Source organism: Anguilla rostrata, chromosome 6 (assembly GCF_018555375.3).
Source record: "Anguilla rostrata isolate EN2019 chromosome 6, ASM1855537v3, whole genome shotgun sequence".
Classification (NCBI taxonomy): Eukaryota; Metazoa; Chordata; class Actinopteri; order Anguilliformes; family Anguillidae; genus Anguilla; species Anguilla rostrata.
In genome coordinates, this window is record NC_057938.1 from 35,566,722 (window position 1) to 35,710,900 (window position 144,179).

General features: G+C 41.0%; 2 protein-coding genes and 2 long non-coding RNA genes across 11 annotated transcripts; all 4 read right to left on the reverse strand.

The window, feature by feature from the left end:
• Positions 1-287: 287 nt before the first annotated feature.
• gtf2a1 (general transcription factor IIA, 1) lies at positions 288-14,489 on the reverse strand. 2 transcript variants are annotated; one of them, XM_064339362.1, is made up of 10 exons: positions 14,240-14,489; positions 8,726-8,827; positions 8,479-8,638; positions 8,293-8,357; positions 7,817-7,892; positions 4,240-4,373; positions 3,138-3,239; positions 2,337-2,702; positions 2,140-2,229; positions 288-1,864 (listed from the first exon to the last, which is right to left on the reverse strand). In XM_064339362.1, exons 1-10 carry the CDS (start codon positions 14,267-14,269, stop codon positions 1,757-1,759), a joined length of 1,233 nt encoding a protein of 410 aa, XP_064195432.1. In that variant the 5' UTR covers positions 14,270-14,489; the 3' UTR covers positions 288-1,756. The 2 variants fall into 2 exon arrangements, with proteins under 2 accessions (XP_064195432.1, XP_064195434.1); XM_064339364.1 differs by lacking the exon at positions 14,240-14,489 and adding an exon at positions 9,343-9,652.
• A 5,822-nt stretch (positions 14,490-20,311) lies between these two features.
• Positions 20,312-25,564, reverse strand: LOC135257017 (uncharacterized). Of its 4 annotated transcripts, none has more exons than XR_010330574.1 (4): positions 25,146-25,564; positions 24,900-24,975; positions 23,980-24,055; positions 20,312-23,165 (listed from the first exon to the last, which is right to left on the reverse strand). It is a non-coding gene; the product is annotated as an uncharacterized LOC135257017 (long non-coding RNA). The 4 variants fall into 4 exon arrangements; XR_010330576.1 differs by lacking the exon at positions 25,146-25,564 and having other exon boundaries at positions 20,312-21,433; positions 23,069-23,165; positions 24,900-25,139; XR_010330575.1 differs by lacking the exon at positions 24,900-24,975.
• Positions 25,565-29,337: 3,773 nt separating this feature from the next.
• Positions 29,338-77,410, reverse strand: LOC135257018 (forkhead box protein N3-like). Of its 3 annotated transcripts, none has more exons than XM_064339367.1 (6): positions 77,191-77,410; positions 63,708-64,258; positions 54,982-55,118; positions 48,380-48,447; positions 38,383-38,491; positions 29,338-32,838 (listed from the first exon to the last, which is right to left on the reverse strand). In XM_064339367.1, exons 2-6 carry the CDS (start codon positions 64,236-64,238, stop codon positions 32,370-32,372), a joined length of 1,314 nt encoding a protein of 437 aa, XP_064195437.1. In that variant the 5' UTR covers positions 64,239-64,258; positions 77,191-77,410; the 3' UTR covers positions 29,338-32,369. The 3 variants fall into 3 exon arrangements, with proteins under 3 accessions (XP_064195437.1, XP_064195435.1, XP_064195436.1); XM_064339365.1 differs by having other exon boundaries at positions 29,338-32,841; XM_064339366.1 differs by lacking the exon at positions 77,191-77,410 and adding an exon at positions 64,676-64,973 and having other exon boundaries at positions 29,338-32,841.
• Positions 77,411-83,768: 6,358 nt separating this feature from the next.
• LOC135257990 (uncharacterized) lies at positions 83,769-88,726 on the reverse strand. Of its 2 annotated transcripts, none has more exons than XR_010330843.1 (3): positions 88,584-88,726; positions 87,849-88,020; positions 83,769-84,118 (listed from the first exon to the last, which is right to left on the reverse strand). It is a non-coding gene; the product is annotated as an uncharacterized LOC135257990 (long non-coding RNA). The 2 variants fall into 2 exon arrangements; XR_010330844.1 differs by having other exon boundaries at positions 88,551-88,726.
• Between the last annotated feature and the right edge of the window lie 55,453 nt (positions 88,727-144,179).

The window sequence follows — 144,179 nt, forward strand, 5'->3', positions numbered from 1 at the left end:
TTATTTTTTTAAACAAATACCCAAATGCTGAAATAAACATCGAAAGGCACAAACAGTGAGAATGTAGTTACACCCGGACATACACTTGGCTTTTGATGGGACTTCATTCAAATCAACAAGTCAGTCAGGTCCACCTCTTCTTATTGTCAATTTTAAATTACAGACCTACCCCCCCACCCCCCCCACCCAACTAAGATGGACCATTTTTCCAGACGCTAATCTGACCTGTAAGAATCTCGCCTTCGCTCTGATACTTCCAAGTGTTGGCCGGTTGGGTGCTTTTTAAAAAAAAAAAAAAAAAACACGCTTTTGCGAAGATTCTCAGGTCCTCTTCAGAGGGCTCTCTTTAACAATACAGTGTGCAGAGTAAAAAATTATGTATCGTTTATTTCTCTAAAATTCAGCGAACAATGCCCTTTTAGAACAGACAGCGGGGGGAGAAATAAACACGTATAAACATTTCCAGGCAAGACGATTCATAAAAATAAAAGGTTAAAATTCAAGTACAAGACTCAAAAGAAGTGAACGAGGATGATGGAGACCCAGCCAGCAGAGGAAACCCTTTTGAAAAGGAACACTTGTGTCACAATAAGAGCACAATTCGGTGTGGTTTCGCCCGCCTTCGCCCCGCCCCAACCTCTGCAGAATAAATACAAAAACCTACGAGAAATTCTGATACTTGTGTAACTACAGCGAAAGGGTTGGGTGGGGTGGGGTAATTTAGGTGATAAACCCCATCACTCAGCTAACAACACAAAGATGACTGTTGACAGATGAACAACACATTTCACAAAAACAAAAAACAAAAAATCCATGACATCACATGCGGCTGTGACAGGTATCACAGCACAGACGGCGACACACCACCGTGAGTGGATTTAAGTACTGACAACCCTGGTGGATTAAAACAAAAGGGCACTCACATACATAGTATGGTCCGGATTAAAGTGAGTTGCATGGTCTTTTCAGTGAAAGGGGGAAAGGAGAGAAAGAAAAAAAAAAAAGGGGAAAGTGAAAAGTTGAGTCTGCGATTGGATCCCGGTAAAAAGAGATTTGAGAAGGAGCTTCCAGATACTCCACAAAACTCCCTCCTCATGCATTACCTGTTTTCGGAAGCATTGTGATTGGATCCTTCGAATTCAATTTTTTTAAAGGTGGTTTGGGGGGAGGGAGCAATCGCAGTATTTAAGGGTGCAGCGTTCATTCAGACACGTGACAAGTAATCGACCTTGATGAACAGTATCTGGCAGGAATATAACGGCTATAGCAGCTCTACAACCAGGACCAAGCTAAAATAAGCAAAAAATGCACAATGAGCTCTTAACCCAACCACTGGTGTCAACTGCTATTGTGGCGCAGTTGCAAGGTTGACTGACACAAAAGGAACCTATTGATCCATCTCCGGGGGTTTGCGTTTCTGTGGGTTTTCTAGATGGTTGACATCCTTTCCATTTGCAGGTGGATCTAAATGAGTTGTGTATATGGACCACTTTTTCTAGAAGCAGTACCGAGGCGGCGGAGAACCTGCGTTTCCGGGATACGGTCATCAGCAAAATGTGTGGCAAATAAAGAGCGTCGCCGCCCGGGAGCGGCAGAGAGAGGGGAGGGGCTCGCTCGCGCACAAGTGTCTTCGTTCGCACGTCCAGCATTCGCAGAGTCAAACGCGCCCCTCTCGGCCCCTCCCCCGAAAACGCGCCCAGTCCGAGTTTTGATGTGTCCTGCGTTATTGTCCGACGGAAAGCTCCGGGTCGTGCTCCTACCACTCGGCGTCCCCGATGGCTTTGGAGAACACGTAATCTCTTCCGTTTAGGTTCATGATTCCGTCTTTCAGGTGGAACTTCCACTTGTTCTTGCTTCTGTGGATCTGAAACAAACAATATCGTGTGTGTACATGGCGTTACAAATACGCGGTGTGGTTCCAAAATAAAATGACACAGCCATGAATTGCTGTGGAGATTCCATGTCTTGCTACATCCAATATCCAAATTAATCCGTTTTACTACTACAAAACACAACATGAGCTGCAAACCTTTCCTGGACTAAATATACGTACTGCAACAGAATAAACCATCTGTAACTGACAAATACTCAAATAAACTGCCGCTGTGGAATGCCTGTGGTGCTCGTTGTGCAAATTACCTTGTCGTACTGGCACACGACCACATTCTCAGTGTCAAAAAGCTCCTGGCCCTCCTCATCACTCACGTCATCCCCGCTGTTGAGGGGCTCCTGTGGGGTCAAAGGTCATTCCCATCACCACCTATGCTCTCCGGACACACAGGAACAATTGTCCCTGGCAAACAGGAAGCATTCGTAATGATTAAATCATAACAAACCTCTTCGACTTGCCCATCCTCGGCACCATCTTTGTCTTTGTCGTCCTCCTCGTCTTCATCATATTCATCTTCCTCTTCCTCCTCAGATGACGTGTCTCCGGCGCCGTCGACCTGGAGCATCATGGGAGGCTGTTGCTGAGGTGCTTGCTGCTGCTGCTGCTGCTGCTGCTGTGCTTGAGCTTGAGCCTGAGCCTGAGCCTGGGCTTGGGCTTGGGCTTGGGCTTGGGCTTGAGCTTGGGCTTGAGCTTGGGCTTGGGCCTGAGCTTGAGCCTGGGCCTGGGCCTGAGCTTGAGCCTGCGCCTGAGCCTGCTGCACCTGCACAGCCCCCTGTCCTGCCTGTGCAGCCATTGCAGCAGCCTGCATGACCTTGGAGAGAAACACACACACACAAACCATCAACAAGCATAAAGTACAACCATCATAATGACAAATCAATTTTTCTCAGCCTTGTTTTTCCAACATGCACACTGGTTAACCATTCCTCTCTGTAGCCACTTAATATGGAACAAATTAAATGCAAATTAAAAGGTATTCATTGGCAACTGTCCTCAGAAAGTACATTAAACATGCTAATCCACTGTTACCACATTTTTTCAATTATAGATTCAAAGAAAAATTTTTTTCCAGAAATTATACTTTTCTACGGGGTGGATTATTATTCCATTATGTGAATACATTTGCACTGAATTAATACATGGCAAAAGTGCATAGTATGCTCTTGTGCATGTCTTTGAATTTGAGTTTGCATAGTCCAATGAGTGTTCTCCTGGAGAAAAAGACTCATGTCACAAAGTGCCTTACCTGGGCGTTCTGTTGGACCTTATTCCCGGCCAGGACAATCTGCTGTGGCTGGATTATCACGCCTGTCTGCTGGGGGATTCCACCTTGCAGGGGAGCCAGGACCTGAGAACACAGCCACGGGTCAATCCAAAGGGAAAAACACAGCTACCTGTAAGGACAACACGCACAGCCATAACCGCTGTATGACAGGGGCTGCTGAGACCACCTGGCGTGAAGCCGTTAGATTGAGTACATGGCTCAAAAAGGGAAAGCAATTTGTAGTTTTGGTGCTCCCAAGATACATTTATGTCATCTTCGTTCTGCAGCTAATAAATGCATCTTGGGAGCAATAAATAATAAATGCATCTTGGGCCTCAGTCAGTATTTGGCTGTCTTCCACACATATGGGGCAGCTCAGAACTGTGCATAATATGCTCATGTGAGAGCCTGTATAAAGACAATAACAGCGGACCAAAAAGAGGTCCCTGTGGAACACCTTGCGTAACATGGATTGGACTTAAATGTAGCCATATCTAACATGCGATGTACGACTTAAACCACTGCATAGCACTGTCAGTGATACCACGCCCGCTTTCCACATTCTTGGCTAAGCACTGATGTGATCTGCTCTAACAAATGCAGTATATGATCCAGTCGTACAAGAATATTGGCAGAACCAAAGCAAAGACCTTGACGAGAGCAGTTTGGAACCCAGACAAAGGGTTCTTGTATGTCATTGGAGACCATGTATATTTGGAGCTGGGTTGAGATATGTTCACATACCTAGAAGAGGGAAATTTAAGACGGTTCTAAAATTACCAGGATTTTTAGGAACAAGACCAATCTTCACAAAAAACTGGAGTCAGAGGGTCATTTTCAGGGCAGCATAGATGGTGCCTACATGTATGCATGTACGACTGACAGCTTGACTTGGTTGAACCACAAAGAAAAAAAGCCTATTTCGTAGATACAGCAATAAACGTATTTTGGAAGCGCTTAACTGTGTGTGGGATTTTTTTTGCACTCTCCTGCCCAGCACCAGCACATACTTCTGGATGTATTGCAGAAGTCAGCAGTAACACAAACACATTACCAGCCTTAATATGACGGCTGTGGGGCTTACCTGCTGTATGACGGGGGCTTGCACCCCACCTGGCTGCATTTGAGGCAGGACCTGCTGTTGCAGCACCACCTGCTGTTGAGGCTGGATGAGGTACTGCGTCCCATTGGGTGCCCTCACCACCTGCAGGATCTGACCTGAAACCCAGGGAAATGACAAGTAACTACTGTTAGTTCTAAACAAGTCCAGCGGTCCAAACTTCCTCAGTAAAGATTTTAACCTCGTTTGTGTATACATGAAAAAACTCATAGCATATTGTGTTGAACAAAAATTGTGTTTTTCCACACAAATTTAAAGTCCTCATCCTGTTCTACGTTATGTATATTTCTCAAAGCTGGTTCAAAACACCATGTGATGAACCCATGTGACAGTCACTGGGTTTACATGATGTTTGAAAAAGTCGATTTATTGTTTTAGTCTGGCTAAAACTGGACTTTTAAAAATCATGTAAAAACTGTAGTCCGACTGAAATCGTACAAAGTCAAATTTTTCAAAGTCGGACTAACATACCTAGACAATGCGGTTCGGGGTCGATTTACTACGGCATGTATACGCTTCAATCGGACTACAATTGGCCTAGGCATTCTGCGCACGTTCCATAATTTACATAGCAACTATATGCTCACGGTGGCCAAGCGGAATCGATAACGTTTAAGAAAATATGAAACTTTAAAAGATTTAATTCAATCTTCTACTGGGACTTTTGCCGTTTATTGAGGGTGTGACAGAAAATATCGGTGCCGCTGACTATAATCAAATGTTTTTCACATTTAACGATCGATTGAGCAAGTACCATTCCACGTACATTTTTATGGGTTAGTGCTGTCCGATTGTGCTAGCTACTTCACATTAATCTCATATGGCGATCAATAAAGGCTAACAGCACAATACCACTTAATTATTGTCACTTCTATCACCACTGTAATTAACAAAAAAAAAGGCAACAAATGACCTTTTCTGTGAGAAATGCATTGTTGAGCTCACACACATACACTCCTGGCGACATTCTAAAGCTCTAATTCTAAAGCGTTTTGCCCTCTCTAGTATCATGGCGAAAAAAAACATTTCTGGACGGACAAGGAGACCAACTTCATGCTATCGCAACTAAAGGAGTTAAATATCCTAAAATATATGGATGGGATAAAAACGCGGAATGGCAAACTATTCAAAAAAGTTGCGACAAAATTGGAGGAAGCAGGATTTATAAGAAGCCTTCATCAGACACCTCTGGCAATAATTTGATTCTTTCCGAGTCATGTATATTGGGACAACGACAATAATCCAATTAAATCTCATCTTTGGCCAAATCAAGCTATTAATATATCTCGATTTAAATTGTGCATGTAAACGCACTGACTGTTGGAAAATGTGGGGAAGAAGAAACCCCTGTCCCTGGGAATGGCAATTTTGGACAAGCAGTTTGCATGCCACCAACAATGCATTGATGCTTTATAGAGTACTGGGCAAAAGTCTAAAACCGCCTGAAAAAAATCTGTTAATGGTTTAAAGTGTTTGTTTGGGGGAAAAAAAACATTTGAATAAGAACAAATAAGCACTGTGTATAGAACGCAAACAAAAATGCTTGTTATTGATATCTTGTGATAGTTACGAATACTGGTTTTGTTCCCAAATCTCTCGAGCATCCAGCCATTCGCATGTTGTAATCCACCACCAGCACATGGATCACTGTTACATAGGTATGATGAGCTGGACCAGGTGTGCTGGTGGTGGACTTTAACAAATTCCAGGAATAGCTGGGGTGCCTCAAGGAGTGGTTTGGAAAAGGCTAAGCTAACAATGACAGGCATAAAACCATAGATTTGCATCAAGGCAATTCTCAGAAAGTAATAGCCTGCCTAACCAGATTGTCAAGATGTGGTGTTCAAGCTCTCAAAGAAATTTGAAAATCGTGGGCAAGTTCAAGAAAAACAATGTAGTGGAAGACCCAAAAAGCTGTCTGCATCTGAAGATCAGTACTTAGAGGTCACTTCCTTGAGGAACAGAAAAGGAAATCCAATGAAATCATTTCTCAGCGTCTGGCAGAGACATCTGGCACCAAAATACACACAGACTGCGAGAAGTCATCTTGCAAGAAATTGTCTTGCATGGTTCGTTGCAGCCAAGAAACTTTTCTTGCAAAAAGGCAAAAAGCAGAAGAGATGTCAGTATGTGAAAGACCATAAGGTGGCGACAACCACTGGCAGAGTCTCAGAATGCAAATTTGGTTCACAAAGAGGGAAGTTTATCAGAAGAGTTGGCGAGAAGTACACTGATGCCTGTCCACAGCCTTCTGTGAAGCAGTGGCAGCTCGGTCATGGTCTAGGATAGTGGTTCTCAAAATTCTGTCCGGGGAAACCCAGTATATACTAATTTTAGTTCCAACCGCAATTGCAATCGCAGAATTTTAACAAAGCATGTAGACCAACATTAACTATGACAGACACAATAGCTTGACAGACGTTAGGATTCTTCATTGTTTATGCAGCTTGGAGAACTGTTTTCCAGCTGATTGAGATGAGCTAGTGCAGCAGTGCCCTTAACCAAATTTAAACTGGCAACTGGCTGCACATTTTACTCGTGAGAACAAATTGGGCGTGCTACTGGCTCAGGGGCATTGTTGGAGGCGGTAACCCCAGTATCTAACATCGAAGACATAAATAAAACACAGCTTATACAGCGTAAAAAATATATTTGAAATAACAAATTGAGACAATTTTTTGAGGACAAACAATACTTTTACCCTGTATCTTCCTCTGCAAGCTCTGTGGATGTCTTTTTGTTTTCTTTTTAAATTATTTGTGTTAAAAAGTTATAGCAACTTTAAATAATCCCTTACCGTGCAGATGAATGGCTTTAATTTGAATTATTCAGAGCGGCCTAAAACTTTTGCCCACTACTATATTTTTATACAGTTGTGCCAATATAAATTGTTTCATGTTTGCTTGTCCCTCCATTTTCAATGAATCTGAAATGCTCAATCTTATATTGCAACACTCTTTGCTGCAAACTACACAGTTCATTTGGGACAGAAGACAGGTACATTCTCCTCTGAAGCATGTGACGTCAGCCACTGCTTCATGTCACGCTTCACTCTTCGAGATCGTGCAGACAATCAGAGGAAACAATTTGCACATGACTCAGGAGGTGAACCGCGCGTGACTCGTCAGGTGAACCGCGTGTGTCTGATGAGTCACCGCCATCCCAGCTGACTTAAACACGCCCACCTAGCAATCCTAGCGCCTACCGTGTGTCGCCTGCAGAACAGCCAGTCGAGCGGAATCTACACAGCAACGATCCAGATTTGATACCAGACCGTGGGGCCCACCCATCGACTTGTACATGTGCATTAATAGGATGAGCCACCCAGCAGCCCACCAAAATAATAATTCAATGAAATCTGAATGGTGATCAAAGAGAAAGAGTACCTGTGTTTTTCTTGGTGCAGACATCGAAACTTAATATTTTTAACTATTACTGAAATGCCTTAAAGGGGGAAAAAACATCACACTTGGACTTGTGGTGACCTCTGACCCCAGTACTCAATGCCATAGATTAGACGGTCCTTTCTTATAGCTAGTACCTTGGCTGGTGATAATCTGCTGGTAGGGGGTCACTCCTGTAGGCAGAGCCAGGGTAGCGGCTGTGGCAGCGGCACTCTGGAAGAACACAAGAGAAACGCCCAAAGGGATCACTCAACACAAAGAGCAGGTTGGTCTGCCCAATCAACACCTGCAGTCACTGAATTAGCAGGAACCTCAGACCAAAAACACAGTATACATTCCCAACAGATGACGAACAGAAAATGTGCACAAAGAGTTAAAAAGTTGGGAAACCAAGAGCCAGTTTCCTCTAGACAGGTTTCTCTGGTTCAAAATCACAGAAACGAGGTCCTGTAGGCCTTGCCTCTGGAGCACGGCTGCCCAGCAGCAGTAGTGCAGGAGTCATGCTCTCAAATAGACGGCCGTGCTTCAGAGGCCTGTACCTCAGGGGCTGCCTCCTAACAGGACTCCTCGCTAATGCACGTCGGGCTAGCAATCGAAGCTCTCGCGAACTTACCATTCCCGTAGCGGTCATGTGCTGCAGTATTTTCGGATCCTGGACGATGACCTGCTGCTGAGGAGCTGTGAGGGGGAGGAGAGAGAGGAAGAGTAGGGTTAGGGTTATGATCAATGCCCTGACTGTATAAGGCCAAAGCAGGGCGCGGTGAGGAAGGGGAGGGCATTCCCAGGGGGTAGGCCTGACCTGGCTGGGTCGGGGGCATGATGACCTGCTGGGACTGGTTCTGAGGCTGCTGGGGTACGTGCTGAACCTGCTGCACCTGCTGCACCTGAGCCTGGGGCTGTTGCTCCTCCGTGTGGAAGCCCTCCACCGCCTTAGACTGCATCAGCTTGCTCTCCCACAGCTGGAGGGCCCAGAGAGATTAGCCTTGTTCGCTACACACAAAAAGGCATTTCTACTCCAAAAAAACAAAGCAAAGTCGCACACACACCGTTCTCAGCTCCAAGAGGACTTGCTCATCGACACCCTCATCAAGGAAGAGCTCCCGGACATCGTTAATCACATCCTCGATCACTGACCGGTACAGTTTAGGCTGCAAAAAAGTACAAGCATGCCTTTTATACAACAAGATGACCAAAGTGCCTAAAACAGAACACTCTTCTTTACAAATAAATAAATACATAATAATAGTAATAAATAGTTTCTGTATATGAACGTATGGGGAAAAACAAGGGAATCACCATTATTACATAAGAAATACACCAACTGCATGGGTGGATCTAATTTAAACATGTCAGCGACTCCAAGCATTGTGAAACATTATCATCAGGCTCTGGGTGTGACCTATGCAAAGGCTATAATAGTGTCAGCATTTATTATATTTCAGGGTTTCCGCCAGTGTATTGCAAGCCCGGCGGGACTAAGTTGACCCCCCGCCGGGCCTAAGCATCGGGGAATTGTTTTTTTTTTTTAAATGTATTTTTAATATATTTTTAAAACTACAGTTACAGTGGGGCAGCTCGATTGGAAAGCTCCCCATTGACATCTGTTGGTTAAAACGTGAACGCATTATAGGAAAACAGCAGGTCTGAGATCAGTGTTCTTTACCTTCATTGTGCGTAATGACGTTCAACACTTGACACTTCCAACCAGCTTCCAACTATCACAAGCTAACATTACCTAGCAAGCCACCAGTTCTTATTTAGTAGGCTAACCTCGTTACAAACTGCGTCATCACTTCATCTCGTCGGTAAGTACATTCTTTTTATATTAACTTAAGCAGTGTGTAGGTAACATTAAACTAGTAGCATGAATGTAACATTCGATACATTGTAACATTACGCCATCGAAATAACGACTTCACTTGTTTATTAATAACGTTGATGACACTGATTTGCACGACAACGTGGTCATTTAGCCAACTTAGCTAGCTAGCCAAACAGCCAAACAGTAACACAGATACATAGATATTTTGTTGTTGTTGAAATGTGCCTAGCATTCCAAGGCTGTACATTGTTTTAAGATTCAGTAGCCAATCAGTAGGCAGTGTTGTGAATATCCCGCTCTTACAGCTCGTTTCCAGCCCAAACCACTGCAAAGAGAGCAAACTGTTTTTTTTTTTTGTCAGTGACATTTCTATGACAGCAATCACAACCACGATATTTATTTTGCCTTTTTGTATAGCTACTTCCATGGATAAAACCGCATTTATTATTATAATTTATTGGTAAAAACATTTACTTCATATCCAGGGAGATAGCCAACTACTTGCACGTCACATGACATGTGTAGCCATTTACTAATACGATCGCATTTCAAGCTAGAAAATAACCCCTTAATCCAGAGAAATTGCTGAGTTGTTTTAGAATGTTAATCGCAACAGAATATATCAAGGCTGGCAGCCCGGATCAAATTTGTTGTGACAGCTGTCATCCAAAACAAACATCTGAGAGAGGCTGCCTGCGTGCGTGTCTCCCCCAAGGCGCTACGTCATTGTTTTGCAATGCGCAGCTGTCGTAAAAACATGCTGGCTTCGATAAACGGAATTGATAAGCTCGGAGGCATACTTGGAACCGGTTCTCGATTCCCATCCCTATTTAAATGTGCCCAGCATTCCAAGACTTGTTGTTAGATTCAGTAGCGAATCAGGATTCAGGATCAGGAATACAAGTTTTTTGTAGAGTGCAAAAACTTTGATAATATTTATTTTTATTTATTTTGTTGTTGTTTCAATGGGCCCAGCATTCCAAGGCTGTAAGAATCAGTAGCCAATCAGGACTTTTTTCAAATTTCTTGTAGAGTGCAAAAACTTTGATATTATTTATTTTAATTTAATTTCTTTTGTTGTTGTTGAAAACACAGCAAGACTGTAAGACTGTACATTGTTGTCAGATTCTTTGTAAGACTCTGCTATGCTGTAAATAGTTGTTGATTTTTTTAAATGTGTGTTGAATAAATGACTTATTTATAACAACATTCACATTACGTAGTCATATTTTCAAATCTCCAGTCAGCTTTTAGCACTGACTTAATGTAGGGACCTATGGAATCTGTGTTACAGCTTTTTTAAATTCTCAGTTCTGCGATTCCGTCCGTGATTCTGTTATCACAGAAACTATAGGGCCCAACCATAATCCTGCCATCAGTCTGTCGCTGGCCCGCGCCGGGCCCCCGTCAAAAGATACTTGCCACCGGGCCTAACAACTTTTCTGGGGGAAACCCTGTATTTGCATTGGAATGTAGCTCCCTGTCCAACTGTGTTACTTTACTTGTGTTACTTTTTTCTGAATAGTTGCCACCATAGGGCAATATCCTTCATCTTAATATCCATCTTAATCATAACCTGGCGGGTAAGGTACGTGATTAATTTTGCTTGCGTGCACAACAACCTTACATATTTCACTTAGGTAATTCTATTTAACTTTTTAGTTTGCCATTTTCACCAAGCTGGTTAAATCCTTAGCTCATTACTTTGAAAGCCAACAAATTTTACATACCTAGATAAAGGATTCAGATTGATCATGTTATTTTCGGCTGGAAATCTTCAAGGCAGCTAAATGACTAGCTTAATTATCTAGCTAGATTAGCAACTAAAAGTACTCCAGACCTACATGCCCCTTCCAAGCTAACTCTCACATATCAAGCAGGGTTTTTCCTGGCTCAAAATAGGGTTTAGGTGGTGACTATGTGACAGCGATGGCGGTTGGTCCGGCTTTACTGTCATCGTCAACTCTATGCATCATCTCCCTATATTTAGCTACATGAGACCAACACAACTGAGATATATACAAATAATACATACATATAATGTATGTATAAATATATATATGTATGTATAAAAATGAAACGGGTGACAAAAATTAAGGGAGAACTATTTAAATATTTACTGCGATATTTCTTGAAATGTATTTCAATTGTCACTCAAAACTTAGTTATTACAATATTAAAGTACCACTCCAAATGCATTTTAAAACCTCAGAAATATTCTATATTGAATAATAATTTATTTAGTATGGTTTTGCCACCAAAAATGTTCAATAAATTACTGAAATGGCGTAGGAGCATCTCTACCCCTTTGAATGATGAAACGCATTTCAAGAAATATTGCAATTCTAAATAGGCTACTACTATTGCTGTAAATGACCCCCTTACAAAAGGCTAAATCTTTCAGAATAGGCTTTTCCCTCCCCCCAGTTCTGGTACTTATAACATGTAACCCTTCAATAAATACTTCAATTGTTCCAACTTCAAATTTTTGTCACGCATTTCAATTTCATAGCCTCTCCATTGTGGTGGTCTCCTGTAGCTAACTAGGGGGAAACAATGCATCGAATAGACAACGGCAGAAAAGCCGGACCGACCTCAGTCACAAAATCACCACCTAAGTCTTATGAATAATAATAATAATAATAATAATAAATGGTTCTCCTTTACAAAACATGTATTGGTATTGGACACAAAATAACAAGACAGTTTTGGAATACTCATCCAATCACAACATTTCAGTGTTGTGGGTTAAATACATTAGATTAATTGGTTTCAACATGGCCTGTATCAAATTAAACTGCTCTCCCAATTCTGGGGGAAAAACAAAAACATTTTCATGCAGTATAAATTCAATAAATTCCATTTTCTGCCCATTGCTAAGCAAAATTTTTTTTAAAAATTAATCATTTCAGCAAAGACAAGATTTCATATAGCAAATCACACTCAACCAAACCAACCCAATATTTCTGGTGAACCACAAATTATCTGAGGACAGTTGTGTGCTGCCCCATTAATTTTTAATACTGTATAAAAATAGTTTTTGGTTATGTTTCAAAATGTGCAAATAACATCCAACGAAATGCACATACCATTGGGTTTCATTGAAATTGAAACTCGAACATAAACCATTTAATAAATACGTGTGCAGCCAGGCAAGACTGCAGGTGGAGAAGCATGCAAGGTTTTTCTTGCAAATTTTTGCATTACCCCTTTAGATTTGGATACAGTTTTATAAAACACGCGTCAGAGACAGGAAAGACTGCACCTTTCGCACTGGAAATATGGGTTCTTATATTAACCGTATGTACGTATGTCGACACCGAACAATACGCTTAAATTAAGCCTGTATGTTTTTGGGCACACTGATAAAAATTTGTAGCGATTAGCGATTGTAACGACACTAAACAAGGGCCTAGTACGTGCCTGTCCTGAAAACGCTAGCTCGCTACAAAACGGAAACCCGACATCGGACAATCAGGAAGATTTGAAGAGTTGTACACGATTCTTTCTTGCCACCCAAAATGGTTGCAAAAACCAGCAGAGGCACAAACTCCATTCTGCCGCATGTCCGCCGCACACTGCGTCGGCTTGGACCTCCCTCTTTCGGCCTGTCTGCTCCACTATTTAAAGCACAATCTGGTGTTTATATGGAGAGCCAGTGACGTAGCGTTGAATAGCACCTTCCCATCCCGGGCAGTCTATATTAGAGAGCAGTTATGGCTCTATATAAGCCAGGCAGAGGCGAGGCGGAGGGTCAGAGCCGCCGAGAGAGAAGGAAGGGAAGCCATTTCTGTAACGAGGCATTTCCCTACACGCGGTCAGACACATATGCTCTGACCGGTTGGTTTGTGTGTGCAACCCAGTATTTACTTTTTGTTTTCGTCAAAGTGGGGGGCATTTACGTCTAGTGACAAGTTTATTTTGAATGGGTATCTGCTTAACTAGCCATGACTGATGGGGGACACACTAGAATGGCTAGATAAGAGAAATGACATTCTTAGTGCAACCTGACAAATCGCTCGCAAGCAGAAACCACGTTTATCAGAACTGCAATCGTGGGAATTCTATAAAATAGGATGAGAAGGTGCTTTTCAACTGTGGATTTAGAAATAAGGTAGAATACCTAACGTCAGCTAGTTACTGCTTTACTTCACAGAACTAGCAAGCAATAGTCCAACATCTCTCGCTAAAATGTAACGTTAAACCTCAAAATGTTTCACGTTACCTTCATAGTTAACCAGCTGCCCACCTAAAATGTAACCGAAACGCAATGCGCACTTCACTAGCTGGCAGCCATCGATCCAATGCCCGATTCCAAATGCACAATCACCAGCTAACGCTAGCCAGCCATTGTTAACGAACGTCTAATATTCTCCACAGAACCAACTTCTAGTTGGCCAATTAGAAACACAAATGGTTAATCTACCAGTGGATCTAGCAAACGAACTTGCCAGACTGTTAGAAATTTAAAGTTGGCTAACCAGTTCCATGACTGAGATGGCGCATCTCAAATGGGGATTCAAATCTGGTTTCGGAAAAAGTTAGAAATGGCCGCTTGAAGTACGCCAGCTAGCCAGGTAGCTAATCACGTTTCTGCACCGAACATGGCTGATACAACACTGCCATCACTTTGCTGGGTGTTTGAACAAAATAAAAAATAGTCAGAAGTTGTTCACTTGCTAATATTATTTTGGCGTCATTATTTTTTGACCCCCTACACTCTGAGATAGGTCCTTACCACTGGATTCGAGTTAGCCGAGCTCGCCATTATAACCGGAGTGTAAAAAAGAAAGAAAACCGACCACCGAAAAAAAACAAAATTACAAAAACGCAATCCTCTAAAACATCGAAATTGATAGATTAAAAGTAGCCCGCATCACTTTAAATTAAAACGCTATCCGTTAATATCTTATTTCCAATCCCTGAGCTGCGCCTTCCAGCCGTCCTCCGTTCGCCGTTGTCCTCCTTTATATACCGAGCATGAAGCTGCGAGTGCGCGAGACACAGGGCCGGGTCAAAACGGTAATCGTATGAAATATCGCGAGAACACCCTCCTTTCTGAAACTTACGAAGTAATACTTGCCTCACGGGAAATGTATTTTGTGCTGTATATAGCTTGTCAGTGAGAGGTGAGAACAAAGGATGTGGATCCCAACCACACAACTCTGGTGAAAACAATACATCATTTTAAAATAAAAAATCGTTACCTCCCGCTATCACGCTGATCTTTTGTGTGTTCATTGGAGCTTAGCTTGTGTGTTACTACAGCAAGTTTGTGCGTGGGAAATCGGTCTTGGTCTTGTCCTTTCCAGGAACGGATACATGCATTACTTGTGCAGATAAAGGACGTCAGGAAGCCCCCCCCCCCCCTTTCCTTTGCCCCTGGCTTTTAAAATATTTTTCTTCATACATTAATATTAACTGCATTTGCATTAAATAATTGTTCAAATTAAAAAATGGTTATTTCTATATGTGACATGTGTTTTATGACATCCAAATGTCCATCATTGAGCTGGACAGTCCAATTTTTGATCCAGCTGTCCTCCATCCAGCTCAACCTCTTGACAGTCAATAGTCAGTCAAGACTATCCAGTCTTTGGCTTTGAAAACATTTTTTGTTGCTTTAGAAGTATGTTTGGGATCACTGTATGATGAAGTGACATCCAATGAGTTTGGAGCCATTTGAACTTGAGCAGATAAGATGCTTCTGTTGCTGCTACCAGCAGTTACACCACATTACATTACATTACATTACAGGCATTTGGCAGACGCTCTTATCCAGAGCGACGTACAACAAAGTGTATAACCATAACCAGGAACAAGTATGACGAAACCCCTAGAGAGAAGTACCGGTCCAAGTACAGGGAACAACCGCATAGTTCAACTTGGACCCTGATGGTTAAACTGATTAACACTAACAACGAGAACGGCAACAACGCAATCTATGGAAAAATAAAAATAAATAAAAATACAAGTAGTCGTTAAGACAGTTGATGCGCCTAAGTCACCTAGCTGCCTAGTTACAACCCTAAGTTTAGTCATTTACAGGGGGGAAGGGAGGGATGGGGAGAGGTGCAGCCTGAAGAGGTGGGTCTTCAGTCATCGTTTGAAATGGGTCACAGTCTCAGCTGTTCTGACCTCCACAGGGAGGTCATTCCACCATCGTGGGGCCAGAACAGACAGGAGACGTGTTCTGGAAGTGCAGGTGCGAAGAGGGGGAGGTGCTAGGCGTCCTGAGGTAGCAGAACGGAGGGATCTGACTGGCATGTAGGGTTTGAATATCTTGTGGAGGTATGCTGGGGCTGATCCCTTGACTGCCTGTGACTGTGACCACCAATGAAGACAAGTGATCCACTACCCGTAGCAGCCGTACATGCCCTGTAGAGGTCTTAATTGACTGACCATGTCCTTTGTGATTACTGAGTTTACCAGACCTATCTTTGTAATGAGGTTCTAGAGAGTTGATTGGTACGCCTAAGGTTTGGCCTATGTCTCTGACAATTTATTTTTCTTATTTCTCAGCCTCATAATGCCTTCCTTGACTTTCACTGGCACAACTATGGTCCACATGTTAACATACGCCAATGACAGACTCCAAAGGTAATTAAAAGTCTAGAATGAAGACTAGATTATGAAAGCTCTGTTATACCTGCACGCAGGACGCAAATGAAAGCATGACTGACCAGAAACACATGTAAAACCATTTATTCCAAAGTTTATGGTGCCCTGAAATGGGAGGTCAATGTATAAAAAATTATTTAACTTCTACATGACAAAACCAAAATGTATAAAATACACTTTCCTAAAAGCTGAATCTGCATTATAACCACATGTGAATAGTTTGATAACTATGTGTGTAGAATTGTGGAGTACAGAGCCAAATCAAGAAAAAATATTTCTGTCCCAAACATTATGGAGCTCACTGTAGACATAGATAAGTCAAAGACATATAAAGAGAAGACTACAGCAGCATAACCTCAGAGTTTGCGAGATGCAAACCACTGATAAACCTCTAGAATAGAATGGCCAGGTCAGCGTTAGCTCAAAAAGTAATAGTTTTGTAACAAAGTCTTATGGAAAGGTGAGATGGATGTTAAACCTATACAAAGGTAATTGCAAGAGAAAAATGCAGAGAAAGAAAGGAACTGTTCATGATCCAAAGCATACCACATCATGTGTGAAACATGGTGGAGGCAGTGCTGTGGCTTGGGCACGTATGGCTGCCATGGCAGCTGCAGAATGAATTCTGAAGTGTACAGAAACATCAGCTCAGATCCACCCAAATGCCTCAAAACACATTGGATGGCACTTCAAGATAATGACTCCAAACCAGACACGGCTCAAATACATATTTAAAGTATCTGAATTGCTTTTAAATACTTATTTAGTATTTTACAAAGACATGTACAGGCATTTAGGCTACTGTCTGTTAGAGGCAGCGCATGGGTTGTTTAAAATTGCCAACATAGGCCACCCTTGCCCCTAATCCAAATTCAACCCCTAGCCCCTAGTATTTCCCCTGGAGTGCCCCCAGTAATGTAACTCGTTGGCATCACATCGAGGGCCACTCACAAAGATTGTACAAAGAACTCTGGAATACCCCCTTCAGTATGAAGCATACACTGTTGCTGGCTCGGTCATTTCTGTTGTCTATCACTGGAATATTTCAAAATATTTTTAAATTGTATTTGTATTTTTATGTATTTTTAAAAGGCACTAAATACTATTTGAAAAAGTATTTGGTTTCCCAGGAAAGTATGTATTTAAAGGAATGTATTTTAAAATTATTTTGAAAGTATTTGGTTTTTCATTAAAATAATTTAAATAAATCAAATACAAACTATTTCATGTGTAAATGTATTCGAAAATACTTCAAATATGTATTTACGTGCATTTTAAAATACGAATACAAATTTGTATTTGTACTTGATCAAGCTCTGGTCTGGTGATATCTATGGGTAGCAGATTTCAGGCAGTCATTGAATGCAAAGGAATTGCAACCATGTACTAAATATTACACCATTATTTAAGATTATGTAACTTTGTCCAATTACTTTTATTCCCCGTAAAATGGGGGGGATATATATAAATAGAGCTTCATTTAATAAATATCACCCAATATGAAATACCCTGAAATGAAAGCTGGCAGTTTGGATTTTAACCTCTTATTCATTGTTTTATTTCAAATTCAATGTGCAGAGCCAAAACACAACACAATTTGTCACTATACAAATACTTACAGACATCCTTTGTTCCAGTCAAATATTAACAAATGTGTGTTCCTAAAGCTCAATATTCAAATATCTGAGCTATTAAAACAGTCTACAGTAATAATTGACTGACACTGCCATTCTACACATTAATTTCATTACTTCTAGTGCTCTTCCATTCTAAATACTTACACACTTTCTTGAATAACATTTTTAAAAAATGTATGCTTGAATAAAAAGTATAAACGGAGTATGATAATCATATTAGACCTTGATAAATAATGAAAACAATCCATTGTTTTTGGTGGTGTCCTCACACTTTTGGTCACCACTGTCATTACCTGTGTTGTTTATTTTATACAACCATTTTTGTTTTTCTTTACCAATACTTCTGGAGGGCACAGTAAATTGTAATGTAAATTTCCCTCAGTGCTTCTTTAGCAAACTTTCATACTGTATTGCACTCTATTGGTCTGTAATACCACACTTTCTATATTTTTCTAAAGGATCATGGAGTTGGACACAAGTGTGGCTTTGGGCAAATATGTCAGTAACTTCATCATCAATTGGGACAACGTGAGGTTCCACCGTGGCACAAAAATGGCACTTTAAGCCTGCCTCATGATCCTGTTCCTTTTACTTTACTCTCCAGTTTTGAGTTTTTCATCCTGGAAGTGGAAAGTGTACAACACTCCTCCCTGTAGATGAAGCCTGGGAGGGTATAACAGTTGCTATGTGCCAAGTATAGTTCTGACATGGTCAGATATGACATACACTGCAATGTCAATGAAATTATTTTTGTAGAGAATCCATGTATGACGATGCTGCGATGTTGGTGATGATTATGCTGATTTCTGTGCATAAATTAATTTGTTCATGACAAAACACGTGTCTCACTGTTTCTTTTCTGGCAAAATGTGAATTAATGTGTGCATAACTTTGTAATACTTATGCATTAAGGAAAATATTTCACTTATTATGAAAATGGAACTACACTATGTAGAATGCTAACTATAAAAACTATAAAGGGAATATACAGGAACGTGAATTACTAAATAGTCAGATAGATGTGCAACACCTCTTAAAAAATGAAAACACGTTAATTATAAGAATACAAATTGTAAAATTTTGATTACAATGTTATGTTTTTAGAACGGGCTTATTAGAAATGAAAGCAATATTGTAGTGGATTTGAGCTATTATGCAAAGAAACTGTTTGTTTTGAAGGCTGCATTATTTGCATTGAACACATAGAGCCGCATTGCAAACATAGGCTTGTCACATATGGAATGAGTAATGGAGAACTCTTATTGACCCAGTAAATATTTACATCGTCATGAACTCATTTAAAAGCACCATATGCTTCTTTTGAGTGTACTTGCAGTTTTTAGTAAATAATGATTTGCAAATGTGTTTGCCTTTTTTTGTAAACTACAACAGATTTTTGTATCTATCCATGTTTCAAAGAATACCAACATAGTTTTCAAAAATGCTTTCAAATGGTCAGTTAATACTATGAAACAGATACCACTAAATGAAAAGCAGAATGAGTTGTGACACCAGCAGATGGCGTTATTGCTCTTTAAACCGATCAATTGCTAATCTGACAAGGTACAAGAATGAGATAAGGACCGCACTTCCATAAAATATTCTTTATATATCTTTTATTTTTGCATGAATGTTATTTCCTCATTTCATTCTTGAATATTTAACATAGGTCCAGCACTGAAGTTTACATAATATTGAGTTGAGCGAGTTTCTTTTTGGTTATTTCCTAATCTGAAAAGGTGCAATTTATTTTCAGGTAACAATTTAAGGCATGTAAACGATATAAAGTAAAAGACATAATTTATTATTACAAATGATATATTTATTCCAGACAAAACACACTTTTAAATAACAGTAAGAGTGAATCATCTCAAAGTGCAAGCTATTGCACACTTATACAGTTACAATCTATTGTTTTCAGTTTCTAATGATATACATTTGTACTTTGCGAGCCAGGTGGTAAAAGGGTATGACCAGAGTACTCATCATGGGCACATCCACTGAAAACAATGCCAGCAGTGACTGTGCCCCTATTATGGATATCTCACAAATATTAGGCAGTGGACTATAATTAAACAGCAATTAAATAAGAATGATTTTTGGCTTGGTAAATTTGAACTATTTTATTCAAATCAGTGGTCGTTCAGCTGGAGTCACTTACACCAGTGCTGAAGAGGTCCAATATGACAGAAGGAGAAACTGAAACACATTCACTGGGGTCAGAACATGATGCCATCATACGCACACCACCGTCAGTCATGTGTTTTCAACAAATTAAGTGTGTCGCCATCAATATGAAAGGACATGCATTATGTTTTGTAACTGGACTCCTTCTCCTTTATTGATTAAAAAAAGTATTCATAGTGGCTCATGGTGAATTCAGGGACTTAAAATGCTTTATTAAACTGCAAAAATATTATCCGGTGTAAGTATCCTAGAAGTAAAATGTAGAAATCTCTATTAAACACGTAAGACATTTACATTTTCAAATGTGGGTTTACACAAAATACAATGTAATTTGGTGTAACCTAAAATAAAGAGAAGACATAATATTTCAAAAATAAATTTATTTACTGTACATGATTATTGTACACATTTGAGTTCAAAGACACACTTTGACATAAAGGGCAAAACATTGGCTATTACATTAATTTAGATAAAAGATCAGCTGGTATAACCAAAATTTTGATTCCATGGAACCAGAAATTCTAGTAACAAAGTTAACAGCCCATATTAGTACTTATTTCAGGCAATCAATTTAACATTTTACACACAAAATATATTTTACTTATGTATGCCCATGTACTAGATTGTGTAGGATGATACCATTAAAACAGTGGTATATTTCTGTTTTACATCAGTAATGCAGTTCTTCAAGCAATGTTCATTAATCTTGGAACAAAATAGATATTAGAGAGTGTTCAGAAAATATTCCATTAACTCAGATTTGCTTTGTGTTAAAAAAAAAGTTTGAAAATACCTGCTGGTCTCTAGAATCAATGGAGCCTCTCTTGCTCTTGGACACGTGGGGCATCTCTTTCACTGTCTATGCCATCAATAAATTATCACAAACATTTTAAGGCTCGCCTGTAAAAAATATACAGGGCTTTCAACTTTAAGTCACAAATAAAAAACAAAAACTAAAAGATAGCCTCTCTAGTAAAGGCTAGATCAGGAGTCACTCTGTTGGGATAGACAACAGCAGCATTTATGTACAGTACAGTACTGTGAAAAAGTATTTGCCCCATCCTGATTTCCTGTTATTGCATATTTATCACACTGAATGGTTTCAGATCTTTATACGAAATGTAATACTAGACAAAGGGAACCCGAGTAAACACACAACACATTTCTAAAATTATTATTTAATTTATTTAAATTAAAACATTATCAAGCATCCATAACACCATATGAAAAAGTAATTGCCCCCTTAAACTTAATAACTGGTTGCACACCACACTGTTGTGACACCCCTGGGAGGGAGATGGGGCAATTCCGGGTGTCCACTGTTGCTTTACGCATGGAGAGAGAGAGCGCACGCACACAAACACAAAATCAACAAACAAACACCTTCACTCTTCCCTCTCACTGGTTTTCAGTTTCCAGTTTCTTTCTTTGTCTTTTAGGGCTGACGAAACTCGCTCTCAGTGTGTACTCCCAGCCTCAGCCCTGTACTGTGGAGAAGAACACACCTTCAATGGGCTGATTAGCAAATGCAACCCAAGTGCGTTTGCTCTCTCCACCGGTGTGCACGACCAAGATGAATCCGGTCCTCTGCTGGACCGAATACTACAAGCAGCAATAGCTGCAACCAAACGTTTCCTATAATTTGATATTAGTCTTCCACATTGCTGTGAAGGAATTTCAGCCCACTCTTCTTTGCAGAACTGCTTTAATTCAGACAAATTGATAGGTTTTTGAGCATGAACTGCTTGTTTCACGTCCTGCCACAGCATGTCTATTGCACACTAGCATCTCTATAATTGACTGTTGGTATGATGTTCTTACTGTGAAAAGCTGAATTTGCTTTATGCCAGAAATAATGGGACCCGTGTCATCCAAATAGTTCCACTTTTGACTCATCTGTCCATAGAACATCATCCCAAAAGGGTTGGGGATCATCCAGGTGCATTTTTGCAAACATGAGACGATCATTTATGTTTCTCCTGGTTAGCTGTGGTTTCCGCCTTGCTACTCTTTCATAAATCCAATTTTTGAAATTTTGGCAGGCCAGCTGGGAAGATTCACCACTGGTCCACGCGTTCTCCATTTGGAGATAATAGCTCTCACTGCGGTTCAGTGGAGTTTGTGGTGACTACTTCACTCTTGACAGTAATGATCAATATGAGTGAGGTTTAGGTTCAACAATCAAACCTGGTATCACATGGGTGATATCAGCATTTGATAACTTTCTTCATTAAATAAATTAAATAATTATCTAAAAATATTCTGTGTTTACTCATTTTGTCTGAAGATCTGGAACCATTCAGTGTGACGAACATGCAATAATAGAGTAAATCAGGAAGGTCACAGGGACAAATGTTTTTCATGGCAGTGTTTACGGTAGTCTCTGCCAAAGTTCTGCTACCCTGGATGCCATATACAGAATTAATAAATAAATAAATAATAATACACAGTGGATTGTTGCAGGGGCAGCATGGCGGTGCAGTAGGTAGTGCTGTCGGCGCATAGCAAGAAGCCTGTGGGTTCGAATCTCGGCTTGGGGCCTTTCTGTGTGGAGTTTGCATGTTCTCCCCGTGTCCGCGTGGGTTTCCTCCAGGTACTCCTCCCTCAGTCCAAAGGCATGTAGGTAGGCCGATTGGAGACTCCAAATTTCCCAAATGTATGAGTGTGTGAGTGAATGCTTCGTGTGTGTGCGCCCCGCAATAGATTGGCGGCCTGTCCAGGGTGTATTCCTGCCTCTCACCCAATGCACGCTGGGATATGCTCCAGCACTCCCCCGTGACCCTGCTCAGGATAATCGGGTATAGATAATGGATGGATGGATTGTTCAGACTGGGTTTCACCACCCTCCCTTCAAGAACTGACCAGTCATCAAGGAAGGGGTGTGCTTGGGTGTCTTTTGCCATGCCCAATCTATGTGGGGAGGGCAGGTGGGACACAAACACTGATGGATGTGGATAAGGGGTATTCACTTACTGAATAATTCACTCCTTCATTCGCTCACTCTATCACCCCCTGAAAATCTCAAACAACCATTTGTCTGATGGTTATGGGCCAAGAAGAAACCGATGCCCCACATCTGTACACATTATCTGAAGAAGAGTCAAACTGCCACACACACATACCTTCTCCATCAGGTCATTTGATGCCGGATTGATCCAGCTGAGATAATGAAGTGTGCACATAAGACCACACACAAGAGTACTCCCTTCTCTGGAACATCTGAGCGCGAACAAAAACACATAACATTACTGACATCATTGTAGACAAACTCAGATCAACACCATTACACACAAATGTGCGTTTCGGCCATATACAACTTTGTCTTACTTCAGATTCCTGAGAAGGAGAGAAAGACATAAAGATTTCAAGGAGAACTGAATCTCCTTCAGAACCACAAAAAACTTGCATAACGCATAATCCGTCCTGTCGATGGAAAAACAAGGGGCTTTACTTGTTCATCACTCCATTTCCAAGAGTAAACTGCAGTCCACAAATCAACTTTGCAGCATAAACTGACAGAGAGAGATAGAGAGTAAGAGAGAGGAAGAGAGAATGTGCTAAAAAAAAGAGGAAATTTCAGCATTGATTTGATAAGACCCAAGAGACACAGATCTGATAATGACAATGTGTTTGCTCAGATCTATGTCAAATGAATGACTCACTGACAAACCGAACAGACAGGTACCATATGCCTAGAGGCAGGCAGCCTTTCTCATAAAACATTGGCAATGAACAAATTTACAGTTTGAATCTGCAGACTGGTATTTCTCATTAAGTATATCCTAGAGTGACTATCACAGAGTATATCCAGTTTTACAGATGAAGAATGAAGTAATTGCAGACATCTTTTTTAAGCATTGCAATTAACCCTTAACAAGCTTATCTCCAAAACACAAGTGAGATGGGGAGCTGAACTCTATTATGCCTTAATTTCTTGATGGCAAATGACGGACATATTCCTGGCTTATTCCTTCCCTTTCTATAAGGTGCAGAGCTTCAGGGACAGGGGTTGAGGGGAGATGCTAGTACTCACTGTGCACGGAGCAGGACAAAGCCCCCGTTTCTCTCTCAATGGAAACAGGTCTCCTCCATGACAAAGAACGGGCTTCCTATGGGCACAGACAGCAGTGTTACACGCTCCCTGGACCCATGTTGGTTTTTGGGCCAGTGGTGTTCATTTTTGGCCACATGGTATAATGTCATGTGTGAACAGAATGGATATTATTTTAGTCTGAAAGGTGGGTCATCATATTTTCTTAGAATCTACAATGGAGGTGGGCCAGGAAGGGTTCTCTGCAACTAGGCCGACACTCTCTTCTTTACCTTGATGCATTTAACATTGCCATTTGCCACAGGGCTTTGACAGAAAATATTTCCCACTTTATTTTAGCTTGGCATGCAAAGGGAGCCAGAATACAAAGACAAGAAAGGGGTCAGAGAGAAAAAAAATCTAAAGAAAGCACTCCCACATGTCAACAAAGCCCACATTGTGAACATATGAGGATACATCTGTGCAATATCTCTATCTATAGATTTCACGACAATTCACAGACTGGTGTATCAGCAGATGACCTCACCATACACCATACATTTCCATATGCTATCTTGCAAAGCTCTCAGGACAGACTTCTCTGTCATGACTGCAACATCTTCCAGAAATCAACTGCCTCTCCATAAAAACTCCCTGCACAGCTTAATATTGCACTTACCAACAATTACTAATAACTGCCAGTAAAACCACATTTATTAATTTATTATTGTTACTTTTTATGCTTACATTAAATGTAGCAGCTTATTTCCAAAGGCCCACTAAGCCATTTTGGTTGCTTAAAAGGCTAATGGCTTATAATGAGCAAAACAACATTATGACACTATAGTCTAGATAAAAATCCTCATGAAAAGCACTTCAAAGGGCTAAAAATAACAATTTTAAATGTGTCAGACAAACAATACCTTCTTGTTCATTTTCTGTCTTCCACTTTTGAGTCTTTGTCTTTGATATATCAGCATTCTTGTAGTCCTTGCACAGCTTATCACCATGGAAACAAACTTACAACTCATTCATAACGTAAACTATCAAAAGTTAGATATTTCTTTACGAAATAAACCATGCCTAACCACTTCAGATGTACTACAAATTGCCAAAGTATGCCTTATGCAAACAGCAACAGTAACAGATAGGCCTCAGAAGTAACGTACCTTGCCCACATATGGAATTCCGGTTCAAAGGGAAATTTCTCTATGGAAAAAATGAATGGATTTTTTCATAACCGTCCCTATCACAGTCTGTGATTTAAGCTGGCATTTAAAACTTGGACATTTTTATCCGGACACATTTCTGTCTTAAATGGCACTGGATCCGATGAATTCCGATGTCGTTTCTCAACCAAAACAATTATTTTGCTAACAAAAAGCCTTTAAGCACTGCTGCGCATGTTACTTACGTCACAGCTCTTGCGGTTCCCTGGCAATGCTTGTGAAGTGAAAGTAGCCTAGTTATATTAAGATGTTTACGATATATACAACTGTTATTTTAAAGGAATTCGTTCCATTCATTTGTCCCATAGGGCGTCTATTTTTTTTGAACCGGAAGTCTCGAAAATGCTAACGAACCCGAATTCCTATTGGCTCAGAAGTTATTTCCCAGGCTACCAAGACGCCAGTGCCGTGGTCCACAAGGTACATAGCCGCCAACCGTGTAATCTGCGTCAATTAGCAACCAAAATTACTGAGTAGGCCTTCAGTATTTGTAAACAGTGAAATGTCCCCCTATTAAATGGGAAAACTAAAAAGAAATTTCAGAAAACTTTAAGATAATTAAGTGAAGATAAAATATTTAAATTTACCCTATTAATTGAATTAATGCTGAATAATTTATGAAAAATGCATTATTATTTAAACAGTAAACTATTCTATTACACACATATTCATAGACAAAACAGATAAATGTCTCTACGTACATACTGTACATATTACATCACATATTATAGCAATAATCCAAAATATTTACAATTTAATATTTAAAAAACAATACAGCACTTTACCTTCTTGCTTACACATAAAGAGCACTTACCTGTGAATGAAAACTCTTTTCTGTTCACTGGAAATCAGGATTGCAGTGCATGTCTTGAATATGCAAAGTGTAAATGAATTGTTTTAAGCTCATCTGCCTTTATATTATATTGAGATTGCTTCTATGATGTCACGTTATTTGTCAGAGCCACTTGTTTTCAGAGTTCTGAGCCCTTGTGACATCACAACCAACTGTTGCTAATTACCATGGACTACATTAAAGGTTTCTTTGAATTTCCTTGAGTTTTGTCATTTTGACTCTGTACTCCAGCATGATTTGAAATGACACCTATGAATATAGGTTAAAGTGCGGGGATCTTATCTCATGTTCCATGCAAATTTATAAAGAATAGCTAACCAGAACACGAACTCCTCCTTGCTTTGATTTTAAAAAGCATCATATTGCACTTACCGACAATCACTAAAAACTACCAGCACAACCATATGCCTGATTAAACGAAATGTTTACCTGAGGAGTAGTTGCTATGTTACTTTTTATGCATACAGTAAATGGAACAGCTTATTTCCTAAAGGCCCACTAAGTCATTTTGGTTGCTAAAAAAATGCTAATGGCTTAAAATGAGCAAATAGACAATATGATACTATATAGAATTATTTTCATAATAAAATAATTATAAAAATCACATGAAAAACACTTCAAAGGGGAAAAATAACCATTTTAAATGTGTCAGCAACAAAACTTTCTTCTTCATTTTCTGTCTTCCACTTTCAGTCTTTTTCTTTGTTTTTGATATATGAGCATTCTTGTAGTCCTTGCACAGCTCATCACCATGGAAACAAACTCATCACTCACTCATTAGGTAAAATATCAAAAGGAATAGGTGGCTACCACTTTGCCAAATAAACCATGCCTAACTACCTCAGATATACTGGATATTGTCACAGTAGCTTTATAAAACTGCAACGGTAACAAAAGCTCAGAAGGCTGAGTAAAGTCGTTTCCCAGGTTACCAAGAAGCCAGTGCAAGATGCTAAAAAACCATGAGTCCCATGGTCCCACAAGGTACGTAGCTGCCAACCATGTAATTTGCTTTGATTAGCAACCAAAATTATTGAGTGGGCTTTCAATATTCATCAACAGTGAAATATCCCCCTTTTAAATGGTAAAATGAAAAAAGAATTAAGTGAAGGCGAAATATTTAAATGTAACCTATTTATTGAATTATTATTATTATTATTTAAACAGTAAACCATTCTATTACACACATATTCATAAACAAAACAGATACATGTCTGAATTTACATATCTTTACATATTACATCATATATAACAACAATCCAAAATATTTACAACTTAATATTTATAAAAATTGTAATACAGTGCTTTACCTTCTTGCTTACACATAAAGAGTGCTTACCTGTGAATGGAAACTCATGTCTTGGATATGCAAAGTGTAAATGAATTGTTTAAGTGTATCTGCCTTTATATTATAGTTAGTTAGCTTCTATGATGTCATGGTATTTTTCAGAGCAACCTGTTTTGAGAGTTCTGTGCCACTGTGATGTCACAAAACACAGTCTGAGTGGTGTGTCTGAGCAACTGTTGCTAATCACCATGGTCTATATTAAGGTTTCCTTGCATTTCCTTGAATTATTGTCATTTTGACTCCAGCATGTTATATTTGAAATGACACAATGAATATGGTGAAATGAGGTTAAAGTGCAGACCGTCAACCCTTATTTGAGGGTAATTTTCATCCATATTGGGTGATCCATGTAGGAATTACAGCCCTTTTTTATACTTAGTCCATTTTAGGGGACCTACTGTATAGAAATTGGACAGTAATTTAGGTTCTCAACATGAGGACCATTGAGTGCCATTGAGTGCCATTGTGTCAATGCCAGTAAGGCAGGCTATCAGGAGGCTGAAAATCAGAATAAATAGAATAAATAATAAATAATACATACCCAAAAATCAAACAGTTTGATCCACTATTTGACACAATGCTAAGAAACAAGAAAGCACAGTGAGCTTAGCAATAACAAACAAGCTGGCAAACCATGGAAGACTACTGTAGTGGATGACAGAAGAATACTGTAAATTGTGAAGAAAAATCCCTTATCAACTGCTCCTTCTGTGAACAAGATTATGAAACTTCTTCTCCCATATTTTTACGTGAAAATACAAAGACATTTTTGACAGATATAGGTACTGATTTCTTTAATGCTGCCAAAGTAACATATTATTTTATTATCAAAGATATTATTTATTATTTAACAAAGAAACCTCTAGGATATTTTGTAAACTAATTTGCTTTATTTGGCTAATTCTGTATCCACAAACAAAAATGTTCTAATTCCCAACCCACTCTGCCCTCATTTTTTGTTGAAAGTAACACACTTCTCAAATCTCTTCTTAAAAAAATAAAAAATGTAATAGATTTTTAAATCAATATAAATAACTTTAAAGAAATCCCTGACAATAATTATTTTTTGTTTCCTGATGTTATTTAATTTAATTATTATGCATTACATATAATTTTATGTTAACTTATAGTGTAAATCTCATTTGTATTTTCTTCCCGCTGTTTCTTAGATTATTCCCAAATCTATTTGGGTAGCATACTTTTCAATTAAGCACATTTTAAAATTGCGCTAGCTATTGTAAATTCATACTGTTTTTGATGCATTTTGTTTGTACTTCCGTATTTGTATAGATAGACGTTAGCCATGAACTCTGCAGTCTCGGGCAGTAATTACGCATGCAATTACTTAAAATATTGTGCACGGGGCACAGGAATCACAATGTAATTTTAGGTAGCTGTTTATATCACTTTTCCCTCTCACAAATGTTCAGACAAGTGACCTTTAAGACAGCACGTCTTTGACAAAACATCTGAAAATATAACTATTCAGGAATGGGCAAATACAGTCACTACTGAGAATTAAGCATCAGTGAGCCTCAGTGGTGACCAATTTCACCCAAATTGGTACACTAGTTCTCTCCCTAAAACCAAATCCAATCACCCCCAAAGCCTGGTCCTGTATCCCTAGAGTTTATTTCCCACTAGCTCGCATTGATTTACATTTAGTTAGATTTTGAATGAACACTGGTCTGTATAAGGTATATCTTCATATTAAATCTGTTTTAGTTCACTGAAAGAATTGAAGGAATTAATTGATGGGAGGACAGTTTTAGTTCTTCCATAGTAATCTCTATTTCGCTATGGGGTGCTGCCATTTGTTGAATGCATGATTTAAATCCACATGAGATTGCAGGAGAAATGATGCTGATCCATCACATTGAGTTAGTCTGCCATCCAGTCAAAAAATAATTAGTCGCAGAACAGCATGGGTGTCAAGTTTTCAACATTTGAAATTTTTATTGCAAGTGGAAGACAAGACATCACAGAAACTTTATGGTAGATTTCAGAAAAATATAAAACATAAAACAAAATAACTTTTTGTCATTGTTGCAGACAAATTGGTATTTACATGAACAAATGAGTTTGTCTTTGGCAATATGATTACACACCAAGAAAATACAGAATATAGGAATGCCTCAGATCAGCTGGGGTCACATGCCATCAAACCACAGATTTGAAAACAAACAAAAAACTGAATTCACATCCTTCTCCTTTCTTTCCGTCTTGACAACCCCTTTTCAAACAAACAAAAATGGAAGTTAAATACATTTTAACAAAACAAATGACAACTCAACAAACTGGCCTCTAAATGAGGAAGCGTTTGGTGATTTTTAGGGATATACAGTAATCATATTTCCTTTCAGTTCCTCTCACTGGTTCCACTGGTTCCAGAAATTGTGACACCACCAAAAAGGAAGGCCTGCAGTGGACATTTACACAGTACCACATAAGGGCAGTGACAATGCAGTTGTATGCCATTTACAACATTGTCCTTAATACAGGATTGAATCCAGTGGCTGTTTACTCTTAACAAATGCATGCATGCACACACTGACGCACAGACACTAACAGACACACACAGACATACAGACAAACAGTCAGAAACACACACACCCACACACACACAGACACATTTATATTTGCCCCTTACATGTCCGGTCAACCTTTTCCAGGTAAAGAATGTGATCCTTATGGAATGCAAATATAAAAGGATCGCTTCCAGAAATACAGTGTTACCATGCACATTTGGCCTGATATAAGCCGCAGGTTCTTAATAACACTGATCTTTTCACAAGCAGTGCAGTATTTGTAGAGTTTTACATTGACATTTATCTTCAATTACTAGTGGCTAAGTGAGTATAGTTGATAATTGGGTCAGTGTTTTGGCAATGTAACTTTAAATGTAACTAACTGATTGCAGGCATTGGCACAATGGATCACACCTCATGTCACATGTTACTTCACAAGAAATTTGGAGAGCATACATTGTCCATTTATTAACATGGCGTTACTACTCTATAAAGGATTCATAAATACCTGAAGTGCTTTGTGATAACTGCACAGTTATATTGCACGTGTAGCGTTAAACTGTAAACCATGCATAAGAATGTATGATTGCGCCATTTCAGCTGTTAAAGAGCACAACATAAAGTCATAATTGCCTTGTAGAGTGGTAATAGCATGCTCATTAAAGTGTTATATGTGATTTTTAGAGGCCTTATAAAGTCACACTTCAAATGTATAAATGGGATTTAGGTAATGGGTGAAATACCCTTAAATTATTCAGTGGAGGTTTGCATGCCACTATGCTCTGCTACACAAACCTAATCTAGACTGTGCCTTTTGTAAACCCATTTTTTAAAGTTCAACACTGACAGCTTAACCTGGATGGTGTCAGAATAAAAAACGACTGGGCAGGAACAAACCGGCGAGTGCGTCAGGCATGTGAAGCAGTGTTTGTAAGAGGGCAGTGAACACCTGCTAACCTCCCCATCACTGACAGACAAGCCCAGACGCGAGGACATTACTGATGTGATTAAAAAAAAAAAAAAAAAACGGAAGTGACCGGAAGGTTGGCCACGAGGCAGGCTGAGGGACCGTCAAAGGCCCGACCCGAAATTTGAATCTTCAATATTGCAAAAGTTTCCCAGCAGTCAGCGTTTGTCCCTGAACAAGGTTTATCTTTCTAAAGCCTTGCTTCAAAACAAGTAGGAAAATAAAGAGAGAAAAATAAAATCAGTATTCAAGTAAATAAACACAAACCAATGACAATAATATTTTTAAAAAAACATTGCCTATAGGCATCAAAAAGTAGAGGCTAAGCCATTTTCTCTAAGAGCTACATTTATATGAAAATAATTCATGCTCCATGCTAAATACATTATTTGCTTTACATGAACTTGGAATAAAAAACACATTATTTTTTCTTTCAGTTTACTGAACCCATGCAACATAGTGGGATGAATCCTGCTGGTGACCTTGCTTCATATAAGAGATGAGAAGCATTTAGTGAACTTTATACAGTGGTATCCTAGCTGGATGAAATTGCTTTCTTCAGAAGGGTGAGGGGAAAAAAAACAATATAAATACAAAAAACAACCCCATTAATAACAAGTCTATAACAAGTCATGTTGACAGCATTTCTAACCAATCAATGTAGATTTTTTCCAGAGATATTTTCAAATATCAACTTGAACTCTCCTCAAAAAGAGATGGAATAAAGCCAGCACATTTCATACTTGCAGTCTATAGTATCAGCTTACTTCAGCTTCTAAGTGAGCAGTTATTACATTATGACATATTCTTTATTTATATCTACTGATGTTTGAATTTCTCGGTTGAAATTAGTTTCTGTGACTAGCATGCAACTTTGCCGTGTAATATGTCAATCTGCCTTGCTTCAGCAGCCTTGTCCCACAATCAGTCAAAAGCAATGATCAGTGTGCTAGCTGCAGTGATGGCAGTGGAAAAAGCGACATCATCACTATTCCATGGTGAAGGATTCAGCTGGACATGGATTCCATGGTTCTTTCCTAAAGAATACTCAGTTTAAGAGGCCTGCAAATGTTCAGTTTCCTCTCTCCATTCCCTCCTGCGTTAGGAGAATGGTGGTTGCTACAATTTTCTTGTTTATTTTGCTCGGATAATTATTGATGACATCATTTCCTATCCCGCCTTCTGTCCATGTCTGTGTTCAAATCCAGCAGACAAAGAGAAAAAAAAACTTTCCCAAATTAGAGTGTCAGGAAAAAAAATACATATGGCTTTAATATCCTTTAAATAAAATTTTTTAAAAACTCCCCCCCCTCCCCATCCTCCCAAAAAAGACAGTGTAACGGATAAGAAAACAAAGAGATATTGCCACAAATCATTAAAATTCACCTGATGTCCTAGAAAAAAATATAGAAATTCATTTAGAAGTGATGCTTCTTTTTTTCTCTCGAATTGCCTTATTTTTGTCCGTTTAATTTTTTAGAGTGTCTTTCTGTTCTTTCTGGCCCTTTGCCGTCCGATTGGTGATGTTGTTCAGGCAGGCCCTCACCCCAGCCAGGTGCAGGAGGGATCCTGCTGCCTCCTTCATCTCTTCGTCATCACTCTCGGGGGGCTTTTGTGTGCGCCTCTTTTTCAGGGGGAGGGAGTCGCTGGACAGACGCAGTTTAGCTTTTGTCCAGTGCAGCCGCCTCTTGTACTGGGCCAGGTGGGAGGAGTCCGGCGGCAGGTCCTTGAGCTCCCTCTTGACCCGGACCCTGTCGTCGTCCTCGGCATCGCTGGGGGCATCTCCACCTTCGTGGGAAGCCCCGCCCTCGAGCGAGGGAAGACCGCTGGATTTAGCGCTGCTGTATGTGTGGTCCTCCTTGGGGTCGCTGCTGACCAATGGGGAGTCACAGGACAGATCGCTTTCGCTCCGTTTCCGGGACACACCCAGGACTGACCTGCTGTCACACAGAAATTCATATGAAGCACACTAACACACACGTGCACATATTGCTATGTATGCATATATATATATATATATATACACACACACACACATACACACTCATATGCATACAGTTTTATTGATTTGGCTCTATACTCCACAACTTTTAACAATTCACATGTGGTTATAGTGCAGATTCTCTGCTTTTATTAAAGGGTATTTTTAATACATTTTGGTTTCACAATGTAGAAATTACAGCTCTTTTCATATATTGCTTCCAATTTCAGGGCACCATAACCTTAGAGACAAATGGCCTCACAGGTGTTTCTGATTAGTCAGGTGTGTTCCTTAGTGCAGGTATAAGGGAGCTTTCACTATCTAGTCTTGATTCTGGCTCAGTTCTCTTTACTGATGATGTGACTGCTGACAGCAGCAGCAGGATGAATTCTGCAGTGTACATAAACATCCAACCAAATGCCTCTAAAGTTATTGAAGGGCACATCACCTTGCAGCAGGACAATGAGCCCAAACATACTGCTCTGAGTTTTTCAGGGCCAACAAGTGGAATTTCCTTAGCTGGCCAAGTCAATCACTTCATCTAAATCCAGCTGAACATTCATTTCCCTTGCTGAAGATAAGCCTAATGGCAAAAGCCCATGAACTGAATACGGCTGCAGTACAGGCCAGGCAGAGCATCACCAGTGAAGACATCCAGCATCTGGTGATGCATATGGGTTGCAAATTCAGGCAGTCATTGAATGCAAAGGATGTCCAACCAAACACTAAATATGACTAAATTTAAGATTGTGTCAATTTGTCAAATTACTTAGGGTCCCCTAAAATGGGGGTGGGGGGAGACTATGTATAAAAAGTTTGTTACCCACTGTAAAGAATGCAAATACCTTCAAATTAGAACTGACAGTCTGGACTTTAACCTCATATTCACAGTTTCATTTCAAATCCAACGTGCTGAAGTTAAGAACTAAAACAACAAAAAATTATGTCACCATCCATCTTACAGACCATGCTGTCTATAATACACACTATAGCATACAAATGATGAAAAACACACACTGTGCCCAGAATAAAAACCGTCCCCCTCAAAATCTCTGACTGTACCCCTGATCAAAGTATTCTAGAAGCAGAACTAAGACATCTTTGCTCTGGCTCAATGTATCAAACAGTTGAATTTGACACACCCAATGTTTTGGCTATATAAAGACGACCCATCCAGTCATCCATTCATTGTATAGTTGTCATGTTTATAGCTACTAAAGTAGCATGGAAAATATATGATGTCAAGACAATGCTTCCGCTACATGACCTTTTATATAGGATTTTATATATAAATGTGTATGATTTCTGGCTATCGAGTAGCTCAACCTGTTCAGACACTGCATTCAGTTTTGTCTGATTTTGAATCTTGACTGCACCATTTAGAAATGTGGCCACCAGACCCACTGGGTGGCAAATGATTGGCTGTAGTATTTCCCAGAGCAGAGAGTAAGAGATTCCAGTTGCTGAGTTCTTTAACAGTATATGAAGAACTGCAGTGGACCGTCTGATCCTACAAATGTTCACAGGATATTAATTTCCAATATCCTATGAACATAAACATCTGTAGACCCAGACGGACAATTGCAGTACTTCATATACTTCATATTCCAAATGTAATTATAATGCACTATTTTATTTAACTTGAAAAGTGAATTATATTTACATTTGGAAATTGACACCAAAAATTCCTGCTGTGACTGGCTACAAAACTTAGGATCGTTTTCCAAAAGACAAAGCGTGTTTTTTGTGTGGAAAAGTAAATGTGCTATTTCTGATTTATGGTTGCAGGAGAGGCATGTGTTTGGGTATTTGTGCTATATGTGGAAAATGGGAACAGTAGGTGTGTGTGTTTTGGTGAATGTGATATAGTATGTGGCAAATGCGGACAGAGGTGTGTACCTGAGTCTATGTGCTATACAGTATGTGCTAAATGGGGACAGAAGAGGTGTGAGATTCAATGTATGTGATATATGTGGCAAGTGGGGACAGGAGGTGTGTGCTTGGGTGTGGTGAAGTGCAAATTATAGAAAATCATAAATAATAGTGATTAATTACTAGTTTTTATAATATTTGATACAATTATTATCACAATAAATTACTATGCTTTGATTATGCTGAAATTTATATTATGCATGTTTTAATGACACTGTTATATATAAATGTATTCAATTACTTATGGTCCCCTAAATTGGGGGGGGGAGCATATGTATATATTGTAGTAGACCTCTGATTAGTTTTAGAAGTGTTCCAGTAATGTGTGACCCTGAGCTATCTCTGCCCTCTCTTTATGGCATGTTGGGTTTCCCAAAAGATTTTCACAAGATAGTAGAAGTCTTTACTTATTCAGAAATATAAGCCACCAGTAAACTTACAGTATTGTGGTGATATTTTAATTGCTTGACTCCAAACAAGTCCCAACATCTGAAGACTGTATACTGTGTTTTGCAAGCTCTTGAAGCAGCAGGTTTCCTCTTAAGACAGACAATTACATCAGAAGTAGTATTCTTAAGCTGCTTTCACATGACAAGAATTAAATGCTGCGTTCGACACCAAGTAAGGTAGTGACTAGACATGAAAAGAACTGAGTGCTGCCAGCTGTTGAAACGTGATGTCATCCATCCAGGAAAGCCATTGGTTCAGAAAACAAGCAGTGATAGTAGTAAGTTGTCTGTGTTATAAGGCTAAACTGTGAACTTTCTTTGTGATACCAAAAATTCTGGGTTTATCCCAAAATGTTCTTTCATGTTTACATCTACCTGCTTCATTCAAAGCTGTGATGTGATTGGGTGCTCTACGAAAGTTCAGTTTCAAACAAGGTCCAAGTTCAAACAATTTGAACTTTGACGATCACAACTTGGCATTATATTGAGCAGTGCGCTACGCCAGGCTTAGCGTTGCTGCTATGTCAGACATGAGCGCTCCCTGCACAAGAACTTAATGGTTTCACACCATGTCACGCGTTTTAAAGCTGATTATGTGCAAGCAGCTTTAGGGCTAAGAATTGGAATTCATGGCCATGCTCCATTGCCTGCATGATTGAAAGCAATTTTTAAGTTACCAGAGCCTATGACTGTCACTGGCTTACGATCTGTAATGGGACTGTTCAATTATAATTGTGCGTATATTTCAGAATTTTCTGATTTGGCCCAGCCTCTCAATGAAGCATCGAAGGGAGGTCAACCTGATGCGACTCCAGTGACATGGACAACGGAAATGAAAGGATCATTTACTGCTCTGAAAACTGTATTGGCTTCATCCCTGGCTTTGAAACACCCACACTCCACCAAACCTTTCCACCTCTGGACTCTCGTGGGTATAAATACACACAATGCTCTGCTGGCACAAGTACAAACTGTTGGGCAGATGGGAATACTGGGTTACTATTCATCATTAATGCCAGCAAGCATGAAGGGGCAGCCTAGTTGTTTGACTGTCCTTGATTGTGCCAGTTGGGCAGTACAACAGACTGTGGGATGTGACACAGAGTTTCTGCACACCACACACAAGTTTGTCAAACTGTTATCTAACACACCCACTAATTCCATCTCCGGCCAGAGACAAGTACTGTGGGAATCCACAGTTTTGGCACGAAATGTTTTTGGGATATCTGATAACCGAATGAACCCTGCAACGGGACTGCTTGATCAAGGCCAATCCCACGACTGTTCTCAAAGCATCATCCTGGTAAAAAAGGACACAGCGTGATAGCAGCACCACTGGATGGCACTCTGGCACTGCTTGTTGATGGAAGCAGTTAATATGAAAATTACTGCTGGAAAAGACTGGATCGGCAGTAATAAGGGAGGGAGAAGGAAGGGAAAGAAGGATTCACAGTGATGAAATAAAAGTCTGTGGAATGTGGGTCTGCACAGGTGGCTGAAGTTTGTGCTCTGCACCATGCAAACTGCACAATAATCTGAGAAACCAACAAACATTTTTATGGACAGTGCATATGTGTAGAACGTAATAATTATGGCACATTTTGCTCTTAAAGAAGATACCTTACAGTGGAAGAGGAGCCAATAAGTCTTAAAGAACAAGGTATATCCTTCATGGATGCATGTAGAGCCAGCCATGAGAGAAAGAGCACAGTCTGTAAAATAACAGGTCATAGCAAAATGACTGACTTTTTGGTAGATGAAATGCAGCACCTGATGAGACTGCAACAGCAGCAGAATTGAAAGGATTCAAATTTAAACCGGCTTGGGTACCTCCTGTACATGGTAAAGTCCCTACTCATGAGGAAGTAGCATAGTACTATTCAAATGAAATGGAAAAGTGTATTGTTAAGTGGAAACAATTAGGTGCACATCAAACTGAAGAAGGAATTTGGATGCAAGGAGATAAAGTGATTACTCCGACAGTTTATTGTAATGAGTTGATTCAGTTATACCATAACACTGGACATTTTGGAGCACAAATGGCTTAGAAGAAACTTGGTTTTGGTTTAATATGGAAAAAGATTGTACAGAAACTGTCTTAAGATGTCGTAGTTGTGTAAGAACTAAATCATAAAACCTAAAAGTAAAATTCCTATTGGACATGCTGAGAGTCCTTTAGGCCAATGGCAGAACTTGCAGATAGATTAAATTAGACCTTTACCAAACAGTGCAGGAAACACTTACTGTAGGTCTTAGTGTTGGTAGATTTGTTTAATGGATAGAATCATTCTCTAATAGAACAGCAACAACTGAAAAGGTGGTTTGTATTTTATTAAAAAAGACGATTTAACCAATTTAATTACGTGACTGATTATACTTTTGCACCCTTTGATTACCGCATGAGGTTATACATATTTTTACCCCCTACATTCCTTGGTGCCTACATGTGAGGATTGTTAAGACCAACATGTTTTAATTATTTATCCTCACTATTCTATAATTCATAGAGGTGTTTCCCCCTACATTCATATATATATATATATATATATATATATATATATATATGTATATTATGTATTCACTGTAGTAACATGTTGTAGGCCTGTGATTAGTTTTAGAAGTGTTTCAGTAACCTGCGACCCTGAGCCTCTGTGATCTCTGCCCTACCTCTATGTGATATGACCCAAGTTTTTACATTACTATATAAAAGGGAGTTTGATCTTTTCTCTGAACACTCACACTTCCTGCTTATTTGCATTTACAACAATATACCAAAGTTTCACACGCAATTTATGATAACTTTTTGTAATTTTAATTATCAGTGCTTTTATGACAAATATGTCTTTCAGTCTAAAAAGAATTTGATAGCTTGATTGAACCTATTTTTATCTTACCAAGAGGTCTCTGAGTCTCACTTTGGGTCAGTTTGAACAAGGTGTAGGTGTTATAAGTGGTAAATGGGGACAGAAAAGATGTGTGTGTGTTGGTGTATGTGATATTTGTGGCAAATGGGGACAGATGAGGTGTGTGTTTGGGTAAGTGTGCTATATGTGGTAAATGGGAACAGTAGAGGTGTGTGAGTGTACATATGCATACAGGGGTAACGGAGGTGTTCTGACCTCACAGCTGCCGATCTGCTCCCGATGGGAATGATGGGAAGGGGTCTGATTCCGGGGAAAACGTCCTGACTCATCATCCGAGCGCCATTCTGGATCACTCCCTGAGGGACTGCACAGAGGAGACAGAATCATTGACCTGTAGCTACAGAACACACACACTCACACGCACACATACACACACGCGCGTGGGCAAACACAAGCGCACGCACATACACACAAGAGAAAAATACATTCGTGCTCACACACACACAGACACACGCACACACAGAAGCAGACATAGTACAATGTAACTGGAACACGCATGTAAATGATCACACACAGAGGAAGCCACTGTCTCTGTCACTACAGCTATATACACTCTCATTGCTATAGCCACCATGATGCCTTAAGGAGGGCATTTACACACACACATCCAAAGCCTTGGAAAAATAGACTAACAAAGACATAAACAGACAAGCACACAACCAGCAAACAAAGGAATATGTAAGTCAGAAAGTATAGTATTGATTCACTGCCAAGCCTCGATACCAACTGGAATCAGTCTCATTACAGTTCCGTCTTCTGGTCCCAGTTTAACTGGGTAAACCTGCAGGAAAATGGCAGTCACTCTGAGAAATAGCTTCATGCTGTATTACACCCAGACAATTTTACCTGTAAAAAAAACTGTCTATACGTTTTATTTGTCTGCATCTAAACCGACTACCCTGTACAAATATTGTGTGAACGCCAGAAAGGATCAAGTGACTAACTTATGTTACAAACACACGCATACATACACACATTAATGCTTAGACAGTGACAATTTTTGTTGTTCTGGATTTGTACACCAACTCCTTGGCTTTTGAAATGAAACAACAGATTGGAGGTTAAAGAGTATACAGGCAGCTTTAATTTGAGGGTACTCACATCCATATCGGGTGAGCCGTGTAGGAATTACACCCCTTTCGGTGTCACTTAACCCCTGCATACCATAGAGATGAACCTGCTTTTCTGCAGCAGTCAGATTCTACACTGAACGCTTTGCTTTCTAAACTTCAGCATGAGGCATGAGAAATGTCTGCTGCAGACAGCAAGACTAATGTGAAACAGGGCAGGCAAAATAAAAATCCCTTGTGCTTTTCCGATCTGTCTCTCATCGCATGTTGCCATGGTTCTGTCACTACGACCCCAGCATCCACAGCTTTAGTGGCAACAACAATATCCACTGTTCTGGCTCCTGGCTATGAAATGCACTTTTTTAAAAACAGTGTAATATAACATTTATGAGAAGAAATAACCTCATAGTATAAGGATGTGAACTCATCATTGGTACTGTTGCTGAGCAACCATGTCTGTTTCAAATAAATTTAACGGTAATATTCAAATAGAAGCTTAGGGTAGCGTGATACTGAGAGTGAGAGAGTCAGGCATGCATTCACTGTACACGGAAGCTTATGTAATCCAAGAAAAGGTTAACGATGTGGGTCTAAGCGGTTGTCATGCACGTTTTCTTATTTTCAAGCCCTTAATGATGGACCATTCAGTCTGTGTGCTTTTGGACTACAGTAAAGTGTAGCTAAAACCGTGCTGCGGAGTTAATATGAGCCATCCCGGCTCATGTGAGTTGCTGCACATGAACCCTGTCCACACTCCCCTGGTAGAAAGATGACAAAGAGATACATCGTAACCATGGGTTATGTGTACACACAGTCACCAGCGACACAGCAATTAACACGGAACTCTGAGATGAGGACAGTGAACGATGGTGGCCATTACAGCTACACAATCACCATCGCCGCCCCTGTACGGTGACGACCAGTCAGGCTTTTTGCCAATATATTCCCCTATGCAGAATGCCTGATTGTAACTGTAAACCAGTACCATTGGTTCAGTGTCCTCTGAGACACGTGCACACTGCCTCTGCAGTTCAACAGCTGGGCTGCGCAGTCCTTGTGCTGGACGACTGCGCCCAATGCGCAGCTGGTGCAGGCAGGCAGCGGGTGCCCAATCGACCAGAAGAGTCATTAATGTGCAATGAGGTGGGGGCACTGGAGAGCATCAAGTCAGACCCAACTCATAATGCTGTGCCCCCCCAGAAATATATATCATCATTTTTGGATGAAGCTTAATTATTGTGTTTTTCAGATAAAAATACATACCCCCACCCCACCTCCTGGTCCATGATCTGCATCAAGTCACTGTGTTTCCAACAGTCAGAGTGGCATTTACCCCAGCATTGCCTCACTGACAGGGCACACAGTAGAATGCAATGTGAGTTTTATTATACTTTTTATTTAGTAATATTGTTTTACACAACTTTCAAACTTTCAGCACAACTTTCACTTTTTATCATTGTTGAATGTGTTACCTTTGTATAAAGTTGTCAAACTACAAGCCCTTTAGGGTTTTTCCAACCTTCTGTGCATATACATTTTTTTTTCCGTTATCTTGCATTAAAATAGGAGAGCTGACAGGCCTGTCATCCTATAGTTTGCTTTATTCAGACGGAGTGGGTAACAGAAACAGAACGAATGACAGCTCAGAAGGTGCCATGGCGGGATTGAAACTCCGCCCACCCGTATGGCTTGAGAGACAGCTACCCTACAAACTTGCATCACAGTTTCACCTTTGCATATTTTTATAACTGGACAAATAAAACACAAAACAAGAAAAAAGAGCACAGCCACAGTGATAAAAACCACTGACAGAACAGCAGTGACAGCGCAGTAGCTGCGGGCACGAGACAGTTTCAGGTTTGGTTTTTTTGATAATACAAGCTTGGTTAAATACAAATGCAAAACAAATACCGGGATGGCGGGGATATGAGGCCACAAACCCACAAGCTTTTATCGTCTGTACAGCGTGTCTGCGCAGTCTCTGCAGAACAGCAAAGCCGCGTCTCTCAGGCTACTTATCCGAGGCTGAGTGTTGAAAGTGTCAGTGACTCAGATTTGAGGGGGCGGGATTTCCCATCAGCTCCACACAGTTCAGAATGTGCCACGGCACTCTGCAATTTCAATCAGTTCCACGGAGATGGCAGTCCTCCTCCCATTTCCCCACACTCCACTAGGATCTGAGTCAGACAGTGGCCCCCACCCCCTTCCTCCAGCATCATGTCCTAATTCTTTCCATTGCTGGAGGAGAATATGTCTGCTCTGTTGAAAGCAGGACCATCTCTACGGCATGCATGATTTGAAAGCAAGGCAGCAAGTGCTGCATATTTCTCTCTCTCTCTCTCTCTCGCGCGCGCGCACTATACTGCCAGTATTCATGGGGTATGGCGATGTTTTCTTTTCAAAGTGTTAAACAGTCATTTGCCTGTAGCCTCATTAATTCTTCCATCACTCATCTCCTCTTTATCCAGTGCTCTTCTCCTTCCCTTTGATCATGGCTTCTGCCCCACAGAGCTGAATCACAGAGCCAATTCAGAACAGTGTGGGTGAAGGAGAGGAGGAAGCCATGGACACTGAAAATGAAGCTGCTAAGCAGGAGCGTGTTCTCCATCATGACCCCACGATGATCACACTTCGGACCCTAACTACGAACAGTTTACCTTTCAGACTTTTAACAGCACAAAAAACTATTTCCCTTCACAAGGTCATTTATCTTCTACATGATCACAAGCTTATTTATCTTCATTTAGGAGTGAAAGGGGTTAGTTTTCTGAGGTACTGTCTTATTGTTTCAGACATCTGCCTCATGCAAAAGAAACGGCAGCTGCATAAATAAAAAAGCTTCCATCAGCTAGCCATACCCGCTAGCCGCACTTTCCGATGCAATCGCTACATGGATGTTATGCAAGATAGTGGCATAGCCGTCCGCTCAAAATATTAGCTGACAACATGATAAGGGGAAAACAGTGAGTGGTAAAAACAAAAACCTAAAAGCAACTTTAAACAGAAACTGGGCCATGCATCCAAGGATGCTAGATGAGGTATCGGGAGCATGCTATAGCACAGAACTCAGGCGGTCAGAAAGTCACAGCCACAAAAGCAGGACTTAAAGTAATACTTTCAGGCGCAGTAACTAATCGCTTGCATGTCTTGTTGTCGAGTAAAAGCTACGTATGTCCAAAACGTAGTGCGGATGGGGATGTTTAAAAGCAGTTCTCTCTCACACACCCTGGCATAATCACTTCTGCGTGACTTCAGCCCATACTCTATTCTGCTCACGCATTTTAATCAATACACACTGCCATTCCGGCTTTGCTTTTCAACGATATGAATTACCCAGTTAGGTTAGGAGGCCCCCCCTCTAACCAATTGATTATCTGAGAGGGCCAATTAAAATAAATCAGGCACTAAAAAAAGAACTGAGATTAAGACATTGTGGGAAATTGCCTCTGGTCCTTTTCTTCTTAATGCATTTGCTGAAATCTGATCTTGGCAAGCTGAAGAAAAGGTGAAAGCTCTGACATTCAAGAGAATAGTTTCATCACAGTCCAATTTATATGCTACACAGATATAAAGTGATTCATTTACCACTGATTGCCAAAACTGTTTTAACCATAAAATATGGAGACAGGGTTGCATTTTCTAAAATCTATATTAAGAGATCACATGGCATCTGATTTGCATATTAGGTGTAAATTCTGTAAACTGGTTGTTTTGGCCATGTTTTTCACATACACTGAAAAGAAAAATGTTCATGGATGAGCCTAGAATGTTTATTTACACTTATATTTTAATTCAAACCAACCTAACAAATTTTCATTTGAAAAAATCTAAAAATATTTTTCAACGTTTTCTACATTTGTCCATGAAACATTTTTTTCAGTGTACTGTAGCAACTTTCTTTTGATACCTTTCATAACAGACATGGAACTTTGTCTGAAAATCCTCATATCAATAAGTCATACAGTGTAAAAGATGTTGCCTGAAGTTTACCATACATAGATAGTAATCATAAACATCACGCTGCTCATTGCAGGCTTCTCCAGCATATATAGCTTTTGAATTTTCAAACTTTGGACTAAATACAATCAATAATATGTCAAAACGTTTTGCTTAATATTTCGGAAGAAATTCTGTGTGGACTGAATCTGGTTATGTGAGACAAAGCTGGTCTATAAGAGAGGAAATAGGGTCAAATATGAGATAATACCAGAAATAAATCTATCTCTGGTGCTCCTTTCCATACCGGAAACAGCAAAATAATGCAAGCATCTCAGGCTGAGAGAGGGATTGTGTCCATTATCACATGACAGGACCATACCTAGGTCAAAAGCTGGAGTGCAGGCCTTCCTCCACCTACCTTTTTTAAAACCTGCACTCAAAACTCCAACACTCAGGAATTAATTTGACCCCCCGCAATTAACTAAACGCCATCCCTTCTACGGCTTCACATATTCATTTCACCTGATTTCATCCTGAGAGAGGGGTCACGCCCTACAAACAGAAATAACAAGTCCAGCCCCCTCCCCCAGTCCTCTGAACAACTACAGGAGAAAAACAGAGGGAAAGGAATAGATTCATTTTCATTCCTAAGGAATTTGGCTCATCACAGAGATGTCAGAAATTGCTGCTCCTGATTGCCATAAATATCTCCGGCCCCGAGAGGGTGTGGAATGACGCTGATTGGCCAATCAAGGGGGGTGGAGTTATCACATAATACAAATTTTGAAACCAAGCCTTTGAGAATAAAACCTTTGAGACTGACCAAGTTGACTTAAGTCCTCCCAAATGCCTGGCATAAATCAATGATCAGTTACTTCTGATGAATCATGATTTTGTGTAGGTGTGCTCTCAAGATCTACAGCACCTGGAACATCTGGGGGCAAAGCAAAATCTACAGAGACTGATTGCTCCTCTGTGGAATAACCTCAGGTGCATTTTGAGCTACACCCCTACCCATCACACTCTTGATATTATTATTATTATTATTATTATTATTATTATTATTATTATTATTATTATTTTAATGAGACTATTAACGATAGTTCCTGATTAGCAATGTAACCAGCAGCCATACCAACATGTAGCATTCATAAACATCTGAAGCTACTTGCTTCCTTGGATGGGAGGCTCCTGGGGAAAAGAAGTAGCCACCTAGAAAGGTGGTGGCAGGCCAGTAGGAGGCACTGTTCCCTCTGCACCAAATACAAGCCTGCACCAAAGGGGTGCTGACTGTAGTAGGCGTCATTTTTCAAAAGATGAACAGAGATTGTAACTCGTTGTGTATTAAAGATCTCATAGGCTTTATATAACTCACATAAACCTTAATTTCTGCATCTGGCAACCTAACCATAACTCCAACATCATGTGATCACATTTTCACTCCATGACCATGAAAGGTTTCTTTCGGAGCCTATAACATGAAATCTTTGTCCTGGTAAACGAGAACACACAGGGAAAGGTTGGAGCATTCACATGCCACACTTACCTGTGGGAACCAATGTCACAGGGAACCAAAGGCCATTGTGCTTTAGGATATAATTATCATTTGATATCACAGTGAAGAAACAGCTACAGTTGAAATAACTGTACTTCAGTGAATAAATAAAGGCTTATTAGTAGAAATAAGAGTCTTATATGAATAGCAGTTTAAGATAATTAACAGCTTAATTGCTGATATCACAATCTTTATAAATTAAAAGCTTATTGACTGATATCACAGTTTATGTTGAATAAACAGCTCAGTGACTAATGTTAGTCTCAGTGAATTAACAGTTCATTGATTGTACCACAGTCTATGTGAATAAAGAGCTCACTTACTAATATCAGTCTTAGCAAATTAACAGATCACAAACTGATATCACAGTCTTATTAAATAAACGGCTCACTGATTAATATCACCCTGAGTGAATTAACAGCTCACTGACTGATATCAGAGTATCTTTGTGATAACAGACAGCCAATTTGCTTGTCTCTTCTCTTTATCACATGCCAATGGAAATTCCTGTCAACTCAACAAGCACTAGGAGGATAGTTATACGCAGGCCTCTAAAATCAACACCCAGCACTGCCTCCTCTATGTACTCTATGTACAAGCTGCTGGAAGAACAAGTGCTCTTTAGTCACATAATCACTTCAAGTGAATGGAAACACCGTCTGGAGAGGGAAATGGTACAGCCTTAATTAGCTGTACCTTAATCCCTGTCCCGTCTCTGCACAGCTAATACTGAGGGAGTCAATGGAGTTGAAAAGTCAGTAAGGGCTCAGTAAGGGGATTATGGCTAGGTCCTTACTATATATATATATATATATATATATACACACTTATTCTATTGGTCCTCATATCTTACAACTTATGCTCACACACACACACACACACATGCATGCACGCACGCACACACACACACACACACACACATAACGCACACACATGCACACACACACCCACACACACACAAATCATTTTGGCAGAGTAGGTACTTCTCGGGTGGCTCGTGTCATTTTCATTCCTATTTTTTCTGGTTCAATACTACATTCCTGTTCCGAAATTCTGTTACTAAAGAAACAAGAATCCAATCATTTCAGCAGCTAGCAGTACGCACATGTTTTTCTGAAGACAATCCTTTGGCATTGCAATGTTTTTATGAAATAGTCCCAGTATCTGGGAGGCTTGGCCTAAGTTAATGATGTCAGCAGACAGGATAAGGCCATGGTGCGAGCCTGCACCCTTTATTAACTCAAATCATTATACCGTACGTTCTCACATGGTGTCCCGTGTCACTTATTCTGTATTCCCAACACATGAGCGTGTGTGCACACACATACACACACACACACGCATGCATATGCACACACACGCATACGCTCACACACACAGGCTTATGTAAAGTCTCTGCTTGTCTATGTACCATGTTGAGCATTTCTTAAAAACTTCATTTACTCATTTATTATTAACATCTCTTTGCTTGACAAGTGTTCAAGTAACAAGTTTTTATACAAAAGGAAAATTCACTGAAGAGATTCAGGATCAGCAATCTAGGTTCAGAACCACAACAGCAGTAATATGAACCAGCAACCTCAAGGTTAAAAATCCAATTCCCCAGAGACTGCATCACTCTGACAACCCATCATAAAAGTTGCGATTTCTGAGATTTCTGTGTTATCACTGGAAGAGCTTCATGAGCTCCACAACGAGAGAAGTTACAAGGTGTTATATGGAGTTATCAGTGACACACTGATTTGATAGGGTTCTGCCATGGTTAGGGAAGTCCTTTGATTCATAAAAGTCAATTATTGATTGCAATGGATCACAAGATGAGACCAGGTGAGACATGGCACACTTTGTCAAAGTTTGCTCTCATGTTAGTGTTATAAGAAGGGAATTCTCCAAAATACAAACGTTGAGGCTCTGGTGGCAGCTTCTGTCAATGTGTTTGCCACCCTGTGTTGGCAAAGGCTAAGCCATATTCTTTAAGCCCTGTCTGTCTGTGCTTAAACAACAGCATCTGCTACCACTGAGCTGCAGGAGGTGGGTATTTGAGTTTTCCTGGTATTTGGTTCATTGCTAAAATCTACATGAGGTTTCCTCATCAAGGAACATCCTTATACTGTATATTTATAAATAATGTTTATACAAAATAACTATTTAGTGCATATGCACAGGGCATTTATATAGTGCTCTTAAGTAGTGTGTTTACATAGTGTGTTTTTACTGTGCAATTATACTGTATTAATACAGAATCCTTATATAAAGCCTTTGCACAATGCATTACTATGGTATGTTGCATTTATACACTGCACTGTACACAACGCTAAACAGAAGGTTTGCTTAGGACCTTTATACTGTGCGTTCATACAGCAAATGTATGTATGCCTTACAAACCAGTCTTGTTCATTTTGCAACCACTGGACTCTTGGCCCCTCGCTTTCTGTGTACCTGTGCTTCCTGGTCACGTCTTCTGTCTGTTTGGGAATCTCAGGTTGTGGAATGAGCTTCCCGCTGTGGCCAGGACAGCAGAAACCCTCCATCTCCTGAACCAGACTCAAGGCCAAATTCTTTAGACTGCACCCTGACCCCCCTTAACTATCTTCATTTTCTGTCTTTCTTTTGGGATAATAATGTTATAAGTATAGCTGCATAAAGGTAGGCTGCATAGGTTTGCTTGACTAACTTTACACTTCTTGATTATAAACGGGGCTTCTGTACCTTCTTAGTGATACGACACGTGTTTTCCTTAAGTTAACACTTCTGTACGTAGTTGTAGATAACAGAGTCAGCTAAGTGATTACCATGTAATGTAATGTAATGTTTATTCAGTGCATTTATATAAGGTGCTTGTATAGCATGGTTTACAGCTTGTATAAATTCCATATAGCTTGTTTAATAGTGCATTTATGCAGTGTGTTCATAAAGCACATTTATATAGTGTGTTCATAAAACATACTTATACAGTATAGGTTGTTTATTCACTGTGTCTATACTGTGTGTTTAAATAGTGTGTTTATACAGCTTATTTATGTGGTTTGTTTATTAGCACTTCTCCTGACCTTTCCCTTTTCATGTCTCTGACCTGACCTCAAGGGAAACGAAAAGGCATTCCTCCAAGAGACCCTTCTACTTTGCTGTCTTCACCCAGGCTATCTTCCTGTTCAAGAGTAAGCTGCCTGTTCTGCCTCACTCTCCCTCAATGTCCAGCAACTGTCACGCTAGACCTGATCTGTAGTGTTACCCTCGACAACCCTGAATAGCAGCAGCTTCGGTGCGAGGCTCCCAGGACAGACACTGTGCGAATGGAGAGAACAGAACACAAATTCCGTGTGGATTACAGCTTGTGAGATACCTGGGAGGGGATGCTGCCAGAATCCAAATTTGGGAGCTGAAAGCAAAACAAAACCCGCAAAAGCAACCCGACGTTGCTTCAGTAAATATCCAGCTGTATAAAAAAAGTGACATTATAAAAATATGAACTGTGTATGTTATTCTGGGTAGGGAGTGTCTGCTGAGCAAACAGAGGCTTTGAAGTGAATGGAAACGATAAAGAGACGAGTCAGGGCCTGCCGGCAGTCAGGGAGGACAGACGGACAAAAGCACTGATAAACAAAACGATGTCACAACGCTCTGGTACCTTGCAGGAGGACTCCTCCATTTCTCCTGAAGAAGGGACTGACAGGCCATAGGGGAGGACTGGATATGCTGGAGAGAGAGAGAGAGAGAGAGAGAGCTGGTAAATGATTTAATAAACCTGGGAAAGATGTGCAACCCAGAACGTAAGCACATGAGGACATTTGCTGAAGTAGTCAAGAGTGACCGCTGATTACGGCAACTGTATTACGGTCTGTTCCAGCTCTGGCATTAATCATCTACATTACAGCACACCTGAGAGCTACAGTCACAGCAGTGCAGTCAGTCAAGGACATTCTCCTGAGACAGTTACTCAGTCAATGGGCCCTGATTATTTTCAGCTGCCCACAGCACTAAAAATGTGCCACATTAGCAATCGCTTTGCCATGTGTGTGGCTAGGATTCCGCTTCCGTCCGCGGCTTAAGCAGACATGCTGGGCTCTGCCTTTGCTACTAATAATGGATGAATCGAGTATGTCTCTCACAGCCGACTTAAACATAATACTTTTTCATCAAATTAGATTAGAAACTTTCAGAGCAAATCCTTATCTTTACGGAAGATTTTCCTTGGTAGCAGGAAGGATTTATGGTTTGTTTTTTTGAACATGGTGAATGACATAAATCTCACTACACAGTACATAAAGGCTCTGTCTCACGGTAATTCAAGCATAGTTCAGTACCAGCTAATTATCGCTGTTATCACTATATACGATTTCTGTCCCGTTATCAAAGTATCATTGTACCTTTCCGTATATCACATATAATAACAGTCTTCCAAGACCTGGCAAATCATTCTTCTCGACTATAGGGGACATGAGTCTATGGTGTCAAGCTCATATATTCTACTATGATAAAACCTACACTAAAAGGGACATTCAATAAAAATAAAATAATATTTCTGAAAATATTTTCACTGCCACATGGTTTCATCATGACATAATTTCTGTTAAAAAAAAGGATATTTATGCCAGGATATTGCATCTGGGACAGCTCTGTGAGGCAGTCTGTGGAATTTCCATTTATAAGAGCAAAAAACATGCTCCCATATCTTGTGATTCACATAATTATACCCGGAAAATAGTAGTAATAATAATAATAATAATAATAATAATTCCCATGAGCCCCTAAATCAGACCCTTATTGACCTCCCTCACCTTCTCTTTGGGACACATCAGGGCACTGTTTTTACCTCACTCAGAAGAAAAAGATATTCCCAAAAACAGCCTTTTAAAATATGTATTTAATGGACAAAGACATTAATTTCATGGCTTTGTTATTTTTGGCCCTGTTGAAAGTACAGAAAGTACAGACAGAAAGTAGGCTACACTGCTGAGCTGGCCTGTGAGTTTGAATTTCCACCACAGAGAAATACAAGTCAGGAGCTTGAATGGACTACTGATGCAGCACAATCAACATGCACACAGATGGACACCTTGTTCATGCACAAACACATACACTATTACACTGGCTCACACACACAAACCTTTCTCGTGCACAAAACATACCATACACAAACAGACCAAGCAGCTAAAATATGGCTGCATATTTGAAGCTCACTTCCTTTTCTTGTTGACAGACGCTGCTCGCTAGCACCAGAGCAGTCGGCTCCAGTATAGGCGTTTCAGCCTCCCGTTTCAATGTAAGTCAATGGCAACAATACGGTGAGAATACAAAGTCAATAATTTTTTTTCTACACGAAAATGTAGTCGCAATATGTGTTTTTTCTTTGTCTAATGTCTCCTGTCTGCTGATTTGTTAAGCTATTGCGTTATTTGGACACGACTGTAATATTGCGGGTACGAGCCACGGGCAGTTTGCCAAGTCACTGTACCCCACGTGCTTAGTGGATGAGGACATCATGTCCCTCTCCGGCTCCAATCTGTACAACATGGCAGCGGCCATTAACTGCACTTCCTGGGCTTCAGAACACTTTCCATCAAGCCCATGTATAGTCAATGAGTGACGTCACAGTCACAGGTGATGTTTGTCCATATTTTTGTACAGTCTATGGTAAAGACATACATGCTACTGGCCATACTATCAGTGCTGACATACAGTATGTTCAAAATCTGAACCACTGGGATGAGACTCTACATAGTTCACAGGTCAGCCAATTCTCAAGCTCATATAAATGTTCCCCCGTGTGGCCAGAGAATCTCAGCTGTGACACATTCTATACTGATCCCTTCTCTATCTGTAATACTTTCCCCTTGTCTGATTACAGTAAAGTGGAAAAAAGGTGGCTGGACTGCCTGTTCTCCTTAAAAAGTACATACAATTAATCAATATCATAGATGTCTAGGCCAATAGGAAAACTAGCATTTTAAAATCACAAATACTGCCAAATTTCAGTTTTGAAACATCACATAAAATAACAATAATTAAAAAATCAAAATACCTTTTTACAAAAGACAGAAAAAAAACAGTTTTGGTTTCCCAGAGAGACTCATAGTTAACTGTGTGGCATTTCAGCAGTTGAGCAGCCAGAGAGAAAGTTCATATCATAAGAGAGCAGATGAATCTGAAATAATAAAATTAACTGTACACATTTCCCCTTGGGAAAACAAAAAAAGCCCTTTTTGAATGCGATTTGTTTTTGCACTTTATTTATTTTTATTTTTCAAGGTTGAAAGGTCCTGTGTTAAAGATGAGCCACAGGCCACCCCTCATTGCATTTGAAACCTTTTTTTTTCTTCATTATTTCAGTTCAAAGAGCCAAATTCAAAATTAATCTCCTAAAGCTTCCAAACCTAAAGTTGTCACCTCCGATAATTCACGGATCTATGGATTTAAAAAAAAAAATATGAAAAGCAGGTCTAAAAAAACTGAAATAAGCTCCAAGCCATCTGCTGTTGCCAAGGCACGTTACTTGTTGTCAGGGCGATAACGTATTTCCTCTACGCAAATGGCCTGTCCCCTTTTGCCAAGCAACAGAATTGTCCTGTGATGTAACTGCCAATGCCTTGGTTGGCTATGTTGCCATGGAGGCGTTCCCAGTAGCATGGCAACCATCAAGCCAATAGGCTGACAGGGGATGATGTGCAGCAGCTTCCTGACACCAGCTGTTTGTCCTGATCCAACCCATCCCACCCTACCCAGATGGTCCAGATGTGCTTTGGTTGTGACCCAGTACATGGCCATTACTAATGATCCCCTGGCTGAAGCTTAAAGTCTTTTACAAGGGCTCTGGCCTCATTAGCCATAGCCTGCATGATTCAGAGAATAAAGCATACACAATGCTGAAATGCATTATGATGTCACCCATTTAGTAGAGCAAATGGCTGAATCAATTTCACCACCTTCCTCCTATCCATTCTTTATCTCTCTCTCTCTCTCTCTCTCTCTCTCTTTCTACAGCCTCTTTGAGTTGGTGAAACACACCAACTCAAATAGTTATTATAAAAATAGTTATTATAACTAGCTGCAAGCAGTGACCCTTAGGGTCCAAGTACCTATGACCATGCAGCCATAATCATAAAAATGGAGTACTTTGCCCATACATTATCATTATAAATAAAAAGCTTATAATAAGGAATTTGAGAACACTGTGTGCCCATATAACAAAATTGATTAATTTACATATTTATTCAGATGGGAATAAGATCCCCTTGTATTCTTTTGTAGTTGCCATATGTTTTACATGATGACAAAGCATAGACATTTATGTATGAACCTCTGTTTCATTTATTTAAAATGAAACAAAAACAAGTAAACAGATGTTAGATAATCATTTTGGGATGTAATTAAATGTAATATACAATGAGATGTTTTTATATTAAATGCTCCAACTGTCAAGGTCTAATGGTTTTATTTAGATTTTTTGTACAGTTGTTCTTGCCTTAGTATTTCTCCAAACAGAAGTCACTATTGCAAAACAGTTAACACAGTCTCCAAAACTAAATCGCATTTGCCAAAATTACAAATTTCATTTGAAAAATGACAGCGAAAACATTAAATACATGTCACAACATCAAAACAGCATATATTGCTATCTGTTGTAAAGTTTCAATCAATAATTGCAATAAATGGCTTAATAAGTTCCAACTACAATTATTAATGTACCTTCACATGACAACAGTTTTGAATGGTTTTGCTACTTGCTGCTACATAAGTACGGTGTGTAATGCGGAGCAGCTAATGGCCCATAGTGTCGATATTGGTGAAGGAATTATGCTCTACCTCGCACTTCTGAAAGGGTTCTGCTGCCCTTTATGTAACTATACATTCTACCAAAGCATGGTGGGTGTGTTTTCTTGTTTCCTAAAAGGACTTTACCAAAGACTATGGCAGAAAGAATTCCACTTAAGAGCAGAAATGGCAAAAAAAAGGCTTTACTTTATTCTACTTTTCTCTACAGAAACTGAATGATGCTATAAATACACAGAATAAAGTACACCAAACTGATGATGGAAAATCTGTTTCTGTGTAAACAAAAAAAGGTCAAAATGGCAAGAAAAATACATTATGGTATGCTACACTTTCAGATTATTCTTTCTGCACTCTCTGAAGAAAGCGTGACAAAAGGCTCCTCTTAGTCTCCGTAAAGGAACCCTATCTAGCACAAGCGTTCTTTATCAGGCAAAATGGTTCAGTCTGGGAGCTTTCACCCTTTTCACACCCAGCGTAGAGGAACTAAAAAGGGTTCCCCTATGGAGACAAGCCAATTAACCCTTTTTTGACAGAGTATTAGATCAGACTACATGTTCTCATCAACATCACATCGAAAGTTTTCCCTCACAATCTGGAAAGGAAAACAATGTCCTGCAGTGATCCATCCATCCATCCTTGGCAATCATCGGCTATCACTGCCTGACAACCAGCATTCATTGCATCAAGGAGGGACATCTGGTCACATGGCCAGTTATTATATACCTTCAACCTCCATGAAGAGAAAAAATATTCTGAATGACTGAGAAATGGAGAGAAGGGGATAGAGATTCCATTATCACATGTTGGTGGGTTCCAAACCATCCTCTCTTCTAGTGACATAACACTCCGGTGCATCGCATCAAGGAATGGCATGTAATTATAGTTTTATGGCCAAATTGTGGGGATGTGGGAAAGAACAACCTCACTAGAGATTGTGGCACGTGATTATGCTGGCCTGGCACATTTACAGTGGTTCTTTGACCAATGATGTTCCTTCCACATCTCCTATTCTACCACCGCAATTCTAGAGCCATCTTTGTTTATGGTCCCTCTTCTTCTCATTTGCACTTTTCCTTCAGCTCTTCCTTGCTCCATTGCTCCAAATCTGAGCATGTACAGGGACTGATTGTTGATTCAATAAATGTTAAACTAGGTTTTGCATCCAAGCAAAAAAAAAAAAATAATAATAAAATAATAATAAAAATCAAAGTGACTGAGAAAAACTCTGAGACATGGCTTTTAAAAATCAATATGGTCACCATATCATTCACCCTGTCAATGCAAAGCTTTGCTGAGGTATTTTATGTGTAGTATAACTTTAATCAACGCTACAAGAACTATGAGAAAGTTTCTATTGTTTTGATGAACATTCATGCTTTCTATTCTACTGCATTCCATGTCTGTGGCCACCAAGTTTGGGAACGATCGACACCATTTTGAATGAAATGTGCTTATTTGCATATGATATGCACATTACAAGCAATTTAATTGGTTTGTGGCAGCCCTGTTGTAAAATCTACAAAACAAAATTTTGCTACGGGGCATGTCGCAGGCACAGTTTAGTGAATTCATTGAAATTTCACAAAATTGCATAAAAATACAGATCCAGTAGAATACAGCGCCTGCCCACATGTGGTGCTATATAATAATAACAATAATAATAATAATAATAATAATAATACAAAATAAAACTGGAACTGACTACATATCACTCATCCTCACTAATACATCATTCTCTGTTGAGCTTATTTCATGCACAAGCAAAGATTGGGTCTACTCCTGAGACCAAGGAGAGGTCGCATGGCAATTTTATTCAGAGCTCATTTTATTCTGAAGGTTATTTTCCTGTGTTGACAGGGAAGTAAATGTCAGTGATACTGAGCTGAGTGTAATGCTGAGTTAGGTTCAAAAGGCTGCAGCTCCAAAACCATATGGTTACAGCAAGGACCATAGATGCCAATCTGAGGGCAAATACTGAGTCCCACGACAGAATGTCCTGCCATCTTGGCACCTATTCTACCCGCCTAGTCTGTCTCACATTTAATCAGTGTCTGTTCAAAAGCACCGACGGCTGTACAAGCAATTATTTTACCTTTTTGTCATTATTAACTTATCTTATTCAGGTGTGAATTATTTTACCACACTGCCATCAAATATTGAAATATCTAATGGGAGTGTAATCTTTTCCCATAATCTACACAAAGGTCTCAGTGGAGTGTGAAATATTTGACCTTACGGTTTTCACTTCACTTAAATAACTAATTGGAGTGTGAAATTAAGCTCTCTTGAAAAAAGTCTGCATGTGTTTGAAAATAAATCAGAACAAAAGAGTGAAGGCTGATTTAAGCTAGAGTCTGCAGAAAGGATGGAGAGAACAAGAAAAGTCTGACAAAGGAAGGAGTGAGTGAATGAGTGACAGAGGGAGGGGCCAGCACCTTCAGTGAAAGTCTGTCTTACCTTTGATAGGCCTGCAGAGAAGCAGAGGGCGTGGTCAGCACCTGGGCATGGGGGTGAAAGGGCGTCTTCTTCAGCGCCTGGATGAGATTCTGTCTGTATTCAGCTTCTATGCACCACAGTGAGCCTTTTCCCATGCTCTGCAGCAAAAGAAACAAAACAAGAGCTATGAAGCTTTACATCACAGAGCTGGGCTATGAACTCTCTGAGTCTGTCGGTTAATTCCTGAGATGGATATGGATATGGATCTCAGACCTTGAATTGTTTCTGTAATTATAACTAGCTGTATTCATAGATGTTATATTACCTAAAACACATCACCCTGTATGCATACTTACTCTGATACGATCATATAATTATTTCCGGAAAAGCTTAAAAAAAAAACCCAATCAATTTCCTATCTACAGACCCCCAGTTTTCACTCTGAGCATGTGCTTCATTAATATTTTAAATTGTCACTGTGGCATGGCTGACTGTGGCCTGCAGTCCCACTGGGTTGTGTATAATTGGCCTTTGTGGCATAGAGGGAAGGAGGGGCTTAATCACTTAGGTGGTGCCTGCTGCATCATGACTCCTCTGGCCAATCAGGCACCTGCGTATGGTCTGCCTGAAACTAAACATACAAAGACACATTAATTAACTGCTCAACTCAGCTGGTAGAACTGAAGAGCAAAATGAACGGGTGGCCAGCAGCGTGCAATTTGGATGTGAAGTCCTGAATTCTCCCAAATTGATGGAGGACACTGAAGCAAGGGGTCAGGCCTATAAAAATAACAGCACGTTTAAAATTTATGAGAAAAGAATACAAATACTGGAAAAAAGATTTGTGTGAAAAATGTGGATCATGCAATTTTCCATGATCTACAAGAACCATGAAGCATTTGTCTTCACCAGTTGATCCAAACATTTCTGCAAGCTGCGCTGGCTCAAAATGCTTTTGGGAACAGAATGACCCAGTGAGGTTTTAGCACACGTCTAAGCTCATTCATCTACCTCCCAAACTCCCTAAAGCTGGCAACTTGGACAAAGGGCTGGTTCAGTTCACTTCTCTCCAAGTCTCACAGACACAGGAAGTGTGACCCAGATTACATGAACAAATAACACAAATACCTCTTTCTTTTTCAGGAATGATGGAAAAATCTTGTTCAGTTCAGTCAAGACAGTGATTAGCATGGGTTCACATGGGTTCACTGTAGGTACTGTGGCCTTCCAGGACCAGGGCAGATTCATCATTTCTTTCATCCCACTCTTGCCATGATTTCTATGGTGCATTTTGAATGGGGTATATAAAAGTGTTTTAGGAGAAACAGTGGACTTCCCCGTTGGCCGTTGCAGCGCTGTGTTGCTAGGATACCACCCGGTCACACCACGTCCCCTCTAAGGCGCAGCGCAGAAAGGCTTTATTGCTGACAGGCCGCAGCCTGCATTACGGGGACGGTAAATGACCTTCGTGCCAGTCCATCACTCTAAATGGCTAAATTAGTGATGTGCATCACCAGGGGAGATGAGAGAAGATTCCGCCTCATTTGTACTCAAGACCACATGGAGAACAGAGAACTGCTTGCCCTCTTAACTTTGAGATACACAGATAAAATTTGTGATCCTGGGGAATGGGATATAAAGATAAAAAGCAAACTCACTTGGGGGCTGCTGGGTAGCTCATCCTGTTAAAGCTGTGTGCAGTGACATTTTCCTATATTTTGGTATGTGAAACAAATTGGCAAAAAGTCACCTTAAAAAAAAAAAAGTTAAATCTGACTGGATGCAACTATGCTGCCTAGTCATGCCTACAGCAACCTTGTTGGATGCCAAATCTTTCCTCCCCCATCCCCTTTTATCCAACAGACATAAGGATTGATAGATACAGTCAACTGCAAAACTAAAGGATCCACTTGAGTAAATGAGGGATACAAAGTATATTGAAAGCAGGTGCTCACACACAGGTGTGGTTACTGAGTAAATTAAACAAGTAACATCCCAGAATGCTCAAATTTGAATGACTAGAAGAAAAGATCTCAGTGACTGTGAAAGAGGGGCGGTTGTTAGGGCACATTCAGCAGGAGCTCAGTAGGTAAAACTGTTTAACTTGCAGGTACTGTAGTTAATGACTAAGTAGCCAATTGGGACATTATGTCTGTCCCAATATTGGAAACAGTTAAACTAGTGTCCCCCCAATAATTGTACCAACAAAAAAAAAAAGAACGTTCGCCATTTACTTTTATTTTGAAAGCCATGCGGCGGGAATGCAGTCAACAAGTCCACCCAATAAAGAAAATACTAATCCTTTCAATGTAGTTTCCATGCAGTCGGTACCTACTAACCAGAAGGCTGAGTAGGTTGCAGCTAGACTACTGAATGGGTTGGCAACAGTATCAGCCTTTTAAAATGACCCCATTCAAATTGTGCACCGCAAGATTTTTCAATGAAGTCTGCAGTCATATGGGAGGAAAGTAACGTGAATACTATGCTATTACTATTAATGTACTAAAATAAGTTGCTTGCATTATTCAAATTGTATTTTATAGTTATTTATAAAGTTATATGCATTGTTCAGTACATCATAATTTGAACATGTATTAACTGACTACATTTTTGGGGGCCTTGTGTGTCCAAGAATAGAACATTTTTTGGCTCCATGATGAATCTAGCTATGAATATATTTTCTGAAGCTGGAATGCATTGTAATGTTTGCTGAAAGTGTGAAAGGAGTAGAAGTGGGACGGCCCGGTCGCTGGTTCGGCGGGCTTCGTTTAATTTATTTCCAGCACTCCTTTCGTCCAAAAACGTGGCAACAGAAGCTGTCGAGAAACGGATCCAGTCCAACGTTCAATATGGCGCAATAAATCGTATTACTATGTTTGACATGTTACTATGATTGACGCGTGTACACTTTTACACATTTACATAATATTACATTTCAATGACGGGGTGGAAGTTTTTTGTGACCAAATATTTTATTCTGGCCAGGGTCGCAGGGGTCTCTGGAGCCTATCCCAGCGTGCATTGGGCGAGAGGCAGGAACACACCCTGGACAGGCCGCCAATCTATCACAGGGCACACACACCATTCACTCACCAATCATTCACACACACTGACAATTTAGAGTCTCCAACTAGTCTAACTGCATGTCTTTGGACTGTGGGAGGAAACAAGAGTACCCAGAGGCAGACACGGGATTTCCTCCACACAAAAAGGCCCAGGCCGGATTTTGAACAGTGAGGCGACAGTGCTACCCACTGCACCACTGTCTTTTTTGTATATGAGGACAATCTATATATCTACCTTTCTGTCTTTGTCATATTCTCAGATCATGTAAATTTTAGTTTTTAGTTTTTACATTTCAGTCTTTTTTAATAGGTTTTGATAGATTTGATGGATTCCATATGTTTCAGTAGAGGGTTTGGATGGGAAGAGAGGTGGATGGATGAGGTGCAACATTCATTCATTTTATTTCCTGCCAACAGTGAAATGAACAGCATGTGCAGCCAGACAATTAGAGGACGTTTGAATTTCCATCCAAAGTAAAATCCCCCTGAAAATACACTAATAACTTATACAGTGGTGGAAACTCCAGGGGTCCAAAAAGTAAAAGTCCTGACATGTGTTTCTTCTACCCATGAACTCAGCCAGCTGATTTCACTAATTAGTTCTACCTCCTGGCTGAAGAATTGTGCTCATTAGCAAATCCAGGTGATTGGAACGAAGCACTGGGGAGGACTTTTTGGAGATGGGGACATGGGACTTGCCAGCTATAGATCAAAGCTATGATAACACCAGCAGATTTTCTGCAAAAGCGTGCACGCACCATAACATTTTATTACACCATCAAAAACGTGGAAAGGCAGGCACCTTTCAAATGAAAAGCCTTTTCAGAAAGCTGTCACGGGGGATGAGGAGTTCCCTGCCTCTGGGGACAACAGAAGTCTTTCTGTTGATGCAGCATTGCGAATTCCACTTCTAAAAATATTCGTATTCATCCTGGCCAGAATGTAATTTTACAGCATTGTCAATGTGCTGTATTTAAATCTCAATATAACACGACTTACATTTTTCTAATGCTATATATTCCATTCCATATCTAAATGTAACTTTCTTATGATATTCATAGCAGCATAATTTTGTCAATTTCACTTGTTCTATTTCAGACAAACTGTTAAACTTATTTTCATTTCTGCCCAGAAGCATTTCCCATGTGTGAGTTTATTTTTAGATCAAACACCCTTCCTCTTCTAATTAAACTGTCTGCTCTCCATCAGTGTATTTCAGAACCGCTTCTCGGATTACCAGAAGTATGAAACATCATGGCAGATATGCGAAATATGCTTAAAACCCAACCAAAAGCAAAATAATCACAAACATGCCATGAAATTCAATACTCACTCACTGTAATTGGACTGTCCAACCCTGTCACGAAATGCCATTTTGACATGTTTAAATGTGTTTGAGAAATGTAGGAATGTGCTTGTGTGAGTGTATGTTTGTGCAAGAGCGTACCTACTAATGTGTGCATAGCTGCCAGAGTCATGCGCAGTCATGCAAAACATACACGCGTCCCTACGTGTGCATGTCAGAGAGATAGAGAAAGGGACAGAGCAGGAGAGAAAAAGAAAGAAACCCCACATAAGTGCAATGTGAGAAGCTCTAGAGGTCATGGATGCCATTCCTGGGAGTTCACTGATTCTGCCTACATGGTCTTTCTCCTCCATGGTCAGTACTGTAATGAGTAAGAGTCTGAGCGCATCAGAGTACTGTTTTACCTGCCTGAGTTAGCGGTCTGAGCGTATTTGGCAGCGGGGGGTGGATTACCCTTGTCTCCTAGGCAACAGACAAGGCACTGTGGAGTCGGGGGGTGGGCATGTTTAAGGTCTGTCTGATAGCATTGGCAGGAGGATCTTTCATCCTTACTAAGAGCTGAGTGCCTCTGATGAGAGCAGAGAGCTCCATCCTCACGTAAATGATACACTTAATCCCTTGGTGTGTGCACTGAAATACCCACCATAATGAGCACTGCCCCCCTCCCACCACCATTACCACCACCACAATGTCAGCAGCCTGTCATTAAAAATGCAGTTAAACAAGAATCTGACAGAACACCAGAGGGGTTGGCTGCCAGAATCACATATTCCTTACTTTGCCTTTTTTCCCTCTCACACCCTCAATTTAATAAAAGCAGTCTAATCTAAAGGCATACATTTCATCATGATGTCGACCCTCCCAAACAGTCCCAAAAACAGTTTCGCACATTGCTTCTGGGTCTGCACAGGTGAGACTGATAGAGAGATGCACCTTCCTTACGATTTCAGTACCTCAAGCTCGTGTCCAATCTTATCCAATCAAACCTGCGTGGGTGCAGGTTTTTGTTTTAGCCCGGCACTAAGACACCTGGAATGTTTCTCAATACCAAGAACATCAAGTTCAGACTTGAGTTCTTGTGAAGTACATTCTTGTTTAGTTTTCTTGACCGCACTCCCAAGAACACAAGGACATAGAACACTGCTTTATTTATTTGAGACGCAATGTATGCTTGTGACATGCGGGTTACGCTACCACTATAAAACCGGAAGTAGCAGACTTTCCTGACAGTCTCCGCAATTTCAGTTATGACTCTTACACAGATAAAGCCAAATAATAAAGCCAAAGGAAACTCCATGTGTGCATCTTTTCAACATTATTTTGCAGCCTTTACATTTCTCAACATGCAAGTATGTATACGATGAGGACAGGCTCGGCTAACTCAACGTGGATAAGTTAGCTCCAGCAACAAGTTAGCTGAGCCATTCCTTATTTAAAATTGCTCTCTGTACCTGATAACATATAGCTAGCATTTGCTGCAGCATACAACTCTGCTTGTCTCAAGTTGATGCACGCCATTACAACAGAGGCTAGTACTGGCTATAAGTTAGCCCATCCTCCTCTTTCCCAAAGTAAAGTCCAACTTTTTTATTTATACATTATTTCTTCAAAATGAGCTAAAACTTCACGTTTGTTTATAAGAACTGATTATAGCACCTACACAGCCTGCAGAGCAGGTCAGTAAGGCAGGGTAGGCGAAAATACCATTGCATCTACAGTAAAGCAGTGAAGCGAGCGTCTCACTCATAATTATACTCATTACACACTTCGACATGATTAAAATCACTGTCATCTTCTTTTTGAACCTGTGGAGAAAATGGAGGACCCCCCTCCCGTGTAATAAATGAGGACTGCTTGCTCATTAAAATGAGTGATTACACAGGTAGCCAATAACAAGTGAAGCCATTCTCGTGCAGGTTGCCTGCTAACGAGGGAACGATCTGTTCAGCGAAGCACAGAGTTCTTTACTTTGCCTCTCACAGCAGTGTGTCAGCCCAGCATGGCAGTTATAAAGGTATGAATTACACTTAACAGATGAACATTCCGGTTAAAATGTCAGCTGTGAGCAGGCTCTATGAAATAAAATTGTGGTTTAAGAGAATTTCCACAAACAATAGTGAATCCAGCAACCTCTCTCTCTCTCTCTCTCTCTCTCTCTCACACACACACACACTCATGCACACGCATGCACACACATGCACAGAGATAGAAAGAGATAGGGAGAGACAAAAGCCAAATTGAAGCCACAACACGCTCTGTGATCTGTGAGTCAGAGGCTGTCGTTCATGTCATTGTTCCAAGTGCTCTGGGAAGGTCACTGGTGTGTCTGGCTGCATTAAATGCATTTGACAATGTCATCTACAGACATTATAAAGAGTGCAAAGGCAGCACAATCTCCATTTCTGCATCCCATTCCCTGCTGTAGCCGTGTGCTGGAGGTGGTTTGGCCATAGTTCTTGTCAGTACAACATACTTGTTCCCTACAATGCCTTCTTCAATGCCCACTTTCAAATCATGGTTGGCTACAATATATTCCTCTGATGACATAACTATACACAGCAGTGTGTGTTTGCGCGTGTGTGTTTGTATGTGGGTGAATGTACGTGGTCCATCATCTTGAACTGCTGGAATTTTGTTTGTCAGCCATGCTATAGAGACTAATGATTCACCAACAGCACAATGTACACAGCTCACAAGCATGGGGCATATTCAGTGTGCAAAATGTACACAGCTCACAAACAGAAGCATATTCATGGGTCATCCACATGTCCCCTCCAGTCATTGCAATTAGCTGCATAGAACAAGCAACATTCATTGCAGAAACTGAGGATTCATTGCCATCATCCAGCTCTTTAAATTGATGGAAATATGATTTGATATTTTAGCAAAAAGGCAACTGAAAAACAAAAAGAACAGGCTAGAGGGAAGAGGGAAGGAGGGGGATGGAGAAAAAAGGAGAGAGAGAGAGAGAGAGAGAGAGAATGGGTAGAAGGAAGGCAGTCAAATTGATTCAGCCATTTGCTCTGAATCGGTGACATCATAATATGTTTCAGCATAATGCATTTGAGCAAAGAGAGCAACCCAGATTCTGTATTTCTATTCGAATGTATTATTTTCCATGGACAAGGCTCGTATGCCATGTTTTCAGGGACAATGTTCATAAACAGCCCAGACTGGTGGGTTTCATCCACAGGCTGAATGACATCCTCAAATTCAGGACTCAATCCAGGATTTCTCAGATCAGGTTAACAAGGGAAACTATTTATGAGCATTTGACAAATAGAAAAAAAAATGTGCAAAGAGTTGGCTTCCAGTAACCCACGCATATTGCTTCAACTGCTCCCTCTTCTCATAAATACCCTTGCTAATTATCATAATGTCTATGTAATATATCCCTTAATGCTTTATTTTGGCTCAAAGAGACCTGGATTCAGAAGATCAGGTGTACTTCGTTAAATTCATGCAGCAGGTCACCCACCTACAGGCTCCCACTGATCTACTGACACAAACAGAGCCCCATTGGAGCAGAAGTTTCTTCCTCTCACACAGGATGTGGAGCTTCCATGCATAAGATTCTAACACTCAAAAGCCTTATAAATTTACAGCAGACCAATGTCTATTTTTGCACATTACATTTATTTGTCAGATACTTTTATCCAAAGTGAAGTGCAATAAGTGCCCATGAACTCCTTGCTAAACACTGAAAAACAAACGTCCAATTGAATTTACAGTGGGTGTCGTCAATCAATATGATACAGGTTTACCGCAAAATTGCATTTGATTTATGGGATCCAAACACTAAACACTGGAATTAAACAGTACCATCGCCAGATAGTAAGGTTTTTCCAAATGAAATCAAGCTTCAAAGTTTTTAAAGCCTCTGCCATTGGATTGTTTTGTACAGTATACCCTTTTATCCCACGCTCCGCAAAAATGATTTATAGTTATAGTTACTATTTATAGTTAATGTTATTTTGATCAATATAAAATGAAGAAATAAAAAATACATAGAGGGGAATATGTCCAGAGCAGTGCAAGGGAGAGAGGGAGAGAGAGGTGACACTGTACTAATTACTCCTCAGTGTTCATGTTTAAATGCATTGATGCTGTATGCTTCAGTAATATTCACAAAACATTTTCTGACACCAAAACTTCTTGAATTTGATACTGAATCTGAGAATGACATTGTGAGAGAGAGGAAGAGCGAGCCCAAGAGAGATAGAGTGAGAGAGAAGACAGAGAGACAGAGAAAGAGGGAAAGAGATCGTGTTTATCTCCCATTAGGGAGAGAGTGATGGATCTGGGCTGACTGTCATTCGGGGTGTTTACTACATTATCTGTGTTTGAAACAAGCAGAGATAGAAAGATGGCCTCACCTGACTTCGGTCCTTATCCACTTTCTTAAAACACTTATTGAGTGACAGGTTGTGTCTGACAGAATTCTTCCACCCGGTAGGGGCATTGGCAAAGTAGGGGAAGTGGTGCAGGATCCAGTTGTAAATGTCTTTGACAGGCAGCCGCTTGGAGGGAGAGTCCTCAATAGCCATGAAGATGAGGCAGCTGAAAGAGTAGGGGGGCTTGCAGTTGGGGTTCTGCTTGAGGTCGTAGCTGGGGTCGGAGGGCGCCGGCGGCGGGGAGGGTGAGGGCGGCGCACCGTCACCGCAGTCATTCTCCATGACCGGGCTGACGCTCCGTAGGACCTGGTCGCCAAAGCTGTTGAGCAGGTTGCTGCTCTCGTGGAGCCAGTTGAGGTTGGTCAGCTCCTCATCCTCAGGCCGGGGACCAGGCGCTGCGGGGTCCGCCTTGACTGTGACATCCTGTGGGGACCCCACCCGGTCAAACAGGCTTCGCCCACTGACCACGCTCACCCGGGGCACTTCAGATTTCTTGCTGGGGGGCATGACCATACAAGTTCAGACCAAAGGTCCTGTGAAGAGAGATAGAGCACAGTGCTCAACAAGTGGTCTCAGGTTAAAAATCTTTTTCAGAGGTTCGAATGACACCCATACACAATTAAATACACACATTAATTTACTTACACCAAACACACACACCACACAAACACGTACACACACACGATCACATAGACCTACATCCATTCGCTCACAAGAATACTCACACACTTACTGACAACCTGACAAACACCCACACATACAATATATATTCACTCACAAACCCCTGAGCAAACACATAGTCAATCATAAATTCACACAAACACACTCACACACATAAACACACGCACACACATGCACACACACACTCAGAAATATGCACATATGCACAAATATACAAACAAACATTCATTTCACTTCACGAACCATAAGCTTTATATCTTCACTCCTACCTCCATTTACAGCAGTTTAGCATTGGTAAATTTGCTAATGCAGTTTTCAGCCAGCAGTCGCTGCTAAACCGAGCAGGATCATGTAGGAGACACGCAGTGTGACAGCACGTCTTTAAGCCCTAAATAAAGCGCAGATTTGATGGTCTGGACACCGAGTGATTATCCCCTAATCCACCTTCCTTTAAATTGACTGAACTGGCAGCAGTGGTTAGTGGTGCTAGCACCATTAGCCTCTTCCTCTTTGAGAGTGTAATTAAGGCAACGGTCATGTTTATATGGATTACGGCTTCATTTTTACAGTGCCTGTGATCCTGTGCTGCTGCTGTGACTTATCAGCCTGTAATGACACCGCTGCCGATGCTGACCCTGGATCAGTGCTTATTGAACACTGACTCGCTCAGGTTTCTTCTGGGCTGTTACCTCCCCACCCTCCATAAAAGACTCCCAGACACACATTCTGCATCCCCATTGCAGCATTTCTAGAAAACAGATGTGTACCCCTAAACCTTATCTAACCCGAAGTAACCCTAATCCTCACATAGGCTCTGACCCACTGGGGGTCACAGTCTAATTATCTGAGCTTTGAAAATCCTGTAATGGGGTGGAGGCAACTGTGCAGTCAGTCACTGAAATTTTATGCAGTTAGATCATCCACCTTTTACAATGGTGTAAGAAATAATAAAACCAACAAATTAGTGAGACTAAGGCAGCTCCAATGGAGCTGGGGTCTCATCTTCACATCGCTAGCACCACAGGCAAGGGGTCTGCATCTAAAATGCAGAGATTTACGGTTGTGCTCTGTACTCACAAGAAGGGCAGGGGTGCCAAACTAAATTCCCAGGGGGTTGCTGTGTCCGTGGGGTTTTTGTGGTTTGCTTTCAGCTGCCCATCAAGGCCTTGAGAACAAGGCGTGTGGGTTCTTTAGACAATCAATGACTTAAATGAACCATTGTTGCAAACAACACCCTGAAAACCAGCAGACACTAGAGTTTGACATCTGGGATATAGAGGATATGATCACTGAGAGACAGCATAAACCTGAAAGAAACAGGCTGAGGCTGTCGGACAGCCAAACAGACTGATGGGGGGGGGCGGTGGAAATAACCAACATGCAAGTTTGAAAATAGTTAATCTGAACGATCTTCCAGGCTCCACGGGCAGCAAAATGTTTCATTAGGATTCATAAATCTGCTTTGGCCCTAATCAGTGCTGAAATACGGTTGTTTTTTTTTTCACAGGCTTGTTTTCCTTTCCAGACATGTGATATATTTTTTTGCCTGAAGCTGTGAGCTGAGTCACTGTTTCCAAGGCAGAGTAACCATCACTTCTTACTTACTGGGCTTTATTAACAACTGTTCTATAACAGCGTTTTAATTCATTTTCAGCACCACGGCATTGTGTGTTGATTCGATTGTCTTTTATGGTGACAAACGTTGGTATGACAAATACGCCCACGTAGAGTCGAGTGACTATGAAATGATTTGAGGCCCTTTTTTTTTTGCAGCCTTTGTTTTTATTTCACATACACTACACAAACGAACATTAAGTGCAGTAATAAATGTTAATAGCTGAATATCTCCATGTTTTGTAGTCCTCTCGAGGACCTGAGGCATATGTAACCATTGTGTTTCACAATCTGATCTGACATGAAGTTTCTACACAAAATGCACTTTGCGGTTGTGGTAAAGGTCAATGGTTGCGCATAAGGTGGATAGACCCTGAGGAGGTAACAAGACATACTGAGAGCCATTTAAGGATCTCTTAACTGCTGCTGCTTTAATCTTGTTTCGCCCAAGGTGATACATGTCTCACAAAACGTACAACTTTCCTGTAAGGTATCAAGCACACCAGATGAAACGGATGTCCTTGGTGCAATGTCAACGGAGTGACCTTTGAGGGCTGCCACCGTTTCGCATCTCTGTCAGTGTTACAAAGGCGACATTCAGCAATGCAGTATGAAGTGGACGGACAGGCAATATGTTTTTCTTCAGTTTTACAATAAAGGCTTATTCATACTGCAGTCCTCACAGTGCTGGTTAGCCAGTTTTCGGCAGAGGGTATTAGAATGTCTTCTGTCTTAGGAGCAGCTGCGAGTAATCGCACAGCTTGTTTCTCAGTCCAGTGGAACACGTGGAAATGAGTCCTTATGGATGCCATCCTCTCATTAAAAATCTTGGCAAAACATCCGTCATTCTTCACCTTTAAGCTAATCAAGCCAATGCACCATAGCAATGAATCAAAAATAATATAAACACTTTAAAAAAGGAGAGTGCATCAAATGCATGCACACACACCAAGATGACAGATATAAATATATAAAGGCACAACCTTTCCTAACTATATTTAGAACACGTCAGCTCTCAAATAGGTCTTACATTTATCTCTCTTGCAATTGTTTTTGTCCTCATAGATCGCAGGTCGTTTTTTGGGGAGGAGGGGGCATTCCTCATCTCCTCTAGGCTCCGAGCTAAAAGCGCTACGCTTTCTTGCTGACGTGGTGCTCGTCCTTGCTGTGGTGTCGCCACGGACAACCTGGGATACGTACGCGCGGGTTACCATGGCAACAAGGCACAGCTACTGCTTGAGCAGCAGCCAGTATTCCTTCACCCATTAACCCTAGGGGCTCCTCTGCTGCCTAACACCGCGATCGGAACATTGCATGGAACACGCACTGGAGCTTTCAGGTCTGCATGAAAAAATGCATCTCTCAATTAAATAGTCAAAGGCTACTGCAATAGATCACACAAAACACCTGCCAGGGAGAAAGATGCTTGTATGATAGTGTTTTGCTACAAATATAGACTTTTTTGTGTCTACATATCCTATATCAGCTAATGTGTTTGATCTGTTCTCCCTGTTCTCCACACTCCCAATCTCCAATCCACACTTAACAGATATGCATAGCACTTCTAGTTAATATAGAGAGGGTTCGTTATGAACAGAAAGAGGTCCCATTCAGAGTCCTTCCTTCCATGCAGTTCACACCTGCTGGACAAAGGAGAGATCACTGCAGTATACTGGAACTGTGTGACTTTGGAGTTCTGGAACTCTGTATAGCTTTTGGCCCTGTAGGGATTCAACTTGGGACACCCACTCTGGGGGTCATACGATGCCTAATTGCTCACAATTTGTCCAGGATGCACAACTGTTATTTTACTTATATAGTAGCGCCCATTGCTCCAGACAATGCCCGAGTTTCTAAAGCAGCTGTTAAACAATCTCAGGTCAACAAAAATGTCAACAAAAAAATCGAACCAGCTTTAGCATTGCTATGCAACGCGTACAAATCTTGAAACACGGGTCCAGATAGGTTCTGGGTCCTGGACTAGTTCTGGCATGATAGAGTCATCAGCTCATGAAAGAACCTGCCTTCAGAAGCCTGGAAAGCAATGGCTCCCTCCAAACCCAGAGGACACAGCCCATGTCTGCCACCATTATCACCTTTGAGCACACAACCCATTCTTTGGAGACTCCTCACATCAGTAGTTTTATGGGTCAATTTACTCATTCATTAGTGTTTGGTAGAGATGGGAGTGTTAGATCATGACCCCTAAAATGGGCACAGGTAATCAAATCAAATCTGAATTGAACTTGACAATTTTATCACAAAGAGCAAGTCTTCATATTGATTCATGAGAGCTAGTCATTTCTTTCAAACAAAAGTCCTCCATGCAGGGTCCTTTCTTTTTTCTTTCTAAGTGATGGAATGAAAATAGATGGTAGAGACCATGAATACTGAGGAAGGTGGACTTTGGTATGACCATAGGCTGCAGCATGGTTAAGGAACTGGACAATTCCTAGGTAGGGTACTGGTGTACTGTACAAAGTATTACCCTGATTTATTTTTTGTAGACACCCAAAGTAATATATGTAAGTATGCCTAGCAGAAAGAAGTAAATGTAATGACAATCACATTGAACATACCAAACCCAGTGATTTTAATAATTGTGATCCTGTGATCATCTTAGCTGGAGACAAGCAGAAGACCAGATAGTTCATGAAATGAGCAGTTACAGAGACCTATCCTCAGAAGCACGGAGGTGACACCTCTCTGTGAGAAAAAGAGAAAATCCCTGCCCACCTGCTCTTTCTGAAGAGTATGAACTGTGTTTGACCAAAAGAAAATGAATGAGATTCTCAAAACATCAAAGACACACATCTTTCCAAAACAATACCTTAAATATGACCAATACAATCCTTGGGAGATTAGGGGTTAGATTAACTAAAGTCCTCATGGGATTTCCTAGCCACCCCCCCCCCCCCAACACACACACACACATTTCTGATTATGCTCATGAGGAGGGAGTAGTCAGCTTGAAGGGGGATACATTCTTAGTCTCTCCTAAACTCATTCTGACAGCTATGCTCTTTCTGTGGCCAAACATAGCCTGGAGATACAACAATCACCAGTTGTACATAACATCCGGGAAGGGGGGGGGGGGGGGGATGGTCGGTGGTACCAGGTACACCTTTCTCCAGAGAACACTACATCCACATCTGCCAGGCACAGCTATGACAGCCAACATGTCCGCAGTTCTGTGGGAACACTCCAGGATGAGAAGGTCAGTTGGGTAGGGAACAATCGTACTTCCAAAAGAAGCCAAAAGCCAGCCCCTTCCTTTATTTTTGTCTAGATTGCTTTAGTTCCCAATTCATATCCCAGGAATCAATACAGTTTAATGTTTGTATGGCACCATTAACAAAAAGGTTGTCACTAAGATGCACAATGGACATCTACCAGAGGGAATTAAAAAAAAAAAAACATTTGTGCCAGTTGTCTGCCAACAACACATTCCGTTGATAGAGATATTTATAGGGAAACTACCAACCCATTTATGTTTTTTGTTTTTTTTTGTAAAATAAGAGAACAAAAAAGAGAACAGTGCACAATGGCTGTGAATACATTACATTTTTATGCCCCCTGGTGGCAAATGTCAGTACTGTCAAAGAAGCCCAACAGAGGAACCCAGCGACTGCAAAGGGTGTTTCTTCCAGACACAGTAAAAAATTCCAGTAGTAGTTAGGTCAGCAACATCTATCCACACTGCACTGAGCTCTTGAACCTTGTTCTTTCCTGCAATTGGCAGGAGCAGAGAGAGTAGAATTCAATACCATACAGCCAATGACCACAAACGGTCATAGGCTCAAAATGAATGCCACAGGAGTCCATAGAAAATCACCTTTTTGTACAAAATGCTTCTACTCATCCCCAGGACTTCCTTTAGTTCAACCTTTTGATGTGTCAACACAAAAGAGTGTAGATCAGAGTCATTTATCATGATAAACTGCAGTGTTGCAGCATACAGTGAAAATATAACTTCACGTCCCACAGAGCAAGACACGACCGCTGGGATGTGGTAGAAGATGACCGTTAATCTGTGAGTAATCTCTGTGCCCGATGAAAATTTACTCTTGTCATTTTCACTTTGCCTGTTAAGTAATACATTTGATTTTGTGAAGCTGAAAATCTTACAGCAAGGTCCCTGGGTGAACTAAATTAAACCTAAAAACAAATCTCTTTCAGCATGAAAATATGCCCCCGGGCTGCTAGTGAATTTATTTTCTGATAAAGCTGAAACAATCAGCCGTATAAGGAAGACAGAAAAAGGTGAGGTTAGGGTCTGGAGAAGTTTGTGTGAGGGGTATCAGGGAGGGGGGTTGATAATTTGGATCTGGATTCCAATGTTACTTACTGCTCTGACCTCTGTCTCCATTAGTCAAAGCCGATGCTCACTTTGGCATCTTCTCTCTGAAGCTGCAACCTCTGACCCTGGTGGTAGGGAGCAACCACCGGGTTTCTTTACAGGCACAACCTTCCAGTTCTCTGTTTCCAGAGTGAGGCTGCCTGTTAAACACTGAAAAAAACAAAGCAATAGCCTGCTGAAGAATATGCTATTAAAAGAACGCCCAGATGGCACATTCAGCAAAACACTTTAGTGCTGTGTCCCCCCCAGAGAATCGAATCCGGATCCTGTGCCGCCTGTGGCCAGGAGACTCACGTGACAATGCACAGTTGGGCTTGACATCCCCCAGGGAAGAAGGGTTTTAGCCAGCAGGATTTCTCCTGTTTCATCACGTAAGGCTAGCTCCTGATGTTGACCTGTGCACTACTCGGGAGTGCAACTGGATCATAACTGGAGCTACAGCAATGCTGCCAGGACATGAGTCGCCTTAGCTCTCCCAAACACGTGACTGGTTTGGTTGGTCAGTTGTTAAAACCTAGGAGACAGCCCAGTTTTCCATTTTCCTTCAGCAAATAAGCACCGTATCTTGCTGTCACACATCCAGAGTTTGCTTCTGCCGGTGATGCCATGGCAACAGGGGAGTGACATAATCTCCACTCAAGGAGCTTGGCGTATGGCACAACGCCCTATATGGCTTGCTTTAGCCGGCGAGTTTAGCTTAAAAAAAGTTTGCAGCCAAGGAATGTTCAGGAAGTATTTCTGGGCCGTATGTACGGCTGCAGGCACTTGCAGCGCATTCAGACGGCATCAACAATTCAGATTGTGCATTTATTTATTTGTTAGTTTTTGTTCTGACTTTGAAAAATCATTTATCATGGTTTTTGAAGGCTGAAAAATTTGTCCCAATGTATTCATATTGGAGCTGTGTCAGAGGATGCAGAAAAGGAGTATCAAAATCAATTCTAAAGTGATCAGCAAAATGATGGTCTCTGCTATTCACAATCACCCCAGACTATCCAAAAATAGGGCTTTGTAGTCATGTTCTGTGGAGCTTTGCAGATTTCTAAATGTATCCACAGCAAAGGGCTGGGGGTAAAGGGATGCAGTCTCTTCCTGAGTTGCAGAAAGCATCTCAAAGTCATCCTGTCCTCCAACGGCTGCCGTTTGACAGGAGCTGCCAAAGAAGGAGAGAGAGAAACGGTACCGCCGTGATTGGATCTCCTACCTTGGGGGGAAGCACTGACGCAGAGCTGTTCCACACAAGACAGGACCTGACAGCCTGGCAACAGACACGTTTCCATCAGAACGAGTCGACACCCGAGGCCCTGCTACTACAGCTCCCAGGAGTCACTGCCACTTTTTATAAAGTTTATGCCCCAAGACGTCTCTCACCTCTCACCTCTCTCTATCATTTCCCCTTGATTGGGTGACTTACTGAAGCTCTGCCACTCTGATGCTGAAGGACTGCCCCCTTTACTCTGCGACATTCTGCCTGCCCTGCCACTCTTAGCCCAAGAATGCATCCTCTTCTTTGCTCAGTTCTCTGCTTCTCTGCCTTGTGATATTTGGACCTCTGAGGTCTGACACACACACACACACACACACATACACTGGAAAACTCAACGCTGTACAAGAGATTCATCGGGTTTCCAAAATACCCACTCTGGGCCCTTCCACCAACATTGCCCTACACATTTTCCCCTTCCCCTCTTTGCCCCTGTCTCCTTCCTCTCTCCAGCCTCTACGTAAACTACACAGAGTATCACACATTCCCGGCCCTGGACATTCAGTACTCTAAGCCAGACTCTGCAGTCATTCAATATAAAGGTAGCTCTTTTCTGCTGGGTGGTACATTACTAATCATGAATGAATATGTTTCACATAAAGCACCATGCACTTCAGCCTAATCACAAGAAGATTTGGAAATGGACTCTCTTCATGCCAGGCCCCTTCTGTCCTGCTGTAACCATGGAAAATCTGTTTGCAATACACTCACATTGGCTCCGCCATTATTCCTGGATGCCTGTGGTGAGCCTTTCCGTCATAGAGTAAATGACCACTTAACGGATGAATACAGGTGGAGTGGACCAAAGGCACTCCATGAGCGAATACAACAGTGGGGGGAAAAAAAGCTTTTTATGTAGCTCTGAGGGGAAATTGTGCTTTTTAAGAGGCAAGACAAGGACCTGAGACCCTCTGGCTGGCTGTCTGCTGATGCAGAATGAGGATTTTACACATCAAATGGAGGCAGATTTGACACAGCTTTGAGGACGCCAGCAGCTCACAAATGCTTCTAAATAAAATCGTTTTTTTGAAATACGCAAAAGGAAAGCCTGATGGAAAACAAGTATCATGTGATGCAATGCTACAATGCTATTTTTCCAGACACAGCAGTCCTTAAGTCTTTAAGCCAATAAAGTGGACCAACCAGACACTGGATAGGATGGACAAGTTCTTTAAATGGGCTGTTTTTTTTCATTGGTTTGAGGGGAAGGGGGGGGAGGGCGGGCACAGGACTGCTCACAGATTGGTTGTGGATGTTCGCCAGTTTGCTGGGCCTCTTGCGAGGAAAGGCAGGCATGCATTTGGGATTGAGAGGAACACAAAATTGCCTTCCAGGCTGGAACTCTAAGATGGAACATAACTCTAGCTTTGTCATTATCAATCTATAAAAAGGAGTTTTTCATGGCAGAACACAACTGCCTTTGTTTCACTGGGGGTAGGGGGCTCAAGTCAGCCGTTTGTAGAGTTCCTTGAGATACCATCGATTAGTTCCTCCAGAGAACACGAGTGATACCTCATCAGTGTTAGCACTCCAGCAGTACTACAGGCAGCCTGTAGTGTGTGCAGTAGGTGTGCTTGTGTACACTGCAATGCTACTTGTGAGTCTCTTATGCAAGCTGCTGGTGGCACTGTGGCAATTGGAGAGGCCTCTTTGTTAGAAAACTTTCCTTCAGTAGACAGCAAATCTGTCAGCTTCAGCGGAGGGAGAGGCAGAGACAAGATTTCAAGCCCACATGAAAAGCACAAGGAGCTTCATATCTGTCCAGAATATTTTAAAGAACCTCTGATGGCATGGCTGCTCCTCATTCTATATTTATTTGCAGCACAACAGAGTGCATCTGCAACTCCGTGACTGTAGCCATTACTTCTGCTATTTGGCCGCACTTGGCCCACTGTGGCACAAACTGGACCCACCGCAATCCTTTTCCCCCATTCGTGATAAGAGTTCCTTTTTCCGGCCCTCTCTGGGTCCCGAAAACACTCTTATCTTCTCAGAACCTGACGCCAGTCTCCACAGTGTTTACATCACACGGTGGGCTCCGATGCCGACATCACTGAAGACAGGCAGACAGAAACACTGAATAAAAAAAGCGAATCAAAGAAAAAAAGTTGAGCCATTGGAACAGTATTGAAGGGGTACTGCATTTGGCTTATTTTTCAGAGATAAATTTTAGCACCAAGCAGTAGAGTATTGGTTGGACAAAAAAAGCCACAGTGACGCTTGAGACGGCAACATTGGAATGTGCAAAAAGCGCAAACTCGCCATAGAGTCTGTGGTTCCTTGTTCTCATAAAAACTGCTCGGCTGTTCAGTGCCGGCAATTCTGAGCTCTGAATAGATAAGGAAACAGACAATCGTACTGCCTGAGTCCGGACAGCATCAGTTGTCTGTGTGCATGTGTGCGTGTGTGTGTTTGTGCCTTTTGTGTATGTGCATCAGTGTGTCTACTTGCGTGTGAATGCAAAACTTTGACAAACGGCAGCTCTCTTAAAAGGCCTTTCAGAGGTTACTGGTGCAGGACACAACCTCCCACAGACATAACCCCAGCAATCAGTGAACTGTTAGTCACACCAGAGACATAAGCCCCCAGTCATGGGTCACATTAGATACCCCACAGAGCCTGGTTAGATACCATCTGACAGGGTTCTATTAGATACCCCAAAGAACTATTAGCTTCCTGATGAAAGACAGTTGTATATTTGATAGAGAGCTAAAAGTTACTCGATAGAGCAATGTTAGTTATCAGACTTAACTTTAGAATTTCACACACACACACACACACACACACACACACACACACACACAATAATTAATTGCTATACTTGTGAGGACTTCCCATTGACTACAAAAACAGCCTCTTGAACTTGTGGGGACCTTGTGGGGACATTTGGTTCTCACAAAGATAGTAATATGTGTCCACACACACACACATACACATGCACACACAAATATAATCTGCTTCACAACAAAGCATTTTTGAATTTGAACTTGGATATTAGTGAGTGAAAAGGATTTGACCATTTTAAAGATACTTTTTGTTAAATTAAAAGCACTTCGTATTCCAAGCCAAGAATAAAAAATAGTGTATGCCAGAGGGAACAGGGCTCTCAGAATGTAGCACTGATCTGACATCTCAGCTGCTGGACTGCGAGGAGTCACCACTCACTGCAGACTCCTGCGATGACATGCACACATATTTGGGCTTATCTCTGTTTCTATGGCAACTGAGTCCCTGAGCAGTTCTTATAAACTCTGAATAGACAGTGCCCCTCAGAGTACTGGTCTAAGGATCAATAGCTTGCTTTTCACAGTTGTGGGGGTGCCTGCCATTGAAGAGCCCTACAGCAGCCACAGGAGGGTGCCCTCAAGTGCACCACCTAGAGTGAGGAATGCACCAGTCAAGTTTTTACTGTAGATATTTATTTAGCCCCTGTACTGGCAATGGACAAACCTGTTTATTTAACATTCCTGTTGCAGAGCCAGAGTAAGTAAGAATAAACTGATCCTAGATCAGCAGGGGGCTGCTGGAGGAGAGACTGCAGGCCAATCAGACTGCACAAAAAAAGGTTTCCCTCCTAAATTGGCTCAGCCCCAGTGCCAGAACTCCACCACTGTACCAGTGTTCCTCTCTGCACAACACCTTTAGTTTGCCACTTCCAACACACTGTAGAACTGTGTCGAACAGCAGGGTTTCCCCAATGCACACAATAACATTGCATTAATAACTGAAACATTATCTACGACCAATATTCACGCACAAAACATAGCATCTTTAAATAGTTCATGAGGTTTTTATGACTCAATATAACTGCAAGTACTCGAGCCAAATTTTTTAGTTGGACTAAATGAATGTCTGCAAAAGAGTAAAATAAAGGAGTGATGTAATTTCGCATCTCATGGCCCGCCTCAGCCCACCCCCTCATGATACACAAGTGGGTCCTGATCCACAGTTTGGGAACCCCGGTGCACAGCATTGCGAAAGGGAACTGAAAAACACGGTCTGTTTGAGGAGTTCCACCGTATTCTCTCCAAAGCCCAGGCCGTGCCTCGTCCGGTACACGCGGTCAGGGCTTTCCCGGGTGGAGAATCAAGAGGAAGCACATGCACACTAAGAGCGATCACCAAAAGACTGATCCTGAGAGGGGAGTCACATGGTCGCGTTCCTTTGGCCTCCACATACGGATGACCCCTTCGGTCAGCGAAGAGGGACATTTCTGAATGAGCACTGCTCTGACTCACAACAATGGGGGCAATTCAAGTCCGATAAAATGTCCAGCACAGAAAACCATCACAGCCCGTGCAGATATACACAAACACACATGGAACACATGTGTGTATGTATACTCACATATGCATATACATACACAAAGAAGTCATCATGAGCAATTGTACAAAATGACACATACACACACACACACAAACAATCGCACAACCATGATCCTTCCACCACCTGTGCCACCAATTTTGTTATGCCTTCTACTTCCAGTGGATAGTCAAGTTCAACATCTTCTTGGTGTGTCACGCAAGATAAAACACATGCACATACATGCGCAACAATACAGTGCAATGTGCACATGTAATTACACACTCATACATACAGGCAGAGCAACCCGACATACATGTGTACACACACACACAGACACACAACCACATGCACACACACACACACACAACCACATGCACACGAGCAGACATGCACACACACACCATGCACACACACACACACACACGCACACACACCATGCACACACACACACACACACACAACCACATGCACACACACCATGCACACACACACACACAGCCACATGCACACAGGCAGACATGCACACACACACACACACACTCACCATGCACACACACACACATATTTCCAACTATTATATAACTGCAGTGACTTCATGTTCCAGAGCTGTTTCCCTCCCTCCTCCTGCTGGTACTAACTTATGGTGGCTGCCTGGAGAGTGTTGTCTGCTGCCAGAGTGCCTGTACACATCTGCTTTAATGGTCTGTTTTCCATCGGTCCAGAAAACTCTGCTATTACATCACAGCTGCTTAATCCAACAAACTTTGTTTATAGGATTCAAAGTTATTCTCCTCTGAACATGCTGACAGTTCCAACACAGCGCTCTCTGCATTCAGACATTCGCTCAAGCTGAAGAAAAGAATAAAATCACGTAGGCAATCACTTTAGAGAATAAGATATCATCGCCTCTTTTAACAGGAAAAGACAGGGGGATAGCTGGTTGGGAGGGGGGCATTGAAACAAATCAAAACAAACAAAACTTTGTTTCTTGTGCCCTTCACATCTGACCCCCCCTCCTCATCACAACCACCACTGCCACACCCCCACAATCCAGCTCTGCTGCCCTATCTAATTTCCACAAAACTATTTTGTTTTTGCCCAGGATGGTTTCTCTCTCCCCCCCCCCCCACCCCCATGCCTGTGTTGAATCACCGCCCCTATGGGGAGTGCTCATGCCACGATCCCACTCCTCACCGAGGTGGAGATGCCTTCTGACAGCCAACAAACAATCCTCCGCTCACCTTTCAATCCCGATCTTCCCCCAAAAGCCTCCTCCACATGAGCCTGTACACCGGGCGTTAAATCCCACCGGCTAATCCCTCCATTTCTGCTACGGGTTTTGCGCCTTCCTTTTTCTTTTTTTTCCTCCTGCTGTGACCACAGCAGCTACGCCGTTCCTGTAGTCTGTGTCTCTTTCTCTCTTTCTGTCTCCCTCCCTCTCTCGTTCTCCCTCTCCCTCTCCCTCGCACTCTCTGAGCTCCGGAGCTGAGACAGCCCAGCAGAGAGCGAGAGGCGTCCGTTGTCTGCTGGGTCCTAGTGCCCCCTGAATTAACTGAAGGAATGCCATTGTTCCTCACTGCATGCCCTCAGCAGACCCCTGTGCAGACATGCACTCCCAGGGCGAAGACCTGCATCAAAGGCTGTGTTTGAACCAATGCACCCAAAGGTTCTGCTAAGGACTTCTGATGACAGTATATTTAAACAGCACTTACGGAGAAATAAGAGAAGGAGGCTCACTTATCCTTTACTAGAGAATGAGAGTCCATCCATTCCATTAACCATTGAAGTGCAGCACAACAAAGGCTTGCTTGAGAATTACAGGATGCTTTAACACAAAATTTTAACACACTGACTTATAGGAAGTGCAAAACTTTGGTGTTAACTGACCAACAATAATAAATATTGCTGTTCTTTTAAGATCATTGCTGCAGTAATCTACTTAAAATGACAAAGGAATGCACTTTGAAATGAAAACAGTGATAAATATATCAAATAGTGAGTTATCAATAAATTGTTGTATAGCCTACTCGTTATGGCCATTGCCACACTGTTGATTGCATTGTTGTTTGTATTTAATGTTTCCTATTCCTGTTTCTATGTGTACGCTTTGGCAATAAGTACAAGTGTATTTCATGCCAATAAAGCATTTTGAATTTGAATTTGAATTTGAGTCATGGATTACATCAGTCATTTCAAATCATATATCTTATTTACACATACAAGCATATTGTATACAATAACACTTTCAGTTATTGTAACACTGTAAAAAGTGATTATTATTTGTTTTCATTAACTATGGTCTCTCAATGTAGAATGGTGAAATCTGGAGAATGGTGGTAGCTGAAGGAAGAAGAAGAACAAGAAGACAACCCATTCCAGATGATTGACCCATAGGGATCCATAGTAATCCTTCCTTCAGGCTCTGTCTCTGGGCCCACTGGCAATGACTTACACACCCATAGAGTAGAGAGAGCAGCTGGCCCGTCTATCTGATGCATGCCAAAGAGTGAGTGAAAGAGAGAGAGAGAGATCGGACAACCATAAAATGGGGTCTGTATATCTATAAAACAGCTAAGAGGGCCTAGCTCCCTTAGTTGGACAGCCGTGACCTCATAAGGGAGCATCAGTAAGAGCTTGCGTTCATCCGTGCCATACATCTGCAGGACAGCAAACTAAACACCTTAAATACTGGACTTTTTCAGGCTCGTATGTCACAGGAAGAGGTAGCAGGCTTAATCAGAAAGCCTTATTACATTGACAGTTTATTTTATGAACAACCCCACGCCTGAAAACAAGGGCCAAATCTGAAATGCTGCGGCATGATCTGAACTGCGCTCAGCCTTCTTCTTTAAGAAAATGGCAGGAACAATGACCCACATAACTAGACAATTTGGAAGGCTTTTCCGTAACCGCATTGCCTGGAGAAAAACAATAAGCAAAATCAATGAGGTAAGGAAGAGCAGCCAACGTGATGGCTCACCAGGGATCGGGCTGGGAAAAACACGCTGCGCGTATGTCAGTCGAAGAACAACATCGTTTATTTTAATGGCTTCAATTTCCCATTATGCATCGGGCATAACAGGCAGTTTTCAACAACTATGAAACTCGAGCTAACCTTCAAAGTCGACGTCCTTTGTCAAATGTCTGTTATCCCCGTCGTTCGGGAAGATTGCTCAGCAGGCAGGAATTTATCCTCTTCTTTTTTTGTACATCTGCTCATTGTTTCCGCATTAAACAAACTGAGAGATCAATTCCATTTAATTTTTTCACTGTTTCTTTATCGGTTATGCTTCTTGTGAGCCGCCAGATATTCATTTTAAAGAAATTCTACTTTTCCTGAACACAAGAAAAACACATAACCCGCAAATATTATAACCCTTTCTATATAACCTTTTCCCTTTCCCAGTGCTTTCCAATGGCTTTCTGCATTGTCTAAAATTTGGCCACAATTATTTATTACCATGATTAATTGATTATTCACTCTGCAGTCTCTGCAATGCAATGTCAAAAGATGCTATGGAATGACTCCTCTAAACCAGACTTATTCTGTGGATTGGCCAACATTTCCTCCTAAAACCTGTAAATTCATTTATTTGTCCCCTGTCGGGGACATGAATCTCTGGTCTTAATTTCAATAACCATACATATATTCTACGATTATAATGGAACCGAAATTACAAGATAAATTAAATATTTTCACTACAACATGTTTTTATCGTCCAATATACTTGTATTACGTCTAAATAATTAAAATACTTAAAAAGATTTTCTGCAGGGTCTGGGGAGGATATAAACCCAGAAAACATCGCTCAAAACAATAAACTTAAAAAACGTATCCTTGAAAATGCATGTTACACCTGTGTTCATTTTAGTGAGCTGTACAGTCAGCCTTGAGCTTTGCTGGTGGTTACACCAAATGAAAGCCATTTAAATCGACCCCTGTTCCTGATGCAGTGAATCTTATCACATATCACGTAATGACATTCCACTTCCAGTTCACCCAAGAATCACACCACTGGAGTATTGGACTTCTGAAAGATTTCTTTGATTGAGCTCTGCTAGAGATTTTTTTTTCAGTGATGGGAGAATACAGAAGGCCATTCCCAAGTCACTACACTTCACCTCAGTCAAGATAGGAATCAGAACAGAGCCTGTAGATCGCTTTGACCTTTCCCACGTGCTCTGCTCATTGTACCCCCTTAATAAGTCTCATTTATCCAGTCAAGAGCCTCACAAAGGAAGCCTTAATGACCTTCCTCGTAAAGGAAAAAAAAAAACCTCATGATCATTTTAACAAAAGGTGCCTGCTGCCCCAGGTGGTTTCTGGCTTACAGGTGTCCCTACGGCAGAGAAACATCCCGGATAACTGACAAGAAAGTGCTGGAATCTCAGGAAAGAATGTTCAGGGATTTTACTGAATTAAAGTAATGCAGTAGCTATACATAAGCGTCACTTCATAGGGGCATAATACCTTGAAGAGCGAGCAAGCTTAAAACAGCCAATTGCAACCTGTGGAGAGAATGAGTTGTCTTGATAATGCCTCTCAGCTGCACACCACTCAGAGCTCAACAGTTTTTTTGCTTCAGTGCCTTTATCCATATTTCCACTGACCCACCATAGCCATATATTAGCAATGCCAGAGACAAGCTGGGGGCGTTTCTACAGCAAACTTACCTGGCCCGACCATATCTGGTCCAAACCCAGATGTGACAGCATGAGTCAAGGATAAGTAGTCATGTTTATCCTGTGCAAAAGAATACCACAGTCAGGGAAGCTTTCTCAGTTTTTAATCCTTGCAAATGCAACATGATGTCACTGACACATCGCAACATTTTCATCAATATATATTTTTTTGCCTCACTAACTGTTTGCTCAGAGAAGAAGAACGTTAAGAAAATGGAATACCATTTAACAAGCATGGAAACTCCAGAAAGTAGTGACCTCAGGGTGTTTGAGTTTAATGTTGAGTGACTAATATTGATTGATATTGGTGTATTGGCTTTGTTAATGAGCAGGACCTCTGTCAGCTTTACCTTTCTGTGCTGGAAACGTGCTTCTCTATCGTATGATGAAAAACAAGACAAAACTATGCACACAGCCACTTGAGTCTTTACTGACCAGCATCTGTAATCATGGAGTGAACGATTGGTCTCACATCCACATAAACCATTCATGGTTAAAATTAGAGAGCTCCTATATATGTTTCCATGGAAAACACTCTGCATCCAAAAATTCAGAACACCCTACACAACACACTGGTTAAACATGTTGAAACAAGTCAGTTACCTTCCACATTAAAAAAAAAAAACTAGGTCAAATACCATGACAAGCCCAGAGATTACAGAAAATACAACTGGCATGAACACACACGAAAAAAAGCACATTTTGTAATGTCTGCAATGCTCAGTTGCACAGAGAAATAATATTTTTTTGCTTTGTTTTAATAAGTGCCAATGTCCATCAAACCCACATACCACCGGCAATATGAAGCATGTTTTATTTTTCCAGTATGTGCTTCTGATCTCTGCCAAAAAGCGGTCAATTGCCTTTTTTGTTAAGCGCCGTGTCAAACAAGTATTCTGAGTGCACCACCCCAATCATTTACCTTGATAAAGTAATTACCACTAATAGCAACACTATAGAAACACAAATTATAGATTTTTTCGAATTATTTTAGACATACAGCAGTATTTCAAAACGTTGTACAGGGATTATGACTTTTTTTCTTTTTTAAAAAAAAGCAGGCAGTCCACTCTACTCTGTATTTTTCACTTTATTCCGACGGGGAAATCAGAAAGGGGCACAGATAGAGATGTGCTCACAGCACAAATAGTCATGGTTGGGGTTGAAACCACAGGGCCCCACATGGTTTGTATATGGGCAACTCATATACAAACGCAAGTTTGTATATGAGTTGCCCAACAATCTGCACTACACCAGTCTCTCGACTCTCCCCAGGAGATGTTACTTTATTTTTTTATCTTTTAAATATAAACGCTAAATGGAAATATAAATGCTCATATTAAAGATTGGAACAGTTTTACATTTAACTTGCAGAGAAATCGCAAATTAATTTGTTAATTAGAAATAAGTAAGCACTCGTCTTAACTACTGCTTGTATAGTCTGCGTTGTTGCTGTTCTCGTTTGTGTTAGTGTTAATCAGTTTAACCTACAGGGTCCAAGTTGAACTATGCGGTTGTTCCCTGCACTTGGAACGGTACTTCTCTCCAGGGTTTTCGACCCACTTGTTCCTGGTTATGGTTATACACTTTGTTGTACGTCGTTCTGGATAAGAGCATCTGCCAAATGCCTGTAATGTAATGTAAATAGTGCTAATATTCTAGTACCTTGCAGTAGAGGTGTAAAAATGATACATGGAATTAAAGTAGTGAATGTCATGAACACTTGAAATAAAATTTCAAGGTTCTCAACTCAAATGTGATCATGGTTATTTGTTTAGCAGCCTCTTCCATCTTTGATGTTTGATGAAAATGTCCATATGAGTATGTTTTCTGCATTGACAGGGCTGGTTAAAACAGACATGAATCATTTCCCCTTTTGAGCAAGATTTGGAATTATTCCTAAAACTGTATCCATATTTGTTCGACTGTATTTCTTCAATCAGAATTGGTATTACAGTACCATTTTACTGTGTATATAATTTGTAATTGCCCACCTCAGATCTACACTATTTCTTGAAACCTTGAGACTAATGGGACAGTTGTCAGTGACAACCAAACAACTTTTCACTTGTCACGTTGAGTCTGCACATACGTCTGGGATCAAAATTCCTGACACCATTAAGAAATTAATGAGTGACAGAAACGTGGGGTAACATATCAAGCCAATGATGTAATATAAATCTCAACAAAACATGGTTTCAGTGTACAAAAATGCCAAGTTACTCACGCATACAAAGCACTGTCTATAAGTCATTAATCAAAATGAGGTCAAGTTGGTTTCCTATTGGGTTAGCTATTATTATCTTAGCTCGCACAAATGAAACAATTGCGAGTTGTACTGAGTGTCAGAATGGCGAGAAATAAAGTCAGAATTGCGAGGGGAAAAAGTCTGAATTCTGAGCAATAAAGTCAGAATTGTAAGAAAAAAAGTCAGAATTAAGCAAACTTTTTTTTTTTTCTGTGGCAGAAATGGACACCACTAGCTAGCTGCAAAATCCAGCAGCTGAGGTAAGCCTGCTGAGCTGATGGATGCTTCTGCAGCAATGGTTATCAAACACGCAAATTTGGCCGGGTGGTTCATTGTCTGGTAGTGTCTTAGATTTGTAAGCGTCTTTGACTGCAAACTTTTTTTTTTTTTTAAATGCGAAAAAAAAGTTTCCTCTATATTTTTGGGTTCACCTCTGTGCTTAAGCACCAAATGTGCCCAGATGGGTGAAGTCCTGTGGGGCTTTGCAATGAGATCCTTTATTTTTTTTGCAATCAGTTTTTCTCTATGCCTATTGCCATTAATGCTTAATGGTATGCTACTGGTGTCAGTACATTTCAAAGAGTGCCCGCCGTGCACTGATAACATTTAATCTCTCACGGTAGTGTATAGTTTTAATGATAAGGTTGATCTAAAATGATTAAAATAGCAAAACAATGGAAGACAGGTACACATTTTGTACAGTTTATTTTTAAGTTCAGGAAAAAGTAAAATAAACAGAAACTATGAGACAGTTTATCGAATCAGACAATTACATATTTGAATTGTCCTCGGGTCAAATAATCGCAGTCACCCAATTATACAATCAGAGACATAGCCCTAATGTTATGATCAGTAGAGGCGGACCCAAACGTAGACACAGACAATGGATTTAAGTAATATGAAAGGGGTTTATTGTAGGAATAAAGGGGAATGAGGATGGCAGGCAAGGCAGAAGGTAGAGAGGCGATGGTGGAAGGCAGAGCTGAATTGAGCTGGATGGTGGATGGCAGAGTTGAGCTGAGCAGGACAGGCGGACGAGGTGAGCGTGGTTGGCTGAGGATAAGCTCGGGTGTTTAGTAAGCGAGCAGGCGAGGCAGGCAGGCAGGCAGGCAGGGGGACCGGAGGGTAGTGATCCACTGTAGTTGAAACAACGATCTGGCGATGAGTGGATGGAGAACCGGAGTAGATATACTGTTGAGTAGATGAGTTGATGGAAGGCAGATAGGCAGATGTGCAGGCTGGGCAGGTGAGGTGAATGAGCCGCAATCAGGAGGGGGAGCCAGAGAGTGCCGAGGAAGGAAGCCACGCCCACACCACATACGCACACACGGAGACAGACAGGGGAAAACAGGAGACACAGGGGAAAAGGGAAACACAAGGTGTTGACTTTTAAAACTTTCGGGTTGTGATCAATTTCCTCATCAGGAGCATATATCTGTACCTTATTTATAGCAACCCTCTTGGATTGCTACCATTTTTGAAATTCTATTAGCCATTTTGCTCCCCTGTTTTGGCCTAACCACATGGGTGAGACTTATGAAGCTTGGTACAGTGGTACAGGGTGTCTCCCTTTGGCCACAGCGTAATTTTGGCACTTAATGGCCACTGTTAAGTAACATAATATTGGCTGTGTGTGTTTGGACCATGTGTATTGATGCTAGCAGCTACATTTGTTATTATTATTGACATTATTTTGTTTAGACAATTGTGTTTGCAATTAAGATTTTTTTAAATTGTATTTTACAATGTAAAATAAATTATACAATTGTACTTATTTGACTAAACTTTTTCTGGCCCACTAACATATAGCACAGTAATGTGGCAAACATATGTTTGGATAGGTTTGCAATATTCAATATTTAATGAATAGGCCCAAATATTAGTTATTTTTTTATCTGTATTTTTGGAAAATGTCCCCATGGGGATAATCAAGTATTCAACCCATTTACCAATCTATCTACAATATCTATTGTACAAATGGTATTTATTTTAGGTTGCAAATGCATATTTTGTAAAATTAACTTGACAAACAACGATATACATATCCTCTCTGGAGAGTAAGTTTTTATCAGCTGCTTAAAATATAACTTTAAATAATGTCTTCTTCCACTAGGCATTTTTTTGTTATTTCATGTAACACAATGACTACATTCTCTTCAGATGGTAACATGAAAAAAACACAGGGCCAAGTTACTCAAAATAATTTAGAAAACATTTGGAATAGATCTTGTTTAATTTTTTGTGAGCTAAGATAGCCAGTATTGTTTTTTATACATTGTATTGTTGTAATTTGACTTCATTTTGATATCAATACTTTCACAGCAGGCCTAGATTTAGAAAGCTTTAATTATTATTATTATTTTTATTATTGACAGTGCTTTGTATGCACGAGTAACTTAGCATTTTTGTATGTTGATAACATGTTTTTGTTGAAATATAATTTATTTTTTTACTACATTTGTTATGAGTAACTGATAATAATATATGAATCATAAGATAATTCAATCTAGAGAAACAGATGCATACACATACATATTGTACATGTAAGCGCATACATTCTAGCTCAAAGAAATGCATATGTGGGGATTCGTTCATTTTTCCTTTACCATGGATTACAAATAAATGAAAGCGTTTGCCATATTTTTAAATGGATGACAGTAAGTGTTTTTAATGGGTTATTGCATACACAATAGATCTATTAATTGTTTGTATGTTGGAAGATGATCTACAGGCCTAGCTAACATTACTTAAAAAAGTGGCGTTTGCAAGGTCACTATAGTAGGCTAGTTAAAAAGTAGTTACAGTAGAAATGCTCCAGCTATCAATTTGACCATTACTTGAAAATTAATAAATCTGCCATCATATAGTGCATATGGCTACCCTTCTAGACCTTTCCTAAACATATGTATTGAACATAATCATATCATTTGATTATCATTATTGCAGGAGGATATCAGGTTATAAACACTTACATACTTAAATGGCCGTGAACGGTCAAATTGACCATCATTTATCATGCCTGCATGTTTGAGCATTTTGCTAACTGTGTGTAACAAAAGGACTCCTAGCTGCAGGCTCACAGAACAAGCCCGTGGCTGAGCAAAGCCTGCAATAGGAGTCCACTTTTCACGCCTACCTTGTAGTCATGTAACTGTCTGAGTCATGAATGGGCCTGGGTAGCGAATTCCGGTGGCACTATGTCCTTCCTACTGGATCAAATCACAACGCAAATTTCGGTGGTTCATTTTGGTGCCATCGCATTGCTAACATTACACTTGCTCATTACTGTTAGCAAGCTAGCATTAACATTAACAATAACATTAAACTCAGTAAAAAATTTTGTTTTTTTTCTGCCATTATTACCCTTTGAAGTGAGCATTTTTCTTTCTAGGCAGCTAACCTCAATGTTACAGGTGGTGAGTGGAAATGGCTAGCTGCTAGCTGGTTTACTGTAGTTCATTTTTAACTATAGTTTAGGTCACTGGCTAGCTATTGTTCACTATTTTAATTATAAGTTAACAGCACAGAAGGTTGCTAGCTAGAGTGCTGTAGCTAAGCTACAAAAATAGCTAGTTAGCTACTCATCACGCAGGCAGCTAGCTGGCTGTCCAGGTAACATTAATGATTTAATTGATGCCATATGCCAGTGCCGGCTAGCTAGCTGCACTTCAGTAATGTTTCATTTTTCATTTTAACTGAACTCAGCTGAAGTTAGCAAGCTAGTGTGACTATGTAGCTGGCTACACCATGTTTTGGTTAATGGTAATCTAATCGGTTACAAATTCAGCCTGAGGTTGTATAACCTACCTACTCATGTAGGCTGCCTGATTCATGTTATGATATTATGCAGTAAGTGGTTTGCATGTGAGATGAGAGAGAATGTATTTAAATGAAATATAACTAAGCATCCCACAAAGATTACACATCTTTAGCAACATTTTTACATTTTTGGCAATTATTAGTTAGCAAACAAACTAGCTTCCTCACAAAACCAAGATGGCGACCACAAAGTTTTTACAATGTCCTTTTGCTTGTGCATCTGAGTTGGCAACTCCAATCTTAGTATTTTGATCAGATTTTGTTATTGGCAGATGCAGCTAAATGTCTAGTGGGGTGCATTATTTATTTTGGGACTGGAGCATTTGGGATGATGTAATCCGCAGGAAAAAGAAGGAAAACATGCAAAATAATAAGTTTAGGGCTTTATGGTGTGGATGTGTTAAGTTGTTTGTGAATTCTGTCTGTTTACATGTGGTCAGAAGGTACAGAATTTGATGTTCTTAAGGGCTGTGAGTCACACTTAAGGACACTGTGGTTATTTCTATCGGAAAACCTGAAAAGTGTGCAACTCTCGGTGCTGTATAGTAATGGGGCGTGCGGTCCCACCAAGCCACAACTTGGTGAGATGGCAGGTACGTTTTAATATTTAATATAAGTATAGGTACTCAGAGTCTTTGAAACTTAGCTGTGTCAGTTAGTCCTGACTTTAAAAGTAACTTGAATATAAAATATCAACCAGCAAGAGGAGGAAAAAAGCATTTACTCATAGAACTCTACCGCACGTGATATTTACAAAGAGGGTTTGTTAATACCCCTGGTATCCTTATTTAGCCTAGAAGTCCACAGTACACACAGCTGCCATCATTCTCTAATCAATTATGCAAGGTTGTAATGTAACTACCCTTTTATTTATATTCTACATTTCAGGTTCAGTTCGCTTCAATAATTTGACGTGCCTCAAGGTGTAACAGTCGTCTCAGTTTAATTCACTAATTTAATTATAGGCCTACTAAAACAAAAACAAATGTACTCGTAAACAAATCCACCTTTTTATATTCTAGATACTTACGGATTCTAGAACGCTTAGTGTAAAAATCTCTCTTTTTCTCTTTTTTACTTTTTGGAAGCTTTATAATTAGTAGGGCATTTAAAAAGCAATCAGAGCGATTAACTCAAATGAAGACTCACCCTCTTTAATGTTTAATCCCATGTCGTGGCAGTGTAATATAATTAGACTGGAAATTCTGAAAAGTTACAGAGACAGCCCCCGTGGGATCTTGAGGATAAAAATGGCTCAGCGACGCCGGTGGATAAGTCACCATGGCAACCACTCGCTGCAGCGCTCCCTCCTTCTGTGTTACTTCAGCGGAGGAAAGAAAACAAAAAGAAATCGTAAACAGTTTTGTTTGCTAGATGAAAATATAATGCATTATTTACTCATCGTGTGCCCTCAAAATCTGGCAGAACTCTCAGACATAATGCTTCACTGTAAACTCAGGGAGCATTTTTAAGACCGACCGGTCGAGGATGGAGTAGAATAAAGAATGAATGGCAAGATGAGTGTTAGTGCATTATAGCTACATGTCCCCACAGTGCGTCCAATCGGAGAGCAGCTCCAAAGCCATTATGATTCCACGGTGAGACTGAATTTGTATAGGGCACCAGTATCTTGCATGCAGAGAAGTACTATAACTTTCACTTAAGCAATCAATTTGGTAAAAAAAAAAGATAAATGCAAAACAAATGCGCCAAGGAAAATGTCCTCTAACAATCAACAGTCACATGATATGTCTACATTCCAAGTATCAATAGCAGAGAGAGAGAGAGAGAGAGAGAGAGGGAGGCTAAGGTCTCGCTACTACAGCATGTCATTTAGCACAACCTCACAACCTGATTGGCAATTGAATAGGAATGCTGAGTTACTGCGGCTGGTTAGTGAACTTTGTTCTTCAGAGGTAATGGTTTGATTGATTTCCCCATTCTCTGAGGCTCTTCTACAGTGGTAAATCTTCACTTCAATTGAGACACAAAGCTACTAGCCTATCCCTATCTTCACATGAATAAAAATCCTAAGATCCCTCACACAGCTCAGGGACTCGCATATAAATACTGTGGAGACTTAATCAGGTAAATGAGGACCTCATTAACACTCAATGCTGCTAGTTACTGAAGCTAATTAAGCCAATTGCTATGGATTTCAGCACTTGGTAATCTGATCAGGACACAAAGAGTTGGTTTATGATTATACCTGTAGATTTACAGCCCCTGAAAGACTGCATTATGTTGGACTAGAGAGTCTGTTATTACTATCTGCAAAATCAATGCTTTCCCTTCACTACGTGCAAATATGCTGTGTTCAGCAAATCCAGGTCTTGCTACCATGGAGACAGCACCATCAGGGCACAGAGTCTAGGCCAATCCAATGCATAATCACGGCTTGTCTGTTTTACCCCAGATTTTGATGAGCTGAGTTGCACCTGATATTGCACACTGCAGAAGAATTTGTCAGATGGATGTGCTGTCCTGTTCTTAAAGCTCAAAGCCTGCTGTTTTTCTTTTACGGGTGTAACAACACTGAGAGGGTAGACATAACGGCACACTGCATCTGTAAGGTGGAAAGAGAGGGGGCACAGCTGAATTCTGTGTATGCACAGTCGAGCTGCTATTTCCTGTGGTTTGGCCTACCTTTCTCTGCCTCAATCCACCATTTCCCAGTTGGATCCCCCTCCTGCTCCCCATCAATCTATCACCCTGAAACACAACGTCAGATTGGCTCAGACCAACCATGTGAACGCATGTCCATTAGGCAGAAAAACAGGACACAGGGAACACAAAGGACCAAGAATCACAATCTCTCTGAGAATGACGGACAAATAAGATCAGTGGACCACTTTGAGACTGACAAACAAGGTTGTGAAACAGACAGAGACATGATCACCATGGTCACTGTGAGACAGAGACACAAGTTTACTTTAGGACAGACAGACAGGATCACTAAGACAAACAAGGTCTCTTTGTACTGTAAGTATGAAACCACAGAGAACATATGCAACCATGCATGCAACCTGTATTGTAAGACTGACCATACAGGTATCTTCTACCTGTTACAGTCACACCACTGCAAGGATACAATTCTGTGCCTTTCCCTGTGAGTGCACAACCTGATACAATCCATCCATCAGTGTGAAGGAGAGGAAAAAACTGCAGATTATTTTCAAGTGTAACAATCACTGACATTATAATCATTCACAGCAAGGTGAACAAGTAGACATCGTCTGTGATAACTGATCCAAACTTTTGCTGCCACAAGTATCTTCCAGAATGAGGGTCATAAGTGCGAGACCTTAAAAAAAAAAAAAAAAAACATCCATTAAATTTAGCATGATGGAAAGATGTTTGGTTTCCTGAGCTGCATGTGTAAACCTATTTCTGCTTACAGTGGGCTTTGACAGACTGAAAATAGAACATTTGCTCACCAACACAGACAGGCTGAAAAGAAGCAAATTTTCCAATGTGACGTGCATTTCCCCCGAGTGCTTCTGAGCTCTGAGTCAAGCAGGTCTGATTAGCATAGTGGGGTTTTCAAGGCTGCTTCTAAAACTGGTGTATTGAAAATATATACAGGAACACATATTTATTACTCATAAAAATCATATTGAAGCCTTTACAAAGTTAATACACAAACACACACACACACACACACGTTTATGGTTTATATGGTATATATATATATATATATATATATATATATATCAACACAATCTTTGTTGTTTTGGTTCTGTACTCCGGCGCATTGGATTGAACTGAAACAATGAATATAAGGTTGCAGTGCAGACTGTCAGCTTTAATTTGAGGGCATTTACATCCAGGTGAACCATACAGGAATTGCAACCCTCAGCTGTTTTTTGGCCAGCTGTTTCTTTGCATCATTAGTTTCTGCTCAAGAAAGCTATCAAAGGGGCTGTCCCAGCTGTGTGGATTCTACTCTATGTGTGGAATTTGCATTTGGAGTCTGTTCTTGCTGTCGCTCAACATGAGGACCAAATAAGTGTCAATGTCGGTAAAGTAGGCCATCATGGGGTGGAAAATCAGAATAAATTAGAGACATAGCCAAAACTTTGGGTGTTTTGAAAGTTTGATACATTGTTAAGAACCAAGAGAACCTGTCCAGCTGCACTTGTCTTGAGGGTTGGGCAACATGAGCAAAATATCTTAGCACAATATTTTTAGCAGTATTTATGGTTTGATGGCATGTGGTTTTCTAAAAACAAACTACAGAGAAGTAAACTGAAACATACTTTGAGCATGGACACTATACGATGTGAAATATTGAATAACAATCAAAAATTGGATATTAAACATAAAAAACCCTAATGGGCAACCTGCAAATGTTACTACAGAATATATTCAAGCTAAATTAGAAAAAAAATCAAGCTGCTAGGTTTGGAATTGAATTTAAAAATATACTTCCACCTAGGAATGTTTTAAAGCATAATAAAAGCCATTACTACAGCCGTACAGGCTTTTTTTCTACTTTTTATTTTTGATCATATACCAAATGTGTTAGTAAAGATCCAATCTTCGGAGGCTGCATGAAATGCTTACAGGAAAAATAATTTTAAAAAATACCACTCCTATCTATCAGGTTTTGATATGACATCCACTATGCAGCAAGGCAGCTTCCATGTGATTGACATAAGCATATCACATGATCACAGGAAATAAAAAAAGTATTATTACACTAAAAAAAACACTTGATATTAATCAATATCTCATAGTATCAATATTTCCACTGTCTACTTCCATGTATTCCTTAAATAATGAGTAAGGTATAGCACCCAGCCCTACTCATAGTCGAACATAGTCAATCCATAGAAGGTGTTTAGTCTGCTGTTCTGCAGATGTAGACGGATGAATGCAAGCGCTCTTACTGATGCTCCCTTATGAGGTCATGGCTGTCCAACTAAGGGAGCTAGGCCCTCTTCGCTGTTTTATAGATATACATACTCTATTTTATGCTTGTCCGATCTCTCTCTCTCTCTCTCTCTCTCTCTCTCTCTCTCCCCCTCCCTCCCTTCCTCCCTCCCATCACCTCCCCCGCCTCTCCACACCCCCAGCACCATGGACAGCAGCCACAGCTCAGTGCAGCTCAGCAGCCCAATAACCACCCTAATTATTCAATTATTGGGAGCCAGCCGTCAACTATCTCCAGCGGCAGCTGCCAGAAATCAAGAAGTCCTCAGCCCGTGAGAAGAAGGCATTCCGCCCCACAGACAGGGAGCTCATGAAGACTCCAGCTGCTCGCTGTTTCAGAGACCCCAGGGAGATGTACCTGTGGCAAGATGAACCCTAAAATCTAAAAACCTGGGGCTCCTCACTTACTATCACTTCCAACCCTTCTTTATTGTTAATTCTGTGCTTAGTGTCATTCAAAAGATACCATTTGAGTTTTCAACTTCTTACATTTTTTACAGTTTTTGTTTGGTTAATAAACACGCCTAATGGCTAACTACAGCCACTTTTGTGCTGTCCCTTTATTGTCACACCAATAGAAATATTTCAGTATGTAAAATGGTTGAGTATTTTTGCATATAAAGAATATCTTCACGGACATGCAGGAGCTTTCTCCATTTTAGTGACACTCTGAAGAAATCTGGGATGGCTCCTGTCCTCTCAGGTTTCAAGCTGGAGTTTCAGCATTCACATTGTACTTTGGTGCTACTGTATAAGTGTTCTTCTCTGAGACACAGTTCAATTCAGACATGTATTTAAAGGCCAGCCCAGGTCTTCAAATCAATAAAATGTCTGGGAGGCAGGTTGGCCTGCCTTCACCTTTAAACACTGAAGAGGCACAATCAGGCCAATGAAGACCTCATTGACACCCGTGTATGCAATTTAATAAAGCTAACTGAGCCAAGCCCCATCTCTTATGGAGTTCAACACTTTGTGATTTCTTAGCATGTTCAGTTAACATTTGCAGAGTGGTCTTAGAACTGCTAAAAAAAGAATAACTTTCAGTCAGAGGGTTGTGAGGTTATTTGGGGGTTATTCTGGTACACAGTCCTGGGTAATCCCACAGATCCCTTCAAGTTTCATTCAGTGGGAAAAATAGTAACACATTATCCTGGTGTAAAGTGCTTTGTACACCCACAGATCAGTCAAAGCTTTCTTGTTTATTGGCTGGGGGAGGGGGGGGGGGGTGATTCTGCATGTTATAATAATAATAATAATAATAATAATAATAATAATGCATTTCAGTAAAACACCTTTCAGGACACCCAAGGCCATTTTACAAGGAAGTCAGGATAAGACTCACAATACAGAGGATAAATAATAAATTAAATTAAATAAAGTAATAAAACAATGGAGATGTTGAGCTATAAAAATACAGATTAAAGAAAAACAAAACAATAATAAAAAGAATTTAAAAAAAAAATTTTAAATAGAAGAGTAAATGTATTCATGTGTGTGCATGGTTATGTGTATTACATGTATGCTTTTCTGAATAAGTGGGACTTCAGCTGTTTGCTGAATTAATAGGGCGAGTCTGAAGTGCAAATGTGAGGAGTGAGGAAGGAGTTCCAAAGTTGAGTGTCATTGGTGTAGCAGTGAAAACCAGTACTGTGATGTTACATGATCTGGCCAAGGGGAAGGAAAGTGATGAAAAGTAAAGGACCCAGCACCAAACCTTGGGGGACACCTCTACTGACACGAGCAGAAACAAACATGTAAAAATGACCAAAACTGCTGTGTGTTTATTGTCTCTGTACATTCACAGCTTAAACATTTCAAACGATGGCCTAGCTTGTAGCCTGAGGGAACTGCTAAGCATGTGAAGCGTGCCAGCTTTCATGCCAGAAAATTTCCCCCATTTACAACTGGGGCTCGTTTTATTAATGCTGTGATGCTCAAACTAAGATCTATGAGATGCAATAGATTTTCGCTTTTCATGTTTCACAATTGCATCAAGCACAACACAGTTGCAAGTGCACTCATGTAGCATCACAATCGCTATCGTTTATCTGCTGTGTTTTGACTCTGTTAAATAAATTAGTGAAGTATGCTAAAATAAGCAATTTTATTTACATGGCTTATACCTCCATTTATAACTGGGTTTTATTCAAATTAACTCAAACTAAGTCTATGTACAAAACACTGAGCTGTCCACATTTTATGTGTAGTATGATCGCATGCAAACAAGTATGTGTAACCTTTTCCACAAATAAAAGTGTGTTTGTTCCCAGTCAGTGGAATTTGCAAACTATCAATTGTACCAAGGACTTTTTTTGCCAAACAGTGCATGACAATTCCACTTGATGACTGCGTTGGGCTTCTGGAAACTGAATTAAATCTGTATTTACAATGCATAGCTTGTTGCTTTATGGATGCATCTGGACGCAGAGACTTTGGTTATTATATTCCATTGTTTGGCATGGAATATAATGAGCGCTGATAAAAACGTCAGTTGCTAGGGAGCACAGAACTGTCAACCTTTATAAAAAAGACATTTTGGAGACTATACCTAAAGTACACGGCTTATTCTTCATTGTCTGCTGAACAAAGTTTGCAGTATGGGGGCAAATCCCAGAATGTCTCAACGGTTTGTGTTGACAGAGCTCCAGAAGATCTGGGGGAGAAATATCATGCAGTTTTCCCTGAATGTGCAGTGACCTCTGCAATGGCTAAAAGTGAGGAGAAAAAGTCTTCTAATAATGGTGAAGACAATAATTTCAGTGACTGTGACAGTGGGATGTTTGCTGAAAATCCTTTATTTGGTGACTCTTCTTCTTATTCAGTCAGCCTTAAAACTAAAGACTTGAGGCTACAAGAAGTTTTTGTTGAGTTGGGTCAACATTCAATGGATGTAAAACCCTGATTGAATGCCAAAAGAAAGATTCAGATCTGTCTTCAGTGTACAAAAGTGCTTTGATAGGATGAATTGACCAAAATTCTTTGCCGCTATTTGTTTTTGAAAAATTGCGCATTAATGAGAAAATGGAGGCCACTACTGAGCTGCGTTCAAGTTCAGCGAACAGAGGGGAATGTTCGTGGTGAACATGCTTTCTTTAAACAGTTCAATTTGAACGGCTTTTTTACGAACATTCCAAATTGTTCGCATTAAACATAAACAGACATGGTGACGAGAGTGTTTGTACTCACAGCCGCTTCTGTGATCATTGATGGTAAAAAAAAGAGCTAGCTAGCGAACAATAATAATATTGGCTAGCGTTAGCAATAACATTATTTAAAAAACTGATCACATCTTCATCTGCGGCATCTTCAATTGAAATACCCATCTGGGAACATTTCCCTCAGTCCAGCGTCCATTTTTGTTCGCCGAAAACTACCTTTTCAGACCGTTCGCTTATGTTTGCAAATGTTCGCGGCAAACACAAAGCTAACAGAAAAAAGTTTGAAATAGTTTGCAAACCTTTGCAAACGCTCGCCTTGTTCGCTGAACTTGAACACACCTCAGGTTCCTGCACAAATGGAATGGAATATAGTCTTTCAGGTGGTGGTTAGTCTACCGCAGCCAAATTCCAAGTCTTGCTCATGGCAGTATTATGACAGGCCATTTGGGTATAGCGAAAACATATGACCATATTCAGAAGCATTTCTTTGGCCTGGTTTGAAGCAGGATGCTGCAGGGTATTGTCTGTCTTGTCATATTGTCAGGTTTCTGCAGAACCAAATCAGAAGATTCCAGTCACCCACTTGCAGCCATTTTGCTGCCTATGAAGAGCCTTTTAGTAGGTTTATTGTTGAATGTGCTGGTTCTTGGCCAAGAACCAAGAGCGGCAGCCAGTATTTACTGTCTATAATGTGTGCAGTCAGGTTTCCTGAGGCTATACCTCAGAGAAAAATAACCGCTCTGGTGGTGATAAAGGCCTTGATTAAGTTATTTTCCTTTTTGGACTCCTAAGTCTATCCAGTCAGACCAAGGTTCTAATTTTATGTCTGGGGATGATGCAACAGCTCAACATCAGAATTGTTTTAGGTCATAGCAGGGGTGAGTGTACATTCATACATACATTAGCCAACAAAAACCACACATGATACGGTGCCACATATAGCATTTATCTGTGGTAAACAAGGAATGCATTATATGCCAGTATGTGGTGAAACAAGTGTGCAAAAAACACAGAATATCCACTTCCATGTCTATCACTCCACGCAGACAGTACAATATTTTGTAAAATTACATTAATCCAAAAAAAGCACAATACATATAAGAAAAATGTAATACAGTAGCTGATAAATATATCATATGATACATTATTTTCTTTTTAATGGAATTAACAATTTGAACAAAGTGGTATGCTATGGATACTGTAGAGATGGTGATTGGTTAAAGAGTTCAGACTTACTGAATGGTGACAAGGTGTCAAAATGGCATTAGTGCAGCACTCTGCATCCAATTCAGCACTCTAAAGTCAAAACACTAACTTTGTAATATAGGTACGTAGAAAATTGGTTTCAACATTGCACTTTAGCAAGAATACAGCAACACTGCAAAACCATACATCAACACTTTACATCCCCTTCAGCAGCCCTGCAACTTTAAAAGATGTCTAGAACAAATTCAGGAACATTGTAAAACTTCGATTTTTACTGTTAAAGTTGGTTAAGCACAGCATTAAAAAAAAAGCTGAGAAAAGTTAGTTAGGTTCAGGGCAAATGTGCATCTATGGGTGTGTATAGCAGGTTTATATTTCTGGCAGATGTGAATTTACGTGTTTATTTATGGGCGAGCCTGTGAATTGGATGGTATCCAGTCAGGGTCAAGCTGCGAACTCAAAACCACATTTCTCCTGAAGAACTCCACTAAGTGTGGAATTACAACATGTACTGTTGGTAGATGGTTTTCCGATAATAAACATCTCTACGGAAAAGCAGAAATCATATTATTTGGTTCCAAAATTAAGCTTGGGAAATCACCAGGATTCAATATCAAAGTTGGGGACTTCCAGATTGTTGCTAAAACATCTGTCAGTTATCTGGGATGTGCCTTATACAACCTTTCTGGGGAGTGTATGGCTTTGATACAAAACCACTGTGATTATGCTGCTTGTTTGTGGTATTATGGTCTACCACAGCACCTCAAACATAAATTACAAACAGCACAAAATAAATTGATCAGTTATTTTAAAGCTCCTACGCGTACGCATCGAGTTGATTCTCATTTTAAGGAGTTTAAATGGCTTACAGTAGACCAATGGGTCATGAAGATTACTATGAGGCTTACATATAAAATTGTAAATAACTCTGTGACAAGTTATATGGTCATTTATTTTACTTGCACCAGAGACCTCCATAAGAGATTTTGTCCCCTGTACATTTAAGAGCCTAATGGGAAAACATACCTTTTTGTACATGGTCCAAGGCCATGGTTCAGTGGAATAGACTTCCCTCTGAATTTAAATCTTTTGCATCAGAGAATATTTTAAGTCATTCTTAAAAAGATGGCTGTTAAATACTGTGTAACCCTCATTGTTTTTATAATATAATCCTCCAATCTGCCAGTATGCTGTCTGTCCTGTGGTGAATGTATTGTTCTGTCATATCTGTTTGTATTGCATTAACTGTATTGTATTTGATGTTTTGTCATGTTTGTGTTTGGATGTTAGAGGACCACAGTGGAAATAAGCCTGCTCCCTGTTGGCTTTCTTGCGTTTCTATCCTCGACAATTTTTAGAGGATTACTGTCTGCTATGCCATTTTATGAAATCTCGTTTTTAAATTGTCAAATAAATTCATTCAATCATTCAACTTAACAATGTAGTTTTGGAGCTTTAAACCGACAGCCAATCTTGCCAGTTCATCGGTGTTCCTTTCGGATAGCAGGCTGCTCCTAAAAATGAGTCAGCGCAGCCAATTAAGGCCACCGCCATTTTTTCTCGGCTCATTTCCTTTTACAGTGCCCACTGAGCCCCCTAGCGGATTAGCATGGGAGAGCGCACACGATTCTCGTCTACAGGGCTCTAACCTGATTACAGAAAGGGAGTTAATCTGCGTTCAGACGAGACCACAGTAAACCAACCGGAAAAATCCCCTGTAAATATTCTCTTGGGTGCTTTAATCATCAGTTACACAGTCGCCTGATGCCCAAAGACTGATTTAAATAACAATCTGCTCGTGACGAGTGATAATGTCATATTTGAAGCAAGCTGGCTGATTCTCAGGTGTGCAGATTTCCGGAACCTGTGGTTGACGGGTCTGGGCTGCCAAACGTCAGGCATAAATACACCCAAATAGCTTCAGGACAAGGGCAGGGGCTTTTCTGGGGTTGCCTCAGTTTGTATTCAGCTTGCTCCTCATAGTTGGACTTGATCTGAGCACGCACAATAGCACCCCCACAGAGTACTGTACACTGTGGAAAAAAACGATACCAACCTTCCTCTGGAGTGCAGTTCCAGAATTATATTCATTACACAGTAGGGGGTCAACATAACCACTTCCTACAAGGCTACAGCTCCTCTGCGTTCATTCAAAATCACTGCCCTTGTGAGTACCGGGAATAATTGGTTGAGTGAAAACAGTAATTAGTTAAAATAGCCAGGCAGAAGCCTTGTGGACATGACTGCCCCCCAGAGCAGGAACCAGGAATGCAGCCTGCTGTGAGGCAACTGAACGTCCTAAAGCCACTGCCACAGGCTGTACCATTATAGAAACAAGGGGTGGTCCTTAAGAGGACAATGGCTGTCATCCCTGATCACAACAGCTATTCCTGGACCTTCTCTCTCTCAAATGCCTACATAAAGCCACTAGCAGGCTGGCTCTTAGCTCTGGCCCACTGAGAGTGAGAGGTGAGCAAGCTGCATGTCTGCATCAGCTTCTGCAACATCAGCAACAGCACTGAAAACTGAGGAGCTGAACAAGAAACCAAGTATGCGGTACGTTTTTTGGGGGGTGGGGATCCAGGGGTCCAGTAGGCATGCTGCTGTATTCAGAGTGGTTATCAGACCTCAGAGTTCTGGTTTTATGGAAATGTAATGGAAATGCTGTGATGTGGTTCCAGCTGCACCAAGGAGAAGAAGTAATCCCAGCCTACTAGCCACCATAACCAGTACCCAGCCCACCATTACAAACGCACAGCTGGCAGAAAGCTAAAAAAAATACCTTCTTCCAGTTTGCCAGCAGAAAGCGTGGTTTTGATTAAAAAAAACAGACGAAGAGTCACTGCAAACCGCGCTGTGACAGAGCAGGGGAGCTGATCGAGTCATGTCCTCAGAGAAAAAGGAGAAATACAGCCTGAGCAGGCGTCGAATCCTGACGGTGGGTCCGCGCCGCCTCTGCCAGGTAGAGGACGGGGCAGGAGTCATCACTCAATCTAAACGCCAGCTTCCCCCTCCACTGCCCATTCACCTCTCTGCCACTGCCGGAGCTGCGCCAGGCACACCTGGCACGCCTCCAGACCACGGCGCTTCTCGTCTCGGAGCCAGCTGCAGCAGCTGTTTGATGGCACACATTTGGCGTCAGGGGGAGAATTAGTTGTGTTAAGAAAAACATGGCTTCTGATGAAAATAGAAGGGCTGAAATGTCGAATGTGCTATTGTGTTTTTCTTGCAAGGCTGGGTGGAACGTATCCCTCTTCTTCTATTGATGCAATGTGTCTGCCGTCTGTCAGTGTCACGACGTGGTATATTTTCTGCAGGTCATTCTCTCAATGCAAAGGTTCTCCTCTGGTTTTTCTCTGTTTTCCATACAACACAATATATACTAAGACTTTATTGTCTTCCCATTTACCATTGTCCAGAATGACCAGAATAACAACGTATCTTTTCTGCTGGTCTCTCTCTCTCTCTCTCCCTCCCTCCCATCATGGTGGAATGAAAATGCTCCAGATTAATGAAAGACCTAATAAGTTTTTAAAGAAATTTGGGTCATTGATAATGAAATGTGCTCCCTAGGGGGAAATGACCTCAATTGAGACGGTTTTGTATTCTGCTGTTCATCATGAATGTCTTTTGTACAGCCTGATTAAATGACCAAATAAAGATTTGTTGAAACTATCTCCCTTTATTTGTGTCTCTCATTATACCTTTCCTGTTTGGCTTTTGTCTCTCTCTCTCCCCCTCTGTAGGATGTCACGCATGTACTGCATAAGCAGCAAATGTAGGGAGAAATTCAGTGGCGACAGGGACAGGATTAAAACCGCATTAGTTGCTCGGCAACTGGACACTAATACTTGCTCATGCGTTCCGCCAAGGCGCCTCCTGCACAAACCAAGGTGATCTGTGCCTCTATGGCTCTAATCGCATCACAACCTGGCACCTTCCAAAATGAGGAGCGGGGATCCCCCGAGCCTGGGTCTGTCCACGGCAGCTGGCATGCACCAGTCTCCTCTCTCACAGCTAGGAGAACCGCCATCAGTATATTTCTGTTCATAGCAATCACAAAGAAGAAGGTTGCTGTTTCTGCATCATTTGATAACAGCAGACAGAACCCCATAAATGCCCATCCCTCTAGCAACAACAAATCATCAGTGAGGCACAAGAATGCCGCACTATCCAACCCAATCTGGTGAAGCCACCACGGTCATATCTACAGCTGGCCATTCGATGTACTAACAAAAACCAGGTACAGAAACCCTGGTAGTTGTACAGATAGTGCCGAGCAACAATTATTTTCTGTCCAGTGATCACAGAAGCCTGAGGTGTTCTTGGAAAAAATATATATATATTTTAAATGATATCACTTTTTGCTTAACTTCCATTTTTTTCTTTGCCTTCATTATTTGGCAAAATTATGTACAGTCCCCACTGTGCCAATATTAAAATACCTTCTGTGCAGTTGGATAGCAAGGTTTTAGTGTAATTTTTCCACAACATAAATCAGAAAGGCTCTGCTATGCATTCAATCACATGACACCATCACTATAACGCCATTCAGTGTTAATCTCAAACAATAAAATTGCCTGTTCCCTGCTCCCATGGCAACCGAGAGAACCTCAATGGGAGCAGTGAAATGAGATGAAATGCAGTCCTTGTCGCGCTAACACTGTAGATCGCTGCTGTGACTCCTGGTCAGCGATGTCTTTGCACGGAGCAAGTCTGACCAGTACATTACCTTACGTTACATTATAGGCATTTACATTATAGACAGTCTTATCCAGAGAGACTTACACAACTTTTTATATTGTGTTTTACATTGCATCCATTTATACAGCTGGATATATACTGAAGCGATGCAGGTTAAGTACCTTGCTCAAGGGTGCAATGGCAGTACATAGCTGTAAGCTGTACATGTGCACTCCATGACATGCTCACAGTTCCCAGGCTGATAGACCCATCTGTCACTTTTGTTAAGATTGTGAGGCATACATAATCTTCCAAAAGGAAAACCTTGGATTTAACCTTGCAGCAACATTTTTCTCGATGGGTGCTATAGGACCATCCTGGTTCAGGACTGCATACTTCAAGAAGTACTCGCTCACACACAGTCTGGCATATATAAAAAATGTACTCTCTTACACACACACACACACACACGATCTCACACACACGCACACACCTACACACAAGTTGTGCCACACTCCATGCCCAGATAATCACTGAACTGCTGAGTGTATTTTGACAATAGGACAGAGAGGATTCATATGATTCTTCAAGCTGAACTCACACAGTCCACATGCAGCTGTGTGTTGCTGTCTGGCTGAATGTAGATGGAAGCTAGCTGGTAGGTGTGTGGAAAAAACAACCAATTACACCTCCTCCCACTCACAAAAAACAATCTTCAAATATTTCTGCTAATATTAACTTATTTTAACTTCATTATTGGCTAACTGTAGCCAGGAATTGCAGCCAAAAAATATAACCTTTTGGGAATTATGTGGGCCAGGGTTAATGGTAAAGTGCTAATAGGTTACCAGTCATCAGTGAGAGACATGAATCTCTTCCAATTGGCTGCAAGCTCTCTTTTACACTGTCGCTGTGGGCAATATGCAGCGGCTTGCTTGTGAGTGCACTATGTGACCTTTACCGGCACAACTGGGGGTTCAACAAAGAGAAAAACAGAAAAGAATCAAGAATAAGAATCACCGTTTACCTTTCAGCTCAACAGTGAATTTCAGGCGTAAAACTGTAGATGTTCAGACCCTGTGCCCAAGCATAGGAGGCTTAGTCCCCAAACTTTACAAATTAAGCAGGGAGAGGAGGGAGGTCTGGGCTGCCACCACTGTCAAATTTTGAGCTTTGACAGTGTTAAGAAGCATAGGTGTCAAAACGGGCCAGAAAGAAGGGGAAGTAGGACATGGAAATGAGAGAGATTTGATAATTGATTTTTTTAAAAAGTAAAAAAAAAACCTCTTCAATGATGATCCTTTGGGGCCAGGGGAGTGATAGATCACTGGCTTCTGTGTGGCACTTCCTCTCATTTCTTACATTACTGAATGTATATAAATATTGACAAACTGTGGGAGTGGGAGTAAAAAAAGTCATAATCTGCTTTCATTAACAAAACTGATTTTGTCATAACAAACTCAACAAACAAAGTCATTATTTATAATTCGTAAACATTTGCACTATGTGGCATTTATTGACAGAATGCATAAACTGAAAATGTAATAATAGAGAATGATGAAACTGTTCTGAGATTGAAAGGCATTGTTTGATGGTAATTCCCAAGAATAAGACCTCATGCTGGGCAAGAATTTACAGTCTTTTCTTGACCCCAATTGTACAGCCTTTTTCTCTTGTTAGAAAATACAGTACATTGAGTGTTTTCAACAACAGAATACCGGAGATAAAAGCCAAAGTTGTAAACTCTGTATTTGCTTTGGAAAGTTGCTGGACCTCTGTCTCAGCTGTTCATTTCTTTCGCCCGCTCTCTCTCTCTCTCTCTCTCTCTCTCTTCTTTAATAAATTGGAGGAAGCAGTGGCGGATTGTGATTCAACTAGAACGGTTATAGTGGGGGGAGATTTTTATTGTACAGAGAAGTTTGTAATTGATAGGAATCATGGAGAGCCCCACTCAAGCTCAGCAACCACTTTGACTAGAGTCATACAAGCTCAGGAATTGGTCGATGTATGGAGAACACAGCATCCAGTGGTACGCCAGTACGCCTGGAGAAAAATCAGGTCTCAATGGCTAGGATTGACAGGTTGTACTGTACAAAATTTTTTATCAATCAAATACTCAGAAGCTGGATAACTCCAGTTATGTTTTCAGATCATTATTGTATATCTTTATTTATTGGAGGGACAGGTGGTGTTCCTGGGAAATCATGATGGTATTTTAATGTAAAATTGCTAGATGAATGTAAGTTTTTGAAAATGTTTTATTTTTTTGGAAAGTGTGGCGGTTAGAGAAATCACGTTATAAAAGTTTGAGGCAATGGTGGGAGTTAGGAAAGGTGCACATTAAATTGTTTTGTCAAGCATATACAGAAAATAGCACTGGGGATTTGAAAAAACGGGTGGGTGAGCTGGAGAGAGAGATTTTTAATATGGAGAGTGATTTAAGCCAATAATGCTCAGACGGTTGATGGTTTGAAAGAGAAGAGAGACATTTTGGGCAAGATTATAGAGGAGCAGGCTAAGGGAGCCATGGTTCATGCCCGGATTATTCAATACAAGGACATGGATGGTCCTACAAAGTATTTTTTTAATTTGGAGAGAAAGACATTGGGCAGCAAGAGAATGCTCTGTTTGAGGTTGGCTGACGGGAAGGAGGTGCATGATCAACGTTAGATGCTGGAGGCAGCTTTTAATTTTTATAGCCACCTGTTTACTCCAGAACTCAGTGGGCAGAGTGAGGCTGCTAGGCTTCACAGGGATCTCCCGGTGTTGCCCCAAAAGCAGTTTTCTCTCCTGGAAGCTCCATTGACTTTGGGGGAGCTTACCCGGGCTGTAGGGCACATGCCTCTGGGAAAAACTCCTGGACTGGATGGTTTCTCTGCTGAATTTTTTAAAAGATTGTGGTCAGTGATTGGGCCTGATTTTTATGAGGTGGTAAGAGAGTCATTAAGATACCATGAGCTGCCTCAGAGTTGCAGGAGAGCAGTAATTACACTCTTGCCAAAAAAAGGGTACTTAAAAGACCTAAAGAACTGGCGTCCAGTAGCGTTATTACGCATCGATTATAAGATTCTGTCCAGAGCCATTGCAAATAGGCTCAGCGAGAGCTTGTCTTCTATAGTATACAAGGATCAGTCCTACTCTGTAGTGTGCAGGATGATCTTTGATAACATTTTTTTATCAGAGATGTGTTGGCTCTATGTGAGTCTCTCAACATTAATCTGGGGGCACTCTATTGATCAAGAAAAAGCGTTTGACAGAGTGAATCATGGTTACCTGTTCCAGACTCTGGCTGCTTTTGGCTTTGGACCTTGTTTTACGGCTTTAAAAAGGGTCAAGTATAATAAAATAACGAGCCTGGTGAAGGTAAACAATGTTCTTAGCACCCCCATAACGATTCTACGAGGGATTCGCCAGGGCTGTCCACTGTCAGGGATGCTTTATACCCTAGGAATTGAGCCCTTACTGTGCATGATAGGAAGGAGAATTGCAGGCATGGTTTTCACTCTTGTTCAGCCTGCTCATAGGGTACAGGTGTCCGCATATGCTGATGACATCACTATTTTTATAAAAGACCAACAAGATGTGGATGCCATTGGTGACAGTTTAGAGGTCTTTCAATGCAAAGGTGCCTGTAATGCAAAGGTGAACTGGGGGAAATGTGAAGCATTCCTGGCAGGGCGGTGGGAGGGGGGGGCGGTGGGGACTGCTGAAGGTAGAGAGGCGGAAGAAAGCAGTCACAGGGGACTCTGTGCTCCACGAGTGTCTGTTTTTTAATCCTCTCTTTCCTGAAGCGGCTCTATAGTCCGGACTGTCCCTCCACACCTTTGCTAGGGGTGGGGTAACAAGACTCATCCATCTTCTGGACATGCAGAACAGTTGTTGAAAAACTGCTGTTGGTTGGCGAGGACTCTGGCAGTCCTCTCCGTTAGGTGGTGTGAGAAGTTGCTGGGTGGTTTGGCCAGCTGTCTTCATCCTCACGTGCGGGAGGTGGTGGAGGAGTAGCTTGCCAGAGGTGGAATGACTGGTTCAGAAGATTTGTGTCCTGAGTTTTGGATACAGCCTTCAGTCCAGCCCACTCAAGGGCCTTTCCAGGGGGGGGACGGCCTATGGGGTAGTCTGTGTCCGGGGGGCGCCGAGGAAGCTGCTGTATCAGTGGTGTGTGAAGGGACACATGCATCTTCTCTCACGTCTCTGCCTGCCCAAAGTGGGTGGAAAGGTTCGCTGTTGCGGGTGAAACGAGTCCTGCATGGAGGACTTTGTACATGCCCCCATTGCAAAAGAGGTCAGGGGATCTGCAATGGCGGATACTCCACAGGGCGATTTCTACAGGCACATTTCTGAACCGGGTTGGTCCTGGTATCAGCCAGAATTGTGTATTCTGTAGTCAGGAGGAGACAGTATACCATTTATTTCTTGACTGTCCCAGACTGGCTTCACTATTTCAGTTTTTACAGCATTTATTGCACTCACTGGGGGTTGAATTTGGGCAGTGTTTGTTCATTTACAGCATGAGTTACTCAAGGACTATGAGGGGAAAAATGCAGATAGTAAATTTTGTGTTGGGCCAGGCCAAAGTGGCCATATGGGTGACCCGAAAGCACCAGCTAAGGGGAGCGGGCCCAACAGATGTGTTAATGTGGTTGCGTTTTTTGCTCCAAGCGAGGATATAGCTGGAGTTTGAATACTATCTGATTAATGATTTGTCTGATTTTGAAGATAAGTGGTGTATTCAGCTGGTTCTGTGTGCAGTAGTGGGCAATACTTTAGTTTTGAAGGTTTGAATATGAGACATGGGGATAGTGTTGTTGATTTTTAAGTGGTTCTGTGTGTGTGTGGCTGGGGTTGTTTTCTATTTTTTTTTTTTTGGTTAGGGTCTTGTTTTGGGGCTGCAAAGTGATTAAGAATGTGTGATTAATAAAAAAAACGGGGTTTTAAAAGTTTCTCTCTCTGTCTCTCTCTCAATCTCTCTCTCTCTCTCTTCTCTAAATAAATAAGAAATGTAAGGGATTGTTCTACTTCTTGAAACAGAATGAGAGTCAGGCATTCCTCCAATCCCCCCTCCCCTTACCCCTCCCCTCCCCATAACACAGAACTACCTGTATCTGTAAGAATGGAGTCTGTTCAAGGGATCTAATTAAACAGCAGGTACAAATCGTATGGTTATTCAAACAAAGAATTTCTTTCTTGATATTTATGCCTTCTTGTGCAACAAAACATTCCACTATAGTTAACACTGTCAGAGACGTCAAATTCCTTCCTTAACGATGTTAAAAAAAATCTGCATCAGTATTTACTCTTTTAGTTCAAAGCGAGCCCACAAACATGGTTGTCCTTGAAAAACAGACCAAAGCTTTTTGCTAATGAACCCCAGATACATATATTACCCAACTGTACATATGAACAGACAAAGCAAAATTACGGCATGCATTTTCCATTCGCATTAATTAAACGTTCATATATTTATAAGAAATGTCATACAAATATGTTTCACAAGCTTTAATATTTAAACAGTGGGAGATGATGAATGAATGATGATTTTGTGAAATCAGGTGGAAATGCACAATACACATGCTTCCCCACTGTTCCCCAGTTATTTTTCATGAGTTTCTCATTATTGCTCAAGGTTATTGTTCTATAAGGTACAATTTTGACTGTTCTAACCATCACATTACATCTTCGTCCCTTCACTCCAGACTTCCATAATTCCACTGCTTGCACACTGGTGTGGTAATAAATAAATAAACTGCAGTTGGGAAAACAATACAACAGGACAGCAACCTTCAGGACATGGAATAGCCTAGCAACCTTTTTATGGGATACAAGTAAACTCCTACCCCTAACAAGTTAACACCCCTTGGAGGAAGGAGAACTCAGAATGGGTCATTAGTCTGTTTATATTGTTGTTGAAGCTCTTTAGGCATCCTTGGGGCAGATGATAACCTGGCTAAGACCAACAGACCTCTGAGTTTCTAGGAATATATTATCAGTTCCAAGACCTCTGAGTCCCAACCAAGATAACAAGTCTGAAGACCTCTGAGTTTCTCATCAGCTAAAATCACTCAGATGAGGTTATCTCTGTGCATCTCATGTTTCTATAGTACTTCTCCCCACTCTTACAAACTTTTTCTAAACATTACAGTTACAGGTTTTTAGAAATGAATGGAGTCAGATAAACTTGTTTTTCCTTCCCACAACAAAACTCAAATCCTTACATTTCCTATTACTTAGCAAAATGGTGATGATGTCACTTAATGCCACATCAGTTAGGCTTGATTTAGAACAGCAGTGGAGTTCTCTTTCTCTCTCCTATGCTTTCACTGTCTTCATCTTCCCTGATCTTTAGCTCTCCAGGCTCTCCCTTTCCCCATTTACTTTCACTTCACCAATTTCACTTTCCCATTCTTTTCCTCTTGCTGTAGAATCCTCTCCCTTTACTTCCTTCTTTTTCTCCCTATTCATTTCTCTTTCTTGTGCTCATCTCTACATTATTCTGTCTTCTTTCCATCTCTCTTTTCCTTAGTCTTTCTCTGCCTTCTGTCTCTTGCTCTACCTCACTCTCTGCTGTGGGTCATGATGATACTGCTATACAGGCAGGGGTCTGTTGTCCCTCCCCCCTTTTGGGAATGATTCCTTTAAAACAGGGCCCAAGATGTCTGATGAGGTTAGCTTAAATCACTGGCAAAGCCTGTATCACCCCAGCAGAGGTATCTGGTGGCCGTTTGAACTTGACGATAAGATCAGGATAGATGATAATCATTTAATCCTCTCAAAACCCAGAACAGCTCTTAATTCATCCAGTCCTCCAACATTTCCTAAAACTGAATGCATTGGAAAAGGGAGCTATGAGCAATGATCAATTTAAATGTAACCAAGACTTTTTTTAAAGTATGAAGTGTCTATTTTTAAAGACAACTTTGTTGACAGCGGTGGTATGTTTCTCTATGGCCATTTTAGGGTACAGGAGGGAAACATTGCAGCAAATGAGAAGCAAATGAGACTGGACTGGCAAAGGGCCAAATGTTGTGTGAACAGACTAGGATATTCTAGGATGAAGAGAAACATACGCAGTTCCTGGGCTTAAAAGGGAAGTGTACCATATAATTTTTATTTGTAGAAGCATAGCTGTCCTCCTGATCAAAATGAGCTTTCAGCCACTAGTGAATGCAAAGATATAGCCACAAACTACTGTGCATGCTCCAGATACCTGCTTTACTAAAGACTACAATGGGCAGGCACATATAGCTTATGGGCGGGGGTCAGACAATGTCAGTCACAGCTTGTCACTCCTACTGAGTACAAAAGAAGGGTCTGGGTGTTGCTGCTTAGCCTAATGAGAAGAACACTCAATAGCAAGCTAGCCACTAAAGAAAATCTAAGTGTATGTATTTGGGTCAGTTTACTTCACTGCTTAATTTCCACTAAAAAGAAATCACTTCAGCGTGGCAAATTGCATGGGTTTAACGTAACTATGATTTAAATAACAGATTTGTGCAGCTGACTCACAGTAAGCTTTTTCAGACATGGTCTGTGACTGCAGTCTTTGGATGTCCTAATTGTCATAGTTACACTGTCTACACGGTTTGGGTCAGTTACCTCAATTCACACTGTCATTCTACTGCAAGCATGGACTTAACCTAAGTGTTTTTCAGTAAACAGTTTGTGAAGGGATAATGTGATTTACCCAAGTAGGACATGTTCCTCACTCAACGTGCCTTCTTTTCGCTGGAACAACATTCCTATTAATCAATCATTGCCCTCTGATGTCATCAGTGTGTCATGTCATTGCCCTCTTATGTCATAAACCCTGGTTATGCACTTTTAATATAACATAGGCTTATTACTGCCAGTAATAAATATAAGTATTGTTTATTACTGGGAGTAATATGTTGATGGTAGCCTACATGTGGCTAAATAATGTATGTATGGTAGATGGCATAGTTGTAGTAATATGATGCTGCAACATAGCAATGGCATGCTGTTTTCATACACTGCTGTTACCTAGCATGGTATATTGCAGCAGTAGTAAAACGGAACTAGCAGTAAGCTAACGTTAACAAACTTGAGCCTGTTTGATTAAAATGTGGACTCAAACATGGTAAAATTGATAGCGATTTGTCCATTTAATGAACAATAGCACACATTTTTGTTACTTCTTAGTAGTGTTGATGTGTCTAGTTTTGGGTTTGGCTGACATTCTTTGGTAATCGGTGCTGCTAATACGATCCTGTTTCCATACTATGGCTACTGTCCTGTTCCACCTCATTCCAAGGACAGTGAGTCCTTGTCTAAAAGGGACTCAGAAGAGCACAGAAGAGCAAATAATCCACTATGCTAACTAGCTCACAAGCTAATACTGTTGTAACAGCAGCTACCCCAAATCTCTCTGATGTGAGTTCAGTCAATGCACTCTTCTCCTATGTTGGATATTCAACTTACCTGTCCATTGTAGTTCTTCAAAAAGGAGGAATGGTAGAGGTGTACACCATTAGGATGAATATCAAATTTGCACATTTTGGTACTGATATCTCTGTACAGAGGTTTGGTACGAATACGTATCTCTGTACAATCAGTTATATCTCGATCTGTTAAATCTGTTAAATTATTGATTACTTTGGCTTGATACTTCAATTTTCTGGCAACAGAGATCCTTGTCTCAAAAATGAAGTCATACATTTTGGGGTGAAGAGAGGGCTCTCTCTTCCCATTGGGTCACTGGGAAGAAGGCCTTTCAACATCAGTAGCTAGCAATTTAATAGATTATCTCATCCAGAGTGACTTATAACGTGCAAATACAAAGCCTATAAACAACCAATTGTATTAGCTGTTAGTGAAGGGCAAAACAGTTATTTTCAGTGTACGGAATCAGTAGAATTAGTTCACTAAAAAGATTTGTTCAAAAGATTAGAATCAGTGGCGTCAATAGGCTTGGCGTCGGCCGGGGGGGTGTGCAGTTGGATGTCGTCGACCGGGACGAGGGGGGGAGATGGGGTGCAGTTGGCTGATGTTGATTTCTATACCGTGACTTGTTCTAACGGTTGCTTGAAAGAGAAAGTGCAGATATACTTTGGCTAAGTAGATAGATTGTTTTCTCATAAAATGTAGTCGATAAAATAGTAGCCTAGGCTAGCCTACTTTGAGACATGTTTTAAAAAAAAAAAGTCTTGTTATTTCATTGAAAATAAACAGCACACAAACAGCACACTTGACAGTGATGTTCGATTACTATCTATTTATCATCCATTATTCCATACCCACTCTCTTCCCCAGAGACTCCTCGCTCCTTGCATTCGCTACAGCAAGAGGAACGAACTAGTGTTATGTCATTCGCAAACGATTTGGGCTAGTGTTGTGTCATTCGCGAATGATTCGGGCTAGTGTTGTGTCATTCGAAAACGATTCGGGCGTATGTCAGTTCAGTGTACCGTCACATCCCTAGTACGTTCAGTGAATGAATCACTGAACTGATAGTCTGCAAACAATAGTCAGTCAGTGAACGACCAGTTCACGTTCGCGAACGAATCGTTTCCAGTGAACGACCAGTTCACATTCGCAAACGAACCGCTTGAAGAAGTGATTCTGTTCAGTTCGTTCACCCAAAAGATTCGTTCTTTTGAATGAATCGTTCGCGAACGACACAACACTATTAGCCATTACATCCACGTACAACAATTAAGTGCCATAGTCCAGGATTTCTCAACCAGGCAGGTCACAGCCCACAAGGGGGCCTAAAAAAACTCAATTATATGCACTGAGTTGACAGTGTATATAATTGATAAAATACAGAATAGTCAAGAAATTATGAATGAAATGACCATTTGACTAAATAATTCACACAGCACTTCATGTATATGTGATAATTGCCTAATTTAATATTATAAAATTAATAGTCCCAGTTCATGGTTGAAATTGGTCAGTTTTCGTTCCAGCCCTGACAGAGTTCCTTGAATTACCGTGTTTGCATAGAATTTTTATTCACTGTCTTATCATCATTGTACATTCGACAAACTTAACCATTGTAACTGATCAAGTCATATCATTGAGACCAAAGTTACACAAGATGGAAATGTTTTACTATTCAAAGCTATTATCAGCCATAGCTGAAGAGCAGAAAACAATGGAGCGCATTCTGGCAGAAAACCAGCAGCACAAAATTTCACCAGGGAAACAGATGAAACTACCTCCCCCTCCCATGACAGATACTTCTATAACTGCACTTGGCAGTAAGTATCAAAATGAATGTGTATAATAAGGGAAACTAGCATTTGATATGGAATTATGCAACTATTTAACAAACATTTCTGAGGTAGTTTACTAAACATTCCGTCTTTTATCTTCATTAGCTAGATAGCTTTCACCAGGCAGCTAAACAAATGAGCTCTGTTGTTGCATAGTTACCAAATCATTAACTATTAACCAAAGTAATAGTCAAACAAAATACAAGTACTAGCAACAATAAGCAACCTTCTTTTATGATATACAATTTTTTGAAAGAAAGCACTTTTGTCGCCAATACAGGAGAAAAGCAGGAGGGAAAATGTCATATGTTACGTAGGGGCCCTGTAATTTTATACTGGATACAATATTTTAATAGGGCACTTTGAGACAAAAAGGTTGAGAACCACCACCACAGTAAGTTTGAGGGCAACTGAAGATATTGTGCTTTAATTAGCTAACTACTTTTAGGGTATGGTGTTAAATGAACATAAGTAGGATTATTCCATCTGGAACAAGGGGTTTGTCCATTGAAATACAGGGTTTCATCTAAGAATCAGTTTAAATGGGCGAGCATTCAGTCATCAGCAGATGAAAGTGACCTGGCAGTCTTGATAATTGATATCATCCCACTACCCAAGACTAGAGTAGAGAGAGGTGTCCAAGCAAAGGAAGGACCCATTTGGGAAGTAGTAGCTTAATAGTTTGGTTGGAGTGGAACGTTTGATGAAAGATTATTGGAAAAAGGGTGCAGTTTCTCTAATTTTTTTTGAATGTCCATAGGCTAGGACTAGTGATTTATATTTTTTTAAGACACAAGTGGTAACTAGTGTAGGGAGGTGTGTGACGTGGGCATCAGACTGAATGGGAGTGGACAAAACAAATTGTGAAATGATATGGACAAAAGACAGGCATCCGATTTCAGTTCTGATTCGTGAATGTTGGAGTTTACCAGTACAACGCACTGCATCTATATTAGCCCTGCTGTTTTTTAGTATGGGTGGCATGTGCCAGTGCTGTCAGCAGCCCGTGGGCATCAATGCTGCCCTTCCAGTCCTCTAACTCATTGGGGAAGCACATGTGACAGAATTTTAAAAAGCCCTCTGATTATGCAACAGAAAGGAAAACTCACCCAAAAGAGTTTTCAAGGGGTCAAGCCTACGATAGAGGTAAAGATCTATTGGAAAGATCAATATCTCCAGCAGTCTCCATCAATCAAGCAGGCTGCATTAAAGCTTTGCTGCCTTAGGGCATAGTCTAAAATGCATTCTCATGTCCTGAGTAGTTGGTCAGCGGAAATCTCACCTGTCATGAATAATGATTTTGGTGAAAAAGGGAAAACACTACATTTTCTCCCTGGGCTGAAGGCCAAGTGAATCCCCCCCCCAGAACTCCAATGAGACAAAGGCTGTGTTGACACGAACTGTGAGAAAGCTGATGAGAAGCTGTGAGAAAGCAGACTTTAAAATATGTTGGTGAGACTGAGAGAGAAATTGGTGACAGACTAGGAGATGCTAATTCTTTGTGTCTGTAAGATAACTGATTTACATGCCAAGGAGAGAGTGCCCAGGTCTGTGGGTACTGAGGAGCTTGAGCACCCCAAATATTTAAATGTGGGCAATTTTTAATAAAAATAGTTTTTAATAAACATAATTGTAAAGAAGTAAGGGTAATTTTGTCTAAATAGCTCAAAAGGTAAGCCCCACTCTTTGTTGTTATGCTCTGCAGCCTACTGTAGTGATGTCTGCAGTTATTGTACATTTTTGTAAAGATACAGTAACCTATGTACACTGTTGTTGTGCAATTATGCATGACAACAACTACAAAGAGTGGCTGGTTTTGTGCCAGCTGTAAGGATTATAGCCGGGGTTTATGGGATGACTGGTATTTAAGGCAGTGTTGTTAGGTTGGTCAGTGTGGATTCATTAAAATAAATGTCTGTTAAGTCACTTTAGGTATAGGTATATTAGGTAACACAATGGTGATTGAGCCTATTATTATATTAATTTATATTATTATTATTATTATTATTATTATTATTATTATTTATGATTAAAGAACTGGGTGTCTGTGGCGACATTCCCAGGAAAAAATCACAAGTGGTGCATAGTTAGTGACGCGTTTTCCATCACCCATCAGTGGTTGGTCCGCCAGAGAGGATAGGCGGAACTAACGCCTAAGGCTCGCTCTTCAACTCACTTGTGTGTGAGCGGCGTACTGTTTTTTCCGGTGTTTGCTAGCGTTACAATAACGGGGGGGGGGGGGGGGAGGGGGGGGGGGGAAGAGTTATGGAACCCTAAAAAGTTTTTGTGTAACATGAGAGGTCATATTATTTGTTGATGTAGATTTCATATTACATTTGATTACAATGTAACGTTACTAAATTACATAGTAATACTATTTGCACATTTAACGCTAGCTACCGGACCATGTCAAGAAAGGCAACATTAGCTTAGACAAAGTTGCGCACAGTATCCATCTCTCATATCAGGTAATGTTGCGTTAGCTAGCTAGCTAATGTAATTAACACAATCTAATGTCAGCTAACAATTAGAAAAAACGCTACCTAACGCTACTGACCGGTACCGACCTCGCAAACCGTCTCTTGAATGCAATGCTACCTTGTTGCAACGTTGCAGTTTAGCTAAGTAAAGGCCAGTTCAGATCAATGATTTGCAACGAGACTGGATGCAACTTGCAAAATTCCAAGACGTCTGATTGTAAACGTTCTAAAACTGCACTTGGCGATTTGACAAGGTGGGTCTTTTGAGACCCCAGGCAACGGCTTCAGACGCTCTGCAACTAACCAGTTCACACCGCTGCAATTTTCTCTGCAACAAAACCGTTTAGTCTCGTTGCAAATCATTGATCTGAACTGGCCTTAACATTGCCGTTATTTACATTGCCATCAAATTCATCAATATATTATAATGATCGGAATAAAGCCGGGGTATAGGTGGAGCGGAGCCAGGTCTGATTTCTGTGTAAAGATGTCAAGCCGGAGAAAACTAAATAAAAGAATACGGCAGTATGGATTAGCGTTGTTATTATTTTATTACGCTTCCTCATATGCTCCTTCAGCCTTGGTGCCCTTTTTTGATTAAATCTCCTTTGTTTTTGTTTTATTCTTCTTGTTGGGATTGCAAATTTAACACCCAGCTCAGCAAACAGTTTAGTTAGCAAAACCAGAAACACCAGGGCTAACATTTTGCAAGGCAGTTGTTTCAAAAACATCACACAACAATCATTCACGAAAAAAAGACTATTTATTGTGCACGAGATACATAATTTCACTAGCCATAGCGAATCCCACAAATTCTTCTCTGTAGTGTAAAGATGTTCATACCAGGCAAAAGGTGGATAAAGAACGTTTGTGGAAATTGATCATCACTAAATCTACCCCAGGTCTGCTACAGCGTTTTAACCTGGCTCGGCAGTGTAAAGACAGCTGAAGTTAGCCTAATGTTAGACAATGAATGAGTATGTACATAACGTTGCTTTTATAACAACCATTTTTTATTCAGTAAATAGTAAGTGTCATAGTTGTCGTGGCCCAGCTGTCAACTGACCGACGTCACACAGGCGACACTGGTTGGATCCGGTTAGATCTATGGGAAGTGAGGTGCAAAAACACACCTGCAATTACTGCTTCTCGCCATTGGTACCGCCAAAGAGAACGAAACGGAAATCTTCGAGATTGTAACTTCAAGGTGTTGTTGCCTACTGTTAGAAAAAAGAATTATCTACAAAATGGGAGGAACGGCATTTAATCTGCACATGAACTTTAAAAAGTAATTGCTTTTCGCTGGATAATTTGTATGCATTCAAAATATAGGTGGGGTGTCTGACATCCATTTAGTTGATTATCGGTTTCTTAGAACAAGGACTGGCAACTTGTGATGTACAGTTTTCCATGACACAGTCATTGGCTGTCGTGTAACCTCTCTGGCTATGCTTTCTGTCAGATGCGGTTGGTGGCCAAGTTAATCTGCAGAGGCTTGAACATGACGCAAATGCAAACACTACTGGGGCACATAATCCTTTGCAGGAGGCAATTTTTTGTAAACCTTAGTTTGTTGAAACTGTTTACCTGCTTGTATAGCTAACATTACCGTCTGGAACATAAACTCATGCGTAAACTCATGTAACCTGTATGAACCCTTATGAACGGGAAAACCTGGGCCTTCTAGCAATTTTCTGTTGGTGTCTGAGATTTGTGCATTGTCAGATTAACACCCCCAATAATTTTCATAAATTTACGCCTGTGGCCCAGGTATAAACCAGGCATGATACATTATCTCTGGGTAAACCATGCCAAAGTACAGACAGAAATAAGATTATGTTTGAATATCCAGTCTCCCTTAGTACTTCCCTACTCCCCCAAATCTACTGCAATAAGAACGTTTGATGTTTGAAGCCTTGGCATTCAATGTGTGGGAATTCCCACCCCAATGCTGTAACTCTCCATTGATATTCCTGTATTCTTAACCCAGGGCTATGCTCAAGCCCATCAGCCTGTGCTGGGAGCCTGCTTTTCTCTGGACCCAGCAGTTCTGTTTCCACAGCCCAGCAAGATGGATCAGGTACATGTATTCCCTTGTCACAGAGGTAGCAACAGTTGCACAAGAGACAAAGGGGGAAGGGTGGTGGCACCCAAATTGACTTTATATAATCTCTACCACTGAGAGAGAGAGAGAGAGAGAGAGAGAATGAGGGAACAAAAGAACAGAGAAACAGAGCTGAGAGATAAAGCAAAAGAGAAGAAAATTGACACAGATGGGGGACACTTGAAATGGGACACACAACTTTCAAAGCTTCAGTAGTATTATTGGGCTACCCTGCTCCGAGCAGTAATGTCTTGGTTTTCATCAGAGCAATCACTACCTTGGCAGAACTAAAGTAGAATAAAAACTTCTGATTTACCACCTAATTTACAGTATATCTATATTCTGCAAAGCCTGATAAATCGGCTTTGCCGGAATCTACAAATAATCCAATTGTTTCCTAGAAGTATGACACAAAATATAGTTATCTGGGCAAGACACCACAGTGATCCCAGTTCACACCAATCTGGTGAAACAAGAATTTTACACCAGGCACTAATGATATAGGCTTCAAGGTGTGGTCCGACAATGGAGGTAGTAAAATTTGGGATTTGTGTGGTAATTACACTCTTTCATCCTTTGAAGATGTTAGACATAAATTTAAAATACAATACATTTTTTTTTTCTGCAGATTAGAAGTTTTATATTGAAGACACAAACAAATCTTTTGATAATAATATTGTGGTGCTTAGCTCCACATTTGAGGAGGTGATTTAGTCATTTTTTCAGTTCTCAGATAACCCAGTTTTACCATAACTAAACCTGACCCCCTATTTAAATGCTTCAACCCACTGCTTTCATTTTCGGTTAAATTTTTGGAGCAGGGAAGAGGCGTTTTCTTCTTTTTGTTTTGTTGTGGTTCCTTAGTTGTGTGTTTATTTCCTTATTGCATTCTACCTCATTTGAGTGAACCTACATTCAAAAGAGTTTTCTTTGTTGTTGTTGTTGTTTGTTTCTAACTGCCTTGTTTGTGTATTTCATTGAATTTATTTAATCTTAAATCCAATACAGATTTGGATTGGGTGTGTTGTTTGAAGTTTATTGTTTGACTAAGCTATGCATTTTGGAATTTGAAGTAGGATCATAGCATTACAGCGTTTAGGTGTCTTCTGATGCTGGTTCCCTTTCGGAGGGGTAACCTGATCACAGGGCATGATTAATAGTAGACTGGGCTGTATTCAGTGCTTCCAAACCCTAATTTGTGACTAGCACCTACTCGTCTGACAAAGTCAATAAAGAGCAACCTTCACTTTCTATGTGTCTGACTGTTTTTTATCTTTAAAAATTAATTACATCAGTGGGGAGCAGTGGCTGCCACAAAGCTATCAAAGCTATCAATGATGAGCAGACACTCAATTCACCTAAATGCACTGCCTTGTACTCAAAAACATTTCTGATAGCTAGTGAAACACACACGTCTCATCTTACGAAATGGAATGTTGACGATGTGAGAGTCTGAAACGTCCTTCAAGTCCTTTGACACACATATTCCTTCCGTTTTCCATTGGACAGTGATTGACAGCTTAATTCATCCTATCTGGCACATGTGAACTCAAAACCATATTGTAGAGCAGTGAATCCCAGAGCACTTGACTGAAGTGGTCAAGAGTTGGCATGCGTGCGATTTGTGTAACCTGACACATTTCACACCCCACAAGCTGCATGCTGAAGGGACTGTGGGTCATTCACTCCTAGCAGGTCACTATCCATATACCTGATTTAGCACATACAGGAGGCCGAGAAGTCTGTATTGAAATAAACAGAAATGACTTAATTTTAGCAAGTGTCCCGGAGGGAAATAAAAACAGAATGGGAGATTAAATCACAGACCTGCCGGAGAAATATTAAGATGTCTCAAGTGGGCGTCGCACATTGTTTTCACCTTTTTCATGAGTAAATATTTCACGAGAGATAGCAAAACTTTTGGAGAGCATTACCTTTCAGTCTAGCCGCTGATGTTTTGTCTCAATTTTTTATTCAGTAGCTTAACTATGTATGTGTAGCCTTTGTCATTAAAGCCCTTTATAGTACCGTAGAAGCCTGAAGTGTGGTGAGACACACCAAGATGGTAAGGCAGTCGTGCTGATTCTTAAACAATCCACAAAATAAAAAATATTCTGGTTCAATAGAAGCCAGGGATTCTGGCATACTATATGGAAGTACAACAAACATAACTATTTGAATTGTCATCCATCATCTAAATTATGTGGTAATTGTATGTGATAATGTTTATATCATAGGTAAACAACTTATTTATAAAATTACTTTCTTATGCTTGGAGAAGCTATGCCCCTTAAAGTGTGTAACTATACTTGTGGTTGGATGTACAACCATTGAATTGTTCACATTGCTTCTTTTCTGTCATTTCCTACTTGAAAATATTGTTTCAAAATAAAAAGGGCACAAGAAAAGATGGATGAGTCTGTGCACGTGTAGTTTTACTGATGGACAAGAAATTCAAATCAAACATTAAATGGCCTGCATTGGCCTACTCTGATAGCAGAGTGTTCATAGTTGGCTCATTGTAGGCTAATGTGAAATCCAGTCGCCCACTCTGCAAGCACAAAGGTTGCAGGAAATTTCTTATGTTAGAATTTTATTTACCTGAATGTTGATAGCTTATTTCCAACCTTATAACAACCACAGAGAAGTACATTGTTGAATCTGAGAGGCTCTCTGTCTATGCTGGAGGTCAACTTGTGGTAACAGAAGAGTTGTGCGTTAGATTTAAACAGTGCACAGGTTTGAATGTAGTGCTTTTACCTTTGGATCTATGTGAATTATTTCTATTGGTGAATGAAAGACTTTCATTGTTTGCATTAGAATAGTGTTGTGCTACCTTGATGGTCATTTTAAGTGAGATAATTTTCACAAATCAAACTAGACCAAAACTATACCTTCTATATTATTCAAGTGAACACTAAAACATTGAAACAGATTCATGCATTCATGTTACGCACATCCTAGATAGAATGCTTATTAAGAAGGTAGTTTCCCTCTCATACATAGTATATATTATTAAATAATGTACAGATTATGTATAGACATACCAAACCATTTTTACAGATTACACAAATTAACATGTATGCAGGATGTTTGGTCAGAAGTGTTGACCCTATGTCACATTCAACACTTCACATATATTTTACATTACATTTATTATTTAATTTTTCATGAAGTATCACATCAATTAGGAAGTTTTGTTATGACATGACAAGATACTGTATGTGGTCTATTCTGTAGGGCAGCCAGCTTTTGAGCTGTATATGACCCCGCATGGGATAGACTGGGGGTTCTATCCCTACCAAGACACTTTATCATATGGGCCCTTCTCTTCTTTCTACCTGTCTGAATAAAGCAAAAAAATACAAAATACAAAAAGACTGGGCTGTCCTGCTCTCCTTTAAACAAATGTTAAAAAATCACATGATTGAAGATGTTTTACATGCTTCATAAAGGTTTTGGAACAATAAATCATATTTGCTGGATTAAAAGACACATTTTTTTAAACGCACACCAAGAATGCATCCTTAAGAAGAAACAAATATTTAGGGAATTTTCTTATTGTAATTAAAATAAATCAGAAAACAACAATAGTCTCTTTAATACTGTAATACTCTAAATAATAGAATAGTAATTTGACATTAATAAAGAAATACAGCTGATTTTAACAAATGTTTGTGTATACATGCTTAATATTGATTGATGAAATAGGCTGTGCACTATTGCTTAAACAATCAACAGAAAAGGGGATCTGGTGTGTTTAAAAACATTTTAGCTGCTCGTAATTCCATGAAATATTATTGTGCCAATATGCCTAATGAACCTATATGCCTATACAAATGGCCTGGCTGAAAGAAAACACACTGCTACTTGCCTGTTTCTTGAGAAGGGGCCTGCTTTACCACAGTGTTCATATGTAAAAAATAAAATATATTCCCGGTATTATTTAGTTGAGCTACCTTGGGTAATATTGGCCTATGCAGATCGCAAGCAACTGCGATTAAATATATTGTTTGCAATTATTGGTTTGTCAATGAAAGGTAATCTTGGGGAAAAGTCCTTTGAGGAAAAAAGAGCCTTTTTGTGTTTTGAGAGAAAAAAGAGCCTGTTTTATGAGTGTAAATATGGCTATTTTTACAGATATGTTTCTGTGGTGAGTGCAGATGACGATCCACAGCAAACGCACCAAGGACAGAGGCTCTCTTAACCTGTCAGGGGTATCAGGAATGCTGCAGTCACAGTCCCTTGTGGGCACATGCTCCAGCACCGTGGGGAAGCTGAGCACAATGCAGTAAAACTGTGCATGTACAGGCTGCCATGCTATCTGAAGGCCGAAACGAGGTATAGAGTCCTATCCAGCAGAGTGCGCCCGTAAAGATAACCCTTTGGTGGTCATTTTTTGAAAAGGACCCCTTCCAGGTCTGGCATAGCATATGTCTTGGAATGTTTGGGACATAATAGGATTCATCTCCAGTCTCCACAGCAACAGGTTCTGGTACGTGCACGTGAGTGTGCGTTTCTGTGCGTGTGTGTGTATGCTCGGGGATCCCATGCCCATCTGACACCATTTATAAGATTATAAACGATGCCTTTGGATGGTTCCCATGGCGATCAAAAGTGGTATTTGTCTCAGGGCAAGACCAAGCAATTCAATTCAATTTAATTCAACTTTATTGTCATTGTACATTGTACAGGTACAAGTATAACGAAAATTGGTCTTGTGATCTCCCAAGTACAGTGCAAATAAGAAGGTAAAGAGGTAGTAGTGCCAAAAACAACATACTAACAGTAAACAATATGAGTATAACTCCTTGAGTAGTGCAAAGCAGGCCTTATATTGGAAGTGAAGGGGCTGCAGATATCTGTCTGTTCGGTCTGTCTATCCACCTGTAGGTACAATTCTTCACATCATCATCTCCTCCTCCCATCTGGTTCTCTCAGATGAACTCATCCTGATCATTGACTCCAGGCCTCCTCCACGGTTGCTGGATTTGATCTGGGTAAATTGCCTCCATTAACCCCTAGAGCCAGCTACTTAACCTGACCTGCTTCAGTGAAACATCTCTTTGTGTATAAAGGGATAGCACAAAAGCCCTGTGAGTCACCCTGGGTAAAGCTGTCGCTATCTGCTATATAAATAATAAGACTCCCCAGGGTATCCTCTTCAGCCTATGCCAGGACACAAAACTGTGACTTCCACAGAGGGAAGGAAGATTTCAAACACCTGACCCCAGTCTGATAAACAGCATTGCAGAGAGATAACAGTTCTAGTGGGGTGGGGGTGTGTGGGGGGGGGGGGGGGGGGGGGGGGGGGCTAAAATGAATTACTTGGGAATGAAAGTCAAGTGAAGACTTTTTCAAAGTTTCCAGCTTAACTGACTTTGGAGACATACATACCGCCCACAGAGATGTATATAAATATACCTTTTAATTACTCTATGGAGATAAGCATCTTGGAATGGTTCCATCCGTGTAAGCTAAATATTGTTGTCTCTTTGCTGGACTGAAGACGCTCACAGTTTATCTCTCTTTGGCTTTTGAACAGAAACAAATGCTAAGGGAGAATGTGGTCTAGCGTGATATGCTTTGATTACTTTGAACTTCTGGCCAGGGTTTCTCTGCAGGGGGATTTGCATAACAAATTATCTGGGCATCAGCCAATTCCATTATTTAAGGTAGATATCTTAAGTGATCCAGATTAACAACCTGGGGGAAGTTACATAAAACTATTCAAGACTAGTCTGAAGTATTGGACCAGTCTTATATTTCTTGTAAGGTAGTCAGTTGCCTTCACATTAAGACTTACTAAATATATAAAGTTGACCCCACTCAGCCCTGTACTAACTTTGATGTACAACACTTTCATTTTGGTTAATAAGGCATCTGTTTATCAAGTGCACAGTGTGATCTACTGGTCAATTGTTGTAACTATAATTTGTTTATCTAATTTCAGCTTAAATATATTTTTGTTCTCAAAGAAACATTTATTACTTCCAGTTAACCACTGTAAATTCTTTACAGTGGTTTTCTGCCTTTTTATTACTTAACATTACATTGTAGTTGTGAAAGCTCTTTCTTCGCCACTTATCCTCTGTTTTTGGAACCAATACAGGGCTGATCATTTACATAGGATATTTAAATGTTACTGTAGCTTCTGTCAACTGGATACAGGCTGCTGAAAGTCAGTAACTCTTGTCATTTTGTGAACTCTATGAAATACCTCATATAATGGAAGAAAATATGGTAAAAGTGTTTTTTCTGAATGCAATTATTTAAAAAATTCTGAGATTTTCAGACACTAAACAACTGATCTTTAATATCCTCCATTTGTTTGTTTGCTTGTTTGTTCAATGTTTTAATTTACCATCATCCAAAGCAAAAATCAACTATTTAAGTCAGACTTATATTTACCCTGAGTACTTTCTTATGTGAGTACAACTTTGAACTTAGACAACTTTCATATTTGTTGTAAGATTAAATCATACAGTTCAGGTTATGTTTGTTCAACTGGCTCCTGGTCAAAGGCGCAATTGCAGGGTTTCTAACCTGCAATTTTATGGTACAAGATCTCATTCATTAAGCCTTACAACACACTGCCCCCTGTTTCCGGAGGGACAGACAGACATCCAGATAAAGATCAGAAACACCAAAAACAGCATTTCAAGTCCTAAAACAGATATGGGCCTAAGTAATGTTGCAGAATGTGACAAATAAACTGCACATCTTTATTTCAATTATGAAATCTCTCCTTCTCTGTGGTGCTTTTACACAGGGAACAATAACAGAGGTGAACAGCACAGTTCAGGTTTTAGCTAGCAGTTATTTTCTGTTATCTTTGTGGCTTGGCAGTTAAGACAGTGCCACACCACTGGGGTACAAATGGTACAGTACTCATGAACCAACACCTCCCCTATAACCAGTTGTATTATATAATTCCAGTACAGCCCCTGCCATTTGGAAAATTATGGTCATTGTTAGAAGATTGTCGCAAGGCAGCTGCAAGGTCAGCTGCAGAACTGCAAGGTGTCAAAGGAGAAAAGGAGCGATCTGCATGTAAATGGATAAAATCAATAGTAATATGCTTTTTTACAGAAATTCAATGATGCATTTAAGTGAAATGTTACAATTCATGAATGTTTATTTACAAAAGCCGTTTTCTCTCACCTGCGATGGCATACACATACTTGGCATAGCTTATGTCTAATGGTGTATTGTGGAAGATCTTCAACACTGGCCAAGCAACCAACCAATCACGTTAGCTTTTCATATCACATGATACATGATGTATCCATCATGTACATTTAACATGCAACGCTTATTATACTGTTCATGCACCTTTTATGAAGCTGACCAATTCTGCTGTTCCACCTCATGCTACAGGACAGATGGGCTGAGCCAACCGCTGCGAGGCTGTGTGGAAGATGACAGCTGATCTCTGGAAGAGCCCGCCTCCTGAGCCAGGTCAGGAGGCCTCATGTTGTGCTTTCACCACGGCTGTGTCAACAGGAAAAGAGTGGCTATTCTGCTCCCGCTGGTGAAAGTGTGTGGGCAGTTCCACCTCTATTCAAAGAACCATAAAGGAAATATAATTACCCGCGACAGGGTGGCAGGAGAAATGGGAAAACCTCAACACATGTTAAATACACTCCAGGGAAGGGGCGTGGTCAGACTGATCTGCCCCAATGCTTCTTGCAAACACAGAAATGTGAACCAGTCCCCTGTTAATACTAACGTGACTCCCCACTCATCCAATCAGCTGATTCTGAAGCTCCTTTTATTCTACACTGCAGTGGTTGACTTTTGATCCCAATATGAAGTGGGGTGTGAATATTGGTGCCGTTATATACTATTTACTGTAACTATGGTACAGCAAAAAAATCTCTTTGGAAAAAAAATGTTAACAGCTTTAATAAGGTTTGGTTAAATCGGCTCATTTGAATTTAAACAGCAAGAAAGAAACAATATCAGGAAGTTATTAATCATATTCTAAAGTAACATGCATGTGACAAATAAATGTAACAGTAATAAAGAAAAACACAGAATACATTATATTAATAAAGTTACTATCCAGCTATTCTTGATGTCACTTTTGATGCATTTAATGCTTTTCATGCGAGGAGGTCAGCCCCAGTTCCTGTTTAGCATAATATACCACCTTGTCAGCTATGTTTCAGGAGGCTTCTAATTTCTAGGGGAGTCTATATCCTTAATTGCATCAAATAACATCCAAGAAACTATAGAGAACAAAGAGAGATTTATAAATATAGGCTAATGCACCGTATTGTCTGAATGTTCAGACTTTCCACACCTCCTGAGTAAGAATTCCCAAATCATTTAAATGCAATGTTAACAATTCACAATTCATTAGTTCACATTCAAGAAACTCAGAGCTTCTTGTCTGATATATCTAATGCACTATAATAAAAAGCAACAATATGGTTCCTTTAATCTGTTTGCGAAATACACGGTAACATAAAGAAAATAAATCTGCATGTTTAAATACGTGTTTGGGCTTTTTATGTGAATATCCCTGCTTAGTTATTCTGATTTAAAGACACATATTAATCAACACTGAGAGATGAAATAATATGGATGCAGATGAAACATGCATTCAAACTGAGTTACGAAATATGAATTGAATATAATAAAAAAGCATTTGAGCCTTATGAAACTGCATTGTTACACTTCAATTAATATGACCATAGAAATATGAAATAGTATATAAGTCCCTTATTCAAGGAAAAACTATGGCTTGGTTCTATAATAGGTCTTAGGTTTTCTTAACTGTGAGAATCTCTATCTGAGCAATCATAGTTTATAGTATAAAAAAAGAGATATCTGATAGTTGCTGTAGAAACCGTGACAACAAAAGAACAAAACTGCTGCAGGCATTACTGCTCAAGGTGCAGACAGTGCCTATGCTGTGTACGTCACCATGACAACAGGCGACCGGGAGCTCTGTGAGCCGACACTCACTCAGAGCAGTGGCATGCGGCCATGGATCTCATGAACGTGAAACGAGGAAGTCACGGGAGATTTCCCTCATTTGTGCCAAACTTGAAAATTAAGGTCACGATGCAGGCACTGTTCTTTTCCACAAGCTGGTCTCTTTCCAGCTGCTCTTTTGAGTTACCTTCCCTTACAAGCAATGTTCAACACTACAAGAACACAGTCCTTCTGCAGGAATCAAAGCAGGATCTTTATGGATTATCTGTTTCAAATTGTGCTGTCGTTTTTGTTTATGAATATTGTCGGTGCGGTCTATATAATATTTACCAAACAATTCAATTTGTTCATTTATTTTTCATTCATGAATCCATTAATTTATTTCCCCTGTGCTGTAGACTGCATGAGGTGCAGCAGGATGGTAGCTTAGGGAAAATCTGAGGACATCTGACATCACAAAGGTCATGACCTTCAGTACAGGCTCTGACTGTGCTGCTTGCTGGGGACGTGCTGGATGATTTAACACTGCCTACCTGTGTCAGGAACACCACCCAGCACACACACAGATACACACACACACACACACACACACACGCATACAATGGAAAGAGCAAGAGGAACAGTGGCAGGAATTCACCCTCACTGTGAAAATGCTGAATGTCAGAAGGAACAGGAAAGTATTCACCAGAACATGATGAGTGCTCCCATCCCCAGTGGGCCCTAAATCTCACATTCCACTCGCTGCTCAGATTCCCTGGAAAATCGTAGCCCTTCCCTTCAGAGTAGAAATGCATCAGAAAAACAATCCCAGATTGTATATCATAAGAAATCATAAGAAAGCATGCCTGCTCTTTGTGCATGTGCTGTCTGTCAAATGCCACAACTGCACCAGAAATGTTGCCATCAGTGTGGTGTCCTTTATGTCATACATACACACATGCGCGCGCGCACACACACACACAGAGGCACAGTTAAAACTAAATACAAAAATTGTATTTGCCTCAGGGAACATGATCTGTGCAATTACTTGTGCTCCACTCTGCATCATCAAGAATATCATTTCAGATGGTTTATTGCTAGAGAGCTCAGGGAGGGCAGTGTCTGTGATTACAGAGGCATAATGAAAATTAGGACCCACAGCTCCCTCTGTTGAATCATTGGGGGAGAACAGCTCAGCTCAGCTCAGGCTCAGACTACAGTGAAATTAAATAACTCATTATAACCCACCACTGAGCAGGTTATGCATTGCAAATATGGCAGGCTGAGAATGTATTTATCTTTCAAATTCATCCAGCATTTGTTTTTGATTTTTTTTTTTTGACATAGCTCAGAGGTAGACCGATTGCATGGCATCGGAGGTGCGTTCAACCCGCTCTGGGCGTGTCGAAGTGTCCTTGAGCAAGACACCTAACCCCTAACTGCTCTGGCGAATGAGAGGCATCAATTGTAAAGCGCTTTGGATAAAAGCGCTATATAAATGCAGTCCATTTACCATTTACCATTTACAATCATGCTAATGTGCAAGGCTTACCTGTGAACAAGCAATTATTTTTAAAAGCTTACGTTGCAAAATCATGTTGATTTTGTTCAGCCATGCGGGTGGCATCAGTCAAAGTAACCAGGGAAGCAGGATGTTGGGAGCCTCTTTCACTGAGCTGTAGGCCAGGAGACAACTCTGGTGAAATTCAAGGCACGGAGGGATGTTTTTCACTCTTACTCTCATGGAAACCATTGTTCCAATGACCTTTGGTATGCTCTTGTTGTACATCGCTTCGAACTGTCCGCCAAATAAATGTAATGTAATGTAATGAAACGACAATTGGATAAAGACTGATAGGACTCTGCTTTGAGGAACTGCAGAAGAACATACTCTGATTGTGCATGGGGTTTCACACTGCACTGTTTTGAGCAGGCTGACCAAAGAACCCCAGAAGAGAGCATTTTCCCAACAGAGCTTTTCCCTGAGAGAAAAGAGGTCCCTGTGTTCATTATATTGCTGCTGACCAGCTCAGGTGAAAAGCCTCACACTTTTCTCATGCCGTCCTCGCAAAGATCTCTGCTGCCATCTAGACAGAGTCTTGTTACATTTGCAACAAACGCACTGGTGACCAATTGCCACGGGTACCTAAGAGCGCGCTCATAATTTACCATAGCATCGCATGATGTAGGAACACAGTTTTAAGAGTAGAGAGAGACTACAATTTCAGCTCCAGTGGAGCACCGCAATTTTTAAAAAAGACATTATGAAAGATGATGAGGAAAGATGAAGTTCTAAAATTGAGCAGCAAAAATGACCAGTGCCTTCTTAATCAGCTCAGACTGTTGAGTTCTGCTGTTGCTGTTGTTTGAATATGTACCAGTGATTTACATTTAAGAATTAAGCAGATGTGCCTGTCTTTGAGAATATTATACATACATTGCATTTATAAAGCAGGAGATTTTGCTGAAGCAATATGAAGATAGGCAGTGTGCTCAAGGGCCCATGCTCCAGCTTAGATACCAGCCCACAACCTTTGAGTCATAAGTCTAGTTCCCTGACCACTACACAGCCGATTTCAAAACACAATTTTCACATTTGAATACCCCAGAAGCAAACACATTAAAACATGAACACATCTACTCTGCAAACAGTGGTGTGAACGTAAACCACAAATTCAGGAGCAAGCCTAAATCTTATTAGTTGTGGAACAAAATTAAGCCCTGCAAATAAGTGTTGAAAATTAATTTTCCTTTTCTAAAGAAAATGTAGCGAGAATAATTATTGTACTGTAGCTCTTTGAATACATTTCTGACTCATTAAGAAGCTACCAACTGAGCTATATTTCACTGGATGGGTATTATTCCTAATTATTCAAATCATACATCTTTATTTGAGTTCTCTTGTACTATGCAATTACACAGTCCTCGCACAGTCTGCAATATGTATTGTTCATATAGACATATGTCAAATCTGTACCACGATCCTATACAAGGAGAGATAGCCAGGTCGTGACTGGTTGGTTAGCCTGAGAGCAGCTTTGACTGCATTAAATCATTCTGTCCTCAAGAAGTTCTCTTCAAAGACATGCAGCCACTCTAAAGTGATTGAATTTAAAGTCTGCACAGATTCGGTGGCTTATTCAGTATTTGTATCAACTGGTGTACCGAATACACTGAATAGGGCAGTATTGAAGGAGCCAGCCAGATAAATCAAAGACCAGGGAATCTGTGCACCATCTGCACAATGGGACAACACAATGAAAGTCTAGTTAGCTGTGACATTGAAGCATTCTCCTTTGACATTGAGGCTAAAGGTACCTTGCATCAAATGCAGGAAATGAACAGGTGAATATTCTTTCAATCCATAATAAATTGATTTGTGTCTCCTGTGTCCTTTCACTGAAATAAAAAAGAAAGCAGACTGAGGACAGAGCAGAGATAAATAGAGAGAAGTGAGTGACAGGAGAAATAGCAAGGGGGGAGGGGGCAGGACCTTAACATAGCCATTCCTATGGGGAACTTGTCTTAGATCTGTCAGGGAGACAGTCTTGCTGTACCCTCCGCATCACCTCCGACAGCCTGCACTCCGAGCTCCATCACTAATTTAGTAATCACATGAGAAGCAGACAAGGAGCTGCTTAATTCTCTTTGCTCATGGCTAAATGTAACAGCGTAGCATGTCATTGCACCATCACGCTTAAATAGATTATCTTGCTCTCCTGTGGGGCTCACGGCTTGCCGTTCGCTGAAGGCTGAATATGAGCGACAAATTACCAACTTAATCTCGGCCTTCATCCACTTCACATTTTTTCTCAACAGTATGCAGCCAAGATTTGTTCTTCCTTGAAACTCCTTCCATTCTAGTAAAAGGCCGTGTTTCATTCACGTGTATTTTTTCAGCATATTTGTGTCTTTCATTATTCTCTGCGCAGGGACAGAGTCTGCTCAGTTTTGCACTACATATCTATAGTGTTACTGTCTGCTTCTGGTGTATTTACACTCCCTATTTGCAGGTCATGTTGTTTGGAATTTTGAACTCTTGACCTCACACTGGCCCTAAGCATATGAATGAGTAATTATGACTGAAAGATTCATGCGTTGCTTTTTTTTTTTGGTTTGCGCAGATTCCGATTGAATAAAGAAAGTAGTTTAAAGAATTTCTAAACATTGTGATTCGTCGCTTTCATCTCTCCTCTGAAGAACCACCAACTCCAAAAAAGAAAAATGTAATAAATAAAAAAATCAGGTAAACTCAGTCTTGTTTCCTCTGCCACAATATAATATGTTTCTGGTCTAGACGTTGTCACTTGCACCACCATCTCTTGTGGCTCACACTCATGTGTTTGTTTTCCAAGGACAACAACATCAATTATAAAAATCAATCCTCATGTTTTAACGGAATTTGTGATTTATTTTAGCTTTAAAAATGCTAAAGTATAGTGCTTACACGTTGAGTTAAAACTAAATCTATTTCAACAAATTCCACAACCTCAATGAAATCCAAAAATTATTTCAAAGGATATATTGTTTAGCTGTATACCACCCTCTACTGGCCGAATAAACAAATTGAACCATTCTATTGTTTTGCATGTAGCCCAAACAACATTTCTTGACGTCATAACAGCCTTTTTGTTATTTTCCCTCCCTGAACCACAAGAATTTCCACAAATAAATAAATGTTTGAGGCCAAGCTGCTGTTTTCATTTGTCCACTAGAGGGAAACATGCAGCTGCACAACCAAATACTGTATTTTGTCCTCTTCAAGAAAGAAAAGGTCAAGAATAATTCCAAGCATGTGTTGGCACGCAGAAAATTATATGCTGTCTCATAAAATCTTTAAATGAACTGATGGTAATTGCATTAATGACAGTTTTAATGAGGAATGTTTCACACAATGGGATAATTAGTTTGTTCAAGAGTGTTGAGAATAATTGCAACATAATATTTTTAAAAAATTAAAAAGTTAATATGAAGCACTAATAAAATTACACCAGGATTGTACTGAATGAATGTGTAATTTAAGACAAAAGAACTAGGAACTGCCAGCCCCTGAGTGCATTAACATCTTTATTACATTTATTTTAAAATTTTTATATTGTTATTTTTTATTTCATGTGTGACTTCACATATATTCACTCTGTGATATCAAAAACACAAAGTAGAGCCATGTTAATGAGGAGATATAATTCACATAGTATATTACAGCCAGCCTGTCTTTATGTTAAGTTACTGCTTCACATTTTGTAAAAAAAAAAAAAAATAAGTACTTGTCACTGGGATGTGCTGATTGAAGGGATGAGCTGCATTAGCATCAGCAGTGCAATATTCCCCTGAGTGAGGTCCCTTGCAACAAGCTGCAGCCATAGTAATCAAAAACATTGGGTGAAGAGCACCATCTGCTGTATCCATCTAGATACAAAAGAACTGGAAATAGCTTCCACTTACCAGTTCCATGGATTCCTATGGGAGCTGGCGTATGAAGCCAATTCATGGAGGCTGCCATGTTTGACTATGGGCTTTTGGCACCAGAGCATGTGCACTGGGAACCTAAACGTGAGGGTTCACGGTGAACCGGTAAACGCAGAGCAATGACGTTAACCCACGGGTGACTCATTGTGACAAGGCCATTTTGGAAGTTTCATTTTGCCTTCAGTCTGGTATTCCCCATTCACTTTCATGGGAAGCTCCAATATTTTCCCCTCAACAATGAAACCATGTGCAGTACAAGCTTACATCCTGGGCTTCACAGCTTAGATTTCCTGAGGGTGTCAGGACTCGTGGGGGGTATGGACCCAAAAGCAGAGGGACAAAACTCACAACTCCAAAATGGGAGGAGAACAAAAGACTTTACTAACAAAAAGGCAAACAAGCAGGGAACAGAAAAGGCCACGATGGGCAAAAACAAAAACTCAAAAAATATCTAATAAAACAGAAAACAAGAGGAACTCAAAAACACAGGCAGGGCAGAACACAGGCAGGCAGAGTACAAGGGCAGGTACATAAGGTCAGAGCAAACACCAGTAGGAAACAAACACAAGGAACCAGCACCTGAGTCAAGGGAACAAAGAACTTAAATAGACAGGGGGTAACAAGACACAGGTGAACTCAAAAAACAATCAAACCAGAAAAGGAGGGGATAACAAGACACAGGTGGGAACAATGATAGAATAACGAGACAACAATAATACAATTAACAGGGGGGAGCAGGACACAAAACAGAAGTGCCGCCATCTGGCGGCCCAACAAGGGAAACACAGACAGGAAAACAAAGAACCATGACAGAGGGCATGCTTTCTTCTCTTGTTAATAGCCATACCTATGGTATAGAGAGTTGATGTGGACTTTGTCAGAGTTTGGAAAAGTTAGGAGGAGGATTGTATTGTATTGTGCTTTCACATGTGTAACTGACATTAGTTAAAGTTTTTAAAACCCATATTATAAGCAGGGTAAAACTGATTTGCTCCTAAGGTGAAAATAGGGGACAGAGAGGGAATTTTCCATTTTTTCCTCCATTAAGGACTCAGCTAGAAGACTAGCTGGTTAGCTAATTCAGCCACCTTCTGGCTGACAGGATGTTTTTTGCCCTCTCAGGAGCACTCCTAACTGTAGTTAGATAGTTTTTTCTCCATTCTAAATTGCTAATGTTAACTGCATTTCATTATAATCCGATTCCAAAACAAATATGGGTTGTATTTTGTCCTGAGATAAATAATAATAATAATAATAATAATAATAATTAGTTAGTACAGGGGTTATTTTCCTTCAGTTATTGCCATTTAGAAAAAGCTAAGTTAGTAATTATAACTAGAATGATATCACATCTGGTAGTTCTTTTTCATGGTATTAATTAGAGTTCCACTGTTATGCGGACGATACCCAGATTTATATTTCAATGAAACCTGGCGAAGCACTGCCGCTTTCACGGTTAGAGGCCTGTATTGTAGATATCAAGGTTTGGATGCTTTCAAATTTTCTGCTCCTAAATTCAGACAAGACTGAAATGTTGGTTTTAGGTCCCAAAATATTAAGGGAGAAATTGTCTACTCTCACCTTAAACTGTGATGGTTGTTTGGCTGAACCTAATATGGTCGTTAAAGACCTTGGTGTCACCATTGATCCTGATCTATCTTTTGACACCCATATAAAAAACACATCCAGAATTGCCTTCTTTCAGCTGCGCAACATAGCTAAAATTAGACATTTCCTGTCAGTCGAGGATGCTGAAAAATTGATCCATGCATTTGTTACGTCTAGGTTAGACTACTGTAACGCCCTGCTTTCTGGCTGCCCTAATAACTCGTTAAAGAGTCTCCAGCTTGTGCAGAATGCAGCTGCTCGTATCCTGAGCAGAACTAAGAAGTATGAGCACATTACACCAGTACTAGCATCGCTTCACTGGCTACCCATTAAGTATAGGATAGACTTCAAGGTTTTGCTCCTGACTTTTAAAGCTCTGCATGGACGTGCACCTGTGTACATATCGAACCTGCTCCTACCTTATAAGCCCACAAGGTCACTCCGATCTCAAGACGCAGGCTACTTGGTAGTCCCAAGAATTTCCAAGAACCTAAAAGGTGGTAGGGCTTTCTCCTACAGGGCCCCACTACTGTGGAACCAGCTTCCATTATTTATAAAGGAGTCAGACACAGTCTCAATATTTAAATCTAGATTAAAAACGCACCTCTATGCTCAAGCTTACAATCAGTTATAGTCTGGAGACAGGGTGCGAGAAGCCTGTAGTCATAGAGCTTTCTAGGTGGCAATCCTTTCCTTACTGTCACCTTTCAATCAGCTGTGACCCGACTTTACATGGGCTGGCTCTTGATAGGCGGGTATGGTTGTCTACCCCTCATGACTGCATGGGCTCTCCATCCCTGTCCTAGTAGATATGCAGCCATATTCTACTCCTGGCGGCGACCCACAATACATAGCACTGGCACTTACTCACTGTCTGGTATATTGCAAATCCCTTAACTGCTGTTTCCACCCTCTTCCCCACGCTGCCGGCGGGGCTCTTGCCCCAACCCTCGAGAGTGCTTCGAGAGTCGTCTGGTCTCCCCCACCTCTGCGGTCCAGCCCCTCCTTCGTCATTGCCTCCACCCTGCCCACATCTGCCGCCACCTGCTGTTCCCCATCACCGCCACCTGGCCCCACCCATCATCTGAGCCACATCACTTATCATATCTTCTGCATAAACTGGCTGACATGCTGGTCACCAGTCGGCACCCTGAGCCGACCAGAGGAGGATGGGTTTCCCCCTTGAGCCTGGTTCCTTCCAAGGTTTCTCCCCATCTGCCACAGGGAGTTTTTCCTTGCCACTGTTGCCTTAGGCTTGCTCCTGTGGGGGTTTAGGCTAGGGCTGTCTGTAAAGCGTATTGTGACAACTGTTGTAAAATACGCTATATAAATAAAATTTGATTGATTGATTGATTGCTTAACATTAAAAGTGACTTGTTTTTTTCCTCTCCGGTCTCTGCTCCTTGCTGTTTGGGTATACCTTCTGCATTCTTAAGTTGTGGTCTAGGTGTCTCTGTCACAGTAGTAACTTACTCTATTTAAGCCGCGTTTCCACCGCAGGAACTATACCCCGGAACTAGGAACCTTTTGAGGAACTCAGTGCGTTTCCACCGCAGGAACTAGGGTCTAAATTTAGTTCTGGGGGCTTTGTTTTACCCCCCAAAACGTTCCTGCTCGGGGGGTAGTACTTTCCGAAAGTACAGGAACCTTTTGGGTGGAGCTTGCAGCGCTGAACATTTCTGATTGGTCGAGTACTCGTAGCATTTGTGTTGTATTTATTTTCCGCCATTACCCGCTATGTTTGAAAATATGCAGCGGCAAACCAATTTATTTTCATAATAACTTCAAATCAAACTTGTATGTTATGCGGCGCAGTAGCCTACTTTTGGTTATAGCCTGTCAACGTCTTGGAATTATAACGTGTGCTCTTCTGTTCTTTTCTTGCTTTAGTATTCGTTTTATAAAATGCTAAGCATTCATGCTGGGACAGCATATTACGTAGGCTACCAAAACATTCAAACGGATTAATTCGGTTGCTGAATATTTTCTTCCGGATTTTCTTTGTTAGCCCGTTGTAATTGACTCAAAACGTTTGATACAGTTATGTGAGGTATGCGGTAGTTCTGCATAATTAACATTGGTGATACAGTACAAGCAAACTGGAAATCACCTTCCGCACTTTTTATCCGGGTAAAATAACAGGTTAATTCTAGTAATCTTCCCTTTAGCTTTTTCAGACTGCCGTAATTTTACTCAATTTTACTGCCATTTTTCAATTCCACGAAAAGACCAGGAAGACTATGGACTCATTTATGGTGCATGGTTCGCATCTGGAGGGCACACTTCGCTGCTCGGCTAGCAGTAACTTCGAAGGAAAGCAAACGGTGGCTGTACCACTAATTTACATTTTCACGCAAGTCCGAGTTTTCGCTCTATTCTTGTCATTTTGCGATTAGCCTATATGGAATTGACGACGAGAAAGTAATAAAACAGCAAATTGTTTACAACGTGTGTATGTTTTCTGCTGTTAATGAATGTGTTTGAGAGGATATATGAAAATCAATAAATACAAAAGTAACCATATATAGTCATTGTTGGTAACCCGTTGTATATAAGTGGAATAAACCCCTCCGGGCTGTCCCGGTTATTAGAAAATAATGTAGGCTACTTCGGTGGTAGTATGGGGTTACAGAAGAAATCATATGACAGATGGACCGACGACAACGTCAGTGGGCTAATTTGCCTAATCTTCGCGGTACTTTAGACCCCGGTGGAAACGCAGACAACCATTGGCTGAAGGAACCTTTTAGTTCCTGGTAAAGTAGTTCCTGGGACTGAAAGTTCCGGGTAATTTTGGTGGAAACGCGGCTTTAGACTTAGGGAGATAAGGAGATAGTTAAGGGATAACATGTGGGCAAAGCTGTGTGATGGTTGCAGGATGACTGCACTTCAGGAAAATGATTTCCAGGGGGAGTTCATCTGCCACCGTCGCCTTCTCGTTGAGCATCTTGAGAGCAAGATCCTTGATCTCGAGGGCCAGCTTTTTTTATTCCACAGTTCACAATTGGTAGAGTTCCAGGAACTAAATATTAAGCCCTTTAAAGAGCTGGTGTGCATGCCACAGCTGGGTAAGTGGTTGACTCCAGAGCGAGTTCGTTGACAGTAGGGCCCAGGAGCAGAGAAGGGCATGCATACCACACAGGGGCAGCTTTTCCAAAGGTTGTGGTACCCAACCGATTCCAGCCCTTGCAGGAATTGGACCTGGTCTTTGACCCAGAGATTGGGGGGTCTGATGAGCCACTGGGCGTCCGGATAGCCAAATCCTCCAGATAAAGGGAGTTGGCGATATTGTGGTACTCAATTATCCACGGTGTAGACAGCAAGGTTTGTTCACAGGAGTCTTGTATGGTGTGCTGCCTGCACGGTGCTAAGGTAGGAGATTTCCTGAAGCATGCCTAATAGCCTCTGGCCAGAGCAGGGAGGGATCCAGTGAGCATAGTCCATGTTGGAGCCAATGATATACGTAAGAGTAGGTTTGAGGTACTGCAGGAAAAAACTGGAAACAGCGGAAAAGATTAAGAGCAGAACCTCCATGGTAATCGTCTCTGGTATTGTACCAGTACCATGTGCAAACAGGGACGCAAAGATTTATTTGGAGGTTTAACACATAGCTACAAACCTGGTGTAGGATGGAGGGGTACAGGTGTACGGGGCACTGGGACTCCTTTTGGGACAGGGGTGACCTGTATAACCATGATAGGCTGCACCTGAACTGGAGGGGTACTGCTGCATTGTGCCAGCGTAGCACAGGATTATTTAAACTAGGGACCTGGGGGGACATGGGGGGCAGGGAGGTTAGACAGTGAAAAGGGTAGTTGCAGACTACCCAGATGGAAGATGTCAATGAGAACACAAATAAAATCTTATTACAGCAAAATTCTAGTAAAGGTGGGCAGTGAGAGACTAGGAGAGGATATGCAGAAGTAATTGATTGACATGTCTTTTTTTAAATGCTATAAGTATAAAACATAATTTTAAGAATTTTTTTGGAACTTGAGGCAGTTATGAATAATGCGGTCTATACATAGGGGTTACAGAGACATGGCTTGGGGAAAGGAATAGGGATGAATATAATATAAAGGGGCACAAACCTATTGGGAAGGATAGATGCAGTAATATAAGTAGGGATGTAGTTCTCTATGTAAGATAAAATCTTCATGTGAAGGAAATTCCAGGAATTTACCAGCTCAGGAGAATATTTGGATTAAGCTCAAAGGGGAACATGAGAAATGCCATAATATTGGATTTTGCTACTGACTGCCAGCTTCAGACAATAGTGTGAATACACCACTCTTTGGAAGTATAAAACAAGCTTGTCAGGCAGTTTGAGACTGTTATTATGGGTCACTTCAATTAGCCTGCTATTAGTTAAGAATTGGTGACAGGACAATAAAAAAAGTGAGGAAGAACTGTTAGATGTTTGTGGTAGGGTGGGCGTGGTTTTGCGTTGGCTGCAGAGAGAGAGTGGGCGGGGCGGCTCTCGGAACTCTGCGCCACGGCTGTTGGGGTTTATTAATCAGCACTGAGGGTTAATTGTGTGATTGATTGACAATGTGCTGATTACCTCGACAGTGAGCCTGGACGTTTAAAACCTGCTCCACTACGCCCCCGGCGGACCGGATCTCCGGTTGTAGCCAACGCCGGGCCATGTGGGTTAGCCTTTGGGCGTATGCGAAGGGACGGTCCTCCGCCCCCAGTTTCGCCGTCCGGAACCGGCGCCGGTAATCCTCCGGGCTGCAGCCCAGTCGGTCCAGGATCGCCCTCTTCACCGTCTTGTAATCCGCCCGGGCTCCGGGCGGCAGTCCATGCGCCGCCTGTTGGGCTTCCCCAGTTAAAAGGGGCAGGAGGTGTACAACCCACTCCTCGTGGGGCCACTGGCACGCCTCCGCTGCCACCTCAAAACTCTCCACGAATGCCTGGATGTCATCGTCGGCTGTCATCTTGGGTATGTGGATCCGGAGAGGGGATCGGGACGGCGGGTCCCGGGAGCTGGTTTCCCCGGCGGCAGCCAGCTGTCGCAGCGCCTGGGTCTGGAGGGAGGCTTGTGCACGCAGAGCCTCCATCTGCTCTGCGTGTACGGCCGCCTGCCTCTCCTGCATTTGGGCCATCCCCTCCAGCATCCGCGCCAGCGCTACGAGAGGCTGCGCCGCCTCGCTCCGGTTTGGGTCCATTTTGACCTTCTCTCTCTCTCTCTCTTTCTGCCGCTCCCCGTACGGGCCACCACTGTAGCAGGTCGAGTGCTACCGCTCGTTTGAGAGAGGAGACAGACACGTTAATTCTTTCAGGACGCGACTGCGTCTTGTTTTTATTTTCGGCCGCCACGCGGCTTTCTGGTTACAATACACAATAACCGAGTTTTGCTTCTCAATTCACGGCTGACAGCCCGTCAGCTCTCCTTCCTTCACCCGTTCTCCCGCTTCTCTCTCGGTCGAGCAGGTTTTAAACGTCCAGGCTCACTGTCGAGGTAATCAGCACATTGTCAATCAATCACACAATTAACCCTCAGTGCTGATTAATAAACCCCAACAGCCGTGGCGCAGAGTTCCGAGAGCCGCCCCGCCCACTCTCTCTCTGCAGCCAACGCAAAACCACGCCCACCCTACCACAATGTTATAAATGACCATTTTCTGCTACAGTATATTGGTCAGCCTACAAGTAGGAAATCAGTTCTGGATCTGGCACAATGTCATGATCCTCACAGAATTTGCAGCATAGAGTTATTGGAGCCATGTGGTACAAGTGATCATTCTGCAGTTAGTTTTGATGTATTTTTGTATACAACTCAGATTATGAAGTACAGAGCTCATTAAAAAAAAGACTGCATGAACAATGATGCTCAAGCAATCCAGTAAGTTACTGTGAGCTTAGTTGTGGCAACATCCAAATAGATGAGGAAAGCTGCTTTCGTTCATTTTTTAACACCCAGGTTAGCCTTTACAATGCAAACAGCCACCTTGTGACCAGGCGGCTGTTTCTTTTCTTTAATCGCATGGAGCATCCAGAAGATGAGGCTATGTCAATGCAACAAGCAAATTAACTGAACATATTTAACAATAAAGATTGAACTAACTTAAAAAGTCAAACATGTTGATGAATACAATTCATTTCTTTACTAAATATTAAAAACCATTTAAAATTTCCTCAGGTCTCCCAAAAAGAACACTACATGTACATGGTTTTCAACACAATCTAGTGTCCTTAATCTCCAGATCTGAAGGTCTCTCCATGATCTCCCTGGTTACCAATCTTTCTCTTTAGATGGCATTCTGTAAACATATAATAGCAAAAAAAAGCATGTTGTTTGTTATAGCAACTCAGTGGTGACATAATTGCAACAGCGATGACATTTATACAGATGGAAACATCATGTTTTTTGGTGATTTAACATCAAGTTCCTGCTAGACTTACACTCTGAAATGCATACTACCTTTTCAAGGACAGGTAACTTTCTTAAATGATGTTTGATTTGATTTATTGTAAATAAAAACATCGCCTATACCCAAAAATTAAAATTACCCCAGGAACTGATTTTTACGGAGTTTGTGCAAAAATAGTTTTTCTGGAAATATTTCCCGCAAAGGTTATCACATTGCTATGTTCCTTTGGGAGGTTGTAGAGGAATGAATTGCATATGTACAAACTTGCAATGGCTATAGTAGTCACATTGTACATTAAGTTATTGATGTCATGTTACATTTGTTAAACATAACAAACATTTGTTAAGCGCTACATTTATAGCAACTCTTCCCAAAGTGAAAAGATCTATAATTGCCTTTTTTTTTTTTAAATGTTGGCCAGACAAGAGACGCACCAAAGAAAAGATGGTGTATAATAAGGAACACTTTGCAGCTAATAGTTGAATTGGATTCTGAAACCCATGATTAGCTGCAACCTAGCAGAAGAAACAGAAGGGCTAGTTTATGGAAACTACTGCCCATAGATAATTATTATTCTCCATAAATTAGCAAAAGGTAAATACAGCACAGACATTAGGAAGTTTTTTCACACAAAGTAGTCACTATGTGGAATAGCTTCCCAGGTCATAAACTTTGGGGGTTTGCAAGACCAGTCTTGATATGGTGCTAGGTACCTAGTTTTAAGTAAACAGAGCACTACAGTGGTAGGAAAACGGTGAGCATTGTTGGGATGAGTGGTCGGTTTTTATCATTACTGTATGTTATTTTAAGCCTTTTATCAGAGAGGGACAGAATGTAAATTTTGAGTGTAGCATTGAGTGCCGTTTCAAAGAGGCATGGTGAAAAGACAGATTTGGGTGCAGTGTTGTGTGCTGTGCCAGAGCATTTCAGTTAACAATGAGTTTATGGGCTTAATGCCATATGAATGATGAGAGTTATAATGGAGCGCTCAATGCTGTGAACGCTACATTGTGAAAAGTGACAGAGAACTGTTGAAGTCAATGTAATATATAATTTAATTTTTTTATTATTTGACGTTTATTTAACCAGGTAAAATCAGTTGAGAACCAATTCTCATTTAAAATGATGACCTGGCCAAGAGGCGTCAGCAACAGTAAATATGTAAAATAAACACAGTCAACACAAAACGACACATACAGTACAGACACAGTACAGTACGACATACAGTATGACATGACAGTACATAAGAAACGGCAAAAGACGGCATAGGTAAATAAAATAGATCAAAAGCCAATAAATAAAATCAATAAACCAATAAATAAACACTATATGCAAGAGAAGGTGAGTTACTGGATATTCTTTGTACAGTTGTAACGGGAGAGAGAGAGAAGAGAGGGCTGGTCAGCAGGTGCAGCAGTCAACTATGACCTGTTGCAGATTTTGTTTGAACATGTTGAGAGATGTGAGAGCTGTGAGTTTGATTGTGTTTTGTAGTGTGTTCCAATCATTTGCAAAACGAAACAAAAGGAATTACGGCCAAAGACAGTACAGACTTTTAGAATGATGAGCATTATGAAATCAATGGATCTTAAACGGTAATTGCTGTCGGAAAAGTGCAGGAGGTTTGAGAGGTAGCAGGGTGTCTTTCCCAGGAGTGTTTTATAAACTACTTGCAGCCAATGTTGTAGCCGCCTGGTATGAAGGGAGGGTCAATCCACCAGTTTGTAGAGATCACAGTGGTGAGTGGTGAAGGGTGCACATGTGGCAAAACGGATTGCTGAGTGGTGGAGTGTGTCGAGCTTGCTAAGGATGCCCTTTGATGCCATTTTATAGATTGTATCGCCGTAGAGGAAGGATGGTCATTTTCACAAAAGTGTATTTGGCGGAGTGCGTGAAAGAAGCCTTGTTTCGATACAGAAAACCAAGTCTAGCTTTGACTTTAGCCAGAAGGTTATTGATGTGGGTGTTAAATGAGAGAGATGAGTCCAACCAGAGGCCAAGATATTTATAGGAGCTGACAAACTCCAGTTCCAAGCCATCAGCACTGAAAATATTTTGGCGGCTGGAGATGTTGAGATTTTTCCGGTCAAACAGCATACATTTGGTCTTTTTGGGGTTGAGGAGCATGTGGAGGTTGTGGAAAGACTGCTGGATAGAGGCTTTGCTGAAGAGTGGACACAGCAGCATGGAGTGAGGGGCCAGCTGAATATATTATAGTATCATCAGCATATAGATGTATCAGGGAGCTACCAACGGCCTTGGCTACCTTGTTAATATAGATGGAGAAGCTGTTATATAGATATATAAGAGCAGTATATACATTGCAGTAAATTCATATTTGGAGAGGGTCACAATTTGTTGTTTTGGCTCTATTCTCCAGAACACTAGATTTGGAATAAAACAATGACTATAAAACAATGAATCAAGGGTAATAGTGCAGACTGTCAGCTGTAATTTGAGGGTATTTACATCCACATTGATTATCCATGTAGGAATTATCCCCTTTTTTATACAGTCCCTCCATTGTAGGGCAGCAAAAATGGACAGTTGACTGCTCAGATGTTTCTTGCATTGTTTCTGGATTTAGAGTCTGTTGCTGTTGTGTTTCAACATGTGGACCACAGAAGTGTCAATACTAGTAAAGCAGGCCATCATGAAGCGAGAAGATAAGAAATTGACCAAATCCCTCCCACCCACACCCCTTCTCTCCACCCAGCCCTACCGTCTCTGTCCGCCGTAACCTGTGCGCCCTTTCTCCTCCTCTCTTGCCCCTTGTGTCACTGCCTCCCTCCCCCCTCTTGATGTCTTCTCTGCCCTTCCCTCTGACTCGGCCTCTGACACCCTGCTATCATCACTCTCCACTGCCATTAATACCCTCTGTCCTCTTGTCTCCAGGCCCACACGCCCATCTCCTCCATGCCCGTGGCTGACTGACGTTCTGCGATCTTCCAGGACTGCCCTGCGTGCAGCAGAGCGGAACTGGAAGAAGTCTAGAATGCCAACGGACCTCTCTGCCTACCAGTCCCTACTGAACTCCTTCTCCTCAGCAGTTGCCACTGCCAAGGCAACATACTACCACTCTAAAATACACAAATCTATTGCTAACCCCAGGCAACTGTTTTCAATTTTCTCCTCTCTCCTCAGTAAACCCTCACCTCCAACTCAGACCTCCCTTACTGCTGAAGAATTCGCAGCCTTCTTCGAAGCAAAGGTCACACTCATCCGCAGCTCCCTTGACCCTCCCGACTCCCCACCCTTCCCTCCCCCCATCCCCTCTATGACCCTCCCCACATTCTCCACCTTCTCCCCACTCTCTCTCCCTGATGTCTCCCAACTCTTGCTCTCCCACCGTCCCACCACCTGTGCCCTTGATCCCCTCCCCTCTACCCTCCTCCAGCTGATCTCACCAGAGATCATCCCCTTCATCGCCCACCTGATTAACTCCTCCCTGACTTCTGGCACCTTCCCGTCATCTTTCAAAAGAGCCCACATCACCCCCATTCTGAAGAAACCAACACTGGACCCCTGCCTCACCCAAAACTACAGACCGGTATCCCTTCTTCCATTCCTATCTAAAACTCTCGAACGTGCTGCGTCTAACCAACTTTCCTCTTTTCTTTCTAAACATAACCTCCAAGACCCTCAGCAGTCTGGTTTCAGACCCGGTCACTCGACGGAGACTGCCCTGCTCTCCGTCACTGAGTCTCTCCACGCAGCACACGCAGCATCCCGTTCATCTGTCCTAATTCTTCTTGACCTCTCAGCTGCCTTCGACACCGTTGACCATCCTACACTTCTGTCTTCCCTGACAAAATTGGGAATTTGCGGACCAGCCCTCAACTGGATTGCGTCCTATCTCTCCGGCCGCTCCTTCCAGGTTGCCTGGGCCGGTGCAGTATCAGCTCCTCGTCCCCTCACAACTGGGGTCCCTCAGGGCTCTGTCCTTGGTCCCCTCCTCTTTTCTCTGTATACTAGGTCCCTTGGCCCTGTTATTGCCGCCCATGGCATGTCATATCATCTCTATGCAGATGATATTCAACTTTTCTACTCTTTCTCTCCCACAGACACTCAGGTCTCCGATCGCATATCCGCCTGCCTGAGTGACATCCAGAGCTGGATGACCAAACACCAGCTCAAGCTCAACACAAACAAAACGGAACTTCTCCATATTCCTTCTCTTACCTCTCCCACTTCTCATCTCCCCATTTCTTTAGGAGACACTCCCCTACACCCTTCACAGAGTGCCCGAAATCTTGGAGTTGTGCTCGACAACAGGCTGTCACTCTCTGAGAATATCGCGGCAACCACCCGGTCGTGCAGGTTCATCCTATACAATATCCGCAGAATAAGACCACTCCTCACCAATTATTCCACACAGCTCCTGGTCCAGGCCATGATACTGTCACGTCTGGACTACTGCAACTCCCTCCTGGCTGGCCTCCCAGCATCAGCCACCAGACCCCTTCAGCTCATCCAGAATGCAGCAGCACGTCTGGTTTACAACCTCCCTCGTGACTCCCACGTCACTCCCCTCCTCATCTCCCTCCACTGGCTACCAGTGCAAGCTCGCATCCGGTTTAAGACACTGGTGCTTGCTTTCCAAGCAGTCAAGGGGTCAGCTCCTGGTTATCTGCAGAAGATGATCAGACCCTACAAGCCGGCCAGATCGCTCCGATCGGCTACTACAGGGCGGCTGATTCCTCCCCCTACACGAGCAGCAACAAGGTCTCGACTCTTTGCAGTTCTGGCCCCACGATGGTGGAACGATCTTCCAGTGGAGGTCAGAACAGCAGAGTGTCTGAGCACCTTCAAACGGAAACTCAAGACGCACCTCTTCTCTGTGTACCTCTCTCCTCTTCCCTAAACCCCCTCCCATAACTAAAAAAAAAAAAAAAAAAAAATTTGTTCAGACTATCTTGTTTCTCCTTATTGTATGCATCATAGTAAAGGCTTTTTATCTACATGTTGTTCAATGGACTTAAGCGGACTTGATCCTGAGTTTGGTTACTCTGTTGTAAGTCGCTCTGGATAAGAGCGTCAGCTAAATACCTATAATGTAATGTAATGTAATGATACAGCCAAAACATTGGGTGTATTAAAATAAATTAAATTAAAATAAACTGTTTGATACATTGTTGGGTAACAGTAATGCACTGGTGAGCTCAGTAATAGCAAACAACCTGGCAGACCATGGAAGACAGAACAATACTTTCAATTATGAAGACAAATCCCTTTTCATCTGTTGAACAGGTCAAGAAAAATATCCAACAATATCCAAGACTACCATAAAGAGAAGACTACACAAGCATAACCGCTGAGATATCGCCACAAGATGCAAACCACTCACTGGTAAGCCTCCAGAGCAGAACAACCAGATTAGTTTGCGAAAAAGTACATGAAAAAAAAAACAGTTCTGGAAGTCTTAAATCTTGGATGTGATGGAAACTGATGGAAAGAGGAAAGTGTGGGGAAAGAAAGGAACTGCTCATGATCCAAAGCATGAGCAGTCACCCCCCCATATTTCTGAAACATGGTGGAGGTAGTGCTATGGCTTGGCCATGTATGGCTGCCACTGGCTCACATGTCTTCATTGATTATATGAGTGTGGGTGGCAGTAGCAGGACAAATTATGAAGTATACTGGAACATCTGCTCTGAGCCAACCAAATGCCTCAAAACTTAGGATGACTCTTCACCTTGCAGCAGGACAATGACCCAAAACATACTGCTAAAACAACCAAGGAGTTTTTCAGGGCCAAAAAGTGGAATGTGTTTGACTGGCCAAGTCAGTCACCCATCCTGAATCTACGGTGGCTCTGAAGTGCAAAACACAAAAACAAAACAAAAAAACGCAAAAACAAAAACTTTCGGCCCTAGGTGCAGATGCAAAATACAAAAACAAAAACGTGCAGCCCTGAAGTGCAAAATACAAATACAAAAAGAAAATGCAAAAACAAAATTTTCAGCCCTGTAGTGCAAATACAACATACAAAAACAAAAAGGAGCAGCCCTGAGGTGCAAAACACAAACATACAACAACAAGCAGCCCTGAGGTGCAGATGCAACATACGACAACAAAAACTAGTAGCCCCAAAGTGCAAAACAGTGCACTTTGGGGCTGCTAGTTTTTGTTTTTGTATGTTGCATCTGCACCTCAGGACCACTTCTTTTTGTTTTCGTATGTTGCATCTGCACCCCAGGGCCGAAAGTTTTTGTTTTTTACGTTTTCTTTTTGTTTTTGTGTTTTGCACTTCAGAGCCACCGTATATGAGTCCAATTGAATGTGTATTTCACTTGCTGA

Coding starts and splice junctions, on each gene's coding strand:
- gtf2a1 (XM_064339362.1), bottom strand. CDS start 14,269: ATGGCGAGCTCGGCTAACTCGAATCCAGTG. Junction 8,358..8,478: donor CATGCCCCCGACCCAGCCAG/GTCAGGCCTACC, acceptor TCCCCCTCACAG/CTCCTCAGCAGCAGGTCATC. Junction 4,374..7,816: donor GCAGATTATCACCAGCCAAG/GTACTAGCTATA, acceptor CCTGGGTTTCAG/GTCAGATCCTGCAGGTGGTG.
- LOC135257018 (XM_064339365.1), bottom strand. CDS start 64,238: ATGGTCATGCCCCCCAGCAAGAAATCTGAAGTGCCCCGGGTGAGCGTG. Junction 48,448..54,981: donor TCTCTGCAGGCCTATCAAAG/GTAAGACAGACT, acceptor CTCTCTCTCCAG/CATATCCAGTCCTCCCCTAT. Junction 38,492..48,379: donor TGGAGGAGTCCTCCTGCAAG/GTACCAGAGCGT, acceptor TCCTCTGTGCAG/TCCCTCAGGGAGTGATCCAG.